Below are 132,241 nucleotides of genomic sequence, written 5' to 3'. Positions count from 1 at the left end.
ATATATTTTTGTTGTTGTTGTTTTTTAGATGGAGTCTTGCTCTGTTACCCAGGCTGGAGTGCAGTGGCACTCTCTCCACTCACTGCAACCTCTGCCTCCCAGGTTCAAGCAGTTCTCGTGCCTCAGACTCCCTAGTAGCTGGGATTACAGGAACACACCACCATGCTCGGCTAATTTTTGTATTTTTAGTAGAGACGAAGTTTCACTATGTTGGCCAGGTTGGTCTCAAACTCCTGACCTCAAGTGATCAACCCACCTAAGCCTCCCAAAGTGCTGGAATTACAGACATGAGCCACTGCGCCCAGCCAATAATGATAATTATAAAGAGAAATGAAACTTTTAAAGGTTAAGAGTCACTGAAGTATGATAAATGAAACTAGGAGTCATTGGTTTGCTTCCAGTTTACCAGATTGGAAGTCAATGGGACTGTTGACATTGGGAAGAGAAAAGGCCTAGTTATCCCATTACTAGTGGCATCAAAACACAGGGACTGCAGCTACTATAAGGAGAAATGGGGATCTTAATAGGAAGATAGGAGGTGGTAAGTACAGAGCCTTTCTCTCTTCTCCATCTTGCCCTTAGGCTATTGCCAACCTTTTATACTAAATAACATCTCACTCTACCCGAGCAAGAATACATTGCTTTGGTTATGGCACATTAAGAAAATGAACATGCTTTTACAGCATGGGACACAACTCTTAACAGCATATATTAATTGCTGATCAATTTAGTCACAAGTTGAGAATTTTGTGTGTATTGTATTCCTTTTCAGTGATTGCATTCCTTTTCAGTAAACAAAACATTTCTCATTGATACGACCTCTATGATATCCAGGAACACACCCCATAGAACATCTTGTACATAAACCATAATGTTTCATTTCATTTTGCATAAGCCTGAAGTCTTTAAATTGATTCCCCAACTTCTTTATAGTAAGAAAGTCTTTGTTTTTAACAAAAGAACAAAGGATTCAGTAAATTCAACAATTCAGTAAACAGATTAAATATTTTAAAATAAAAATTTGTATAGTTACATTAAACTCCCTACTAGCTCCTTTTTGTATTTTAAAACAATTTGCAATAAGCACTACTCAGGAACTTGTGGCATGTATTTATTTGGTTGTCTTCACATAGAAGTTGAGGAATAGGTCAGAGGTAAGGTTCAGATCAAATGCTTGGAATAGCTTAAAATAACTACTTCTCCCTTTGAAGGCTTTTTGCTTAGTATCAAGTTTCTAAAGTTAGACTCAGAAAGTTGTTCCTAAATGCAATAATTTTGTCTTTAGATAGAAATACATTTCAAAAAACAAAAGCTGACAAGTGTTGGTGAGGTTGTGGAGAAATTGAAACCCTTGTACACTGTTGGTGGAAACGTAAAATGGTGCAGCCTCTGTGAAAAACAGTATGGAGGGTCCTCAAAAAATTAAAAAATAGAGCTGCCATATGATCCAGCAATCCCACTTCTGGTATACATTCAAAAGAATTGAAATCAGGATCTTGAAGAGTTATCTGCATTCCCATGTTCATTGCAGTATTATTCACAATAGCCAAGATATGGCAACAACCCAATTGTTCATCAACAGATGAATGAAGAAAATGTATATACAGTCATACAGCACTTAATGGGGATACATTTTGAGAAGTGCATTGTGAGGCGATTTTGTCACGTGAACATCATAGAGTATACTTACACAATCCTAGATGGTACAACCTTCCTATATATCTAGGGTATTTGGTATAGCCTATTGCTCCTGGATTAAAAACCTGTACAGCATGTGACTGTACTAAATAATGTAGGAAATTGTAAGTATTTATACAACTAAACATAGAAAAGATACAGTAAAAATATGATATAACCTTATGGGACCACAGTCATATATAATTGCAGTCTGTGGTTGACCAAATCATTGTTATGTGGCACATGACTGTACATACAATGAAATATTATTCAACCCTAAAAAATAAAAAAATCCTGCCATTTGCAACAACATGATGGACCTGGAAGACATTATGCTAAGTGAAATAAGTTACAGAATGACAAATACTGCATGATTTCTCTTACATAAGGCATCTAAAATAATCAAACATGGACTACATGGACTACAGAGGGAGACAATAGAATGGTAGTTACCAAGGGCTGTGAGGAAGAACATACGGGGAGTTGCTCAATGGGTATAAAGTTATAGTTAAACAAGATGAGCTAGTTCCAGAGATGTGCAGTACAACATAGTGTTTATAGTTAACAATAAGGTATTGTGCATTAGAGCTGGACATGGTGGCACATGCCTGTAGTCCCGGCTACTTAGGAGGCTGAGATAGGAGGATCACTTGAGCCCAGGAGTTCAAAACTAGCTTGGACAACATGGAGAGATCCTAATTCGAAAAAAAAAAAAATAGATCTCTTGTTAAGTGTTCTCACCACAAAAAAACAAAAACAAACAAAAACCACAAAGGGACACAAGGAATATTTATTGTCTTGGATGTGATGTTGGTAACAAAAGTGTATACATATGTTCAAACTCACCAAATTGTATACATTAATTATGTGCAGTTTTTTGTATACCAATTATATTTCAATAAAACTAGAAAAAAGAGATACATTTCAGTCAACGTTGACTGCCAAGTTATTGAACAAAGAGCAAAATATATGCACCAAAGGGCATTTTATGTTATATAAACTCTAGATTGTAGATTATTTTTAGTCTTAAGGTTGTAAAATAGATTTTGGCTTACTGGATGTCTTCTAATAAGGCATGTCTGCTTGGAAGAAAGAACAGCAATTACTGGGGCATCCAACATATTGTGGGAACCCAATGAAAGGTGAAAGCTGACACCCTGGAGGAAAGGTTGTTACTATTATCTATGAACTCTCAACATTAATAAAGAAGATGTCATTTTTATTTTGTTTTTCTTTTTCTATTTTTTTAAGCCCTCATCCATATGTGTTGTTAAGGGTGATCATTTTTTAAAGGAGGTGGATGCAGTAGGGAGAAGAAGAAATGACTCAGTGACATAAGGCTAATAACCAGCTTTTATTCTTGTTTTGACTTGATTGTGCTTCTCTGCTATCCAGGCTATGCACTGTCTTTCACTGAGATATAGACTCCACGAGGGCAGATGCCATGTCTGGTTTGTTCAGGAGCGTTACTCCAACACTGAGCACAGATCCAGGCATGTAGCTGACCTTCAATAAATATCTCCAGAAGTATTTAAATGAACCATGCTGTTCAATGATATTTTAAAAATGTAGTTTTCCTTGAAATTTGAAAGTAAAAATTTTGCCTTACACATATTATATATGTTGACCCAAGACATCTTAAGAAACAAGTTTGTTTTATTTGTAGAGACCAAATCAGTGTAATTGGGATATCCATGACCTTAAATATTTGTGTTTTCTTTGTGTTAGAACCATCCAAATTCTTTACTTTTAGCTGTTGAAATATACAATACGCCAGGCATGGTGCCTCATGTCTATAATCCCAGCACTTTGGGAGGCTGAGGTGGGAGGATCACTTGAGGCCAGAAGTTCAAGACCAACCTGCCCAACATAGCAAGACCCCATCTGTATTTTAAAAAAAGAAGAATAAATATACAATGGGTTATTGTAAACTATAATCACCCTACTGATCTATCAAACACTGAGCCTTATGTCATCCATCAAACTGTATCTCCCACCCATTTTCAACCAAAATGTTCAGATGATTTAAAGTGATCATTTATTAGGTTTAAATAATCTGCATAATGCCACAGGTTTTTATTTTTGTAGCCCCAATATTGTTCTGAGATAGGAGCAAAGTGTTACTAAACACTTAACAACAAAGCAGAATTTGGGAAGTAATTTTTTTTACAAATATATTCCAATTGCTTGTTGAAATTCTTTCTTCATGAGTCCCACATAAGTCATTCATTTATTCACTAATTCAACAAATATTTGTTGATATTCCATTAGGTCCCAGATGCTGTGCTAGATACTGGGAATACAGTTGGTAGTTTTTAACAAGTTAAATATATACCTATCACATGACCCAGCAATTTCACTTGTAGGTATTTACTCAAAAGAAATGAAAATCTATATCCCACAAAGACTTATGCATTCATGTTCTTGGCAATTTTATAATTTTATCGAATTTTGTGTGAATGTCCTTGGCAAGCTCCAGCAGAAAACTGGAAATGACCCAAATGTCCAAAAGATGAAACAATTGTGGTATATCCATAGAATACAATACAAGACAGCAATAAAAAGAAATGAACTACTGATACATGTAACAATATGTATAAATGTCAAAAACTTGCCAAATGAAAGAAGTCAGATACAAAACAATACATACAGTACATAATTTATTATACCACTTATATGAAATTCTAAAACACTCAAAACTATGGTATGGCAAATTTATGTTATATATGTTTTAACACAATTTAAAATATGAAAAAAATCTATAATGATATTAATAACAAGCAAACAAGTGGTTTCCTGGGGCCTAGAACTGACTGCAGAGGAACACGAGGAAAGTTTTTGGGGTGACAGAACTGTTCTATATCTTGATTATGGGATTGATTACATAGATGCATACACTTGTCAAAACTCATCAAAGTGTACACTTAAAATAGGTACATTTTATTGTATGTAAATTATACCTCAGTAAAGGTACTTGGTGAGGGGAGAGTTGAAAACCTACCAATGGGTACCATGCTCAGTGCCCAAGTGATGGGTTCAATTGTACCCCAAACCTCAGCATCACACAATATATCCTTGTAACAAACCTACACACGCACCCCCAAATCTAAAATAAGAGATAAATTTTTAAAAAAAGAAATGCACTATCAAGCCTTGAAAAGACATGGAAAAACCTTAAATGCATATCACTAAGTGAAAGGAGCCCATCTGGAAAGGCAACATACTATAGGATTCCAACCATATGACATCCTGTAGAAGGCAAAATATGGAGGCAGTAAAAAGATCTGTGGTTTCCGGAAGTCTAGGTGGCAGAAGGCAGGGATGAATAGGTGGGGCACAGGGGATATTTTAAGACAATGAATCTATTCTGTACAATGCAGTGATGGTGGACACAAGTCATGTCATCATGCATTTGTCAAAATCCATAGACTGTAAGAGAGAAAAATGTGAACCCTAATGCAAACTATGGATCTTAGTTAATAACTTATCTGTATTAGTTCATCAGCTATAAAAAATATACCGCACATTGCAATATGCAAGATGCTAATCATAGAGGAGAAGCTGGGGTAGGGGAGGGGATACATGGGACTCTGTACTTTCTACTCAATTTTTATGTAAACCTAACACTTACCTAAAAAATAAAGTTTATTTATTTATTTATTTTGAGACAGAATCTCGCCCTTTCGCCCAGGCTGGAGTGCAGTGACACGATCTCGGCTCTCTGCAACCTCTGTCTCCCAGGTTCAAATGATTCTTGTGCCTCAGCCTCCCAAGTAGCTGGAATTATAGGCACGCACCACCACACCTGACTAAATTTTTTTTATTATTATTTTTAGTAGAGATGGGGGTTTGCCATGTTGGCCAGGCTGGTCTTGAACTCCTGACCTCAAATAATCCGCCCACCTCGGCCTCCCAAAGTGCTGGGATTACAGGTGGGAGCCACCTCACCCATCCAAGTATATTAATTTTTTTCTAAGTATGTGAAAGTCAGTTATATGCATATTGATGAATAATAGGTTGTCATTTTCTTCCCCCAATTATTTCAAAGGTTTTACTGTGATGCCAGTATGTTAACGTTGCTGCACAGTAAATTATCACAATCTTAGAAGTTTAAAATACACAAATATATCACCTCACAGTTTTTGTGGGTCAGGAGTGCAGACTGGGTCTCTGCTCAAGGTCTCACCCAAAGTCAAAATTCAGCCAAGAACATGATCTCATTAAACCCATTCAGGTTGCTGGCAGAATTCGGTTCCTTGTGGGTAAATGGCTGGAGTTTCCGTTTTCTTGCTGTCTCTCAGCTTCTAGAGGCCACTCTCAGTTCCTAGCCATGTGGCTCTCTCACAACGTGGCTTCTATTTCATCAAAGCCAGCAGGAGACTCTCTTTTAAAGTCTCACCTGATAAGATCAGGCCAGCAAGGATAATCTCTCTTTTGATTACTTTAAAGGACATTAATCATATCTGCAAAACTACTTCACCTGTCATATAACATAACCTAAACGGAGGACTGATATCCTATCCTATTCATAGATTCTTCTGCACTCAAGAAGAGGGGATTATATGAGGCCTGTACACCAGGAAAGCAAGTATCTTAGGGGCTATATAGAATTCTGCCTACCACAGTAGGCCCTTTGGCCTCCAACAATCTGTGTTCCTTCCAAAGGGGAAAAAAACTTCCTCCCGAGGTTTCCCCCGTCTTCTTACAGCATCAGCTCTCATCAAGTCCAAACTCTCATCAACTGAATTATCTATATCTGGTGAAGATGAGGCTGGGTGTGATCCATTAAGCTCAGTTCTTCAAAGCACAATTCCTTTCTGTGGACCCGTGAAACTAGAGACCAGTCTGCTCCCAACACTCCATCACACAACGGTGGGACTGACAGAATAACAGTTACAGACATACCAATACAAAAATGGGGAAAGGGAATAAGGAAATGGAAGATAAAAATGAGTTACTGGTATATAACAATTCTGTCATTCATCTGGACAAATGTTGGAATTTTATTGATTAAGTTTTAAGATCTGGGAATAATCTTCCTTGGCTTTCAACCTACCCTTTGGGCTCTTGGTTCCATTGTGAGTCATCCTTGCTTTTTCATGGAAGGTAGCACATGTTTGATTAATCTATCAGCCTGCTTCCTACCAATAGGATTTTGCTAGCTCTAAAAGCTCCTGCTTGCTCACAAGTTCCAAAGCCAATTCTACGATTTGTCCTCCCCAAAGACAGGGTCTCTCTCTGTCACCCAGGCTGGATTGTGGTGGTGCAATCAATAGCTGACTGCAGCCTCAAACTCCTGTGCTCAAGTGATCCTCCTGACTCAGCCTCCCAAGTACCTGGGACTACAGGTGCACACCAGTACATCTGGCCCACATTTGTATTAGTGTTTTATTACTCCATAATAAATTACCACAAATTTAGCAGCTTAAAACAAAACAGTTATTACCTTATCATTTCTGTAGGCCAGAAGTCCAGGCACAGCTTACCTGGGTTCTCTGCTTCAGGGTCTCACCAGGCTGCAATTCAGATATTTCCTAAGGCTACAGCCTCATCAGAAGCTCAACCTGGGAAAGATCCACTTCTAGGCTCATTCCGATTGTTGGCAAATTTCAGTTCTTCGGACCTATAGGATGAAGGTCTCTGGTACTAATTCATAACATAGCAGCTGGCTTCTTTTTTTTTTTTTTTTTGAGACGGAGTTTCACTCTTGTCACCCAGGCTGGAGTGCAATGGCACAATCGCCACTCACTGCAACCTTCACCTCCTGTGTTCAAGCAATTATCCTGTCTCAGCCTCCTGAGTAGCTGGGATTACAGGTGCCTGCCACCACACCTGGCTAATTTTTGTATTTTTAGAGGAGACGGTTTCACCATGTTGGCCAGGCTGGTCTTGAACTCCTGACCTCAGGTGATCCACCTGCCTTGCACTTGTAATCCCAAAGTGCTGGGATTACAGGCATGACCCACCATACCCAGCCTAGAAGCTGGCTTCTTCAAGGCAAGCGGGAGGGTCTTTCTCACTCCAGTTGGCTGAGACCAGGTCTTTTATAACATAACAGTCGTAGGAATGACATTTCATCACCTTTGCTATATTCTATTGACTAGAAGCAAGTTCACAGGTTCCAACCACACTCATGGGGAAGAGATTACACAAGGGCATGACTCATTGGAGTCCACCTTAATAGGTGTACACTCAGGTTCCTTTGTCTCCATTACCCTCTTCAATCTGAGAAAAACACTTCATGGCCTTTCACATTAGTATCTCTAGTATTTGGCATATAGCCTGACATATAGGAGCTCTAAATAATAATTCAAAGCTGCAGTTATCAAACTTTTGGTCTTGGGACCCCACCATCCTCTTAAAAACATTATTGAGGACCTAAAAGAGCTTTTGTTTACATACATTATATCTACTAATACTGAGGATTTTAAAACTCACTCATTCAAAAGTAACAATAACTTATTATGTATTAACATATATAGCATTTTAAAAAAATAATTATATTTTCCAGACAATTTGTGAGAACATTGCTTTACATTTTTGCAATTTTTTTAAATGCCTGGTTTAGTAAAAGGCAGCAGGATTCTCATACCTGCTTCCACATTCAATCATCATGCCTGGGTATGGTGGCTCATACCTATAATCCTAGTGCTTTGGGAGGCTAAAGCAGGAGGATCACTTGAGGCTACGAGTTTGAGACCAGCCAGGGAAACACAGAGAGACCCTGTCTCTACAAATAAAATAAAATGAAATAAAAAATTAGCCAGGACTATGCCTGTAGTCCCAGCTACTGGGGAGGCTGAAGCGGGAGTATCACTTAAGCCCAGGAGCTTGAAATTACAGTGAGCTGTGATCGTGCCACTGTACTTCAGCCTGGGTGACAGAATGAGACCGTGTAAGACCACAACAACAACAACAACAACAAAATCATATGGCCTCTGGAAAACTCCACTATACTTGAATGGGAGTTAAAAAGGCAAATGACGTCTTCACATTATTATGAATATAGTTTGACCTTGTGGGCCCCCTGTAGGGATCCAGATCAGTCTTTGTGAACCACTAATTTAAATAATTGTCATGCATTGAGAAAAGGGACTTTGATTCATTCAAGAAGTATTTACTGGGTCCTACTCTGTGCTAGGCATTTTTCAAAGCGGTCAACTAGGTAGATCAGGTGTCTGTCCTCAGGTTGTTCACAGCAGGTGGGGTAGAAGGATCAGGGACTGCTGGAGTTGACATGTGAGCTGAGATGTGATTTAATTTGATTTGATTTGACTTTTTTCTGGAGCCAGAGTTTCGCTCTTGTTGCCCAGGCTGGAGTGCAATGGTGCGATCTCGGCTCACTGCAACCTCCGCCTCCCCGGGTTCAAGTGATTCTCCTGCCTCAGGCTCCCGAGTAGCTGGGATTACAGGCGTCCACCACCACGCCCAGCTAATTTGGGGTTTTTAGTAGAGATGGGGTTTCACCATGTTGGCCAGGCTGGTCTCGAACTCCTGACCTCAGGTGATCCGCCCACCTCAGCCTCCCAAAGTTTTGGGATTACAGGCATGAGCCACAGCGCCCAGCCCAAGCAGAGACAAGTGACAAAGGGCAGGTCTATGCAGAGGTCTGGGGAAACTGTTCCAGGCAAAGAAAGGGGGCCCTCCAAAGTCTCTGAGCCCTGTCTGGCAAGGGAGCAGCCAGAAGTGAGGGTGGTTTGAGGTTGCAGAGGTGGGCAGGGCCACATTGAGCTAGGCCCAGGTAAGGATTTTGAAGTTTTAACTCTAAATTTCTTTTTTTTCCCTCATTCTAAAACCATCCCAATAAACTTTATAAAAGTAATCAGGGAAGAAAGTGTGGGGGAGGGGACAAAAACAAACCAAGCTTGCAGCCAATTCGGCATTAATCATGAGGTCAGCTTCCTCTCTGACCTGCTTGCTCACAGTTGTTTGGTGCCTATTGTCCTAGAATCATGCAGACCCTGTCACAAGATTATAGTTCCCTTCTACTGCTCTATAGAGAACAACTTGAACATTATGAAATACTAAGTTTTCCCTTTGAGATAGTCTTTCAGATCCTGCATACCAATGAAACTACTGCCTCAGCTGGCCTGAAGGATCCCATTGATGCCAGCTGGTCTGAGGAACCCCATGAGAAACTGATTCAGCAAAGAATGTAGGTTCCCTATCCTGATATTTCATCTCCCTTACTCCGACCAATCAACGACCTCAATTTTCCAGTCCCTCGCCCTCTGTGATCCTCTTAAAAACCTCAGCCCAGAACTCTTGGGAAGATAGATTTGAGGATCTCTTCCCATCTCTTTGCTAGGTGCCCTGCAATCATTAAACTCTTTCCGTGCTGCAAACTCTGCTGTCTTCGTGTAATGGGTTTGTTACTGCACAGCAGGCATACGAAATTGTTGATCCTATATCTCTATCACCTAGGCTGGAGGGCAGAGGCACGATCGTAGCTCCCCGCAGCCTCCACCTCTTGGGTTCAAGAGATCCTCCCGCCTTAGCCTCCCGAGTAGTTGAGACTACAGGCGTGCACCACCACCCCTGGCTAATTTTGGGTTGGTTTCGTTTGTTTGTTTGTGTCTGTAGAGATGAAGTTTCGCTATGTTGCCCAGGCTAGTCTCGAATTCCTGGCCTCAAGTGATCCTCCAGCATCGGCCTCCGAAAGTGCGGGGATTACAGGCAGAAGCCACCATGCCCGGCTAAAAACCTAAATCTCTTGACGGTGAAGAGAAATAAGGAGAGGAGTAAAATGGCTAAAGGATGTCTGTTTGGAGACAAGGAAGGTCGCCCAGAGGTCAGGCACGCTCTCCTCGGCGGAGACAGCTGGGCTTCTCGGAGACTCCTAAACCCTGCCTCACATCTCAAATCGGCTTAACGACGCGAAAGAGCTGGTCGACGCGCGCGCACTCTCGCGGAAGCTTGAGTCTCGGCGCCCGCCGTAGACGTCGTGACAGAGGCGGCCCGTTGCCTTGGAGCCAGAGAGACGCGGCTGGGCCTCCACGGCTGTGGAGAGGGCCCGCTGCAGGCCTTGTTCACCATGTCGGTGCTAGATGCGCTTTGGGAGGATCGGGATGTCCGCTTCGACCTGTCGGCGCAGTGAGTTTCCAAGATTCCCGAGGGGTCTGCAACCCTGTAGAGGGCGCCGCCGTGCGGGTTAGGGACCCGTGGGCGGAGCCTGCACCTCCGCAGCTCGCGGCTCTGGTGAGGGTGGGAGGCTTGCGCCGGTCGTCCGCGCCTCGAAAGACCCCAGGCTGGTTGGGTCACTGTGGCCCTCCCGAGGCCGGCGCCGCGGCAAGAGCGCATCTGGATTACACAGTTTTGGTCCCATGCGACCTCCGATTCCCCCATCCTGGCCCACGGGACGGATCAGGAATGTGAACCTGAGCATGACCGGGGCCACCCGGGGCTTGGCGTCCCGTATACAGCCACGTGAGCTTGGGATTTCAGTTTCACGGAAGGAACGTAGGTCAGGGGCTCAGGAAACTAGGGTTCTAAAAGTAGATGTGTAATATCGACCCACAGTGTGGGCCGTTGGACAGATGTCTTGATCATTCAAGCTAGAATCCTCATGTCTGTAAAATAAGGGAGGTGGGAGTAGGCAGTCCTCAAAAATTACTAACCACGCAAACTTTGTCCTTGGTAAGCTTTCATCTAGTTATTCATATAAATCACCAACAAGAAGGAGTCTTCTTTTGCAGCCTGTTTTTGGAAATTATCATACTTTAAATAGAAGCCATGTTTTTGGAAAGTATCGTAAAGAAAAAGTGGTTAGAAACCTCCAGCTCTAAAATCCAGGGCGGGAAATGCCGGTTGGGATACTGTGTTGAGAAACGCTAAAGCTAAGATTCCTGGATTAATGGCATGGAGCTTCTTAGCTACTACTTATCGTTCCTTATCATGGACCTCCCCTCCTTAGATGGAATCGTTCCTTATCATGGACCTCACCCCCTTAGATGGAAAAATGAAATATCGATACATTTCCCAGGTTAAGTATAGCTAGATATCTAATGCTAACATGTTAGACCCTTTAAGAAGATGAAAGAGAAAAGAATTCGTAAAATTACGAACTGTAGTAACATATTGCGCACCTTCTATGACGTTTTCTGTCATTCTTTTTTTTTTTTTTTTTTTTTTTGAAACGGAGTTTCGCTCTTCTTGCCCAGGCAGGAGTGCAATGGCGCGATCTCGGCTCACCATAACCTCCGCCTCCCAGGTTCAAGTAATTCTCCTGCCTCAGCCTCCCGAGTAGCTGGGATTACAGGCATGCACCAACATGCCCGGCTAATTTTGTGTTTTTAGTAGAGACAGGGTTTCTCCATGTTGAGGCTGGTCTCGAACTCCTGACCTCAGGTGATCCGCCCGCCTCGGCCTCCCAAAGTGCTGGGATTACAGGCGTGAGCCACCGCGCCCCGCGACATTTTCTGTCATTCTTGTAGGGTTCTTAATCCAAACAAAAGTCCGTTTCGGTAACATTAGTAAACATTTATCAATGTTTACTACGTGCTAGTTACTGGGCCCATAGCTAGAGACAGAAAATAATAGGAAATGATATTCATATCCCCCAGTTCTAGTGCAGGAGATACATATAGACAACCACTATAATAAATGTGGTAAATACCATTCTGAAAAAATGAACGAAAAGCTGCGACTCATAGAAACAGAACAATTTATTCTACCTGGTGAAGTCCTTGAAGAAGAATAAATATTCATAGTATTTGAGTTGTTCCCTGAAGAATGGGCAGAGCCTTGTCAGGGTAGACAGGAGGAGAGTATTCCAGAAAAGAAGAAAAGAATTTAGCGTTAGAAGCAGAGTCTTGGAGCTGTAACCTCATTGGCTAAAGGCAGGGTCTGCTGCAGAGAGAGGTTGGAGGTACAAATAGATAAATTAGCCAGATTGTAACATTTTTAGCTCAGGATTTTGGACTTCAGCTTCTAGACAGCAGGAGGATATAGAAGGCTTTTAAGCAGGGAAATGATATGGTCATATCTGTATTTTCAATAGGTAATTGAGTTGGCTTTATGAAGAGTGTATTAGAAGGCTCTTTTAGATATTTTGCTAGGTTTTTTTTTTTTTTTTTTTTTTTTTTTTTTTCATTTTTATATTTTTTTTTTTAGAGTGCTTTTTTATATTTTTTGCTTTTTTTTTTTTTTTTTTTTTTTTTTTTTGGACACTGTAGAATGTATTCTATCTGTCAGTAAGTTGCTCTTGAATTTCCTTTTGTCATCTGTATCTATTTGTCAAGTTCCAAAGATGCTTTTCATACAGCTCTTCTTTAACCATTCCTTCTATAATTTCCTGATGTCCTTTCCTCTACTCAGAAACCTCTGGAGGTTCTCTTCTGTCCACAGGATAAGGCCTAAACCTATCAGACTGGCATTCTGAGTTCCCCATAGTCTGGTTCCTCCTTAGTTATCCAACAATATTTCTCTCACTACTTCCCAATATGGTCCTTCTTTCCAAGCTTGGCCAGCCTTCTCCCATGTCCTTACCATTTCTTAGTCCTGGTCTTTAATCATGGACTCTCTTTTCTTTTCCTTTTATTTTTCAAAATTCAACACCTCCTACCAATCTGGCTTACTCCAGATGGCCCTGGTCACTCCAGGCCCCACTGATCTTCAGGTTCTTGAAGTTCTTGAAGATCTTATTTCTAAATGCATGAACATTTGGTACAGTATTATTTATGCTGTTAGCTGTTTTATGTACATATGTCTCTTTTCTCCCTAAATAGATTGTAAGCAGGTATAGTTGTGGCTATAAAATTCAAACCTTTATATTCACTTTAGGCAAATGAAAACAAGACCTGGAGAAGTCCTTATTGATTGTTTAGATTCCATTGAAGACACCAAAGGAAATAATGGAGATAGAGGTGAGTATATTTTTAAATGTATTCTATATTTCTGGTTTAATTTACAAATGTTGAATCGTATTAGCTAGAGAATATATGAAACAGCATCATTTGTCAGTGTAATTGTGAGAATAGGAGAGTTAAATTCACACAAGACTTTTCTCAGATTTACACAGAAGAAAGGATAGGATTAAACATGTAGTTTGGTCCTTCAGTAAGTCCTGGTTCTAACATCACCTTTATCCAATGTAACTGTTAAAACTCAAGTAGACCTGTTTGCAAGGGGCATTAGTTCTGACTGTTAGACTGTCTTCCCAAAAAAGGATATGGGGTAGTGGAATATATGTAGGTCATAGGTGTAGTACCTGGAGCCATGCTTCCTTTTTAAAAATTCAGGAGTAATGCACCATCAATCACCTATGGTTGTCACCTAGACATGGATATGTGGAGAGCAAATTTAGTCCTGCACTGTGAAATCTACTTGTAGGTCACGTACTAGAAAATCCTGTGAGTCTTCTCTGACTGTCACCGAGGACCAGCACAGCTGGACCTTAGAGCCCCTCCCAAACCAAATCTCCCCAAGGTTGGAGAGATAATAAAAGTCCAGGCTGCCCATAGCAGCTGTTTGTGGAGCCAGTGACCAGTAGGTCTTGGAAGCATCATTACTTCCAAGGAAAAAAAATAGATGTGGAATGGCAGCTTAATGTATCCAGAATATGTTTTAGTGGGAGAAGAAGTTTAGGAGGGAGGGATGTAAACCTCTTATTGGAAAGGGGTAAGTGGGGAAATAGAGCAGACTTCATTCAGGAAAGGGGGAATCAATAACTCATAGAGAAGGAACGGTAACCCTTATTAGCAGAACATGCTTACTGTAGCCCTTTGAGTGGCTGCTTGCTTCCTGAGACTTTCTTCTGACCTGCTCTGAGGTGGCATGTAGGCAGCAGGCCCTGTTGTAAGCCTGCCTTCTCTGAGGTTGGTTCCCCTCAGAGACCTTATTTTTAAATGCATGAACTTTTGGTACAGTATTATTTATGCTGCTGGCTCTTTTACGTACATATGTCTCAAACTCCTGACTTCAAGTGATCCACCTACCTTGGCCTCCCAAAGTGCTGAGATTACAGGCATGAGCCACTGCTCCTGGCTAATGTACATATGTCTCTTAATAGAGACATATTAGATGGTAAATATGTCCCTAATAGATGGTAAGTAGGTATAGTGGTAGCTATAAAATTCAGACCTTTATATTCATTTTAGGCAAATGAAAACAAGACCTGGCGATGTCTTTATTGATTGTTTAGATTCAATTGAAGACACCAGAGGAAATAATGGAGCTAGAGGTGAGGGCAGTTCCACTCAGAAGAAAGGCTTACAAAGGGGCCTGCTGCCTACTTGCCACCACCTACAGGCAGATCCTTTTAGTGGCTAGGGCCCATCCTTAAAGTAATGCTTAGATCACACTTCTGAAATGCTTCCTGGTGTATGTCAGGCTCAGATGAGACTGGAGTATGAAGATCTGACAGCAAACGAAAAGTCTTAGTTTGTGCTTTTGAGGGTGGAATAATAATCCCAACTATCAAGATGGCTGTATCTTGACGAACTCAGAATTAACTTGAGAAAGCCAATAGAAAGTCTCATACAGATTGGCAGGAACTCTTCATAAAACATTTTTCGATTCTTCAGATATTCATTGAGTGCAGAATCCTGTACTAATACTTTAGAGTAGGAAGGGCAGAAAGCCTCCCTGACCAGAAATCTCCAGTGCCTGAAATCCTACTATTAATAAAAATAGGCCAACTGCAATGGCTCTTGCCTATAATTCCAGTACTTTGGGAGGCCAGGAGGACTGCTTAAGGCCAGGAGTTACAGACCAGCCTGGGCAACATAACAAGACCCTGTCTCTACAGAAAATAAAAAGAATTAGCCATGTGGGGTGGTGTGTGCCTGTGGCCCCAGCTACTGGGGAGGCTGAGGTGGGAGGATCACTTGAGCCCAGAAGGTTGAGGCTGCAGTAAGCCATGTTCATGCCACTGCACTCCAGCCTGGGTGACAGTGCAAGACCCCGTCTCAAAATAAAAATAGAAATAACTGTGTGTGTGTGTGTGTGTGTGTGTGTGTGTGTGTGTGCGCGCGCGCGCGCGCGCACAGACCTCAAAAACCTTTTGAAATTTTACAGGAGTATGCAGCGCTTCTGGTCATTAAGGAGTTAAAAAATGGAAGGGGAATCCTGCCTTCTAGCCGTCTCCCTCCCCTCCCTTTCAGCAGTTTGAAAATAACCAAGTTAAGACATTGCCAAGTTCAAGAGCCCCTTATGTTAAAACTATATCCCAGAAGATTAGCATATTTAATCCATTTTCAACTGTTAGTACCCTGACTTGAAATTATCAGATTAACTTTGCACACTGCCCGTAGCTCATAGCCCAGTTATAGAGATAAAATGTTGCTTAGGTGTAAAATGGCATAAGGAAAATATAACCAATGTATCTATAATCAGAAGGTAAGTCATAGAAATGAGTTTGTAAAGGATTAAAATATTATATTAAATAGCTGTGTGAGAATAAAAGGGACAGCCATATTTCAGTGTTTGGGAGATTAGTAGAAACAGGGACAACTATACTTTGGTATTAGGCAGGGTAGAGAGGAAAGTCCATGTCTGGAACACTGGGTTTGGAGCCGTAGGCTGGAGTTCTTCAGCAGAACAGAGGTAGCATTAAAAATCCTAGAGATTGTAGGAGATATATACCAAGAGCAAAGAAAAAGGCAAACAGAGGTGGTTGGTGGTTTTATATGGCAAACCCTTCTCACTCCATAATTTCTCCTGGGACTGACAGAAAAATATAAAAGAATCAATAGATGTCCTGAGCCCATAGCCCACTTGTAGAGACAAAATGTTGCCTAGGTAAAATGGTGTAAGGAAAACAGGTATATCTATATAAAAACCAAAAAAAGTCAAAAATGAGTTTGCAAAGGATTATTTTTTAAATAGCTGTTATTTGGAGAATGTTTATTGACAGTCACTGTTCTGAATCTTTTATATAAATATAATCTCATTTAACAATAATAAAAACAGTAAAACAAAAAGTTTAAAGTAGATGCAGTCATATTTATTTTAAAATGAGGAAACAGGAATAGAGAGGTTAGTTTACTTTTCCAAGGTCACATAGCTAGGTGATGAACCTAACTGCCTACATTGATTTCTAAACTGGGAGGGTCACATTATTCTCTTTTCAAAGATTTTTAGTCCTCCCCAATTCCAATCCTAAACCCCACCCCCAACTCTACTGCCTCCATTGCTAATAGATCTAAGTCTGAATTTCTTTGTCTAGCATTAAAGAACTTCTAGTATGTCCAAAGACAACTTTTATTGCCTGTGCTGCTGTGTTCCATTTGTCCCTCCAGGTCCAGCATTATTCTCCACCCTTTTCCCCTTGCCCTGGAAAGATGACTTGTATAGAGTACATCTAAGGGTTCCTTGTATACTCTGGCTTCCAGTTGGAAGAGCCATGGCAGAAGATGAAAGGGAGGCAGGAGTATGAGGTCTGGGTATTTATTGCCCTGGTTCCTTCCCAATGAAGGGTTGGCTGTGTCTCTCCTCTCAAAGCAGTCAGCTCCATAGGACTCTTGTTTCTTCCAGATTTCATGAACTGCTGCTCCCTCTTTTGTAAATAAACCTCAGTTATCCTAACTTGAGTGTGCCATCTGTTTTCCTTTGGACCAATGACTGAAGGATGCTATACCTAGTCTTCTATGATCTTGTGTGAACTTTACACTCCAGCCATGCTGTATTACTTATTATTTGTCAAACATATTCTGTAATTTTCCACAATCTCCCTTGAGAATGCTTTCATCTTTTTTAGAGCCACATTTGCTATCCAGTTTCACTCCAGTATTCATACAGACCTAGTTTCTCTGATTTTAGACATTGTAAAGGTTTTCAGAAATAGTTTGACCTGGCTGGCTATAGATTACTCATAAAAATAATTTTATGGTTGTAATTTGTTGGTGAAATAATGTGTTTAAACAAAGTGAGTCTTATTATTTCAGAATATCTCAAAGCTATGATAATATGCTGATTGTATTGTTCATCTCTAATACACCTAGTATACCATTCTCAAATTTATTGTTTTTTTCTTGGAGCATCAGGACACATTTTGAGAAATGAAGTATCTAACTTTGTATTTCAGTGTATGAACATCAGTCTGATGCTAAGATCAAAAAGTATAAAGCCTTAAATAGACTTCAGCCTGACCATAACTTCTTAGGAACAAAATAGTTTGCTCGCAGCAAAATTGTGTGTATAAATATATGGTTCATTTAAATGAGAACTGCTAAGAAAGTACTCATATAGCAAGGATTAGTGTGTGTGTGAGAGTTCTTTGAAAAGTGTGATTTCAGTGAATAGCTGTGTAATTATCCTATATTCATTCTCAGTTGTACATATATGACTTGCTGGGACCCAGAACAGCTTCTACCAAGACAAAAAAACTAGTATACAATTCTTTCCTCAGTCAGTTTGACTTAGAGCAAAGCTATTGGCAGAGAACATCTGTGTCCCTTATATAACTGTCAAATTTTGTTTCTCTGGGATTCTGAATCATATATTGTATATGTTATATAGGTTTGATATGCACAATATTTTCAGTTAATATATGAAAAATATCTGAGTGTTGCTTCTAATACTGGGCCAGAAGTTCCATATCCATCTCATTCAGTGCTGCTAAAATGGGTTCTTATTTAAGCTAACCTATTTTTTGTCTGTGTGCTTTTAGGTAGACTCTTGGTAACAAATTTAAGAATTATCTGGCACTCTTTGGCATTATCAAGAGTCAATGTTTGTAAGTATCTTTGTTAGATAAGTCTGAAGAAAAAAAATCCTTTGTCAGGTGAATTTGCATGGTGCCTTTGATACCAAAGAAGTATGTAGAAATCTTAAGTTAATAAAAATAAAAAACCTTCAGAAATCCTAGACATCATAATGCAAACAAAATTATCCATTATTATTTTGGTTTGTCCATTTTGTGTCTTGGACATATAGGAGATTAGGGCTTTAACCTTGGTTCTTGTTTTTTGATTATTTTTGAGAACATGCTATCCCCTGTTTTGATTAATCCCAAAGAAGGAAGAAGCTCTAATAAAAGTATAATCTTTTCATTGTGTTAAATTTTGTTTCACTTATTTTTTTAAAGTATTTTAGATTATCCAGCTAGACTTGTTCTTTTTTAGGAGTAGTGCTAAAACTTTCAGTAAATAATGCTGCAGAGGCTTTAGGGATGAAGACTTCTTTTTTCCTGTGTTACATTTTTGTTTGTTCAAGGAGACAGAATTGACTCTCTAGTTTTTTTAATTATTTAATTTATAGTTATTTCTTTAAAACTTTTAAAAGTTTATTTCTATATATGTTTAATTTTTTAAACTGTTAAGAGTTCTGTATAAACTTTTTTTTTAGAAAAGTATTTTTTCTCAGTGTACCATACCATGCTCTTTACATTCTTTGCTTTTGGATTTTAGCTGTCGGTTACAATTGCATATTGAATATTACAACAAGGACTGCTAACTCTGTAAGTCTAAAAAATCTTATTGAAATATATATATAGTAAAGATACTAGATATTTGAGGTTGATGTTTGTTTTCACTATAAAGGAGAAATTGCTCTTAAAATCTGAACTTTTAAATAAATTTGTCCTTACAGAAATTACGAGGCCAAACTGAAGCTCTTTATATACTAACAAAATGTAACAGTACTCGTTTTGAATTTATATTTACAAATTTGGTTCCTGGAAGCCCTAGACTTTTTACTTCTGTGATGGCAGTACACAGGTATAGTAATACTTTATGGATTATTGAATATTTTTAGTTTACTCTATGGTTTTAGACTGCAACAGTCCCCAACCTTTTTGGCACCAGGGACCAGTTTCATGGAAGACAATTTTTCCACGAATTGGGTGAGGGTATGGTTTCAAGATGATTCAAGTGTATTACATTTATTGTGCACTTTATTTCTATTTTTATTATATACTCACCATAATGTAGAATCAGTGGGAGCCCTGAGCTTGTTTTCCTGCAACTATATGGTCCCATCTGGGGTGATGGGAAACAATGACAGATCATCAGGCATTAAATTCTCATAAGGACGGCACAGTCTAGATCCCTCGTGTGTGCAATTCACAGTAGGGTTTGCATTCCTATGAAAATCTAATGCCGCAGCTGATCTGACAGGAGGCAGAGTTCAGCTTTGCTTGCTCACTCACTCCCCAACCACTCACCTCCTGCTGGGCAGCCTGGTTCCTAACAGGCCACTGACCAGTACCCGTCTGTCTGTGGCCCGGGGGTTCAGGACCTGTTTTAGAGAATAAAGCTTAGAAGTGTGGTACTGTCTTCCTCCAAGCTCTATTGTAAATATCAGGAAGATATTGAGAAGAACATGTTTTATTATTTAATAAACACTTTGAAGGTATTTACAAAACACATAAAACTACTGAAGATTCATTAAAAATTTCTACTGACGACCAGATTAAATTAGCTACCAAGGTAGGTAAAGTGAAATAAAGAATTCATTCAATATAGCTAAACAAGTTGCATAATTAATTAATTTAAAAGGTTATTTTTCTAGTAGGTAGAAGGCATGTTTGAGTGTTTTCCCTGAAGAGTTTTATTGGTGTTTTGGTTTGTTTTAGGTTTGTGGCCTTTTTTTATTTATTTATGTTTAAATAGAGGTAGGGTCCTGCTTTGTCACCCAGGCTGGAGTATAGTGGTGCAGTCATAACTCACTGAAGCCTCAAACTCCTGAGCTCAAATGATCTTCCTGTCCTAGCCTCCTGAGTAGCTAGAACTACAGGCGTGCACCACCATGTCCTGCTAATTTTTGAAATGTTTTTGTAGAGCCAGACATGGTGGCGCACGCCTGTAATCCCAACGCTTTGGGAGGCTGAGGCGGGTGGATCATTTGAGGTCAGGAGTTCAAGACCAGCCTGGCCAATGTGGTGAAACCCTGCCTCTATTAAAAATACAAAAAAATTAGCTGGGCATGGTGGTGCATGCCTGTAATCCGAGCTACTCTGGAGGCTGAGCCAGGAAAATTACTTGAACCAGGGAGATGGAGGTTGCAGTGAGCTGAGATCACTGCACTGCACTCCAGCCTGGGCAAAAGAGCAAGACTCTGTCTCAAAAAAAAAAAAATTTTTTTTTTTTTTTTTTTAGAGATGGGGTCTCACTTTGTTGTCCAGGCTGGTTTCCAACTCCTGGGCTCAAGTGATTCTCCTGCCTCAGCCTCCCAGAGTGCTGGGATTACACATGTGAGCCACTTCACCCAGCTTGTTTTGTTTTTATATTTTTTCTTCTTGTTTGCTAAACTCTTTTTACTACCTCGGCTTTTTTTCTTTTTTAAACCAGCCCTAAGTGCTATGATATTTTTTTAAGCTTTGCTAAGATGACAGGATATACACACATATGTATGTCTATATATGTGTGTATATAATTGTTTAACTTGGGCCAGGCGTGGTGGCTCACGCCTGTAATCCCAGCACTTTGGGAGGCCGAGGCGGGCGGATCACGAGGTCAGGAGATCGAGACCATCCTGGCTAACACGGTGAAACCCCGTTTCTACTAAAAATACAAAAAATTAGCTGGGCGAGGTGGCGGGCGCCTGTAGTCCCAGCTACGCGGGAGGCTGAGGCAGGAGAATGGCGTGAACCCTGGGGGGCGGAGCCTGCAGTGAGCCGAGATAGCGCCACTGCACTCCAGCCTGGGTGAAAGAGCGAGACTCTGTCTCAAAAAAAAATAATAATAATAATTGTTTAACTTGTATTTGCCAGTTAAGTTGACATTTTTCATATATTTTTTGTATTCTCATAAATTTATTTATTTATTTATTTATTTATTTTTGTAGAGACGGACTCTCGCACTGTTGCCCAAGCTGGGGTGCAGCTGCTATCTCGGCTCACTGCAAGCTCCACCTCCCGAGTTCACCCGCCGTTCTCCTGCCTCAGCCTCCCAAGTAGCTGGGACTACAGGCGCCCACCACCACACCTGGCTAATTTTTTGTATTTTTAGTGGAGATGGGGTTTCACCATGTTAGCCAGTATGGTCTCGATCTATTGACCTCGTGATCCACCTGCCTCAGCCTCCCAAAGTGCTGGGATTACAGGCGTGAGCCACCACGCCCAGCCAGACTATGCTTCTTTTTTTTTTTTTTTTTTGAGACAGAGTCTTGCTCTATTACCCAGGCTAGAGCGCAGTGGCGCGATCGTCGACTCACTGCAAGCTCCGCCTCCCAGGTTCACGCCATTCTCCTGCCTCAGCCTCCTGAGTAGCTGGGACTACAGGTGCCTGCCACCACGCCTGGCTAATTTTTTGTATTTTTAGTAGAGATGGGGTTTCACTGTGTTATAGAGATGGGGTTTCACTATGTTAGTCAGGATGGTCTCGATCTCCTGACCTTGTGATCCACCCACCTTGGCCTCCCAAAGTGCTGGGATTACAGGCGTGAGCCACCGTGCCCGGCAGGAAGCTAAATTTCTTAATTATATCCTTAGCTGTCATATATATTGCAAATATTATTTTTAGTTTCCTAGTTATTTGATTTTTAATTTTATTGATGTTTTAGTCTATATAATGGCTTAATTTTTTAATTGAGATATAATTCACATAAAATTTTACATAACAAAATTTACGATTTTAAAGTATACAGTTTGACAGTTTTAGTATATTCACAATACTGTTCAACTCTTGCCAAGATCCAATTCCAGAATATTTTCATCACTCCCAAAATAAATCCCTTACCCATAGCAGTCATTTCCCATTCCCTCCACTCCACAGCCCCTGACAACCTCTAACTTTCTTTGTGTCTATATGGATTTGCCTGTTCTGGAAATTTTGTTTACATGGAATCATATAATATGTGGCCTTTTATGTCTGACCTCTTTCACTTACACAGTGTGTTCAAGGTCCATTCATGTTATAGCATGTATCAGTAGTAGCAGTTGTTCATTCCTTTTTGTAGCTAAAGAATATTCCATTGCATGGGCATACCACATTTTGTTTATCCATTCATGAGTTGATGGACATTTGGGTTTTTTACATTTTAGCCATTATGAATAATGTTACTATGAACATTTGTGTATAAGTTTTGTGTCAACATATGTTTTCAGTTCTCTTGGGCATATACCTAAACCTTAGCTCTTTATTTCACTGAGAGAAGTACTGTGAAATGAAAAGTTCTAAATGGAATATGAAGGGAACAGAAGCTGCTTTTCTTTAATAGTATTAAAAACACTATGTGCTTCCCCCCCAAAATAATTTATAGCATAAATAGTTTCTATTTCTTCCACTGGTTAAGTATTGATGATAACAGCACTAAAGAAAATGAACATTTACAAGCAGAGTGCTAAAATTCTGCTCTTTCACAATTTATATGTTAGAATAATTAAAATAAAAATTAGAAGTTCAACAATGAATATATGAATCTGTTGTTATTAAGGCTAAGAAAACTTTACTTTTGTTAAATAGGTAAGTTAGCCTGTTTTATGTGAAATATTAAAATAATCAAAAGTTAATCAGGGTTTCTGTATTTATTATCAATAGACATTGAAAAAATTATAGGGATTTAATTCTCTTTCTCTCCCTCCCCCTGTCCTTTTTCCTCTCTCTTTCTCCCCCTCTCCCTCCCTGTTCTTCTCTTCCTCCTTCCCCCTTCTCCCCTTAGGGTCCCTTTTGGAATCAGTACAGATTCATTCTAGTTTTCTGTATAGAGGTAGATATGAGCATGTTTTCAGGTTGCAGTGAGAAAAAGTAATTGTTTTTGTTTGGAGACAGAGTCTCGCTCTGTGGCCCAGGCTGGAGTGCGGTGGCGCAATCTCAGCTCACTGCAACGTCCGCCTCCTGGTTTTAAGCAATTCTTCTGCCTCAGCCTCCCAAGTAGATGAGACTACAAGTGCACACCACCATGCCCGGCTAATTCTTGTATTTTTAGTAGAGACAGGGTTTCACCATGTTGGTCAGGCTGCTCTCAAGCTCCTGACTTCAAGTGATCTGCCCACCTCGGCCTCCCAAAGTGCTGGGATTACAGGTATGAACCACTGTGCCCAGCCGAGAAAAAGTATTAATAATTGGACGGCTGTTTATGTCCTTTGAAAAACAAGGAAATGAAGAAAAAGTAGCATTTTGATAGAAAAAACAATTTCCATATGTATTAAAAAATAGGGGCCGGGCGTGGTGGCCCACGCCTGTAATCCCAGCACTTTGGGAGGCCAAGGCGGGCAGATCACGAGGTCAAGAGATCGAGGCCATCCTGGCCAACATGATGAAACCCTGTCTCCACTAAAAATACAAAAACTAGCCGGGCGTGGTGTCGCGCGCCTATAGTCCCAGCTACTCGGGAGGCTGAGGCAGGAGAATCACTTGAACCTGGGAGGCAGAGGTTGCAGTGAGCCAAGATTGCACCACTGCACTCCAGCCTGATGACAGAGTGAGACTCCATCTCAAAAAATATATATATAGGTAATTGAGATAAAATATGTAAATAATACACTAAAATGACAAATTCTACAAAAACTGTAATTGCCAGACCTTATTAAAAAGAAAAATATAACTGGGTGCAGTGGCACATGCCTATAGTCCCAGCTACTCTGGAAGCTGAGGCAGGAGTATCACTTGAGCCCAGGAGTTTGTGTCCGGCTTGGGCAAGGTATTGAGACTTTGTCTCTATAAGAACAATTTTTAAAAAGAAATAAAAATATTAAAATGTATCATAATTATTTGAGTAATGTTCATAAATACTAACAACTACATATTTTAGTAAGTAAGTAAACATAACCCAAGAAAATCACATTTTCAGTTTGGGTTGTCTTTTGTTTGTTCTTTTTCACAGAGCGTATGAAACTTCTAAAATGTATCGTGATTTTAAATTAAGAAGTGCACTAATTCAGGACAAGCAACTAAGACTGTTGCCACAAGAACATGTATATGATAAAATAAATGGAGTATGGAATTTATCCAGTGATCAGGTATTGTGCAAAGAGCTAGTGAACCTTTTGGGACAGTGTTTTGGTAATCATTTTTGCATTCATCATTGGATTTATATAGTCAATTCTAATTGTTAAAATTAGCATTGTAGGAAAGCGTATTATTTTTCAATAAGTACAAGTTAGGTTGATGATAACATCCCTATTTTCAATTCAATACAATGAAATATCTGATAATCCTGGAATGTCTCCTTAATTAATGAATCAAAAATTCCCGGTGCTATGCTAGGTGGCAAAGATCTAACTATGGAACAGAGTAACTCCACTCCTATCCTTATAAAGAATACAATCTATGTAGATTGATGGGGGTTATTACATATGTTTTGTTTCTCTCTCTTGCCACAACTCCTTTGCCTTAACCTATCCAAGGTTTTGAATAATAATTTTAGTAAGGTCTAACATTTAGGCACTGTGTTAAGGGATTGATTTACACGGGATATTTAATCAGATCTCCATTTTACATTTGACAAAATACATCAAGAAGAAATTTCCCTATGGTCAGACAGTTGGTAGGTACTAATGGTTTAATGATTAGGCAGGCTGACTCCAAAGTCCAGGCTGTCACTCATCTAATTGTACTGCCATCAATGAATGATGAAGTCATTGATACTCAATTTTGGTATTATTTGCTGCTGTAATAAGTTATTCTGGTGATTAGAAAATAAAGAATAGGTATCCAAAAAAATGATCATTTCTGTATCTCATTACTGTCTTTTACAGGGCAATTTAGGAACTTTTTTTATTACCAATGTGAGAATTGTGTGGCATGCAAATATGAATGATAGTTTTAATGTCAGTATACCATATCTGCAAATTGTAAGTACATACATTTTGATGACCTTATTTTAATGTAAAATAAATATTTTTTGTTCAGTAGTTAGTTGGACTTTTAGATGAGTTCTCTCTCCCTTTTTTAAGTGGTAGCAGTTACTAGCTGAGAGCATATTTTAAAGATGTTGATAATTTACTATGAAATATTTCAATGTAGAAAAGATCCAATTGTACTACATTCCAGAGAAGCAGCACCATTATCAACTTGCTATTAGAAGAGAAATATACTGGATTCTAAAATTTTAAATAGTTATACAGAGTAAGGTGTCTCTTGGATTCCATCCAGAGGGCTTTAACTATTAAAATTTTCTGTAATTTTTTCATGAGGCGGGTATGTAATGCTTCCTTGGCATCGGTTTAGCACACTGATCCACAGTTTTTCTTGGCTCTCTTGTCATTTTCTGCTCCAAAGCTTTTAAAAGCCAGAAGGAATTTATTAATTCTGCAAATGAACTGCTTTCATTGTATTTAGATACAGAATGTAATACAAGCTGGATTCATACCACAGGTTTAGTGAAAGGAATCAAGATGATTTTTAGTGATAATACTTTCAGCTTAAGTTCAATTAAAACTGTTAAAATCAGGCTGGGCATGGTGGCTCATTCCTGTAATCTCAGTACTTTGAGAGGCAGAGGTGGGCAGATTGCTTGAGGTCAGGAGTTCGAGACCACCATGGGTGACATAGCTAGATCCCTTCTGTATTTAAAAAAAAAAAAAAAAAATTAAAATTCAAAATAAGAACTGACTATCTCTGAGACCAGTTTGTTTTGAGAGTAGGTAAAGATAGTTTTTTGCACTCTGCTGCTGCTATGATAAATAAGTGACTCAGTGAAACAAACTGTAAACTTCAATACACTAAATAATTTCATTTTTTATAAAGAAACTACTTACAGAATTCTAGAACAAATTAGATGGAACATAAAAATAGTTAATGAAAATCCCATGAGGTTATCCTATGATAACTGCCCTTATTATAGGATATATAGTCTGAAGACTAAGGAGTTTTATTAATATTTATTGAGTAGACAGAATGTATGTGATACCTGGAAAATACCATTTTTAAGGAACGAATTCCTGGCCCATGAGAAGAATAATTCTTTGCAAAATATTCCCAACCCTATCTTTGGCTAAATTGTTTGATTTTGGAGTTTCTTTAAAATTTCTGATAATTCATTCATTTTTATGCCAAATTTTGAGTACCTCCTCTGTGCCAAGTGCTAGAGATACAATCATGAAGATCATGAACCAGTGTACAGTTCCTGCCATCAAGGGGCTTTCAGTCTGGTGGAGAAAAGCAACATATTAAACAGAAAGCCATAGAATCTCATAGGAAGAAAATTATTTCTGGCTATCAAAAGAAATATAAGAGTCTATAATCAAGGCTGGTACAATGTAACAAAATCTACATAGATATTTGACAAATTGGTGTTTGTATAGCTATTGCTTTTTTATATTGCATTACGTTAACGTGTTATAGCTTGCCTAACCTAACTTCTATTATGCTGAATAATTACTGAGTAGTAAACAACCTTGTGCTTTCTGTTCTTTTTGTTATTTAAGAATAGAGTTGCCAAATATGGCCTCTGGAATTAATTCAAGTGGCCCAAACAACTTGCAATCTGTATCATCACAGTCTGTCACTGCAGCAGTCATAGTCTAACTTCAGCTCTACAGCTCAGCCATTACCCTGACCCCACTCCTATAGATATTTATATCAGCTTCTTGCCAGTTTCTGTCTTACCAGCCTATGTCACCCACAGACACCTGGTTAGATTACCTATTGAAAGCCAGAGTGCCAGTGTTCTGTGATTCTTTTTTTCCTTTTTAGACAGGGATCTCCCTCTGTCACCCAGGCTAGAGTACAGTGGCATGGTCTTGGCTCACTGCAACTGCCGCCTCCCAGTCTGAGGTGATCCTGTCATCTCGGCCTCCTGAACAGCTTGGACCACAGGCGTGCACCACCACACCTGGCTAATTTTTTTTGTAATTTTTGTAGAGACGGGGTTTCACCATGTTTCCCAGGCTGGTCTCAAATTCCTGGACTTAAGCAATCTGCCCACCTCAGCCTCCCAAAGTGCTGGGATTACAGGCGTGAGCCCCCGCCCCTGGCCAGTGTTCTGTGGTTCTTAACTGGGATTGTATATACTCTTGGTGAGGTGTAAAGTAGCCCAGATGAAAGGCCAGGTTTTCCTAACAATTATCATCAAAGCCTTTCTTCTTTTTCTCAGTCTTTCTCAAAGTTGCCTATCTGTCTAGAAGCATGGTATCTCATCATCACCTGCCAGATTACCCTTCTCTGGGCTTTTGGTCTGCTGGTCATAGTGTTAGGTCCTCCGTGATTCTCCCCTACCCTGCCAGCAGGTACATTTTGTGTCACTTCTGCAGGCCCTACCTGCCATTCTGCCTCTACTCTCCCCTTCTCCCAGGCCACTGGTTTCACCACCTATCTTCCTCTAACCAAGCTTAGTCCTCACATCACATTTACCAGTTGATGTTAATTACACTTAATCTATCCCAACCTTCCTTGATGTCTAGTGATAAATATTCAAACTTATTTTTAAAACTTAAATATTTTATATTAAACTTAAATAATTAAAATTATTTTTAAAAGTTAGATTACAGGCGGGCACGGTGGCTCACGCCTGTAATCCCAGCACTTTGGGAGGCCAAGGCAGGTGGATCACAAGGTCAGGAGATCGAGACCATCCTGGCTAACACAGTGAAACCCCGTCTCTACTAAAAATACAAAAAATTAGCCTGGCATGGTGGCGGGTGCCTATAGTCCCAGCTACTCGGGACACTGAGGCAGGAGAATGACATGAACCCGGGAGGTGGAGCTTGCAGTGAGCCGAGATGGCACCACTGTACTCCAGCCTGGGCAACAGAGCGAGACTCTGTCTCAAAAAAAAAAAAAAAAAAAAAACTTAAATAGAATAGAGATTCTTTTAAGAATGTAGCCACCTATGATGTAAGAAACAGAAGGCACATGTGACTTTAAAAAACTAATCTAGCCTTAGGAGCTACAAAAGGTACAGGCTTACCAAAACTAAAAGATTGCTAGCCTTTTGTTTAAAAGTTCAGGCTGGGCACTGTGGCTTATGCCTGTAACCCCAGCACTTTGGGAGACTGAGAAAGGAGGATTGCTTGAAGCCAGGAGTTCGAGACCAGCCTGGGCAGCATAGTGAGACCCCTGTCTCTACAAAAAAGAAAAAATTAGCTGGGCATGGTGGCACATGCCTGTAGTCCTAGCTAATCAGGAGGCTGAGGCAGGAGGAGGATCCCTTAGCCCAGGAGTTTGAGGCTGTGGTGTGCTATGATCACACCATTGCAGTCTGGCCTGGGTGGCTGAATGAGACCTAATTACTTTAATTGTCTCTAATTTTAAAAAATGTTTACTCCCTGGAAGTGAGAAATATTTGAGTCAGGGAATTTTGTACATATTTCAGAGATGTCTTTCTTATATTGCCTCTTAAAAGTTTGCCACATATTTTCAGTATAAGTCTTGTTTCTTTTACTTGATCTCTGTGGGAGTTTAATGAAGGAAGGAGGGAGAATTCTGTTCTTTAGACTGTGAAAAGTAAATACTGTATAAAGTTTAAAAACTGAGTTAAAGAGTCACTATTCAGTTAATAAAAACTTGCATGTTTTTCTTTTTCATTTTGTATCTAGCGTTCAATAAAGATTAGAGATTCAAAATTTGGTTTAGCTCTTGTCATAGAAAGCTCTCAGCAGGTAAGATCTTGTATATCTTTGTTAATCTTTGATTTTTAAAACTATTGACAGTCTAGATTTTTAGTTTTATTTATGTAGTAATCAGTTTACATCTGAGAAGAATATTAGCTTTAATATGAAGTTATATATGAAGTGCTTGAAGTCATATAGAAATTGTCCCCAGAGGAAGGATCCTGCTTATATTTTTTTGTTGGACAGACATGATCATTTGTGATCATCACTTATTATTAATGACAGAATCAAGTCATTGTGCTGAGGGCTTTTCATGCATTATCTCAATCTTTACACAATCCCGCGATACAGCTACTATTTTTCCCTCATTTTATAGTCAAGGAAACTGAGGCTTTGAGAAGTTAGGAACAACCTTGCCCACGATCTCACAACTAGTAAGTGATGGGGCTAAGTTTTGATCTCAAGTCTGACTGATTTACCAAGACTGTCTTTGAGAAACACAAACATATATTTGTGTACACACACACACAGTTTGAGGTCTTCTCACACACAGATTATATGCTAATTATAACCTGTTATGCTCCATTATGCCAGGTTTTTGCAGAAATACATTTAAATAAAACATGCTGGTCTCGTGGTAGTAGGTTCGACTGGCTAAGAAAAATTTTAAATACATTTTTTAAAGTGATTTATAAAATTACTTATCATCTACATTCTAAATTTAAACATGAATGTCTGCTTATTCCTTTCCCCTGGCCTACAGCTGCCATTTATCGAGTATTTACTCTGCTCCGAGAACTATACCAAATGTCATATATGTTTTTCTTATTTAATATGACAACTTGATAACCATTTTATGGTTAGAAAATTGAGGCTTAGAAAGGTTAAGGAAAGTTTCTAAGTATCCTACAGCTAGTGAATTAGTGGTAGAACCAGAATTTGAACATAAAAGCGTGTGCTCTTAACCCAGAACATATACTCTCACCTATTACAGTACGCTACTTAGTTTTTTAACACTCCTTTCAAAACACTGTATCATGGCCCAGTTTCTTTCCTAATTCTTCAAGGAGATAGCCTCAGATGGCCCATTTCCTTTCTTCTTTTCATGTAGTCTGTTCCTTTTCAAGGCCTAGTTCAAGAAACACTTAGTTCCCTTCACAGTCTACAATGTATTTTTTAAATCTTGAAAGGTTACCTTTGATATTTCAGATGAACTTATATTTGAATATACTTCAAAATAAGCCTGCGTTGGGGGAGGGGTGTTCAGGTGAGGGCGAGGTTACAGATGAAACAGGGTTGGCCACATGTTGCTGCTTCTTGAAGCTGGATGATGGCTCCATGGAGGCTCCCTTGTGCTCTTCTGTTTTTGTATATGCTTGAAATTTCTCATAATAAAAAGTTTAATTGAAAAAAATGAACTGGCCGGGCGCAGTGGCTCACGCTTGTAATCCCAGCACTTTGGGAGGCCGAGGCGGGCGGATCACGAGGTCAGGAGATCGAGACCATGGTGAAACCCCGTTTCTACCAAAAATACAAAAAAAAAAAAAATTAGCCGGGCGTGGTGGCGGGCGCCTGTAGTCCCAGCTACTCGGAGAGGCTGAGGCAGGAGAATGGCGTGAACCCGGGAGGCGGAGCTTGCAGTGAGCCGAGATTGCGCCACCGCACTCCAGCCTGGGCGACAGAGCGAGACTCCGTCTCAAAAAAAAAAAAAAGAAAATGAAAAAGAAAAAATGAACTTACATATTACGCTCTAAAATAAGGACAATTTGAGCTATAATTTATCTTGTACTAGAAATACTGTTCTTCAGACTTGCTGGGGTTTTTTATTATTATTTTCTCTTGTAGAGTGGTGGATATGTTCTTGGCTTTAAAATAGATCCTGTGGAAAAACTACAAGAATCAGTTAAGGAAATCAATTCACTTCACAAAGTCTATTCTGCCAGTCCCATATTTGGAGTTGATTATGAGATGGAAGAAAAGGTAATTTGTTGAGTATGTGAAATAAAGTTTGCATTGCTTTATGCAATCTATAAAATTCAGATGTAAATACCACTGTGCACCATTTAATTTTGAACTGTTTTTAAAATGAATATACAGATTCTGCTCAAGTGGGCACAGCTCCTGGATTATCACTAATTTGTACCTACCACCTGTCTTCTAACTGGCTGCTTCGTCATTCATTCCTGCCCTCCATACCTGCCCCTGTAGGTGGGCAGCCACCTGAGTAAATTTCCATGTGCAATGCTCTCTGATACAGACAGACTTGAGTCTCTCACTCTGTCAGATTTTTATTTTACTTCAGCCCCCTATGAGCATGGACAAACCTTATAGTCCTCATGAATACTGTCGTCTTCCTTAATACTCCACAATATAGCAACTCCAGGAGTAGGCTACATCAACACGGCCTGCATCCATTCCTATTGATCTGTCCCTCTGCCATATCAGTTATGAAATATTTTGCACATCCTGCCCACATATCTGCTCTTTGTCTTCTTCATGATTTCTTTCCTGGTTGCTGCTGCTATTCCCTGCTCTCCAGGTACATGAGCTCTTTTGGCTTCACTTGTCTCTCCAGCTGGGACCCTCATCATCCAGTCTCAGTGGTGTCCCCACTACCCACTCCACTAGAGGTGTTCTTACTGTCCACTCTATCACCAGTACCCTTGCTAGAGGCGCTAGCTCTGATGTACTTGCTGTCCCCTCTATTGTTGGTGCCCCCCACTGTCTGCTGTATCTCTGGGACAGTCACTGTCCATTCTGTCAGAGGTGCCCTTGCCATTTGCTCCACTGCCATTGCCCTTGCTGTCCTCTTTGTCCTGGTCCCATCACCGATCACTCGATTGTAGACTCCATTGCTGTCTGTTCTTTTACTGGCACCCTCATTATGCACTCTATTGTTGGTGCCCTTGCCGTTTACTTTATAATCGGTGCCCCTGCTGGGTCTTGGCATGCTGAGCCATATCACAGCCATTACTTATATCTCTTCTTCTGCTCTTGGACTACAGCATGTGACTTTAGTGAGGCCCTTGTTGCCTGGTAGTGCTCCTTGTACTTAATTTTTTCTCTCCCTGTCAAATTCCATATATTTCTCCATCTAGCTAAAACTTGCATCTGGGTTTCTGACATTGTATTACATATACTGTATGTATTTCATCATCTAAACCATCCTTTCTTTTTCTTCCCAACATGCTCTTCTTTCAGCAGTCTCCCTTTCACTCTGCCTTCTCTGTATATTCCTTGGTAATATCACCTGCTTGTTCAGCTTCTTCAACTTGTACTTTTGTGGATGACTGTAGATCTTTCCTTCTGACCTTGACATATTCTTTCAGCTTATGGTTCCAAATACCCTTGAATATTTTCATATAAATGAGCATCCCAAATGATACGAGTGGAATTTCTTATTTCAGATTTATCTTAGTAATTTAAATAATTATGCAAGTCAATAAGATACACTAGGACTTGGATGAGCATCTCAAACTTGGCATACCTAAAACTGGCCTCATCTTTTTCTCAAAAGCAGCAACCTGCTGATTTATTGATTTGTTTACTTATATGTTTTTGGCACTGTCCAAGTCAGCTGTACTCAAAACTTTGAAGTATTCCTTCATTTTCCCATTATCTTATTTTACACTTTCAGTCATACCAGTCTCTTCCCCGTTTCTAGTTATTACTCTTCTTTGTAGAATAATGTTGCAGAACAAGCATGGTCCTTAGAACCTAACTTTCAATCCCAGTTTCATCATTTATTTGTGATCCTAGGCAAATCTGAGCTTCAGTTTTCTCAAAATTGATATATGGCTAGCCACGGTGGCTTATGCTTGTAATCCCAGCATTTTGGAGCAGCTGAGGTGGGAGAATCACGTGAGGCCAGGAGTTTGAGACCAGCTTCAACATAATAAGACAACATAGTGACACCCTGTCTCTACTAAATTTTTTTAAAATTTTAAAAATTAACCAGGTGTGGTGGTGCCAGCCTGTAGTCTTAACTACTCGGGAGGCTGAGATGGGAGGATTGCTTGAGGTCAGGAGTTTGAGGCTGCAGTGAGCTATGATCATGCCATTGCACTGCAGCAATGACCTATCTCTTAAAGCAAGACCTTATCTCTTAAAAAAATAAAAGAGAAAAACAGACATAATCTTCTTAGAAAGTTATTGATCATGTTCATTAAATGCCTGGCACGTGGGAGATGCTTGATAGGTTAGTTCGCCTACACATTCTCTAATTTTCATTTGTTCTCTTTTCCTGTTCTTTGACCCCAGTACATAATAGCAGCTAGCCGTAATAGCTTACTGTCTCACCTCATGTGAGTCCCTACTCAAATGCCATCTCTTCAGGATCTTCCTTGACTATTCTAAAACAGCAACTCCCATTACTTTATTCTGCTTGCTTACTTTCTCTCTCTCTCCTTCCTGCCTTCCTTTCAGAATTAATCAGCCTCCTCCACTGTAAGTGATCTCCCTGAAGTCAGCGGTTTTTGTCTGCTTAATAGCTATATCTCCAGCAGTCAAAACTAGCACATGATAGGCTCTTATGAATATTCATAGTTGTTGGATGACCGCGTTAAACATCTGCTGTTTGTCATTCACTGCTCTAAGCACTTTATATGCACCATCACATTTAATCTTCCCAACAATACTGTGAGGCGTATTATTATTATCCTTATCCCACAGTTAAGGAGACTGTGGCTTAGTTAATTTACTTGCACATAGTCACACAACTCTGAGCGTGGTTGAAACACTAAGGCTATCCTCAGCTTTGTTATAACTGCTTTTTGTGGGTTGAAGCATATAATAGTGTTGATATTTTATCATTTTGACTGATAAAAAATGGCAGTTTCTTGTGGGTCAACATAATATTTAGTTATCGGTCATTGTGTCTTATCTTTTTCTCTACTCAGTAAATTATAAACCCTTTGTGAGTAAGGGTAGGATTTTATAACACTTGGTAGTACTGGCATAGTACCTAATATAACAAAGGGGATATTCAAACATTTGAAAAATGAACAAATAAATAAGTGTTAATTCTACATGTTATTCTTTACCTTTAGAATATTCCATAAAAATATTAGTTCTTTTACTTTTCACAAATTATAATGACTATTCTGAGGAAAATTGAACATTGGCTGTTACGCAAAACTTAGTTTTTCTAAACAATGTGAAAGAAATGTGAAAGTCAAGTTGGAGTTTTTTCTTTAAAGATATCTGAGTATCTTATGTATGTGTAAATTTCTCTTTCTAGTTCTTTTCATGATACTGACTTCAGATACGAAAGTTTAGGTTTAATTGATTAGTTTTATTACTCAAGTTAGTTTTTTGATAAAATAACATAAATTATACCGTGATTTTTATAAGACTTTAGTAGTTTGTACTTGTTATTTTAAAAGTATTTGCAGTTCTCATGGTACATTTAATATTGTCTCTGATGCATTTTAACATCTGATTTTCAGCCCCAGCCGCTCGAAGCTCTGACAGTCGAACAAATTCAAGATGATGTAGAAATAGATTCTGATGGTCACACGGATGCTTTTGTGGTGAGCATCACAAAGGACAACATTAAATTTCCTAAGGATTTTATCTCAGTCTTGTTTAATAAAATAATGGTGTGTGTGAAACACCATATAACTTGAGATTTTGATGGTATCTTAAACCTGAGTTTGAAGGTAATATTTTTAGTGAGGGATTTCTTTTGTGACGATAACTTTTAAATTACCAAAATCAGAAATATTTTGAGGCCAGGTGCAGTGGCTCATACCTGTAAGCCCAGCACTTTGGGAGGCCGAGGTAGGCGGATCGCTTGAGGATAGGAGTTCAAGACCAGCCTGGCCAACATGGCAAAAATCCATTTCTATAAAAAAAGAAAAAAAAGGAAAGAAATACTTTGAAAACACAGTTATTCAGAGGATTTTAGGATTTTATTTTACTTTTTTTTTTTTTTTTTTTTTTTTGAGACGGAGTCTTGCTGTCTTCCAGGCTGGAGTGCAATGGCGCGATCTCGGCTCACTGCAAGCTCCGCCTCCCGGGTTCACGCCATTCTCCTGGGACTACAGGCGCCCGCCAACACGCCCGGCTAATTTTTTGTATTTTTAGTAGAGACGGGGTTTCACCGTGTTAGCCAGGATGGTCTCGATCTCCTGACCTCGTGATCCACCTGCCTCGGCCTCCCAAAGTGCTGGGATTACAGGCATGAGCCACTGTACCCGGCTTGATTTTAGGATTTTAGATATGTAAAGTTTTTTCATACTGTGAATAGAACATGTTAAATATTGTTAATTAAATTAATTTAAAATCTATACTTAATATTTATGAAATGTTCATCTCTTAATTTATAGGGATCTTGTTTTGAAAAGGACATGTATTTGAACAATAGCTTTCCTATTTCCAAATTGGTATCATTTAACTTATAGCCAAAATAATAGTGCTTTCTCCATTCTATGGCTATGAATCTGACTAGAATACCTGTCTGGTAACAAATACTTTGAAACAAAGGTGTGAAATTAGTATAAAATAATTATAAACTACTACTACCTCAAACTATATGCATTTGCTGACACATTGAAGTACTTGTTTTCAGTATCATCTAATAAATCAAATGTAGGGAAGAAATTGTATAGCTTCTAAGTCATTCTTTTTCTTTTCTTTTTTTCTCTTTTTTATCTGTTTCTTGCCATATGACGATTAAGTCATTCTTTTCTATCTCCTTTCAAGTTAACAGTGCTAATCATACATTACAAAGCACATTTTTTACAACTTAAGGTATAACTCTTGTAGACATGAACAGAGTGAATTCTGCTACCAGCATTGTAGAGATAGGTGAAAAAAACATTACACAGTAACAGAATGTGAAATAGATTTAGTTATAAAATCATTCTGCAAATTAAGTTCCTTAGCCCACTGATCTATTCGAATATTGTATGTCCAGTTTGTGAAATAGAATTTTCTTTGTCTTACAGGCTTATTTTGCTGATGGCAATAAGGTAAGGACATTTATTTTACCTACAATATATGAAAAAAGTTTCTAAATTCCAACATTTAGCATTCACAAACTTATGTGAAACCTATTTTTTTGTTTTTTTCTTCTTCCTTGCCCACCTTCTCTATTCCCATCTTATTCTCCTGTCTCCCAAAAAGCAACAAGATCGTGAACCTGTATTTTCAGAAGAACTGGGACTTGCAATAGAGAAATTGAAGGATGGATTCACCCTACAGGGACTTTGGGAAGTAATGAGTTGATTGACCTTGAGTTGAGATGGATTGCTATTAAAGATATCTCTAGTTTAAAGATACTAGTCACCTGCCATAAGTCATGGAATAGTTTTTATATTTACAGCTTTTATATTTAAAACTTGTAAGAGTTTTTCTTTAATGATTGAGGAAAAAGTCATTTAGAAAACTTCAGTTTTCTAAAAATTATATTTAAAATTGTAATCCAAATGTACCTAGTTTATAAATGTTTATTTTGTACTTAATACCTGTAAAGTCTTAGTTTTCATATATTAAGTGACTGTATCATGTTCGGTTTAATAAAGAATTTATGCAGCACCATTTAACGTTTTGAAAGTCTTATTTAAAAGAAAAAGACTATTCTTACGGAATAATCAAAATTCTGCTTTCTTAATTGTGAAAATCTGATTTAAATATCCCATGGCTCCTGGCCAGGCGTGATGGCTCATGCCTATAATCTCAACACTTTGGGAGGCCGAGGCAGGCAGATCACTTGAGGTCAGAAGTTTGAGACTAACCTGGCCAACATGGTGAGACCCATCTCTACTAAAAATATAAAAATGAGCTGGGCGTGTGGTGGGCACCTGTAGTCCCAGCTACCTGGGAGGGGCACGAGAATCACTTGGACCTGGGAGGTGGAGGCTGCAGTGAGCCAAGAATCACACCACTGCACTCCAGCTTGGGCAACAGAGCAAGACTCCGTCTCAATAAATAAATAAATAAATAATCACATAGCTCCAAATGTAAACCAACTCTAATACAAATTGTAATCCTTAAACCTGTCATTTTTGTAAAAACTAAAAATTACAACTAACTCTGGAATACATCAACCCCCCTTTAAAGTGTTTTGGATGCTATTTTGTAAGAATTTCAATACAGTTTTGGAAAGAATACATTTACTTTGTAAGAAAATAGCTTTGTTTATTAACTTTCTGTTTGTATTTATTGAAACTTCTTTGAATTTTCAAAAATAGAATATTATTTTTCTCATTTCTTGGTTAGGTAAGACTTGTTGACCTCTCTAGGATCATTCGGTGTTTTTGACCACTGTTTCCATGTAAAACACATTGTAAGGAATCTTTTTCAAATAATTGAAATTAGCCAAAGGAGCCCTCTTCTTCCAGAGGGAAAAGTATGTAAAAACATTTAAAATAAGATGCAAGTCTGTGTACAACCATAGACAATACAGTACAACCAAGTGCTAACCTAAGTTTATTAAAAATCAACAAAAGCTACAAATTGGTTTCTTCATTTAAATGGAAAAGGATTTCTACATTTTAAGGGTTGGAATTATAATAAACCACCTTTATGATGAGGGGAAAGAGTGTATGAAAAATTTATACTGGTCACAGATAAAATGCTGCCATAACTATTGTTTAAATACTGTTTTTTTCAAGCAAAAGAGACTATAAAATTGCTGACTAGTAAGGAATAATCTCAAATGTCATATGATGTTTGCATCTGACTCATTAATCTTTTCAAATGTTAGATGTTACGTGTAGAGAGAAATGAGTCATTTATTGTTTAAACAAGGAAGCAGCTGTTAGTTTTTTCTAGTGTGTTAAAACCTTTAGTGGCATCTATAAATGGAAAGAGAGTCAATGAGCACTTCTTTCAGCTGTTGTTTTAGCAGCTGACAGTCCCACTGACTTCACTGTGATGTAAAATAAAAGAAAAGGCCTTTACTCATGGATAGAGACCTTGAAGTTTAAAAATACATAATTCCTTGATCTGAGGCATTCATTCATTCAACAAATACTTATAAAGCACTCTCGAAACCCCTAGGCTATAGCATTTGAAAAGAACAGACACTCCCACAATCCCTGTCTTCATGGAATTTGTTTTTGGGGGCATGTGTAAAAATACCAACTTTTGAAATTACAGTATTTCTACAGCCCTACTTGAGTTCAGATAATGTGACAATATGACTGTGTAATAAAGTATTTAATGGGCCCAGTGCGGTGGCTCACACCTGTAATCCCAGCAATTTGGGAGGCTGAGGGGGGCGGATTGTGAGGTCAGCAGTTCGAGACCAGCCTGGCCAACATGGTGAAACCCTGTCTCTACTAAAAATACAAAAATTAGCCAGGCATGGTGGTGGGTGCCTGTAGTCCCAGCTACTCAGGAGGCTGAGGCAAGAGAATTGCTTGAACCCGGGAGGCAGAAGTTGCAGTGAGCTGAGACCGCGCCATTGTACTCCAGCCTGGGTGACAGAGCGAGACTCTGTCTCAAAAATAAATAAATAAAAGTATTTAATGAAGTATATTATACCATCTATATATAAACAAAGGACCAATTTTCTTTCAAATCATTACTTCTACCTCCATAATTAATATGGTATTCTATTATAATCAACAACTTACATTATGTCCCCAGTTACATACTCTTTAAAAAAGCGGGGGGCTCTTCTCTATGACTGTTGTAGGACTTCATCTTGATTTTGCTGTGTTCTAGTGATAACATTGTTCTCATGGGGTTATATCTGTTCTATTTTTTAACCTTTTATTTAATGAATGATAATTTTTGATACTTAAAATTACAGATTATCTTTTGTGATCTTATTTGTGTGTGTGTGGGCTTTTTCGTTCCCTAGATTGACTTTTAATTATTTTTTCTGGCCCCGTGATTCCTTTTAACCTTTTGCTTTTATTTTACCTTATTATCGTTTGCCACATTATTTGTGCGACAAGGCAGGATATGAATAAATAATTTATAATTTAATTCAATATTAATTACAGTTTTTCCACATAAGAATAATTTGGAATGTTTTAGAAAATTAGCAATTCCTCTGCATTTCTTTTTTCAATTATCATGGCAACATTAAAGGTTTTGTAAAACTAGTACATAAGTAAACATCTTTAAGTTTACTACTTCTAAAAGAAATACCTATATCCCACTGTTCTGAGTAGAAGGTAAAAATTTATATGTAACAATTATTGGAAATGGGATTTGCTTATGAGTATTCAAATGAACACATCTCATATTCTTGACCTTTGCATCATTAATTCAGAGAGCCAAGTAGCTTGACACTAGAACATATTTAGAGGAGTGACTCATTTTTATGATTCATTTTTCTGTTAATTCAATAAACATTTTCTTGTAGTAGCCTTTATTAGTATATCTTCTAATGTGTTATGTATTTTTAAGCTTTCAACTTCACTTAAATGTCTTGTTTCTTAGCTGTTTCCCTAGTGATTAAAAGTTCCAGTTGTTACTTTCAATCTATAACAGCTGCAAGAACAACTCTTCTTTCCAAGCCAGCTCTCCTAAATTCCCGTTGTTAGAGTTGGTATCTATATTTAGCTAGTGGGATTAAATTGCAAAGGCTTCAAGCTGGGCAAAGCACACTGATCTGCCTTTTTACAGCTAGACCTGTGTGCTGCAAGGAGCTGAGGCCTTCAGCGTTCCCTTCCTTACCCAGGTTACTCACAGAATGGATTCCCAGCGGGAACTTGCAGAGGAACTGCGGCTTTACCAATCCACCCTTCTTCAGGATGGTCTAAAAGATCTCCTGGATGAGAAAAAATTCATCGATTGCACCCTAAAAGCAGGTGACAAAAGTCTTCCTTGCCACAGATTGATTTTGTCAGCTTGTAGTCCTTACTTCCGTGAGTACTTTTTATCTGAAATTGATGAGGCGAAAAAAAAGGAGGTAGTGCTAGACAATGTGGATCCTGCTATACTTGATTTAATCATCAAATACCTGTACTCTGCCAGTATTGATCTCAATGACGGAAATGTGCAAGATATTTTTGCATTGGCCAGCCGCTTTCAGATCCCCTCAGTGTTTACTGTCTGCGTTTCTTATCTTCAGAAAAGACTTGCTCCTGGTAACTGCCTAGCCATCCTAAGATTAGGACTTCTTCTTGACTGCCCGAGACTGGCCATTTCTGCCCGTGAATTTGTGTCTGATCGCTTTGTACAGATTTGTAAGGAAGAGGACTTTATGCAACTGTCTCCACAGGAACTGATCTCAGTCATTTCAAATGACAGCCTAAATGTAGAAAAAGAAGAAGCAGTATTTGAGGCAGTGATGAAATGGGTGCGAATAGACAAGGAAAACAGGGTTAAAAACCTTAGTGAAGTGTTTGATTGTATCCGTTTTCGCCTTATGACAGAAAAATATTTTAAGGATCATGTTGAGAAAGATGATATAATTAAAAGCAACCCAGACCTCCAGAAAAAAATCAAAGTTCTAAAAGATGCTTTCGCAGGCAAACTCCCAGAACCTAGCAAAAATGCTGCGAAGACTGGGGCTGGTGAGGTGAATGGTGATGTTGGTGATGAAGATTTACTTCCTGGTTACCTGAATGACATTCCCAGGCATGGAATGTTTGTAAAAGACCTCATCCTCTTGGTTAATGACACAGCCGCAGTGGCTTATGACCCCACGGAAAATGAATGCTACCTTACTGCACTGGCTGAGCAGATTCCCAGAAATCATTCCAGCATCGTTACCCAGCAAAATCAGATATATGTGGTAGGAGGACTATATGTGGATGAAGAAAATAAGGATCAACCTCTACAGTCATACTTCTTCCAGGTAAGAAGGACTTTTTGTATATGTAGTTGCTTAAAGGGAAGGCTGTTACCATCAAGTTAGCCAATTTGTGAATTATTCAGGCTGCTTGCATTTTACTCTAACTGATGTCCTATTCTAGTCCCTTGCACTTTTGCTGTATAGAGGGTTGACAGAAAAATATTTGACTGCTTTGTTAATGTGTAATAAAAAGTTTGGTGAATAATGAGGTTCTAATTCATGTTTAATGACTTAAGATGTTCTTTATACTATTTTACCAAAAATGCCTTGTTTATAGATGATCATGACTGCAATCCCTCAAAGCCAAGTATTTTAGAAAAAACTAAATTGATTTTTTCTTGGCAGAGATGGGCTCTCACTATGTTGCCCTGGCTGGTCTCGAACTCCTGGGCTCAAGCAATCCTCCCAATTTGGCTTCCCAAAGTGCTGGGATTACCGGTGTGAGCCACCGCCCCCTGCTGTAAAAACTAAATTTAATCTTGTATACTCTTACCTATTAAAAATAGTTAATGTCTTTCCCCAAATAGTTTCCCTAAATCAAAGTTCTTATACATTATAAAGAAGTAATAATTGGTCAGATTTTCTTTTTTAATTTTTTTTTTCTTTTTCATCTGCTGGCAGCTCTAAATTGGTCAGATTTTCTACCTTCTTCCAAGTTTCCCTGAACTTCATTTGAAGTTCTTGGAGGTAGCACTTCATCTCTTATTTATGGTTACTGCCTAAAATATAATTTTGTTGAAAATGAAAAAAACTTGTGTACATATTCCACACACTTTGGATTATCTTCTAGGAAAAACTGTCTACACAAAAGTTGCTAATTTGAATTAATTATAGTTAGAAATTTTTATTAGATCACATTTATTTGGATCAGAGATATACTTAGACATTATTAGAACTTAACAATCTGTTTTGTGAAACCACAGAATTTTCCAAGAAAATTAATTCTCCTAAACCAATAGACCCTTAGTTGTTTGAAAGGAATTTGTCTTATATTATCAATGTGTTATACTTTATCAGTTTATGAAGGAGTTGGCTTAACCTTTGTCTTCAATAATGCCAGTACTGAAACTTTATAGCTTACAACTGGCTCAAAAGAGTTTGTTTCGGTCATAGCTAATCATGGCCGGGGCTTATGGGCACTTTAGTTGGAAAGGCCAAAGATAAGCAAGTATATAATGTCATACCACAGTCACAGTATGCTCTCAAAGTGTGTGACATACTTTGCATTCATAAAATACTATTATACCTTTAATCAACTTTTTTTAATCTTGAAAAATGTAGTTGTAATAATACACATTAATCATGTTTCTTAATTTTCAAAGTTCCAGTGAAGAATGTTATAAGTATTGGAATGTGGGCCAGAAAATTTCCCAAGCCCTAATTTTAAAGTCAAGTAAACTTCTAAAAGGGCAAAGTCAACGAAAAAGGCTATAAATACATCCAGGAAGTAAGAATGTTATGAAAACACAGATAGATAGATGACAGACATATAGGTAGATACCTACAAATGACAGATCCACAGAACAGTTGTTGCCATGGAATGATTCTCCAAAATTACTGGAGTTTTAAATTTCATTTCATATTTAATTTATTGAATGTATCTATAACACAGTCCTTTTTACTTTCAAGTGTTCAGTTTAATCTTTATCCTTCTCTTCCAGACTAATAAAACCCTTACTTTTACTGATACAGCTTCTCATTTTTGGTTCAAGAAACCTACTTAATGTACAATAACAATAACAGTTATACAAAGTTGGAAGGTCAACTCCCTCTTACTGCAAATGACTTGCTGCTTTTAAAAGGCACTAATAGAACGGTATGCCAGGATAAAAACACTTCACCATAAAAGAGGGTTGTGGCTCATCAGACAATATTTACATGAGAATTTCAGGTTTTATATTTTTCTGCTTGGTCACATCTATTTAAAATGCATTAATTTAGGAGTAATTTGACCTTTGATTGTATGCTGTAAATAGATTATGAGAATTTTTTACCTTGGTAAGAGAGGTTTTTTTCCCCTACTCATTAATTTGAATTAATGGATTCATCAAATTTTTGAACAGGTCTTAAAAGTAATCTAGGTCCAAACCCTAATTTTAACAATGAGGAAAGTTGAACTCAGAGAAGTTAAATAGCTTGATAGCTCCTCTATAAAAGAGACTGGCAGATAGTCTACTGTTCCATCTGCTAGAGAAGTGCCCTCTAACGGGTAATATGGGAAGGTAGACAGTACTGTACAGTATGAGAGTTAAGCCCACAGATATGGGATTATGATGGCTGCTGTTTCCATTTTTTAAAACCAACTGTGAATGTAGATGGCTTGGATTTGAATATCACCTAAAAGTTCTGTATATTTGGGAAAATTATTTAATCTTCCTGTGCCTCAGTTTCCTCATCTGTAAAATGGGGATGATAGAAATGCCTATCCTGGAGAACTAAATGAGGTTACCTGTGTAAGGCATTTAGTTCAAAGCCTATGACAACAGTCAAAACCCCATAAATGTTCATTATTATTTCTACTATATTACACACCACCTTCATGATCAAAGAATTTCTTTCAAAAGTGAAAACATAAGGGATCAAAATCTAGCTGTTGAAATTAGTGAATGCAAAGCTAACAATGCACATGTGGAGATTAAACTTCTCATGTCATCTAGTCAATTAGTGCTTTGTTTAACTGAGGTTACTAGACCACATATAGATAGGCTTCCACAAACACCCCTGTCTATATCACAGCCATTTGTATGCACATCTATTCTTAGTATCCAATGAAACTGGGTTTTATTCATTTTATTTTTGCAATCTAGAAGTGGTACCAGAGAGAACAACAAATCTGCAACTGTACTCTTGCAGAAAACAGTTTTCTTGTGCCTTAGTGTGCTAAAATGTAAAGTGTAAAATCTTTAAATTACCAAAAGTAAGTGCTGAAACAGATGCCACCATCACCTACCCCAGGGCATGGGCACAAGGAGATTTTCCTCCTTGGGAAAATCTTAAGCTTGCAGAAGTGGTGGTGACCAAAAACGAGCAGTTACTTATTAACATAAATTTAAAAAAAGAGAAGAGTATTTCAAGTGACTCCCAACAACACACTAGGAAATTCACTTTAACACCTGCCTGTATCAGGAATAATAAAGCAAAACACAGAGAACCTAAAATGTTTTTAAAGAAAGAAAAAAAGATATTGCCCAACATCCCAGTTGTCTGTGGACTGAGTGACAGGTCCAGCTGTCCCAGCTGCCGGCATGGGGAGCATGTTAAATATAGCACACAGGGGTCATTCACATTCTTTGACCCTCCCTGCTCTGACAACCTTTCTTTCCCCAGTGTCCTAAAAGTATGAGGATCTCCTGTTTCAAAGCTGAGCAAGGCAATATGGGAGAAAATTTGACAAGAAACCTCACAGTTGTAATTAACCTCCGGTGATTCTATTTTATTTTTCCTTTTCTTGAAGCCTTGGAGATTTTGATATCTTTATCTGGTAGGCCAAGTAGATTTACTCATTCTTCTTAGTAATTATGAGCTACAATATGATACTTTGGGGTTGTAGTTTTATTTACCTGTGAGATATTTGACTACCTCAATGACTTCTAAACAACATATAAAGTATAACTTTTTTTGGTGTACTTGTAATTTTTTTCTAACAGGCTCCACAATCTCTCATATATATTTTTTTCAGCTCGATAGCATAGCATCTGAATGGGTTGGACTTCCACCTCTGCCTTCAGCCAGGTGTCTCTTCGGTCTGGGAGAGGTAGATGATAAAATCTATGTAGTTGCAGGCAAAGACCTTCAAACAGAGGCTTCGCTGGATTCAGTATTATGCTATGATCCTGTGTAAGTTGGCATGATATTCCTGTTCCCTAAGCATTCAACTATATGCATGCCTACAACATATTCATATTTTCAGAACCTGGAATTTACTGAAAGTATATAAATTCTGTCTCGTTTAATTTTAGGGCTGCAAAATGGAACGAAGTAAAAAAACTCCCTATCAAAGTCTACGGCCATAATGTGATTTCACATAAAGGGATGATATATTGTCTAGGAGGAAAGACAGATGACAAGTAAGTACCCTGAAATCTCATGATTTATGTCCAAATGACTTTTTATTAGAAGGATTTCTTCCTCTTTTCTTTTCTTTTTTTTTTTGAGATGGAGCTTCACTCTTGTTGCCCAGGCTGGAGTGCAGTGGTGTGATCTCGGCTCACTGCAACCTCCGCCTCCTGGGTTCAAGCAATTCTCCTGTCTCCGCCTCCTGAGTAGCTGGGATTACAGGCATGCTCCACCACGCCTGGCTAATTTTGTATTTTTAGTAGAGACAGGGTTTCTCCATATTGGTCAGGCTGGTCTTGAACTCCTGACCTCAGGTGATCTGCCCACCTCAGCCTCCCGAAGTGCTAGGATTATAGGCATGAGCCACCGCTCCCAGTCTCTTCCTCTTGTCATTTGGATCTGCACACTAAAATGGGACATGGTTCTCACCTATCATATTGTGAAGGGAAAATCTTAAAATAAAATTTCAAGTCGCTGAAGTAAACATGTAGATACTCAGCATACTGCTAGGAATGAGCCTAATACCCCAATCATAAGCATCCTTACAGTCCAGGCAGCATCTAGGAACATAACCAAGTCCTGTATTTCACTGATTTATAATTGTATTTTACTACATTAAAACCAATGGGTTTTCTTATTCATTTAGCCATAAGTAGATAAAAATTGAAATGTATCTTTAATGTAGTATTTAAAATATATCTTCTAAGACAATTGTGCATAAAAAATATCATGGATTTGTACTTTACACTCATAAGAGGGACTTTAGATAGGTCAGTTTGAAAGAAAAGCGTGGTGATTGAAAAGAGGGAAGTAAAAAAGAGACAAAATAAAAACAAAAAATTAAGGCAGTTATTTCTTCAGCAGTGTTCTTCCACATATTTACTCCCTGACAGAGGTAATATTCAAAATGGCTTCCAACTGTTCAAAACTGAGCTCCCAGTAGCACTCAGTATCTTGTGAGAAAACCAGGATGAGGTTTCATATATAAACCTAACTTGATTTCTAGTCAATTCTCAAGGAACCTATAATCAGGAAAGAGATCTTATAACCCAGAGAGAGGAGAAGTGAGCTCCGAATGCTTCAGAGACAGTCAAACCAGTATAGCCTGTCTAGTAAAATAAGCATTTTCAGTTTAGATGGTGAGAACTAATATTCTGCCCCAGAAAAATCTGCCTGATTTGGCTTGTCATCATTTGCCCAGGCCATTGAATTAATAGTGATGTCCAACCCTGAAAAGGGAGCCAAAATTAAGAATTGTAAGGGCAAAGCAGGAAAGGAGAGTAAAATATGGAAATGTGTTAGATGTCAAGAACTCTATTCTGGAGTTAATGATTATTGGGTATTAGTCAATTTAAATGGTAAATATAGCACAGAAAAGGCGATTTTAAAAAGCAATGGTTTTTAAACATCTACCTGTATTCAAAGATAACATATTCTAAAATTTTTATATCCTCCCTAATCCCAGCTATTCCTATCAAATTTAAAGGAAGGTACATTATATGCTCACCTGGTGCCAGATCTTATTTTGGGCATTTTTCCTGAGTAAATTGAATGGAAAATCACTACTAAAGAGCATTCTGACTTTGGGAACACAGGAACCCTGCCAAATGATTTAAATTGTTTCCTTCAAGTAGCATTAGTAACTAGGAAATTGATATGTCAGTAAGAAGCATACAGTTTTGGCAGTAGGAATATGTCAATCTTGAGAATATGATTAACTAACAACACTGCTTGACAAATGTCAAAGTCAAGAACTTTGAAATGAGTCATTATCTAAAAGTAAGTGCTGGGCTGGGTGCAGTGGCTCATGCCTGTAATCCCAGCACTTTGGGAGGCCGAGGCAGGCAGATCACCTGAGGTCGGAAGTTTGAGACCAGCCTGTCCAACGTGAAGAAACCCCGTCTCTACTAAAAATACAAAATTAACCGGGCGTGGTGGCGTTCACCTGTAATCCCAGCTACTAGAGAGGCTGAGGCAGGAGAATCGCTTGAACCCGGGAGACAGTGAGCTGAGATCACACCACTGCACTCCAGCCTGGGCAATAAGAGCGAAACTCCGTCTCCAAAAATAAATAAATAAATAAATAAATAAATAAATAAATAAAAGTAAGTGCTGAATTGCACCAGTTCCCACTAATGAATTTGAAGAACATGATTTTGGATAATGTTCTTATCAAGAAGTGTTCAAATGATACCAATAGTCAAATATTAGAGGAAATGCTTCTACTCCAGATAACTGGTCTTTTACACAATTTAAAAAATCGTCCTCACAAAAAAGTTGAGGTGTTTTTCATCACTAAATATATACAGTTAATCAATTATTATTTGAAATTCTGAACTCTCATCAAATTATAGATAACTTCAAGAAACCATAAAAAACATACTAAGGGTAGGGCATGGTTGCTCACACCTGTAATCCCAGCACTTTGGGAGGCTGAGGCTGGAGGATCACTTGAGCTCAGGAGTTCGAGACCAGCCTGGCCAACATGGCAAAACCCTGTCTCTACCAAGCATACAAAAAACTAGCTGGGTGCGATGGCGCATGCCTGTGTTCCCAGCTACCTGGGAAGCTGAGATGGGAGGATCACTTGAGCCCTGGATGCAGAGGTTGCAGTGAGCCAAGATCACACCACTGCACTCCAGCCTGGGTGGCAGAGTGAATAATAATTCAGATGAGTCCAGGTCTTTCTGGTAGCATTTAGCATGTAAAACTGTTCTCATGATTCATCAGCTCAGATGATTTGTTGTCTAATCCATAGTCCTAGATTTCTTAAAATGCACTGGTATGTTAGTGCTAATATAAAATAAAATGATAATCATATAAAATTTAAAGTAGGTATATTTGCACCTAATTATTTTTAAGTTAACTGATTCATTCCTAGGATATTCAGATAATTAACTTACCATTTGTTTTTGAGGTGCAATAAAAGGTTTATGATTTTATTTTTTACTCAAATAGAGTAAAAAAACTTCAATTCAATTTAGTAGATACGATTAAAATCAGCTGTGCCTGGGGTTCTAAGCAGCTATCCAGAAGTAAAGGTACCCTATCTTCCAATAGTATAATTAAGTTATAGTTTTGGTCCCCACATTTGGGCTTGTCCTTTGTTTAGTGGCATATGTTCAAATTAAGAATTCTTTGGAGTTTTCTGATCTTCTGCCTTACTACATATTTCTCATGACAAGCAAAGCCAAATTATTAGTGAAGGTGCTGTCAAAAAAAGAAGGTACTAAAAGGAACATTTGTTTTTCTGTTTACAGAAAATGTACAAACAGAGTGTTTATCTTCAACCCCAAAAAAGGAGATTGGAAAGATCTGGCTCCAATGAAAACTCCTCGTTCCATGTTTGGAGTAGCAGTCCATAAAGGCAAAATTGTGATTGCAGGAGGTGTCACTGAAGATGGTCTTTCAGCTTCAGTTGAAGCTTTTGACCTTACAACAAATAAGTGAGTTGCCACATCTTAGTATATAGCATGTGAACAACTATACATTTTAATTGTTAACTTTGGATAAAAAGTAATTTTTCTAATTAGGATGTGGGGAGGGGAGGGTACAGAGCCACAGATTATAAAGGAAGTATTTTCATCTGGGTTTCGTTTGTTGTTACTGGATGTAAATCTCATCTAACATTCTGATGCATTACATGTTTGTAATCTGGAACATATGACCCTTAAGTTAGTATTGTCATGCTCTATTTGTCCTTGTTATTAACTTTGTGAATTTAGAAATGCAAAGGCAATACTTATGAATAATTTTGATTTTTTTATTTTTAAGAGACAAGGTCTGGCTCTGTCACCCAGGCTGGAGTGCAGTGGCACAATCATAGCTCACTGCTGCCTCAAACTCCTAGGCTCAGGTGATCCTCTCGCCTCAGGCTCCTGAGTAGCTAGGACTACACCACTATGCCCAGCTAATTTTTGTTTTTGTTTTTGGTACAGACAGGGTCTCACTATGTTGTGCAGACTGGTCTCAAACTCCTGGCCTCAAATGATCCTCCCACCATGGCCTCCCAAAGTGCTAGGATTATAGGTGTGAGCCAGCACGCCTGGCCCTGAATAATTGTCTATGTGTAGATGGATATACATGTCTCTGTGGAATTATTTGATTTTAAATGTAGTTTCTTTATGAAAAGATCTTCACTTAACTTGTTAATGGTTGACATCTGTAAAGTATGAATGCTTCAGAAGTTTTCATTCCTTTACGCTGTTTACAATTTTATTAAAATTTTCATTTTTAAGCTTTTATTGACTTAATGTGAAAAGATATTTGACAGCTATTCTTCATCTAAAATTGGTCTTTTTAAACTTTTTGAGCTCACACATCTGGATGAGTATATACCTTTTATATTCCTAGTTTAGTAATGAAGAAAAAAGAGAACTATTATTACTTTTTTTAGAAACGTGTACCTGACTACAAAACAGACTTTAGTATCTGAAAATTACAAGGAACTTTTGTGGAACACGATTTAAATTATCATTAAAAATAATGTTTTTGAAGACTGTAATGTGGGTAAACACTCATGATGTAAGTTAAGAAGCAACACACAAAATTGTAAATATCTTCTTAGTTTCATTTATATGTATGGAAGCTTATATGTACATGCTTTTTAAAAAGATGACAAAATTACACCAAATTGTTGCTTGTGATTATGTCTGTAAGGTATGATTATGGAGATATCTGCTTTCTTGTATACCTTTCTGTACTTTCCAGATTTTCTCAAACTTTTTTTTTTTTTTTTTGAGACAGGGTCTTACTGTGTCACACAGGCTGGAGTACAGATTTTCTATAATGTACACATATTATTTTTATAATTAGAAAAAAATCGGCTAATTTTTTGTATTTTTAGTAGAGATGGGGTTTCACCATGTTGGTCAGGCTGGTCTCGAACTCCTCACCTCAGGTGATCCACCCACCTAGGCCTGCCAAACTGCTAGGATTACAGGCATGAGCCACTGTGCCTGGCCTTAGGGTTGCCATATTGAAGGCTTTATATTTAATGAAGTTACATCTTTCAAATATTTTCTAGTAGCAAACTTAGTCATTTACTTTTGGATGCCTGTGCTCCTTGAATTGTTTCCCCCCCTTAAAGACAGGGTTTTGCTCTATCACCCAGGCTAGAATGCAGCAATGCGATCACAGCTCACCACAGCCTTGACCTCAAGGGCTCAAGAGATCCTCCCAAGTAGCTGGGACTATAGGGACATACCACCAGGCCTGGCTCTGTGTGTGTGTGTGTGTGTGTGTGTGTGTGTGTGTGTGTAGACAGTCCATTTTGTTGCCCAGGGGTGTGTGTGTGTGTGTGTGTGTGTGTGTGTGTGTGTGTGTGTGTAGACAGTCCATTTTGTTGTCCAGGCTGGTCTCATACTCCTTGGGCTCAAGCAATCCTCCTGCCTCAGTTTGTGTGTATGTGTGTGTGTGTGTGTGTGTGTGTGTGTGTGTGTGTGTGTGTGTGGAGACAGTCCATTTTGTTGCCCAGGCTGGTCTCATACTCCTTAGGCTCAAGCAATCCTCCTGCCTCAGTCTCCCAAAGTGCTGGGATTACGGGCATGAGCCACCACACCCGGCCGCTACTTGAATATTTATTTTATTTATTTATTTAGATGGAGTCTCACTCTGTTGCCCAGGCTGGAGTGCAGTTGCACAATCTCAGCTCACTGCAACCTCCGCCTCCCAGGTTCAAGTGATTCTCCTGCCTCAGCCTCCCAAATAGCTGAGATTATAAGTGCGTGCCACCGTGCCTGGCTAATTTTTTGTATTTTTGGTAGAGGTGGGGTTTCACTATGTTGGTCGTGCTGGTCTCAAACTCCTGACCTCAGGTGATCTACCCATCTCAGCTTCCCAAAGTGCTGGGATTACAGGCATGAGCCAACACGCCTGGCTGCCTGACCACTACTTGAATTTTTAAATTATTATTTCCTATAATAGTTCAGTAAGTACATCTGGCATTTTGTTAAGTTTTACATTGACTATATTTTTAATGATACCTAGATGGGATGTAATGACCGAATTTCCCCAAGAAAGAAGCTCCATCAGTTTGGTCAGCCTGGCTGGATCTCTGTATGCAATTGGTGGTTTTGCTATGATTCAACTGGAATCTAAAGAATTTGCACCCACTGAAGTCAATGACATATGGAAGTAAGTTCTCATCACTTCAATTTTCAGAATCACATATTAAATCAGATGACTGATAAACTATTTTGTAGTAAATAATAAGCCAGATTTTCCCAACATGCAAGCTACTTCTTGGTAGTAGACTAAACACTTCAAACCTAATTGAACTTTTGTACATGCCACTTACTTGAACAAGTATCTACTTCTAGTTAGCTCTGAGCCTGGGAAAGAAATTATCTGGGCCTGTTTCTTACCGTAAAATGAGAGTTGGACCTTTGATACTCTCAGCTTCATTCCAGCTCTAAGAGTATAATGCTGTAGGCATCCAGTAGAGTGAAAGCCTCTTTGCTCCAGAGTAGTTTATTTCCTAACAAAACAGAGTTCTAAAAAACAATGTATGTTTTTTACTTTTTTATTTTTATTTTTTTGAGACAGAGTTCCTGTCGCCCAGGCTGGAGTACAATGGTGGGATCTCAGCTCTCACTGCAACCTCGGCCTCCGGGGTTCAAGTGATTCTCCTGCCTCAGCCTCCCAAGTAGCTGGGATTACAGGCATATGCCACCATGCCCAGCTAATTTTTATATTTTTAGTAGAGATGGCGTTTCGCCATGTTGGCCAGGCTGGTCTCGAACTCCTGACCTCAGGTGATCCACCAGCCTCAATCTCCCAAAGTGCTAGGATTACAGGCGTGAGCCACGTGCCCGGCCTAAAGAAACATTTAACCTCTTGAGCTGTCCACTACACTTCATTAGTTCTGTTTTCAATCTAATTTAAACAGCCTTCCAATTTTTGAGGATTCAGCTAACAAATACTTTTTTAAAATGAAAAAAGTCAAAATAGCAATCCATTTTACCTGCCTGGAGGTGCCAGGCAGTTCTAAGTATGACACTTGAAATTGTTACTCAATTGAACATTTTAGTAAGGCTATTAAAAAAAAAAGTATGTTTTTATTTTATTTTGAGCTGAGATCGCGCCACTGCATTCCAGCCTCAGCAACAGAGCGAGTCTTAAAAGAAAAAAAAAAGAAAGAAAGAAACACAGAATCCCAGACCCTACTGAATGAGAATCTGTATTTTTTAACAAGATTCTCAGGTGAATTGTTTGCACATTTAAGTTTATAAGTACAGCTTTGGAAGAGTGCCATTTATACTTAATCTGTGAAGGCATACCACTAAGCCTGAGGGTGAAAAGTGGGTATTATTTGTTCTATACCTTAACCAGCAGATGCTTTATTCCCAGATGCTGAACTAAAAAGGCTGAAAAGCTGGTACCTTAACCAAACAATGATTTGTGCATTAGACATCATTTCCCCATGTTGTAATATTAACTAGCTGTGTAGAGGGCAAGAAAAAAAGTGGCTATGCAAGGAAATTAACTATTATCCCTCCTCCCCCCAAAAAAGAGGGAGGAAGAGAAAAAAAAATGAGATTTCCATGGAGCAAAGAGGCTAGAATTAGCAAGACAGTGAGCTGGGGAAAAGCTGAAAGCAGTAGGAAAAAAGGATGAACTAATGAAGGCTGGGAAGGTTAGGGTTTTTTGGAAAACAGGGCCAGGTACCAAATATATAAATGGGCAGTGATTCTCAACCCTAGCTGTATGTTACAATCATCTGGGATGCTTTTAAAATATACCAGTGTCTGGGCCTTAACACAGACCAATTATATCAAAATTTCTGGAGGAAGAGTTTAGCATCCCTAGTTCCTAAAACCTCCCCAGATTATATATATAATTTTTTTTTTTTTTTTTTTTTTTTTGGTGAGACAGAGTCTCACTCTGTCACCCAGGCTGTAGTGCAGTGGTACGATCTTGGCTCATTGCAACCTCCAGCTCCTAGGTTCAAGCGATTCTCCTGCCTCAGCCTCTGGAGTAGCTGGGACTACAGGTGTGCACCACCATGCCCGGCTAATTTTTGTATTTTTAGTAGAGATGGGGTTTCACCATATTGGCCAGGCTGGTCTTGAACTCCTGACCTCAGGTGATCCACCCACCTCAGCCTCCCACAGTGCTGGGAATACAGGCGTCAGCCACCGAGCCCGGCCCCAGATGATTCTAATCAGCAGCCAGGGTTGAGAAACACTGATATTAAGTAATTGTGCTGTCAATCAGTGAGACCTCCCTGAAGCCCTCCTGGTTCCTAAGGGTTATCAAAAGCCATGCTGCCCCTGCAGGGAAAAGTTACAGGCAGCAAAAGAAAGTACAGAATCTCCTGCTATAGAAGTGGCCCTGACATTGTTTAGGGAATCTAAAAGAGGGATCCTCTCTGATTGTGGTTTATTTTGCAATTAGAGCAGTGGTTCCCAAAGTTGCCTGCACATTTGAATCACCAGGGTGCTTCAAAAAATACTAACACCTCTGTCTCACTCATATTGACTGTGATTTAATTGGTCTGAAGTATGGCCTGGGCTTTGGAAATTTTAAAAGATCCCTGGATGTTTCTATATGTGTAGACAAGTTTGGGAACCACTGGATTGGGTAAAGAGAAGAGGGGGGCATTCATCATTGTCTGCTTGGCTATTCTGAGACTGGTATTTCCTAATTTGGGGTAGGATCTGGAGCATGATTCTCAAACTTTGCTGCATATTAGAAACACTGGGAGCTTTAAAAAATCCTGATGCCCAGGCCACCCTTCATACCAATTAACTCAATCTGAGAGTAGGACCTAGGCATCAGTATCTTTAACATCTCCAGATGGTTCTATTGGCAATTAAGTTTGAGAACCTGTCATCTACTACAGTGGTTCCCAAAGCAGCATCAGCATCACCTGGGTACTTATCAGAAAGGCAGATTCTCAGGTCTCACTTCAAATCTGTTGAATTAGAAACTCTGGGGGTGATAGGGCCAGCGATCTGTGTTTTCGCAAACCCTCCAGGTGACTTAGAAGTGTGTTAAAGTTGAAGGCCGCCGATCTAGAGAAACATGGCTGCCGATTTGCCCTCAATTTCCTAGTGAACCTCTCTAACCACACATGCAGAGGTGAAAACTCAGTATACCACATTCTCAACATAGACCCTCTTACTATGATATGTAAAAAAAAATTCCATTCTTGTATTTTTTTGTTGAAATCATTCCATTATTTAGGATTGACCAAGGTGAAAGTAAATATAACTGCCAGGAAGCAAACATTTTTAAACCTCATTTAACTTTAACCTCATATTGTTTAAATGTGGTCACTTTCTTCAGGTCATTTAAAACTATTTTTTATCTCTTAATTTGTTGCCCTGAATTTTATGTAATTAAGGTTATTCCCTTTATTAGTAGCAAAATATTTTTTGTATGCTTTCCTCTACATAAAAATCAGTGCATGGTATAATTGTTGAGAATTAATTTGGAACATTGATGAAATTAAGTCAGTGCATATCTTATGTAGGTACAAGCTAATTTTAATAATTATTTTAAATCTCCCTCATTCATCACAGAATGATTTGGGGTAAATCTTTTTCTTTTTTTTTTTTTTTTTTCTGAGACAGAGTCTTGCTGTGTTGCCCAGGCTGGAGTGCAGTGGTGCAATCTTGACTCACTGCAACCTCCGCCTCCCGGGTTCAAGCAATTCTCTTGCCTCAGCCTCCGGAGTAGCTAGGATAACAGGTATACGCTACCATGCCTGGCTGATTTTTATATTTTTAGTAGAGACGGGGTTTTGCCATATTGGCCAGGCTGGTCTCAAACTCCTGACCTCAGGTGATCCGCCCCCCTCGGCCTCCCAAAGTGCTGGGATCACAGGCATGAGCCACCACACCTGGCTGATTTGGGGTTGTCTTGTGCCAAGTCTTGACAATTTGTGGAGAGATAGTAATATATTATTTGTCCTCAGATGCCTTTGGGGCTTGAGGACATTGATATGGGGGGGGGATTAAAATGGAGTGATAATTGCTATAATACCATATAAAGGATGATATGAGAAACAAAGAGAAAGCAACAAACTGTGCTTAAGGAAGGTGAGAAAGGTTTCAGAGAGAAGGCAGCATTTAGAAGCTTCCCACACAAAGAAAACATTCCAGGCACCAGGCAGAGCAGACAGGTTCAGCACACATGGTACAAGGGAATTCAAGTTGTCTGTATCTTTATAACCTTGAATATTCAGAGATGAAGACCAGTTCTTACCTAAGTCAAGTGCGAAGTCTAAGAGTAGTCCTCAAACATAACAATAAAGGGGAAGGGGAACAAATTTTCATAAAGTGACTGCTGTGTATCAGGTGCCATGCTAGGCACTAGTGTATAGGAACAATTGAAGGCATAATTAAGTCTACCGATAGTCCCTGCTCTTCCCCAGTTCTTTCTCTTAAGCAAGAGTCTGCTTACTTTGACTCAGCGACCAGCCATCTTCATCAGTTCAAAGGTGAATGTTTAACTGCTTAGCTATTTATTCCTCTTCTCTGCAGTCTTTGATTCCCAGAGAATGCTGAACTGCCTAGGCATCCAGATTAAATACTGTGGCAGTAGTTCAGGCACATGCTCATCCAGACAATGCATATTTGGGAGATATTTAAGTTCTGTTCTACCAGGCAGGTCCATCTTCCTCTGGGTAAGAGCCACTAGGGATTTTTCAAAGATCCACATTTGTATTCTGAGCACAGGGAAACCTATGGAACTAAAGCTGCTTATTGATTACTTTTTTTTCCTCCATCAGGTATGAAGATGATAAAAAGGAATGGGCTGGGATGTTGAAGGAAATACGTTATGCTTCAGGAGCTAGTTGCCTAGCAACACGTTTAAATCTCTTCAAACTGTCTAAACTGTGAACAAGGTGACAAAACATAATAGATTGGGAGGTGGTTTGTTTGGTGAATGGGGCTTTAATTTATTCTGTTTTTTAAAAGCTTGTACAGACACTCATGTAGAAATTATTCAGGAAGTTATTGTCTAAGAGATGAGCGGTAGGTAACAAAACCTCGGTCATTTGACTCTTCAATGTAATGATCACAGCTTAAAACCATTTTCTAATAATAAATTAAATATTCAGTTGAACAAATTATTTTGTGAATCTGTTTCACTCAATGGATTGTAAAGCAGGCTCCTAAATTTGAGTTGTTTGCTAATCATTTCACTTGCATCATTAGGGTATCCTTACACTGATTTTCTATTACAATTGGAAGTGGAGAATATGTGCACCTACACTAAAAAAATGTTTAAAATATCAAAAACCTCTCCTCGTGCTTCAAAATGACAGGAATCCTGTGCATTATACTAAGAATTACATACCATAAGATGACTTCAGAAATGCTACTTCAGAAGTGTAATAAATGGATGGGGAGATCATTTGATGAGGAAAAGTCTCTTGTAAGTAAAAGTAGTCAAATTCAAATGGCCTTTTCTCTCCATTCTTTTTGCGACACTGGCATATTATTTGTGGTTTCCAAATCAAACTTTAAAAATTTTAATTTAAAACCAGTTAATCACAGTCTTCAAGCCATTAACTACAGCATCTGTGGCAGGAGGGTGAGGGAGCACCCTCAGGAAATGGATTGATTCTTTAAACTGCTGGGGCAGAAGTTGGGGTCAGTGGGTGATATGGAGGAGGAAGTGTATTCACACTCCATGAAAGGGCTACCTATTTGCTAAATTTCTGACAGCAAGGAAGGTAACTGTATTATTTCATTTTCTGGGATGTGATATCCTCCATTCACTGTTCCTTCTTAGTGCATATAGTAAGTTGACTCCTCAATCTGCTCATAACCATCACATTCAACTCTGTGCAAGTCATCAATTAATCATCACTTTTAGCCACACACCAACTTATGAGTCTCACATAGATTTCATAGACATATATTTGACTTCTATCCTTACCCGTATTATTTTCTGAAAAACCTGACTTGGGACTAATTTGGAACGTTCATGATTATTTGTCAAGGAGTTGCATAAAGAACAGATCTAAGTGTCCATACACTTTTTTTCTCTACCATAAATACAGAAATATATTTAACAGAAACAAGTTTTATTTTGGGTATTTAAAGTAGAATCCTGATTACTTTTCTATATTGAAAAATACTTTTCTTAATTATAGCATGAATACGGAATCAAGAAATTCCCAGTGGAAAATCCTACAGGTTCTTCAACAAATAAACTGTTAGGAAGAGGAAGGGGCACTTATAAAGACAGACTCAAAAGGGTGGAGGAAGAGGGGGCCACAGGGATTATGGTGTCCAGAAATGTACATCTGGGTGATAAAATTGTTAAGAAATACTTACTATAAAATCAGGATTGAGGTTACTTTTGGGGAGAGAATGCCAATCTACGTAGATGTAAAATTAAGTTGTAAAAATAATGGTTCTTGCAGGGTTTGAGGATGATGATGTTCTGGAATCAGATATGGGTGATGGTTGCACAAATATATTAAAAACCACTGAATTATACACTTTTAAAGGGTGAATTTTATAGTATGGGATTTATATCTCAATAAAAAAATGCTTTTGTTTATAACAATCTAAGTTATTTAGATAGAAAAATCATCAATCAAAAATATAAGCATATCTATATAAAGAAAACCATTTGAATCAGATAGCCTAGAGCAAGGGTCCCCAACTGGGCCACACAGCAAGAGGTGAGCAGTGGGCAGGCAAGTGAGCATTACCACTTGAGCTCCACCTCCTGTCAGATCAGCAGCTACGTTAGATTCTCATAGGGGGACCAACCCTATTGTGAACTATACACGCGAGGGAACTAAGTTGCATGCTCCTTATGAGAATCTAAGTAATGCCTGATGATCTGAGGTGGAACAGTTTCATCCTGAAATCATACCATCCCCCAACTGCTGTCTGTTGAAGAACTGTCTTCCGCAAAAATGGTCCCTGATGCCAAAAAGGTTGAGGACTGCTGGCCTAGAGAGAGTAGGAGATGTGACAGGTAAAAAGTTAGATCATGTGTAACAACTAGTGAAAGTATACCAGGGTTATTCAATCAAGATTTCCATGTACCACAAGTATATAATGACGAAATTTTTAATTATTTATATCCAAAGGAAACCCTTTATAACCCTCATCAGCCTAATCATTTTATTCTAAAGTTGCATAGTAAAGTATTTTAACCTATTCAAGGGTTTAGTTTTTGTTATCACTTGCTTGAGAAACAGAACACATTTCATGGAAATTAAACACTGAATTTAGCATTTCCACTAATATAAGTATGAGGAAATTCAGAAAGCGGAAGAGACAATGAGACATCTTTCACTTATTATTCTGATTTTGTTTTTCACAAAACGTTTTGTGAAGTTAATATTCCACAAAATCATTAAGCATTGGAGTTCAAATCATGCAAAGTCATTGGATATTTTAAACATGTATTTCAACTAAGCCTAAGCCAAATATCAGTGAAGCAAATTACATGCAAGACACATATTTTAAAGCTATGCTTATGATTGAAGGCACTCCAGCTACCAACTTATTTTGAGATAGTGTGAATTGACAGGGTCATGGAGTCAGAAGATAGCCACGTTTCAGATGGTCAATTACCTCCACCACCACCAGGTGGCCTAAGTGAGAGTAGTTAGGCTGTGGCCTGCTGAGCACAAAACCATCACTCTCAGAGGAAGGGTGGGGGATTATATCACATAGTAGGCCCTTAGTAACCATTTTATTGAATAAATGTGTTGTAAGACAGGGAAAAGCCATTATTCCCTCAACGTGTAGGATTACACCAGGTCAAGATTGGTCCACTCAGCTACTACCCCATTTCTTTGCTTCCATTTAGGAGAAAACGTATCTCCTCTCATTTTCTCTTGAACCAGTCAGGCTTTCACATGCACCACTTCAAAACGACTATTTTCAAAGTACTAATGATTTTCATGTTGCTAAATTTAATAGCCATTTCCCATTTCTCATCTTTCCTGACCTATCAGCAGCATCTGATACAACTACTCACCTCCCCCTTGAAATGCTTTATCCACTTGGCTTCTAGGAAGTATTACTACCTTCCTTCCTCCTACCTCATTGGCCATCCCTGCTCAGTATCCTTTCCTGATTCCTCCTCTTCCTCTTAATCTTTTAATGTTGGAGCACCTGAAAACTCAGTCCTCAGACCTCTCCTCCATTCACACTCTTCTCTGATCTCATTTTAAGCGATTTCATCTACTCTCACGGCATTGAATACTGCTGACATTTATACATTTATATCTGGGGCCTGGGCCTCTTCCCTGACCTCCAAGCTCATTTACTGAATTCTCTATTTGATATATCCACTTAGATGTTTAAAAGACATCACAAACTCAACATATCTAAAACAAACTTGTGATCAACCCCCACCACCTGCCCCCTCATCTTGCTCTTCCTGTAGACTATCCCCATCTTAGTTAATGCTAATGACATCCTCTTAGTTGCTTAGGACAAAAACTTAGAATTATCCTTGACTCCTATTTCTCTCATACCTTATATCCAATCAGTGAGCAAATTCGGTTGCCTTTATCTTCAAAATACATCCAAAAAATCTGACTACTTCTCATTACCTCCACTGCTACCACTCTCTCCAAGCCACCATCCATTCTTGTCTGGATTATTGCAATGACCTCATAGAGTTTTCTTTCTTACACATTTGCCTCATCATAGTCTTTTCTTATCTCAACAAGGTAGCCAAAGTAACGCAGTTAAAATGTGAGTTCATATCATTCCTTTCTTGAAACCCTCCAATGGCTTCTCATCTCACTCAGAGTAGCCAAGAGGTTGTATTTGACCTCTTGGTCAAATGACAGAGCCAGAGTGTATCTTTTCTCTTATACACTCCCACCCCACTCCCCACTTGTTCTGCTCCAGCCACACTGGATCCTTTGTTATTCTCAAACATGCCAGGCATGTTCCCACCTTAGGACATTTGTACCTATTTTTTAATTGAGACAGGCCACTTTTTTAAAATAAGTCCAAATGTAACACATGATAACATTCATTTTAAATAAAAACTACAAACATGACTTGACTTCTCCAAATATACGTTCTCTCAGGTAGTCCATCCGAGCATCCTTTGTTGACAGTGCCATAGAGTTCCATTCAAACTGAGAAATCTGAAAATAAGTAATGTAGTTTGAACGAAAGTTTTAAAGCAACAACAAAAAACATCGAGGAAGACATATAAGCACTACTGATCAAAGCTGTAGGAATCCTATGAAATTAGTTTACATAAGGATAGCCTGTGAACCTTTATTGGAAGCCAAGTGGTTCCTTCTGACATTGCCTAGAATACTTTTTTCTGGCCGGGTGCGGTGGCTCACACCTGTAATCCCAGCACTTTGGGAGGCCGAGGCGGGTGGATCACGAGGTCAGGAGATCGAGACCACCCTGGCTAGAACGGTGAAACCCCGTCTCTACTAAAAATACAAAAAATTAGCTGGGCAAGGTGGCGGGCACTTGTAATCCCAGCTACGTGGGAGGCTGAGGCAGGAGAATGGCGTGAACCCCAGGGGGCGGAGCCTGCAGTGAGCCGAGATCGCACCACTGCACTCCAGCCTGGGCAACAGTGAGACTTCGTCTCAAAAAAAAAAAAAAAAAAAAAAAAAGAATACTTTTTTCTGCTCTTTCATCCTCCTTTTCCTACAATACCAATGATGGACATTTTTTCCCCACATAGTCTTCTATATTCATACCTAGTTGTTTCCTCTGATAACTCTATCCATCTCTACAGTGCCTCTCTCCTTTGTAAGATATAGAAATCATAAGATATAGATATTCTAAAGACAATAAAATAAAGACAACTTTTATTTATTTATTTTTATGAGACAGGGTCTTGCTCTGTCACCCAGGCTGGAGTGCAGTGGGATGATCATGGCTCACTGCAGCCTCAATCTCCTAGGATCAAGCAATCCTCCCACCTCAGCCACCCAAGTAGCTACAGGCATGAGCTATTGTACATGGCCTGTATGAGTGATACATTTCAAAAAATATATTTAAAAAGGTAATTCTGGAACTTTCACATTAAAAGGAAGCACATGTATGGCTAGTGTCTCTGGGCTTTTTAGAGGCTGAATTACATGAGTATTTCATACCTGAATTACACGATACCCCAGAATTTCCAAATGTCGTTTTTTCATAGCAGATTTTCCTTTCATGTGAGGGATATTTCTACAAAGTGCTTTTGCATCCAAAAATTCCAAAGCAATCCTACATAAGATAAAAATATTTACTTCTAAAATCAAAATAAGAAACAATAATTACAAGCTTTTCAGAAACAAGATTGCATCTTTATAAACTAACAAAAGCCAATGAATATAAATGAGTATATCAAGTTATGTTTCTACTAAGAAATTAGTAATTGATGACAAACCTATTTACACAAAATTATTGTAAATATTTGTCTGCTTTCATCCATTTTTTTTGTCCAAAATATATTTACACATGCCTACTATATGTAAACCACTGTGAGGGGTACAAATATGAAGCAACACAGCTTATAGTCTAACAGAGAACACATGATGTATAGTAAGTTACTGTAATGCAGTATAGGAAGTGGCTAAGTGCTATGAGAAAAGTAGAGAGGTATGGGAGCGCAAAAGAAGATACTATTTTACTTCTAGTTGAGGACAATTCTTTTAGCACTTTAGTTAGGGAGATTGCTAGGCTTTGGACAGAAGAAGGGAGAACATTAAAGCAGAAAGGACAGGAAAAGGAAAGTTACAAAGGTGGAATGCATGACATATGAGGAACAGATTCCACTACCTTTAATCCTTGATCATTGACTTCAGTATAGTACACCAAATTTAACATTTAGATATTAATACAATCTAAAACTAAGAAACAAATTACCTTTCAGCTCCTGGTGGCAGCCTTGATCCAACTATTTCCATATTTGATTCCGATGGCATTTCTGGTAGTTGTCCCAATGCTATATTATGGCTTCCATATGGAAGAGGTTTTTTTCTTTTATCCAAGATACACTCAAAATCTTAAGGAAGCATAGAAACTGGTAGTATGAATTAGGTAAAGTTTTACAGATAAAAGTTTAAGATATATTTGAAATATATATGCATATATTTGTACACATACACACTCACAGAAGAATGATGAACCTGTCAAATTATCCAAGTTATTTTTATAAGATCTGGTCCAATGGCACCTCTCTTTGGAAATCAATCAATCAAAAAATCAACCAGAAGAATTACAAAACAATATTAAGTACTGGGCTACATTTAGCACTGGGCTAGGCCAAATCACATTAAAGAGTTTCAATCTCTTTAAGGCTCTTGATTACATTTGGAGAAAGCTAAACCAACTCATCTGAAAATTAATAAAGAAAAAGACTCAAGCATTTATCCTGTCTTTTCTACATGAATTGTACATAAGGGTAACTAAACAGTTGGTATGGGAAAGTCCTTTTTAGACAAATTCCAGCTAATAAATGTAGAAGGCATGATAGATGTAGAATATCGCTACTTTACCACCCCTCTGAATGATGGATTTAGGCAATGAGTGATCATTAATAACTGCTAAAATCAGCAGGTGAAAAGATGACAGGGGAACTTTCCGTTGAATGAATCAGCTGACAACATACAAACCCACTGATGAGTCTTAATATATAAAAGACAACCAGGCCAGGCACAGTGGCTCACACCTGTAATCCCAGCATTTTGGGAGGCCGAGGCAGGCAGATTGCTTGAGCTCAGGAGTTCCAGACCAGCCTGGGCAACATGGCAAAACCCAATCTCTACAAAAAATTTAAAAAATAAGCCAGGTGTAGTGGTAGCTACTCAGGCTGAGGAGGCTGAGGTGGGTGGATCCCTTGAACCTAGGAGGTCAAGGTTGCAGTAAGCCATGCTTGTGCCACTGCACCTCAGCCTGGGCAACAGAGCCAGACTCTGTCTAAACAAAAAAAAAAAAGAAAAAAGAAAAGAAAGAAAAAGAAAAAGACAACCAGCCTTGTGTGCCTCCTGAGAGGATGCAAAAAGAAGTACAAGCCACTTATGAAGTTTCTGGCCAAAAAGAAAAACCTAAAAAAAATCCTAAAATCTAATCAAGTCTCTAGATATCACTAATGGTTTACAGCAAACCCAGGTTTACAGTAAAAACATTAAAAACTATTAGATGACATATTAAATGTTATCACAGGGTTGCAATTAGAAAAGTTTGAAATGTGGAAAAAAAAACTTATTCTCAAATTTTAAGTTAATAAAAGGAGAAGTAGGAAAGGAAAAGTTGAACCAAAAACTGCAAACCAACCAAGTGGAATGTTAAGATCCCAATTTGGACAAATAAACTATAAAATAAACATAAAAGACACTTAAAACAGGAAAAGCTAAGGTATAGGGGTGCAGTGCATGAGACGTATGAGGAATAGTTTCCACTACCTTCAATCCTTCATCATTGAGTTCATTATAGTAGGCCAAATCTAACATTTTGATAAAATGTTAAGTTTTATCTAAAATTTCCCATATCTCTCTACTTATGTTAAATTTCCCATAATTCTACTACCTTCAATCCTTGATCATTGAGTTCATTATAGTATGCCAAATCTAACATTTCGATAAAATGTTAAGTTTTATCTAAAATTTCCCATATCTCCCTACTTATGTTACATTTCCTGTAATTCCCATAAATGTTAAATTTTATCTAAAATTTCCCATATCTCTCTACTTATGTTACATTTCCCATAATTCTACTACCTTCAATCCTTGATCATTGAGTTCATTATAGTATGCCAAATCTAATATTTTGATAAAATTTTAAATTTTATCTAAAATGTCCCATCTCCCTACTTATGCTAAATTTCCCATACTGCTGAACATTTCTTAAAAGATATTAAGAAATTATTATTAATGGTTATAGGATGATAAAGATGATATTGTTGTTATGTTTTTAAAATTATTCTTATCTTTTAAATATACTTCCTGAAATGATGTCTGTGATTTGAAAAGAATCAGATGGAACTCTGGTGAAAAACTAAGGCACTGAACCATCTTTAAGTTAATTATGAAACACGAAATATATAGAATTCATTAAGAGAATGAATTCTAGAGCCAGAATGCCAAGCTCAAATCCTGGCTCTGTCATTTGCCAGGTATAGTCTCCTCATCTGCAAATAATTTACATACTTCAGAGGGATATAAGTTTACTATACACATACACACACACAAGTACTTATGAAGTACTTAAAATGGTGTCTAACACATAATAAGCATTATATAAAGATAAATCTATTATTGTTGTTATATGAAATTGCAGCATTGTTTGACAGATGGACATACCAGCAAAAAAATCTTACAGATTGATTAAATCATAGCATACTCAATGAAATATGCAGTAACTAAAAAAGATGTTGTATAAGCATATCTGTTGGCATAGAAAAATATTCACAACATATAAAGTTATAAACTGCTATGATCTGAATATGTCCCCCAAAATTCGTATGTTGAAACATAATCATCAATGTGTTAATAATAATAGTGGGACCTTAGGCCAGGCGTGGTAGCTCACACCTGTTATCCTAGCACTTTAGGAGGCAGAGGCAGGAGGATTGCTTGAGCTCAGGAGTTTAAGACCAGCCTGTGCAACATGGTGAAACCCCATCTCTACAAAAAACACAAAAATTAGCCTGATGTGGTGGTGTGTGCCTGTAGACCCAGCTACTCAGGAGGCTGAGGTGGGAGAATCACTTGAGCTCTGGAGGCAGAGGTTGCAATGAACCGTGATCATGCCACTGCACTCCTGCACTGCACTCCAACCTAGGTGACAGAACAAGACCCTTTCTCAAAAAAAAAAAAAAAAAAAGAGGCAGAACCCTTAGGAGATGATTAAGTCATGAGGGCAGAGCCCTCATTAATATGATTAGTGACCCTATAAAAGAGCATCCTCTGTTGCCTTCCTGTCCCTTCTGCCATGGGAGGACACAGCATTCAAAGTACCATCTTGGAAGCAGAGGCCAGGTCCTTACTAGATACCAAACCTGTTGGTATGCGAGCTTGGACTTCCTAGCCTCCAGAACTGTGAAAAATAAATTTCTGCGTTTTTTTCCTTTTTTTTTTTTTTTTTGGATACAGAGTCTCACTGTCGCTCAGGTTGGAGTGCAGTGGCATGATCCCAGCTCACTGCAACCTCCGTCTCCCAGGTCCAAGCGATTCTCCTGCCTCAGCCTCTGGAGTAGCTGGGATTACAGGCGTGCGCCACCACGCCCAGCTAATTTTGTATATTTAGTAGAGACGGGGTTTCACCATGTTAGCCAGGCTGATCTCGAACTCCCGACCTCAGGTAATCCGCCCGCCTCCGTCTCCCAAAGTGCTGGGATTACAGGCGTGTGCCACTGCACCCGGCCAAATTTCTGTTGTTTATAAATTAACCAGTCTCCGGTATTTTGTTGTAGCAGCAGAAAAGGACTAAAACACAAACACTACAGAAGAAAACCATTTTTGTCTTTTTTTTTTTTTTAAGTTAGGAAAACAGACACCAAAAGCAAACAGTGGCTATATCATGGGTAATTTTTCTTTTCTGTTATCTTCCTTTTCTAGTTTTTCTATGTTAAGCATGTCTCGTGTAATTTTTTTTTAAAAGATGGGGTTATATTCATATTGTTCTGAAGAAAAAAAGAAAAATATTAAAAAGAGATGGCTTCTCACTATATTGCCCAGGCTGGTATCAAACTTCTGGGCTCAAGTGATCCTCCTACCTCTGTCTCTCAGAGTAGCTAGGATTACAGGCTTGCACTACCATGCCCAGCTTCAATGTTTGTTTTTTGTTTTGTTTTGTTTTTGTTTTAGAGACAGAGTCTTGCTCTGTCACTGAGGCTAGAGTGCAGTAGCGTGACTATAACTCACTGTAGACTCAACTCCTGGGTTCAAGAGATTCTCCCACCTCAGCCTCCTAATGGGACTACAGGGGCATGCCACCATGCCTGCTAATTATTTATTTATTTAGAGACAGGGTCTCACTATATTGCCCAGGCTGGTCTCAAACTCCTGAGCAATGGGACTAGAGGGGCATACCACCATGCCTGCTATTTATTTATTTGTTTATTTATTTATTTATTTAGAGACAGGGTCTCACTATATTGCCCAGGCTGGTCTCAAACTCCTGAGCTCAAGCTATCCTTCCACCTCAGCCTCCCAAAGTGCTGAGACTATGTGTATGAGCACGAGCCACTGTGCCCAGCCAATTTATGGATTTTTGTCACTCATACCCAACTCAATCCTGATTAATATAAAATCAAAGGAAAGTTGTGTTTTGTAGCACAAGATGAGAGCATTAATGATTATCTAGTTCACCTTTCTGCCCAGTGCAAAAATCACACACATCTATGATCTGAATATTCAGCCTCTGCCTCAACATTACTTCTTCAGAAAGCAGGCAATAATTCTCCTTACACTAAGTTAAAGTCTGCTTCCTTTCATTTTTACCATTTTGTTCATCTTTGAGATAGAGATACCTAGTTCTTCTACTTAACAATCCTTAAAACATTATGGTCCCCATAAGACTTCTATTTTTCAGGCTAAACATCCTTTTTTTTTTTTTTTTAAATAAGATTTATTGGGCTGGGCACAGTGGCTCACACCTGTAATCCCAACACTTCGGGAGGCTAAGCTGAGGCAGGAGGATCGCTTGAGCCCAGGAGTTTGAGACCAGCAACATAGTGAGACCCTGTTTCTATAAAAAAATTAAAATAAAAATAAATTTATTGAGCACTTACTATGTTCCAAGGATAGCGTTAAATGCTTTAATGCAATACCTCAGTTAATCCTATCAAGTAGGCATTATTATCCCCATTTCACTGATGAAGAAGTTAACAAGGTTCAGAAGAACTTGCTCAAGGATTGAAATACATGCAATCCTAGTCCTCTCTAGTTCTGTCTAGGACATGATTAGACAAGATCCTTCACTATCTGTCCTCCTTTGTTTCTAGGGTTTAAGAGACCCTACTTGTCACTGTCTCTTAAAAAGGACAACATGCAAAAAAAAAAAATATTAAGGTGTCTAAAAAATAGAATACAATGGGATTACCAACTTTTTTGTTATTATTAACAATATAGTTTAAATAGTATTTGATTTTTGGCTACCATTTACACTGTTAGTTTATACCAAGTTTATAATCCTTTTAAATATCCTGTATATGCAGAGGTTTTCTAAACCTAAATTTAGAAAGTTTATGTTAATTATCTTAAAATTTTATCTTTTTCATTTAAGATCACCACTTGAATGTGGCAATATCTTTGAAAATTTTATATTGCCATCAACATAAGCTAGTCCACTAGCTTTATGTGATCCACAATTCAATCAGAATGCATTCTACAACTAGACCAGTTGAGAAACAAGATTAATCAGGTTAGCATCAAGCACAGTATCTTTGGAAATCTTCATCCAGGCTGATAAACCAACTTAGTTTTTCAGATGAACTTAAAACAATGAAATAGAAATTAAAGAGTCATTACCCTTATTTTCACACACTGAATGGAGAGGACAGAATCTTTTGAAGATCCAGAAACGTTCAGTGAATCTGAATCTGAGTTTTACTTAGAATTGGTGGAGGACTGACCTTAATTTTTGTTTTTTTTCTAAAGAATAGAAAATGCTCCTGGCTATCAACACTGGGCCACGGGAACTTGAGGATTTATTCTATTGCTCTTTCTACCTCCGTTTGAAAATTTTAATAATAATAACAACTTTAAAAAAATTCAAAAAATTTTAAAAAATTCCAACTGATAAGATGACTCTATTCAAATTAGTTTGATTTTCTGAAAGTAACTAATAACCTACCAATAACTTACCTACTGTGTGGTAATAAGGCGTCAGAACCGAGGCTTTTACACAATTGATTCCTCCTAGTACCTCTGCTAACATTTTATAAATCTGCTGTTGTGCTCCATCCATGCCACCAATACCTTTATAAAACAATAAATAATTAGTCTACTTAATCTTTTTTTTCTTTTTTTTTCCTTTGAGACGGAGTTTTCACTCTTGTTGCCCAGGCTGGAATGCAACGGCGCAATCTCGGCTCACTGCAACCTCCGCCTCCCCAATTCAAGTGATTCTCCTGCCTCAGCCTCCCAAGTAGCTGGGATTACAGGCATGCGCCACCACGCCCAGCTAATTTTGTATTTTTAGTAGAGATGGGGTTTCTCCATGTTGGTCAGGCTGGTCTTGAACTCCTGACCTCAGGTGATCTGCCCCCCCTTTCAGCCTCCCAAAGTGCTGGGATTGCAGGTGTGAGCCACCGCGCCCGGCCTTAATCAGTTTTTTAATGAAAATCATCCCAATTCTACAAACTGAAATATAAAGATTAATATTTTCAATAAGAGCTTCAATGTAGTATCTTATATAATGACACTAAATTCATTACAAGTTCTTTGCTCTCAACTAAGAGGGTTATGTCCCAAATATGAAGAAATTCTTATAATGTTTCACCTACAATATCTCATATAAAATATTAAACAGGTCATGGCACTCTTGGGAAGGCTCGTGTCGTGTTTAAGTATAACAAGATTAACAATGTACTACCTAATAATTTACTTTAGAATTAAACTTTGCTATCTGACTAAAAGAAAACTCAAACCTTTATTATATTGTTGACAGAAGCGGTCATGAAACCACGGAATCTGAAACTCAGGGCATTCCAAGCAGACTGATCTATTTAACTCCATAAGATGAAGCTGGACTCTTGCACTTCGAGATGAAGATAAAACTGAAATTAATAAAATACCAATGAATTTTGATAGCTGAGACCAGGAAAGACAACCCATTTTTTTCACATTTGTTTATCCCCACTATTAATAGATGCTTTTATTCTAATAGTATTTAGAACTGTTTACATTTCTAATTTACAAACATATGCTTTATATTTTTAAATTATTACATTCAGTGACATGATTAGGACCAACTCCTGCACTGTTCTCATTAATCATGAATGTTAAAAGGACATTTAAAAAATACTCCCAGCAGGGCACAGTGGCTCACACCTGTAATCCCAACACTTTGGGAGGCTGAGGTGGGCGGATCACCTGAGGTCAGGAGTTCAAGACCAGCCTGACCAACATGGAGAAACCCCGTCTATACTAAAAGTACAAAATTAGCCGGGCATGGTGGCGCATGCCTGTAATCCCAGCTACTCAGGAGGCCAAGGCAGGAGAATTGCTTGAATCTGGAAGGTGAGGTTTTGGGTAACCAAGATCATGCCATTGCACTCCAGCCTGGGCAACAAGAGCAAAACTCCATCTCAAAAAAAAAAAAAAAACTCCCAAGAATTTTCATTCACCTAATATTCCACGCTTAGGATTTTATCCTAAGGAAACAATGACTCACGTATAACAAATCATTACTTACAATGATGAGGAATTGGAAACAATCTGTGACAAATTTTATTATATCCATGTAATAGGATATTATGCAGCCAATAAAAAAAGACATCAAAAAATATTTAATAACATGGAAAATTGCTCAAAATATAGTTAGATGGAAAAAGGCAGCATACAAAAGTGAATATGTAAATAATCCAAATTTTGTTTTAAAATTCATATAGGGGCCAGGCATGGGGGCTCATGCCTGTAATCCTACCACTTTGTGAGGTTGAGGTGGGCAGATCACTTGAGGTCAGGAGTTCAACACCAACCTGGCCAACATGGTGAAACCTCGTCTCTACTGAAAATAGAAAAATTAGCTGGGCATGGTGGCACATACTTAGAATTCCCACTACTCGAGAGACTGAAGCAGGAGAATCAATCACTTGAAATGGGAAGGCGGAGGTTGCAGTGAGCTAAGATTGAGCCACTGCACTCCAGCCTGGGAAACAGAGCAAGACTCCATCTCAAAAAAAAAAAAAAAAAAAGAAAAAAGAAAAAGAAAGAAATGTAAAATAAAATAAAATTCATATAGGGACTGGGTACAGTGGCTCATGCCTGTAATCCCAACACTTTGGGAGGCTGAAGCAAGAGGATCGCTTGAGGCCAGGAGTTAGAGACCAGCCTGGGCAACACAGCAAAACTCTGTCTCAAAATATAAAAATAAAAAATTTAACAAATTAAAATTAAATACAGGCTGGGTGTGGGGGCTCACATCTATAATATCAGCATCTGGGAGGCCAAGGAGGGAGAATCACTTGAGCTCAAGAGTTTGAGACCAGCCTGGGCAATACAGTGAGATCCCAGCTCTTAAAAAATAAAAAAATTAGCTGGGCATGGTGACACACGCCTGTGGTCCCAGCTACTTGGAAGGCTGAGGTGGGAGGATCACTTGATCCTGGAGTCCAAGGCTTCAGTGAGCTATGACTGCACCACTGCACTCCAGCCTGGGCAACAGAGTGACACCCTGTCTCAAAACAAAACAAAAAAACACGGATATATAAACATTCACACAGGAGAAGGAGAAAGACAGAAAAGAAATACTCCAAAACATTAAAAGTGGTAGTTTTACTTGTTAGTAAGATGGGTAATTTTTTATTTTCTATTTTATTCCTGTGTTTTCCAAATTTCTACAATAAGCATGAATACTATTAGAAACAGAAAAAAGTTATTAACATTAAAATTCTTCAGTATAGGTAGACCTGAGACTTGGATATAAAGTACAACAGATAAATAAATTATAGATACATACTTTCAAGTTGAGAATCCAATCTAACTAAGAATTTGATGTTAAAAATTGCCTTTAGCAGATCTTCTGGAAAATATTCAAGTGTGGCCAAAGAGAAACCAAGAAACACTAATATAAAAGGATCCAATATACCTAAAAGAAAATTAAGATTTTTTTTAAGGATATAGCTGCCTCACTTATATATACACTTATAATTTATTCAGGCAAAGCCAGGTTTTAGAAAAAAAAAAGATATACAGCCTTTACAAAACTAATCTATACTGTTACAAGACAGGATAATGGTTAAGTGGTTACCTTGGGTCAGGGCCAAGTAGGAAAAGGGTACAAGAGGAGAAGGGTACTGTGATAATACTCTGTGTCTTGATCTCAGTACTGATTCCCTAGGTGATTCAATTTGAATAAATTCACAGTATTATACTAAAGTTATACAAACATTTGTTATTACATTTTAGTAAGAAGTTTTAAAAATAGCCTCGGAAAAAGAATCCAAAACAAAAGGACAGTGGTGCATGTAAAAAGAAGTGATCCCAGCGTTGATGATAATACAATAGTGTTCAGAATATGTTACATACCATTCTAAACACTTTAGATATATTAACTCACTTATATCTTATATCAGTAGAAACAATTATCTCCACTTCATAAATAAGCATTAGGAAGCAGAGAGGTTAAATATGACTTGCCCAAAATCACAGAGTTGGCAGCGGAGAGTATGTCCAGAATGTCCAGCTCTAGAGCCTGGATTATTATACTATGCTGCTCTCTGGGAATCTCAGATCTCCAAGCAGAGTGTACACATGTTTGAAGCTGAGGTCTTGCCTAGCACCTCCTCCTTTACTTGTCACCCAGCAGCATGGCAGATGTCCCACAGTATAAGGCTTCAGCTATTTACCTGATTTGCCTCATCCAAGAGACATTTCTAATGTGGGGGAAAGGGTCACCTAAAATGCCTGAATGGCATCAATATTCTTACTAAGAACAGAAGAGACAACATTAAATCTTTCCTTTTCAATTTTTTCTGAGTTTATTTAATAAAGCAAGACCAGGTCATAAATGAAGTTAATAGTGATGATTTCCACCAGCAAAACTAATCTGTCAAAATTCGTCTTTACTCAAAACAATGAAAATTATTACTCCATTAGTTATTTAAAATTTTACTGATAAAGTTCCCTAGGAATTTTTAAAACTTTCTCTGATTAAGTTTTAAAAACTCAAAGCTGTATTTTTCAATCTTTCTTTCCTTATACTCTTTGGCAACAAAATTTTCTAATTTCTAAGACTCTATTTGGAGAACCTGGGAAGAGATGTACTTTCATTTCCTTCTGGTTGTCAACACATGACTGAACAACCAGGAGAACACACTCTAAGTCTCAATTTAAAGTCTCATCTTTCTACATATAGTTGTGTTACTAAAAAGGGGTATAGATGTATGCCACACATGCAACACATTCATATACACATATACATATACATATCCCAGCCTCATGTTGTAGGCTGTGACACAGTAGTATCAGACATGGTTAGATGCTATCTGGCCCATAGATCCCACAAAAATGTAGCAAAGTCCATTAGCATGATGCAGACACAATTAATACATTTATACTTGTTTCACACCAGCTTCACCAGAGGTCTAAAGATCTATATAAATCACTAATGTAGAGCCTAACATGTTATGCTGGATGTGGAAGCTCTCAGTATCTGTTGCTTGGTAGATAACTGGGTAATTCCTACTCTCCAGGCAGAGCAAAAAGATCTGAGGAAACCAGTCTCTGGCTGTCTCTCCAACCTTATCTCCTACCAACTCGGTCTCCCTCATCCACTCCTGCCACACTGAATCCGCTGTTTCTGGAAAAAACCAAACATGCTCTCACCTGAGGGCCCTTTCCGATTCCCTTTCTTTCATCCTGGGACTCTCTTCCCTATCTATTGACATGCATCACTCTCTCAATTCATTTAATCCATGGTTAAATGACATCTGCTCAGAGAGGCAGTCCCTGAATCCCTTATCCAAAATAGCACTCCATCTCACACTTACCGTGATGCTCCAGCCTACACACTTACCCTGCTCTAATGTTCTTGAAGGTACTTATCACCATCTGACCTTAGAGCCTTGTTTATTGTTTATGTCAATCACCCCCTAACAGAAAGTAAACTCGATGATGGTAGTTTATCTGTTTTTACTCTCTCCTGTATCTCCAGTGCCTAGAAGAATACCTGACAGTAAGTACATGGAAAGTGTTCACTGAAAAGGAACAGTTACTGAGCATTTCTCCTCTAAAGCTTCTATATCATACTGACAAGTACATAGTGTGAGTCTGAGAAGAAAAGTCTCATAAAGCTCTAATCCTTCAAGGTCAAACTGTTCCAAACACAACTCAGGACCCAAAATAAAAAGGAAAAGGAAAAGGAAAAAGTAATTTCCTGTCTCTGCTCTCCTCACATATTGCTTCTGCTAAGGCTAACAGCAGGAAGGACTATTTCTTTTCTACTTTTTTCTAGTACTGAAATATTACCAAAAGACTTTTCTGGCCAGGTGTGGTGGCACATGCCTGTAATTCCAGCACTTGGGAGGCCAAGGTGGGAGGACTGCTTGAGCCCAGGAGTTTGTTATCAGCCTCGGCAACGTAGCAAGACCCCATCTCTAAATTTAAAAGATAATTTTTTTGAAGACCTTTTTAAGAGATGCAAAATAATCAGCATAAGAGCAGCAACCCTTCGAACAATTCACAAACATCTATTAAGGTTCTTAAGAAACATTTTTTTACTTTTAAAAAACAATCTGGCAAGACTCTGTCTCAAAAAAAAAAAACCGAAATCTAAATAGACAGAAACAATCAGACATTATGTGCCTCCAGATGTGATCTAAATATAAGGTACACAGCACTACAAACAAGTTATTTTTGCTGCAAATGTTTAATCCGAACCTAACCAAGCATCTATACCTAATTTCTAGTTTACTACAAATGCAGGAGATGGAGAAGCAAGTTAAAGGAAGACAATCAGACAAATCCAGAATGTGGCTCAATTTATAATAAATGGCCAGTCATTTTATAAAAATAAATATCAAGCAAAAAAGATGGAGGAAAAGACATAACTATTCAATGTTGGTTGTTTTAAAAAAACGTTATAGCCAGGCATGGTGGCTCACGTCTGTAATCCCAGCACTTTGGGAGGCTGAGGTGGGTGGATCACCTAAAGTCAGGAGTTCGAGACCAGCCTGATCAACATGGAGAAACCCCATCTCTACTAAAAATACAAAATTAGCCGGGCGTGGTGGTGCATGCCTGTAATCCCAGCTACTTGGGAGACTGAGGCCGGAGAATTGATTGAACCTGGGAGGCGGAGGTTGCAGTGAGCTGAGATTGCGCCATTATACTCCAGTCTGGGCAACAAGAGCAAAACTCTGTCTCAAAAAAAAAAAAGTTATAAAAGATAATTTGGTGACTCTTGGGAAAATTTGATTACGGACTAGGTAGTAGATGGTACTTGTTCATTTTCTTTGGTAATGGTAATGATGCCAGTATTGTAGTTACATAGGAGAATGTCCTTATAACCTGAAGTACACAGAGCTGACAACTGGAAGGTGCATCATACGCACACGCGCTGTGCACATACACAGAGCAAATGTGGCAAATGTTAATCAATACTCAATCACGACTGTGGGTCTACAGTTCATTATACAGATGTTTGTTATATTGTTCAATTTTTCTGTATATTTGAAAACCTGGATAACAAAAAGTTAAGAAAAAAAAAAAAACCAAGTCAATGCCAAGAAAAGAAAAAAAGGAAACAAAATTCTAGACTATAAGAGACTGAAGAGATAACAACCAAACACAATGAGTGAATACTGGGTCCAAAACAACTACTCTAAAATGTATTTTGGTAACACTTAGGGAGACTGAAACATCAACTGTGTATTAGATATTAGGGGATTATGATTAAGTTTCTTAGGTGTGGCAACAGTATTGTGGTGGTATAGAAGAATGTCATTATTCTTAGGAGATGTATGCTAAAGTAATTAGGGATGGAGGGTCACAATGCCTACAACTTTGAAATGGCTCAGAAAAAAATAAGAGAGTCAGAGAAACAAACGGATAAGGCAAATACTGTAAAATGTTAACATTATTGAATCTACACAGTGAGTATATATGTGTTCTTTGTTTAATTCTTTATACAAGTTTGACATTTTTCATAATTAAAATGGATACAAAGTTTTTTTAGGGCCGGGCGCAGTGGCTCACACCTGTAATCCCAACACTTTGGGAGGCCTTGGTGGATCACCTGAGGTCAGAAGTTCCAGACCACCCTGGCCAACATGGTGAAACCCTGTTCTGTACTAAAAATGCAAAAAATTAGCCAGGTGTGGTGGCATATGCTTATAGTCCAAGCTACTGGGGTGACTGAGACAGGAGAATCACTTGAACCCAGGAGACAGAGGTTGCAATGAGCCAAGATCGCGCCACTACACTCCAGCCTGGGCGACAAAGCAAGACTCTGTCTCAAAAACAAACAAACAAACAAAAAACCTTTTTTTAGGTAGATAATTCATGGCTATTATGGTTACCCTTTAAATGAGGGACATCTCCTAGCTCAGCAGCAACAAGTATCCTCTGACTTATTCACTCAATGTATTACCAAACAATATACCTACCTAAGTAAGAATTAAGATGTTGCACGCAAGTTCCCAAAAATTCATCCCTTTGAGGTGGATCATAGTTCAACATGCTGAATGGACGAATAATAGCAGGGATTGTAAAAGGATGGATCTGTATAAAAAGAACAAAAAATTTATAGTTTAAACTTTAGGAAAATAAGACAAAATTTTAACCTTATTATTTTTTAGGAGCAATATTTTCCTATCATCGCTACAGTTAATAAATGTATCACTCTGCTTATTAATATTTCCATCCTCCTATAATTTATTTAACCCCACCAATAATTATTAATAACCCCAAAAGTGTTAATGTAACAAAAAAGAAGTAAATCAGACAATCTACAAATTTATTTTGTTAGGTGTAAAATTCTGTTCTGGCTGGGAGTGGTGGCTCATGCCTGTCATCCCAATGCTTTGGATGGCTGAGGTGGGAGGATTGCTTGAGGCCAGGAGTTCGAGATTAGTCAGGGCAACATAGTGAGACCCTGTCTTTATTTAAATTTAAAATAAGTAAATAAATTCTGTTTCAGAATTCATTAGTCACTAAATTGAATAGGAAACAGTATCAGCAATTTCCATGATAATCAGTACATTTTATAGAATAATCATAATATAATTAAAGAAGTTTCTTAAATTATAATCACTAGCATTTATTTTTCTTTCATTTGCTTTTTTATTTCATTTTTCACTCATTCATTCAATACTTAATGACTTCCAGGAACTATACTAAGCAAGTTAAGACAAACTTTTTATTTTCATTTGTGAGGAACACTGTCTTTTAAATAAAGGCCTTGCCCTGATACATTAATGATAGCGATTTTGTAAGTGACCTGCTTCTCACATAATCCATAAAGCGGCATTTTACAAGTAAGTCCCAGAAATAAATCTGCAAGAAGATGCAATGACAATTTAAGAACACTGTTGCCAATGGATACCTTATAATTTTCTCAGTTTTCAAGCTTATCTCACACTTTTGAATATAATTGCTTTTAAATGGTAAAATTAATGCCACACGATTATAGAAATAAGAAAAAGTAAAACCAAAAATCCTTCATACTCCACTGTCCTAATAAGAGTATCCTCAAAGAATTGATTACTAATCTTAATACTGTAATGAACCAAAGAATGATTGCTGATCTTTCCAAATCTACAATGCTGGAATAAGAAAGTGACTTTAAGGAGAGGAACAACAAATCGCTGAAACAGAAACCAGAGTTTTCTTTGTTTTTCTTAAGAGACAGGGTCTCACTCTGTCACCCAGGCTGGAGTGCAGTGGTGCGATCACAGCTCACTGAGCCTTAATTCCTGGGCTCAACCAATCCTCCCACCTCAGCCTCCCAACCGCTGGAATTACAGGCTTGAGCTACCACAACTGACCCAGAATTTATTTAATTTTTAAATCTCAAATTCCAATCCAAGTTCTCAAAGTGCCTATGATAAAAATTATGCTTGTAGAAGTTGAGAACTCTATAAAATTAATGTCTAACATTTAAATTTCACCTTTTCAATCTGCTGAACAGCCACTGAGGCTATCCTATCAAGTAGCAAAGTACTGAGGTAATCAGTACTAGAAATAAAAGATGCAATCTCCACAACATTCATGTAATTAATATCATCCATGAAATGCTGTAAAGTAGCAATCATTTCTTCAAGAAGTGACTCAGGAAACGTGTTTCCTTTGAGAGATTTAAGTTCCTTCCATAACAGATCCAAACCGTTGCTGTGTTGTAGTCTCTGACGACCATAGTGATCTAATTTTTGAAGTAGTTTCAGTTGTTTTGCAGTAATATCATCCAAATACATGTGATCACGCCGAATCCATCTTAAAACAGATGTGGCAAAACTACTCAGGTTATTTAGGTCACACTGTGGTAAAACGGCTTCAATTCGGGATATCCCCACTTCGTCCAAGTGAGGAGAAGGGAGCAGGGAAATAGCACGGACCAGAACAGACACCTCAGTTGGTATGAAACTATTTTTCAAATAACTGCAAAATGAAAAATGAAAAGAATACATCAGCAACAAAACCAAAATATATATGTATTAAAATATGAATATATATAATGAGTACTACAATTAATAGTAAGATGATGATTCAAAAAAACCTCTTTCAAACTGTTTCTCCTCTAATCTCAAACCACAACAATCATCAACCACAGAAGACTTCTGTGACCAAATGTGTGGGAGTTCTTCCAAGCAGCGGACACCAGCTGGGTGTCCAATTCAGTTCTGACGCTATCTACCTGGAGACAGTGTCAGATCCCACAGGTTGGGAACTTGGTCTCTAAGACTAACCTCTCCCACAAAAACCCCAGACTCCAGTTGCAAAAGTAGGCCTCCAGAACTTCTGAGCAACTGGCTTCAAGTTGGGGTTCCCACAACCTCCTCTTTGGGTTTGATTAATTTGCTAGAGTGGTTCACAGAACTCAGGGAAACAGTTGTTTATGTTTACAGGTTTATTATAAATGATATTATAAAGAATGCAGATGAAGGGACAGTAGGGTGAGGTATGTGGGAAGGGGTGCAGAGCTTCCATGCTCTCCCTGACCATGCCACCCTCCAGGAACCTCCACGTGTTCAGCTATCCAGAAGCAGTCCGAACCCAGTCTTCTTGGGTTTTTATGAGCTTCGTGACATCAGCATTTCTTCACACAGGGTGTAGGGTAGGATCTCTCAGGGGAGAGTCTTAACACCCACAATCAGAAAGGTGGAGGGAGATTAGAGTCCTGCTTTGGGGCAGGAGAGAGATTCTATTTCCAGAGGCCTAACATACCCAACCTTGTAACAAAAGGCTACAGCAAGAGCTATAGAAGTTATGAACTAGTAACTAGGACAAAAGCCAATATATGTAACATCACAGGTGGGCATAATACAAGTTAATTTAAGAAGAGTTAGATAGGCCAGGCACGATGGCTCACGTCTGTAATCCCAGCACTTTGGGAGGCCGAGGACAGGGGTTCGAGACCAGTCTGGCCAATATGGGGAAATGCTGTCGCTACTAAAAGCACAAAAAAATTAGCTTAGCCAGGCATGGTGATGTGCGCCTGTAATCCCAGCTACTCAGGAGGTTGAGGCAGGGGAATCTCTTGAACCAGGGAGGTGGAGGTTGCAGTGAGCCGAGATCGTGCCACTGCACTCCAGCCTGGGCGACAGAGGAAGACTCCATCTCAAAAAAAAAAAAAAAAAAGAGTTAGATAAATTTAAAGATGACAGGTCCATAAAGGATCATTCAGGAAAGCCTAAGACTTCCTGATGCCCTCCGTCTCAAAAAAAAAAAAAGAAAAAAAAATCTTTAAGTAGAGAAATAGTGGAAGGAATAAAGGAATAAAACAGGAAGACCTGTTCTGAAGCACAGGACAAAATTTTTTATTCAAAAATAAAACCACAGTCCCAGGGAAACAAAAGGTCCATGTCAGAACAATGTTTCCAGTGCTGTCGCTGAAGAAAGAACTTGGGTTCAATTTCTGATATGACCTGTCAGGCCCCGGCATACGGTGATCACGTAATAAAATTGGTTCCTTTTTTGTTTCCGATACACAGTCCAACATTCAAAACAAACGAATAAACAAACAACAACAAAAGAAACAGGACATAGTTGACCCCATTCTCTACTTTGTTCCCAAATCCCCATGGCAAGAGTCCCACCACCAGGACAATAATTGTTAAAAAAAAAAAAAAAAAAATTAAAAATTAAAAAACTGGGGGCCGGGCATGGTGGCTCACAACTTTAATTCCAGCATTTTGGGAGGCCAAGGTGGGGGATAGCTTGAGCTCAGAAGTTCAAGACCGCCTGGCCAACATAATTAAACCCCATCTCTACTGAAAATACAAAAAATTAGCCAGGCGTGGTGGCACATGCCTGTAATCCTAGCTACTGGGGAGGCTAAGGCATGAGAATCGCTTGAACCCGGGAGGCGGAGGTTGCAGTGAGCCGAGATCACGCCACTGCACTCCAGCCTGGGCGACAGAGCAAGACTCCGCCTCAAAAAAAAAAAAAAAAAAAAAAAAAAACTTTAGGTATAGAAGTAGTGGAAGGAATAATACAATCTAGATTAAAACAAAATTGAGGCCGGGCACGGTAGCTCACGCCTGTAATCCCAGCACTTTGGGAGGCCAAGGTGGGTGGATCACGAGGTCAGGAGATCGAGACCATACTGGCTAATATGGTGAAACACCGTCTCTACTAAAAATACAAAAAAAAATTAGCCAGGCATGGTGGTGGGCGCCTGTAGTCCCAGCTACTCAGGAGGCTGAGACAGGAGAATGGCATGAACCTGGGAAGCGGAGCTTGCAGTGAGCCAAGATCGCGCCACTGCACTCCAGCCTGGCCGACAGAGCGAGAGTCCGTCTCAAAAAATTAAATAAATAGCCGGGCGTGGTGGCTCACACCTGTAATCCCAGCCCTTTGGGAGGCCGAGGTGGGCGGATTACCTGAGGTCGGGAGTTCGAGACCAGCCTAACCAACATGGAGAAACCCTGTCTCTACTAAAAATACAAAAAAGTTAGCCACGTGGGGCGGCGCATGTAACGCGCTGTAATCCCCAGGCAGCTGAGGCAGGAGAATCGCTTGAACCTGGGAGGCGGAGGTTGCGGTGAGCCGAGATTGCGCCACTGCACTCCAGCCTGGGCAACAAGAGCGAAACTCCAACTCAAAAAAAAATAAAAAATAAAAATAAATAAATAAATACATTGAGTTACTTTTAAAATATTTTTTAAATTTTTTTTTTTCTGGAGACAGGGTCTCACTCTGTTGCCCAGGCTAGAGGGCAGTGGCGCAATATAGCTCATTGCAGCCTTGACCTCCTAGGCTCAAGTACTCCTCCTGCCTCAGCCTCCATACACACTGGGAATATAGGTACATGCCACCACGCCCAGCTAATTTTTTGTTTTTTGTTGTTGAGACAGGGTCTTGCTTTATTGCCCAGGCTGGTCTTGAACTCCTGGGCTCAAACAATCCTCCCAGCTTAGTCTCCCAAAGTCCTGGGATTACAAGCATGAGCCACTATGCCTGGCCATTTAAAATATTTAAATTAGCATACTAAAATAATCGTAATATTAATACTCAGTGTTAGCAAGGGTGTACTGATACAGGCATTCTCATTCACTATTAGTAAAAAGTTGGTGTAACTTCCTGGAAAGTAATTTAGCAGTATTTTAATTTTATCATTTGACATGGTCAATCCCTGTCTGGGAAACTAACCCAATAAATTAATATAAAATCCAGGTAAAAGATGTGTGTTGTTATTCATCTTTTTTTTTCTTTTAAGAGGGAGTCTTACGATGTTTCCCAGGCTGATCTCCAACTCCTGGGCTCAAGTGATCCTCCTGCCTCAGCTTCCCAAACATAGCTGGGTGTAGCTGGGATACAGGTGCACACCACCATGCCTTATCATATTTTTTACATGGCTAAAATGTGAAAACAATCTAAATAATGAGGGGGAATAGTAATAAGTGAATTATGGTACAGTCATATGATGGGTATTAACCAGCCATTATAAAAGATTTACCAGAAGTTCTTAATGATGTAGATGCTTACAAGGTAAAATGGCCTAAAACAAACAAACAAAATTGTATGGTCAACTAGGAAAAAAAATACATATATGTAGTATACAACAAGGAAATAAACTATATTGTTGACAGTGGATGAATGAGTTTATGAATAATTTTTATTTTCTTCTTTATATTTCTTTCTTTTCTTTTCTTTTCTTTTTTAGAGATAGGGTCTCACTCTATAGCCCAGGCTGGAGTGCTGTGGCATGATCATAGTTCACTGTAAGCTTGAGGTCCTGGGCTCAAGTGATTCTCCCGCCTCAGCCTCCTGAGTAGCTAGGACTACAGGCATGAACTACTACACCCTGCTAATTCTTTAGTTTTTTGTAGAGACGGGGGCTTGCTCTGTTGAACACACTGGTCTTGAATTCCTGGCTTCAAATGATCCTCCTGCCTCAGCCTCTCAAATATACTTTTTTCTGTTTTCCAAAATTTTCAAAATGATTTTTATATATTTGGCCCAGTGCCTGACACAAGCAGGCACTTAGTTAGTACTGCATATTTTATTCTTATAACCACAAAAAATTAATACACTATTTTATATTAAGAAATGAAAGCCTTCAAAAAGCAGCATCATTGTGGAGCTACCAACCTTGAGATACTTTTCTACAAATGAACCCCCAACAGATACAATTTCTCCAACCTCCACTTGGTGTTTTTTCTTGTGATACCTCCTCAATTGTCAAAGCTTAGATATTTGCGTATATTTATTTATAATACCACAACATACCCACCAGAATAGCTCAAATTAAAAAGCATGAGCACTGTCCTGGGTTACAGGGGAAAAAAAGTAAAAAAATATCAAGTGTTGGCAAGGATATGGAGCAACAGGAATGTGTACATTCTGTTAGTGGGAGTAGGGACTGGTATAACCACTTTAGAAAATGTTCAGCAGCATCTACTGAAGATGAGGACATGCATACCCTATGAACCAATGATTACACTCACTGGCACACAGAAATGAATATGTATGCTCACTAAAAAACATACATGAATTTGTTCATAAACAGTACTGTTGATAATAACCAAAAACTGGAAATAAATCAAATATCCATCAACAATAGAATAAATAAATAAATTTTGTTATATTCTTACAAGAGAATACTATATGACAAAAGCATAAACAAATCTCATAAACTTAGTATTGAGCAAAAGAAGCCTGACACAAAAGAAATCACACTGACCAGGCGCAGTGGCTCATGCCTGTAACCCCAGCACTTCGGGAGGCCAAGGCAGGCAGATTACTTGAGCGCAGGAGTTTGGGACCAGCCTGGGCAACATGGCAAAACCCCATCTCTACTAAAAATACAAAAAGTAGCTGGGTGTGGTAGCACGTGCCTGTAGTCCCAGCTACTCAGGAGGCTGAGGCAGGAGGGTCACTTGAGGTCACTTGAGGTTGCAGTGAGCCGAGATCACGCCACTGTACTCCAGCCTGGGAAAACGAATGAGACCCTGTCTCAAAAAATAAAGGAAATCATACTAATGATTCCATTTATACAAAGTATAAAGGCAAAACCAATCCATGCAGTTATAAATAGAGATAGTTAATCTTGGAGGTGAGGACAGGGTAATGAGGAAGGCATAGATATATTTTATGTAGATTATATTTCAATAAGTTAAAAAACAACAACAGACATTATTCCAGTACATGAAAACTCTGGGTTCTTTGAGCTGTTTCAGGACCTATTTACATAAGAATTTATGTAAATTATTAGTTCAAATAGACTACATTCCTTCTAATATCTACTTGAGATTATCTGCACTGAAGTGGAAGAACGTAATTCTGAAACACGAAGTACCTATGATTTTTATATAACAACACCAAATTTTCAAATGTTAGTAACTCAAACACTTTTGATATAATTTTAAACTACAGAGATACATAAAGGCTCTCCTTACTCAGAATTTAATGAGCTTTAACATTATCGTATGTGCTTCAAGTCTTTTCATAAAAGCAACAAAACATTACAGGAAAATGAAATCTTCTTTGATGCTCCCACTCCTGCTCTTATTTTTCTGTTAACATACCTAGAAGTATTCATCAGTACTGAATAATTTAATTTTTTTAAAAAACACTGTGCAATGTATGTTTACAGCAGCACAATTGACAATTGCAAAGATGTTAACCAACCTAAATGCCCATTGACTAGTAAGTGCATAAAGAAAATGTGGTAAATATACACCATGGATATCATGGTGTATATTTAATACACCTTTAATCAGCCATTAAAAGGAACAAAATAATGTCTTTTCAGCAACTTGGGCGGAGGTGAAGGCCATTATTCTAAATGAAGTAACACCGGAGGGGAAAATAAAAAATTGTATACTTTCACTTACAAGTGGGAGCTAAGCTATGAGTACGCAGATGCATACAGAGTGACATAATGGACGTTAGAGACTCAGAAAACAGAGGTTGGTAGGCGAGCTAGGGACAAAAAAACAACACATTAGGTACTAAGTACATTACTCAGGTGATGGGTGCACTTAAAATCTCAGAATTCACCATTATACAATTAATCTATGTAACAAAAAACTACTTGTACCCCAAAAGCTACTGAAATATTTCTTAAAAAAATAAAACACAGGCCAGGTGCAGTGGCTCATGCTTGTAATCCCAGCACTTTGGGAGGCTGAGGCCCATGGATCACTTGAGGTCAGGAGTTCAAGATAAGCCTGGCCAACATCGTGAAACCTAGTCTCTACTAAAAATACAAAAATTAGCCGGGCATGGTGCCTCATGCCTGTAATCTCAGCTACTTGGGAGGCTGACAGGAAAATCGCTTGAACCTGGGAAGCAGAGGTTGCAGTGAGCCAAGATCATGCCACTGTGCTGCAGCCTGGGTGACAGGGCGAGACTGCATCTCAAAAAACAACAAATACAAAAATAAAAATAAATAAAAACACAAAAATAAAATATAAAAAATTTTTTAAAAGCATGCAAAAAAAAAACAAACCCACTGTGCAGACATAAATCATGCCTGGGCTAGTGTATAATTTCTAATTTAGAACATAAAATTCATAATTGAGAGGCAGTCTATGTGAAATTCTAGACTAAATATGGAAAGGGTGAAGAAACAATAAGCATCTTATCATCTTACCATCTTAAGAAGAAAGTTATTTTTCAAGAAAAAGATAAACTTTTTTATAACATCCTAATACGCTAAATTCTTATCTGATAACATGTTATTTCATATTACTCAGTTCAAAACCTTTTTTAACCATAATGGCATATCACTTTATTATAATAAAAATCATTTTCAACTATATGCTTGGTCTTTCAGAAATCACAGTAAGAAATCAGGCCAGGCGCAGTGGCTCACGCCTGTAATCCCAGCATTTTGGGAGGCCGAGGCAGGTGGACCACCAGGTCAGAAGATCAAGACCATCCTGGCTAACACAGTGAAACCCCATCTCTACTAAAAAAAAATACAAAAAATTACCCAGGCGTGGCAGCGGGCGCCTGTAGTCCCAGCTGCTCAGGAGGCTGAGGCAGGAGAATGGTGTGAACCTGGAGGGCAGAGCTTGCAGTAAGCCGAGATCGCACCACTGCACTCCAGCCTGGGTGACAGAGCAAGACTCCATCTCAAAAAAAAATAAATAAATAACGGTAAGAAATCAAACTAGATGGGCATGCTAGTTCAAGCCTGTAAAACCATCTACTTAGGAGGCTGAGGTGGTAGGATTGCTTGAGCCCATGAGTTTGAAGATGTGGTAAGCTATGATCATGCCACTGCACTCCAGCTTGGGCAACAAAGTGAGACCCCCATCTCCACACACAAAAAAAAAAAGAAAATTAGCCAAGTTTGGTAGCATTACTACTTGGGAGGCTGAGGCGGGAGGATCACTTCAGCCCAGGACTTCGAGGCTACAGCAAGTTATGATTGGCTGCAGTGAGCTATGATTGCACCACTGCACTCCAGCCCAGGGGACAGAGTGAGACCCTGTCTCTAACAAAAAAAAAAAAAGCTACATCTGTAGAAAATAAGGTGATTTTAAATTATAAAGGGAAAATTCTATATGAAAACACTTTTTCGCTGGGCCACGATGCTCACACCTGTAATCCCAGCACTCTGGGAGGCTGAGGCAGGTGGATCACCTGAGGTCAGGAGTTCGAAATCAGCCTGACCAATACAGTGAAATCCCGTCTCTACTAAAATTACAAAAATTAGCTGGGTGTGGTGGCGTGCACCTGTATTCCCAGCTACTCGGGAGGCTGAGGCAGGAGAATTGCTTGAAATGGGGAGGCGGAGGTTGCAGTGAGCCAAGATCGCTCCACTGCACTCCAGTCTGGGCAACAAAGCGAGACTCCATCTCAAAAAAAAAGGAAAAGAAAATAAAACACTTTTTCACCAACATCACCATTATATCTTATTCTCAAAAATTTAATAAGCCTTAAAATAGGCATGAATGCAAGACTGAAAGGCCCTAAATATGAATGCTCCCAAATGGAGTTTAACTTTCATCAGCAGTCCCAATCTTTTCATGGTGACTCCATTTTGCAGGAAAGGAGAATGGCTTTGCTATTCATCAGTTTATTGCCATTCCTCCCCTAGGGAACTCATCACCCTGCTGGCCTCATTTCCATTTCAAAATATATCCAGCATGGGCACTGGCAGAATGGCCACGGAGGGAGATAAAGTGTCTTAACATTTTTACTAATAAGCTTCACAATTTTGCCTCCATAACTTCTAGCACCACTGTACATAGTTAAAACAAAACAAATATTGTGGCTAGAAAATGAAACACTAAACAAAATTTCTATTTTAATCTTACCTAAGCAGTAATTCTCTAAGTTTCACAAAAAACTCCTTCCTTTGGAAATGCAGAAAAGTCAATGCTTGAGTTATCTTCAACAACTCTAATGGTTTATAGCTATCCAAATGTTTATGCAGAACTGAAGTAACTCTAAAAAGATAGAACATATATTATAACCAGTTCATTCATTTATTACACATTTACTGTGGTGCTTTCACGCCACACACTCTGTTCTGTGCTGGAGAAACAGCAGTGAATGAGATGAGATTTTCTATTCTTGAAGAAATGTCTCAAGATGGCTCTAGAAATGTAAACAACTAAAACAGAATGAAGTAAAAGCGATCAATTAAATGTGAATGAAATAATATTCAATTATCAACAGTACAAGAAGAGAAAAGCATAGTTTTTCTTCCTCAATTAAACAAATCTCACACAGCATCAACTTCCACATTCTCCCCATAACAAAATCTTTACCAAGAGTTACCAATAATTAGCAAAACTAATTTAATTTTCCTCCTTAAATCCACTGGCCCTCAAGTGAAGATGCTTAAAAGCAAAGGGAAATGCTAAGAGGCAGTAAGTTGGAAAAAAAATGGGACATAAGAAATATTAAAATAAAGGAACATATAATAGGTCATGAAAAATTAGGCATATACAATTAAGCATATGTAAAAATATAAGTATATATTTTTTCTTCTGTAATCTCAAGTTACCAAAAAGCCAACAAATGGCAGTATGACTTCAATGTAACATTGTGGTGTGAGACAATTCAAGTTCATATAGACATTGACTGTGCTGCAGAAACCTTCCTTTTGAAAATTATGGCCTTGGTGGTAATTTTGGGAGAATTGTTTGAGCCCAGGAGTTCAAGATCAGACTGGGCAAAATAGTAAGACTCTATCTCTACAAAAAATTTTAAAACTAAGAAAGAAAGAAAAGTAAGAAAACAAAAAGAAAAGAAAAAAATAAAAAGAGGGTCTTTATGCTCTCTATTTGACAAGGTTATGATGCTCTGCTTGAGTGTAATAGCACAAATAAAATGAAAAATGCTATAAACAATTGTCATTTCTACTTTGAAAAACAAACCAGCACTTTGGGAGGCTGGGGCGGATGGATTCCTTGAGCCCAGGAGTTGGAGACCAGCCTGGGTAACATGGCAAAACACCATCTCTACAAAAAATACAAAAATTGGTGGGCATGGCGACACGTGCCTGTAGTCCCAGGTACTCAGGAGGCTGAGATGGGAGGATCGATTAAGCCTGGGAGGTGGAGGGTGCAGTGAGTTGTGATGGCACCACTGCACTCTAGCCTCAGTAACAGAGCCATACCCTGTCTCAAAAAAAAAAAAAAAAAAAGGCCAGGCACAGTGACTCAACACTTTGGGATGCCGAAGTGAGTGGATCACTTGAGGTCAGGAGTTCAAGACCAGCCTGGAGGGCTGGGTGCAGTGGCTCATGCCTGTAATCCCAGCATTCTGGGAGGTCAAGGTGGGTGGATTACTTGAGGTCAGGAGCTCCAGACCAGCCTGGCCAACACAGTGAAACCCCGCTTCTACTAAAAATACAAAAATTAGCCAGGCGTGGTGGCAGACGCCTGTAATCCAGGCTACTCAGAAGGCTGAGACAGGAGAATCGCTTGAACCTGTCTGGGGCAGAGGTTGCAGTGAGCCGAGATGGCAACACTGCACTTAAGCCTGGGCGACAGAGCAAGACTCTGTCTCAAAAAAAAAAAAAAAAAATTAGCTGGGACATGGTGGTGGGCGCCTCAGGAGGCTGAGGCAGGAGAATCGCTTGAACCAGGGAGGCATAGGTTGCAGTAAGCAGAGATAGTGCCACTGCACTCCAGCCTGGGCAACAAAGTGAGACTCTGTCTCAAAAAAAAAAAAAAAAAAAAGAAAGAAAAGAAAAACAAAGTAGAACATAAACAGTGCCTTAAGCATTAATTCCTTATTTCTTCAAAACAACTGGTAGATTAAAGAAGAAAACCATTTTTCCTCAGAAAAAAATAGGTGCTTGTGAATGACAACAAACTTAACGTCATAAATTTCAGAAAAGATACCTTTCAATCAGACATGAATTTCTGCTTTCCATATCTCCCATTGCTCCCAACACTGCCAGGGCTTGCTCGCCAGTTAGGTCCTCTGACATCAATAACATAGTTGATTTAAGTCTAGAAGCAAAAAAAAAAAAGTTTTTGGTTGCAAAACTGAAAATCAGCTTGCAATTTTTTTTTTAATAACAGTTCTTGGGTAACAAATAGGAAAAAAAATATATAAACAAAAACTGAATCCAATATATAATTCTAGTGTTCTCCCCACATTACCCGAACATAAAATATTACTGAATGAAGAAAAATATATTGTCTTCTTCAATGAAATTCAGGCCTCAGTATAATCCATTCTTAAACTGTTTGAAAAATACAGATAAAAGATCTTTTAAGATTTTCAAATAATACAAGGTTATAATGTTTATAAAATACTATGATTCAGTGAAATTATTCAATACTAGAGAGCTAAGAAATGAACAATTGATATTCTGACAATTTCCCAATTGTTTTAAAACTGAATAGGAACATCTAGGAGTCAATAAACCTGCATATTATCAGAAATCTCATATACTAAGCACTTGATATAACAGTATAAACTGAAAATTAACAAAGATGGTCCATTTTGACTATGATTAGTTGTCATTTGAACTATCCAAAGTAGTGCAGTAATGTTAAGTACCATGATACATGTGTCTTTTAGAATCATTTAGAAAGCAAGCTCGAAACCTGACATCTGAGGATAGGATAAACTAATTGTCTATTCACACTGGATAACTCCATGCCATCCTTTCCACCAACCTTTTCAAAGGTTTCAAAACCAGTTTCTCCACAAATTTTTCCCAACCACTTCAGTCTATATTTTTCTCTCACTTCTGTCTGCTCACAGCACTATCCATATCACTAATTTTATTGTTTCTTCATAAACTATGTCGTTACAGTATTTACATATTTCAATTATAGCTATCCTCTCAATTGCAATATAAATTCCTTGAAGACAGACTCAGTTAAACCCAACTTTTCTACTGCTTTAGCACTGGGATTTCAACAGTACTTGGTGACAAAAAACGGTTCCAATAAAGTTTGTTCATGTATGTGTTTCTTCGTCTGTTTTGAGATGGAGTCTCATTCTGTTGCCCAGGCTGGAGTGCAGGGGCATGATCTCAGCTCACTGCAACCTCCGCCTCCCAGGTTCAAGCGATTCTCCTGCCTCAGCCTCCAGAGTAGCTGGGATTAGAGATGCCCACCATTGCACCTACCATCACTCCCAGCTAATTATTTTTTGTATTTTTTTGTTTGTTTTTTGAGACAGAGTTTCATTCTTGTTGCCCAGGCTGGAGTGCAATGGCGCAATCCTGGCTCACTGCAACCTCAGCCTCCCAGGTTCAAGCGATTCTCCTGCCTCAGCCTCCCAAGTAGCTGAGATTACAGGTGCCCACCACGACGCCCGGCTAATTTTTTGTATTTTTAGTAGAAACGGGGTTTCACCATGTTGGCCAGGCTGGTCTTGAACTCCTGACCTCAAGTGATCCAACCACCTCAGCCTCCCAAGGTGCTGGGATAACAGGCGTGAGCTACACCTGGCCCTTTTTTTTTTGTATTTTTAGTAGAGTCGGGGTTTCACCATGTTGGCCAGGCTGGTCTCAAACTCCTGACCTCAAGTGATATGCCAGCATTAGCCTCCCAAAGTGCTGGGATTACAAGTGTGAGCCACCGAGCTGGGCCCCAATAGTTTTTTTTTAATAATCACCTTGTTTCCATCTTGATATAGTCTTAAGATGTGCTCTTAAATTTTTTCATACAGTTCAAAGTATTTTTTTGGTTTTTTTTTTTTTGAGTCAGAGTTTCACTCTTGTTGCCCAGGCTGGAGTGTAATGGCATGATCTTGGCTTACTGCAACCTGCACCTCCTGGGTTCAAGAGATTCTCCTGCCTCAGCCTCCTGAGTAGCTGGGACTACAGGCACTGCCATCATGCCTGACTTATCTTGTATTTTTAGTAGAGACGGGGTTCCTCCATGTTGGTCTGGGTGGTCTTGAACTCCCGACCTCAGGTGATCCACCTGCCTTGGCCTCCCAAAGTGCTGGGATTACAGGCATGATCCACCACGCCCAGCCACAAAGTACTCTTAAAAGATAAAACTTTCTCCGTAAAGTTTTCCCTAACAGAGTAATGATACAGATTCCCCTATTGTGCAAGTCTTGGAACCCCTGCTTAAGTGAATCTACTAATCATACTTATGTGTTAGGACTATTATATAAAATTCTTATTTTTTTTCTTTTATTTTTTCTTTTGAGACAAGGTTTCATTCTGTGCCCAGGCTGGAATTCAATGGTGCAGTGTCAGTTCACTGCAGGCTCAACCTCCTTGGGCTCAGGTGAACCTCATGAGTAGCTGGGACTCTAGGTGGGCACCACCACATCGGCTAATTTTGTATTTTTTTGTACAGACAAGGTTTCACCATCTCACCTAGGCTGGTCTCAAATTCCTGGGATCCAGGGATCCATCTGCCTCGGCCTCCCAAAGTGATGGGATTAAAGGCGTGTAACGCCCTGCCCAGCTTGTAATTCTAAATATTTCATACAATTATGTGGGTGGGGGAAGGTTATGTCTAGTATAAATCCAGTCACATGGCCTAGGAAGAAAGACTCTTATCTATTAACCATATTTGTATGTTAATTTAGTATTTGCTCATCATTATATTTCAAATATTACTACCTACATCAATATCTAGCAAAATTGGAAATTCTGATGCGATTAAAGGTGTGCAACACCGTGCCCAGCTTGTAATTCTAAATATTTCATACAATTATGCTGGGTGGGGGAAGTTTATGTCTAGTATAAATCCAGTCACATGACCTAGGAAGAGAGAACCTTAACTATTAACAATACTTGTATGTTAATTTAATATTTGCTCATCATTATATTTCAAATATTACTACCTACATCAATATCTAACAAAACTGGAAATTCCTAAATGAGAGGCGCCACATAAAATTTGCTCAAACCTGACATGGGAACATATGCCAAGTGCATAATAAATGCTTTGATGATTATTGTGATGAAGACAGCAAAGCATAAAATGGCCCTCTGCTATGACTACCATAATTCTAAATATTCCACAGACTTACACTGGGTGGGGGAGTCTTATGTGTGTAAATCCAGTCGCGTAGCACAGAAAGGGAGAATAAAAACACATGGATTTTCCCCTCATTTTTTCTCACGTTGGCCCAGTAGCAGAGGTTTACCTTTTAGAACATGGCAACAGACTAAGAGTTTGAGATGTAAATTAGAATAATCAGAAAAAGAATCAAGGAGCAGAGCATAAGAAATTATTTTCCCTTCCACAACCTAATGGGGTGATATTTGTACCTTCCAGAGCTGCAAGGAGACCTAAGCTTGAAGGCTTCACATATTCACAACAAAAAAAGTAATGCATTTTAAATTGAACTTACTGTTTCTTTTCTTCAGGTCCTGCAATGGGTCCCAATGCTACAAACAATTTTACAAAGCTAGCAGGATGATTACACAGAGGAATCATTTCAGTTAGCTTCTTTTTAGCCATTATAATAAATTCAAAACTATTAAACTGTAGACATTTGTACACACTAAGTATTTTACTGATGGAATCCAAATCAAGGTGGTCCACATTACTTAAAAATACGTTATTACATCTTTCTAATAGTGGTTGATAATGATATCTAACATTTCGAAGAAACTCTGCTATTCTTTTTGCAACGTTGACCTCAGAAGAATCTATGGTGTCAAAAAGAAGTTCTGTTTTGTTCACTAGTTGTTGTTGAAACTGTCGTGATATTAAAGAAGATATGTTGACCATCAAGACAGACAAGGAACTGAAAAAGAAAAAAGATGCAAAGATTTTTACATCAATTAAGAATGATCAATCCTTTTATTTTTATTTATTTATTTATTTATTTGTAGAAACAGTCTTGCTATGTTGCCAGGGCTGGTCTCAAACTCCTGGGCTTAAGCAATCCTCTCACCTCAGCCTCCCAAAGTGCTGGGATTACAGGCATGAGCCACTGCATCCAGCCACATAAGTGTATGTTTAAAAAAAAAGGCAGGGGGTTGGGCATGGTAGCTCATGCCTATAATCCCAGAACTTTGGGAGGCCAAGGTGGGCAGATCACTTGTGGTCAGGAGTTCGAGACCAGCCTGGCAACATGGTGAAACCCCATCTCCACCAAAAATATAAAAATTAGCTGGACATGGTGGCGAGCACCTGTAATCCCAGCTACTCGGGAGGCTGAGGCAGGAAAATTGCTTGAACCCAGGAGGCAGAGGTTGCGTCACTGCACTCCAGTCAGGGCAACAGAGGGAGACTCCATCTCAAAAGAAGAAAAAAAAAAGGCAGGAAAGTAGGGTGGAGTGGGGCAAGAAAAGCAGAAAACTACTATAATTTAATTTTACCAAAGTGCTAATCACTTTGTAAATATGATAGAAAAAGCTGTATCTGAAACGCCAAAGACAATCATAGTACTGGATTATGAAGGTTAGCATTGACAGTAAGTAATCTTACGTTAAAAACAAAACAAACCCTCAAACCACTGGTATGAAAACCAGAGAAACTCCTCAAATGTTACTTTCAAATTAATAGTTCCTTGACATTCAGCAAATTTAATTATTAACTCTCCTTTATGAAACTAAAAAGAAAGTATTCCCAGATGGAAAGAATAAGAAAGACATAATTGTATGTAAAATTTGTGAATTTATTAATTTAATACAAATTAATTGCTTATTAATTTAATACAAATTAATTGCCTATTAATTTAATACAAATTAATTGCTTGTTAATTTAATACAAATTAATTGCTTGTTAATTTAATACGAATTAATTACTTGTTAATTTAATACAAATTAAGTACTTGTTAATTTAATACAAATTAAGTACTTGTTAATTTAATACAAATTAATTACTTGTTAATTTAATACAAATTAATTATTTATTAATTTATTTTTTGTTGCTGGTTTTTTTTTGGATTTTGTTGTCGTTGTTGTATTGAGTTTTGTTGCTGTTTTTGTTTTGTTTTTTGTTGTTGTTGTTGTTTTGAGACAGAGTCTTGCTCTGTTGCCCAGGCTGGAGTGCAGTGGCACAATCTCAGCTCACTGCAACCTCCACCTCCCAGGTTCAAGTAATTCTTGTGCCTCAGCCTCCCGAGTAGCTGGGATTACAGGCGCCCGCCACCATGCTCAGCTAATTTTTGTATTTTTTGTAGAGATGGGGTTTTCGCCATGTTGGCCAGGCTGGTCTCGAACTCCTGACATCAAGTGATCCATCCACTTCGGCCTCCCGAAGTGCTGGGATTACAGGTGTGAGCCACCACGCCTGGCCAGTGAATTCATACTTAATTTAAATACTTCTTGGGTTTACTTCATGATATAATAATAACATCCACTATCCATTACTGAGAAACTTCTATGTTCTAGATATTTATTCGGAGACCATTTTCAGGGGGTTTCTGACTGCCTTTGTTCAGAACTATCTTTTCAAGGATGTTTGCATAGCAAACGGCCTAGGAGAATAGAGATAATGTCTCCTGTTGGAGCAGAGTAGGCATGCTTTATTATAAAAGATTCAGGTTTCCTAAGCTCAGAGCTCCTTTCCTGGAACACAACCCATTATGGGAACGAGAGCTCAGGGAATCAACACAAGAAAATGCTGGTACTCTGCTACTGCTATTGCTATAAAAAACAAAGTCCTCTGTCTCTGACCTCGAAGTCTCAGGCCTTCCTACAGCACGTAGGAAAATGTGGCAGACAAACTTAGCTTGCAAATAAGGTAAAATCTCAGATCCTCCACAGACCCCAACAATATTGTATTACACTTTATGTACCTTATGTCTAATCCCCACAGCAACATTGCAAAGTAGCTATTACTATCCCTCTTTTGCAGATAAGGATAACAAACTTCCAAGAGCTTAGGTAAATTACCCTTAAGTCATACAAACTAAGAGTAGCAAATCTGACTGCATCCACATCCAAAGCCCAGGATCTTTCCATCACAACACAAGATTCCCTAAATAAATTTACCTTAAGTCCTGTGTGGTTTCCAAGTTTCTATGAACAATATCAGCTATTTTTCCCATTAATGGACTAAAATACAAATGCTGATCTGCTAGGCAAGAGGAAAATTCTGAGAGCAGTTTAATATCAAACCTATTAAAGGAAATATACAAAGGAGAACATTAGTATTTACTTTCACTTAAAACACATAATACCTAGTTATAAAATTAAAAGCAATCAAAATAGTAAATTACATAAAATTATTTTTTTCTAAAATGTTATTATTATAAAAGTAACAAATGGCAACAGTTAAAAAGTCAGATACTGTAGAAAGATTTTGAAAGGACGAAAATCACTAAAAATTATTAGAATTATGTACTTAATTTTTTCAGATGACAGAACAATTTTGACTCAAGGTTGCATATTAACAAATATAATGGCTGCTACTATAACAGTTCTATGAAGAACTCCAGAATTTTTTTAATAGGAGAAATGATCCAATTTCTTCCACAAGAAAATGGCAAGACAAAAGAGAGGAAAAAGGAACTGTACAGATTTTATGACTTTGAATTCACTAAAAAACAAGCATAAGAAAGTTCACAGCAACACATATGTAATAGCAAAACCCTGCAAAAAACCCAAATGTCCATCAAGAGTACAATGGATAAACTGCACATATTCATACAATAGAATAAAATTATGGAATCATACAACATAATGGATAAATCCTTAAAACATACTGAGCAAACTAAACTATAAGGGCACATACTATAGGATTCCATTTCTATGGAAACAATTTATGGTGTTAGAGGTCAAGATCCTTTTTGGGTGAAAGGACTAGAAGAGAACATGAAAAGAACTAATGATGTTGTTCCTGATCTTGGTGCTGTGACATAGAAGTGATCAGTATATTAAAATTCATCATGCTGTATGCTTATGACTAGTATAATTTTTATACATTATTTTTCTGTAAAGTTTACTTAAAAAGAAACAAAAAAATTTGAGATAGTAATTGTGAACCTTACTCAGAAACTGATTTAAACAAACTGCCTATAAAAATACCTTTATAAGACAATCAAGAAAATTTGAACACAGACAAGGTACTAGGTATTAAGGAAAATTTAAATTTAACTTTATCAATTTTATTATGTTTTTAAGACACAGTGTCTCACTATGTTGCCCAGGCTGGACTTGAACATCTAGGCTCAAGTGATCCTCCAACCTCAGCATTTTTATTAAAATTAAAAAAAAAAAAAATTTTTTGTGGGTACATAGTAGGTACATATATTTATGGGGTACATGAGGTATTTTGATACAAGCATGCAATGCAAAATAAACACATCATGAAAAATGGAGTATCCATTCCCTCAGGCATTTATCCTTTTTTTTTTTTTTTTTTGAGACGGACTCTCGCTCTGTCGCCCAGGCTGGAGTGCAGTGGCGCAATCTCGGCTCACTGCAAGCTCCGCCTCCCGGGTTCACGCCATTCTCCTGCCTCAGCCTCTCCGAGTAGCTGGGACTACAGGCACCCGCCACCACGCCTGGCTAATTTTTTTGTATTTTTAGTATAGACAGGGTTTCACCGTGGTCTCGATCTCCTGACCTCGTGATCCGCCCGCCTCGGCCACATTTATCCTTTGAGTTACAAACAATCCAATTACATTCTAAGTTACATTAAAATGTACAATTAAGTTATTATTGACTATAGTCACCCTGTTGTGCTGTCAAATAGTAGGTCTTATTCATTCTATTTTTTTTACCCATTAACCATCCCCACCTCCCCCACAATCGCCCATTACCCTTCCCAGCCTCTGGTAACTATCGTTCTGCTCTCTACGTCCATTAGTTCAATTGTTTTGATTTTTAGCTCCCACAAATGAGTGAGAGCATGCGACATTTATCTTTCTGTGCCTGGCTTATTTCACTTAAATAATAATCTCCAGTTCCACCCATGTTGCAAATGACAGGATATCATTTTTTTTACGGCTGAATATTACTCCATTGTATATATATACCACATTTTTCTTTCTTTTTTTTTTTTTTTTTTTTTTTGAGACAGAGTTTCACTCTTCTTGGCCAGGCTGGTGTGCAATGGCACGATCTCGGTTCACCACAACCTCCGCCTCCCAGGTTCAAACAATTCTCCTGCCTCAGCCTCCCGAGTAGCTGGGATTACAGGCATGCACCACCACGCCCAGCTAATTTTGTATTTTTAGTAGAGATGGGGTTTCTCCATGTTGAGGCTGGTCTCGAACTCCTGACCTCAGGTAATCCACCCGCCTCGGCCTCCGAAAGTGCTGGGGTACAGGTGTGAGCCACCGCGCCTCACCTTTTTTTTTTTTGTCTGTTTTTTTTGAGAGGGAGTCTCGCTCTGTCACCCAGGATGGAGTGCAGTGGCGCGATCTCAGCTCACTGTAAGTTCCGCCTCCCGAGTTCATGCCATTCTCCTGCCTCAGCCTCCCGAGCAGCTGGGACTATAAGCGCCTGCCACCACGCCCAGCTAATTTTTTGTATTTTTAGTAGAGACGGGGTTTCACCTTGTTAGCCAGGATGGTCTCGATCTCCTGACCTCGTGATCCGCCCGCCTTGGCCTCCCAACGTGCTGGGATTACAGACGTGAGCCACTGGGTCCGGCCACATTTTCTTTATCCATTCATCTGTTGATGGACACTTACGTTGCTTCCAAATCTTAGCTATTGTATACAGTGCTGCAATAAACGTAAGAGTACAGATATCTCTTCAATATACTGATTTCCTGTCTTTTGGGTATATACCCAGGCAGTGGGATTACTGGATCACATGCTAGCTCAATATTTAGTTTTTGGGGGAACCTCCAAACTGTTCTCCATAGAGCTTATACTAATTTACGTTCCCAAAAACAGTGTGCAGGGTTCCCTTTTCTCCACATCCTTGCCAGCGTTTGTTATGGCATGTCTTTTGGATATAAGCCATTTTAACTGTGGTGAGATGATGTCTCATTGTAGTTTTGATTTGCATTTTTCTGATATTGAGCACATTTTCATATGCCTGCTTGCCATTTGCACGTCATCTTTTGAGAACTCTCTACTCAAATCTTTTGCCCATTTTTTGATCGGATTATTAGACTTTTTCCTAATTAGAGTTGTTTGAGCTCCTTATATATTCTGGTTATTAATCCCTTGTCAGATGGGTAGTGTGCCAAAATTTTCTACCCTTCTGTGTACTCTCGCTTCACTTTGTTGATTGTATCCTTTGCTGTGCCACCTCACCCTTCTGAGTAGCTGAAACAACAAGCATGTGCCACCATGCCCAGCTGGTTCTGTATTTTTAAAAAGTCCTTAGAGAAACATACTGAGGTATTTAAAGATGAAATGATATCATTATTTAAAATATACTGAAGTATACTGAGAGTGGGAGGTGATATAGCTAAAACAAGACTGGCTATATGTTGACAATTGTTGAAGCTGGAGGATGGGTACATGGGAATTCGTTGTACTACCCTTTCTCCTTTTGTAAATGATAAAAATCTTCTATAATAAAAAGTTTTTTTAAAAAAACTTGGATTTCTTGGGAGGCCAAGGTGGGAGGATTCCTTGAGCCCAGGAGTTCAAGACCAAACCTGGCAACATGGTGAAACCCCATCTCTACTAAAAATATAAAAATTAGCTGGGCGTGGTGGCATGCACCTGTGGTCCCAGAAACTTGGGAGGCTGAGATAGGAGGATGGCTTGAGCCTGGAAGTCTGAGGCTGCAGTGAGCCCTGGTTGTACCACTGTACTCCACCCTGGGTAACAGAGCCAGACCCTATCTCAAAAGAAAAAAATATATATGGATTTCAAATACATGTTAATTATCCTTGCCATGATTCATCATATACTACTAATCCAGAATAATCTATCCCATTTAAATAACTACAAATTATATTTACAAAACGGGCTGGGCACAGTGGCTCATGCCTGTAATCCCAGCACTTTGGGAGGCCCAGGTGGGCAGATCAGGAGGTCAGGAGTTTGAGGCCAGCCTGGCCAATATGGTGAAACCCTGTCTCTACTAAAAATACAAAAATTAGCTAGGTGTGGTGGCAGGTGCCTGTAGTCCCAGCTACTTGGGAGGTTGAGGCGGGAGAATCGCTTGAACCCAGGAGGCAGAGCTTGCAGTGAGCCGAGATCACACCACTACACTCCAGCCTGGGCAACACAGTGAGACTCTGTCTCAAAAAAAAAAAAAAATTATATTTATAAAACGTAAGTTCATAGATATTTTAGCAAGATCATTGTACTTCTGAGTTATTTTGAAATAAAGAAAAATTTAAAAGAAATGCTTGACTCACTATAAAATACAATCATACATGTAATTTAATTAATACAGTAATTGTAAAACACAAGAGACCACCTATTTTACAAGTGATTTGTTCAAGCTGCATAATACATATAATGCATCCTTGCTTTGAAGAGAAATAAAATGTTGTGACCTATTATCAACAAATCTAACCCCAAAGATCCAGTAAATAGATAATTTGTACTGTTAGCAAAAGGAATAAGATTATTCTGCTTATAATATAGTTATAGGTAGAGAGTATAAAAGAAGACAGATGGGTTTAGCTAATAAGATTAACTTAAAATCACAACTTAGTAGATTAATACAGAATTTCTAAATCTAGAGAACTGTTCTGTCCCTTAATTTAATCCAGCCCATGTAATAAAGGCCTACAGAGTTTACCAATATATAAGTATTTATTATGGTTTAAGCTTTAAGAGGAAATATGTTAAAAATATTTTAAAAATCAGAATGGTCGCTCCTCTCTGTCTACAAATAAATGGCCTGTTGTTTCTCCTTCATCTTAGTCAAGCCTTTCCTGTCTGGTTTCTATTTGATTTAGAGGGAGAGTTGCTCTGTAGTTTTTAATATCCTCGTATCTCTTCCTCACCCTGATTTTTTTCTTTCCTCCCTAACATTTGCCTTATTCCACTAACAATAGACTACAATCATCCAGAATTCCTGGAGTAAAAAATTCAAAGTTTGGCCGGGCGCGGTGGCTCACGCTTGTAATCCCAGCACTTTGGGAGGCTGAGGCGGGCGGATCACGAGATCAGGAGATCGAGACCACGGTGAAACCCCGTCTCTACTAAAAATACAAAAAATTAGCGGGGCGTGGTGGCGGGCGCCTGTAGTCCCAGCTACTCGGAGAGGCTGAGGCAGGAGAATGGCGGGGTGAGAGCGCGAGACTCCGTCTCCAAAAAAAAAAAAAAATTCAAAGTTTTCAGAAATAGATGAAGATTTCCCAAAATGAGTCTGCTGTTATCTCAGCCCTTTTATAAATAAAGAGCTTCTGATATATAATTAGAGAATAAATTTCTCTATACTCACAAGATTTCCCATTTTTCTGAATGATTATCAAGTATGGCAACATCCTAAAAATACAGCTGTGTACAGTATAGGAAATAGATCTGAATTAATACTGTCCACAGCAGTGGACCTGAAACTCACTTTCTTTAAAAAGCTTCTAAGTCACCTATAAGCTCTGGTCATTGCCTCTCCATAAAAATGGAGTAACAGACAAGTAGCTACAGATGCTCCTAAACAGTGTTAAATGGCCTTCCTCTCTACTAAACTAGGGTCTCTTTTTTTCTCCTTTCCTGGCTCCTGCACTTCTAGGTTTTTATTGACAGCCAATTAATCAAGAATCTTTCCTTTCTCAAGTATTCTTCTAGAAAAGAAGATTCAAAAAGGCTAGTTCATGAATAGCTGTGACTCTATCTTATTTATATTTCAACTAATTACATATGTGGAAAAGTATACTATTCCCCACTCTTAAAGAGGAAAAATATGAAATACTTTTCTCTCTTAAAGAATACACAGCCAGGCATGGTGGCTCATGCATATAACCCCAGCACTTTGTGAGGCCAAGGAGGAAGGATTGCTTGAGCCCAAGAGTTCAAAACCAGCCTAGGCAACATGCCAAGACCCTGTCTTTTAAAAAAAAAAAAAAGGAGAGAGAGAGAAAAAAAAAGAAAGAAAGAAAAGAAAAAAGAAAAGACATGGCTGGGAGCGGTGGCTCACACCTATAATCCCAGCACTTTGGGAGACTGAGGTGGGTGGATCATGAGGTCAGGAGTTCAAGACCAGCCTGGCCAAGATGGTGAAACCCTATCTCTACTAAAAATACAATTAGCCCGGAGTGGTGGTAGGTGCCTATAATCCCAGCCACTTAGGAGGCTGAGGCAGAGAATTGCTTGAACCCAGAAGGCGGAGGTTGCAGTGAGCTGAGACCATGCCACTGCACTCCAGCCTAGGCAACACAGTGAGACTCTATCTCAAAAAAAAAAAAAAAAAAAAAATACATTACACAATCAAAAACTTTAAAACTAAACTGAGTTTAAATACATTTTTTTCAATGAAGCTTGACAGGCATCAGCTCCTGTTCTTTTCCTTCAAGATTTCACTCTGTTAACCCGGAAAAGGATAACCCTGACCTTCAAGATGAACCCAGGATACTTGCCTTTCTAGCCTTCTCCACGCTTCTGTAACTAGTGCTTCAACTAGCGGGTCGTGGGCCTCACCAGCAAACCTTAATAAAAAAGAAAGAATCCTCCATACATAATCATTTTAAAATCATTAAAAACATATGCAATACGAATTATAATGCAAAAGTGAAACTCAAGTTACTTTCCTCTTATATAGGCAGTCCTTATTTCTGGTCCACTCTTATTTCAGTATTCTGATTTTTTGGTACAGCCTAATAAACATCTATACTTTATCCCATGCCCTCTCACCCTTTTATCTGCTTATTTCAATACCCATGCCACTGACCAATGATAATGTTCAACAATATATTTATGTTAAAAGTACATATAATATGTCTTTGTTCTGATTTAAATACTTTTGGTCAGGCATGGTAACTCACACCTGTAATCCCAGCACTTTAGGAGGCTGAGGCGGGTGGATCACTTAAGGTCAGGAGTTCGAGACCAGCCTGGGCAACATGGTGAAACCCTGTCTCTACTAAAAATACAAAAATTAGCCAGGCGTGGGGGCATGTGCCTTTAATCCCAGCTACTCAGGAGGCTAAGGCAGGAGAATTGCTTGAACCCTGGAGGTAGAGGTTGCAGAGAGCTGAAACTGCACCACTGCACTCCAGCCTCGGTGACAGAGTGAGACTCCACCTCATAAATAAATAAATAAAATATTTTTATAAGAAAATGTTTGTAAAAAAATTAAAAAGCTAATAGTCACCAATCACCTTATTCATAAAACTTTAGGCATCCCCTTCAAGTATCTCAGAGAAAACAACTTTGTAACCTGAGAAAGACCACCAAAAAACATGGAATCATCCTTTTTTAGTTTAACATCAATCCCCAATATAAGCCTTAAGCCCCTTTCCTATAAATGCTAATTCTCTTACAAAAACAACTTACATGTCTCTAACTTACGTAATGCTGATATTTACAGCCATTTAAATACCCCTTGAAGGTTGGGTCATCATGTGAGAAAACTGCTCTTTTTCATCAATGAGACTAATAAACAGATTAGGTGTAACTTTTTTGTGTTTTTCACCCTTGTACAACTGCTGAAGTCTTCATTCAGGGAACCCAGTTCTTTTGAAGGCTGGATTTCCTTGCAAACAACATATTTCTTTTTATTTTTTTTCCTTTTTTCTTTGCTCTCTTCATTTGTTTTTTCTTCACAAATCCCAAAACTGGAATGTAATATTTCTTAACATTTATCTCTGAGTTTTTCCATTGACACCAAGGAAGCCCTTTTTTACGTAACACCTATCAACCATCCACATAATTTGTACAATATTGTTATAAAATATAAATGAATCTACAAAATCATTTTATTTCTTTTTCCTTTTAAGGGCTATTGTTGAGAAACAACCTATTGTACCAATACCCCCTAGAAAACATATCTGCCATCCATTTAATTATAATAACGAGATTGCAAACAAGTTATCACAGACACAATTTACTAATTGCTGATTGTTATTAGGCTTTTTTTTTTTTTTTTGGAGACAGCGTCTCGCTCTGTCGCCCAGAATGGAGTAGAGTGGCATGATCTTGGCTCACTGCAACCTCTACCACGTGGATTCAAGAGATTCTCCTGCCTCAGCCTCCCAAGTAGCTGGGATTACAGGTGCCTGCCATCACGCCCAGCTAATTTTTGTATTTTTAGTAGAGGCAGGGTTTCACCATGTTGGCCAGGCTGGTCTTGAACTCCTAACCTCAGGTGATCCACCCACCTCAGCCTCCCAAAGTGCTGGGATTACAAGCGTGAGTCACCACACCCGACTGGCATTAATCTTAAATCTAACTGCTTACCTACTATATCCTCATCTGCAGCCAACCACATTTTCACAAAATTCCACAATAATCCAATTTCAAATGCCCACAGTTAACAATAGTATTACAGTTGTTGAAGGAGAATTGCTTGAACCCCGGGAGGCGGAGGTTGCAGTGAGCCAAGATTGTGCCACTGCACTCCAGCCTGGTGACAGAGCAAGACTCCGTCTCAAAACAAAACAAAAAAATTAGATTATCAGGAAAACTGGCGAAAAAAATTATTTTTCACTTTAAAGAGATTTTTAGGCCTGGCGCAGTGGCTCACGCCTGTAATCCCAGCACTTTGGGAGGCTGAGGCGTGTGGATCACAAGGTCAGGAGACAGAGACCATCCTGGCTAACATGGTGAAACCCCGTCTCTACTAAAAATACAAAAAAATTAGCCAGGCATGGTGGCAGGCGCCTGTAGTCCCAGCGACTCGGAAGGCTGAGGCGGGAGAATCGTGTGAACCTGGGAGGCAGAGCTTGCAGTGAGATGAGATTATGCCACTGCACTCCAGCCTGGGCGACAGAGACTCCTCAAAAAAAATAAATAAAATAAAAATAAAGAGATTTTTAGAAAATTAAAATGTAAACTATATAATCATTCCATAAAATATAAAAGTAAATTACTTACTGTTGTGTGACGTATAACACATTCACCAGGGTATCGTCATTCATTAATTTGAATTTATTTGTAGCTAAATTATGAAGAGTAAGAAATTGAGGATGGTCTCTGACACACTCAACATTTTTTAACAGGCCGGTCTTCTGCTTTTGAAGCTTCCAAAGCATATCAAATGCACATCCCACTTGCTTTTCTGAAAGTATGGCTTTGTTTCTTTCAATAAAATCAAATATTTGCTCCTCATCTGTACACTTATTCATCTGAATAATTAGTGGTTCACAACTGATGGGTCGAAATTGAAACACTCTCCAGGAGAATGGACAAATAGCTCTTAGACGAAGCATATTTGTAACCAATAAGTGTAGGAAAACAGGTGTTTTTTTCATTTATATCACAACTTTTCTTAGGTAAACAAAACCGTCTGCAACCAGTCGTCAGGTGCAATAAGCAGGGATACAAATAACAGTTTTTCCTTCATGTATTTTGCTTCCATTACAATGACTGTAAACCCAGTCCAATGTACAGCTTCTATAAAAGAATTGGTTTAACATGGTTATGCTTACGTCATTAATATCAAAATGATTCCAAAATTCAAATTAAAGTAATACATTTTTTCTGCATTAACCAAAGGCTTTTTCTTAGTCTAAACCAGATAGCAGAATTTGATCCAAAAATAAATGTCCAGGAAAAGGGGCTTCTTTCTGCACCCTATTTTAAGTGTTTTAAATCTGACATTTACATAAAGTTTTCAAATTTACCATAAAAGGGAAAAAAAAAAGCCCACAAACTCAGAGCTGTCTTTTCAAAAAAGAGGAAAATTGTTTAAAATAAATAATCACCTCCAAAGTTTCTAAAAAGTGTAGGCATTAATTCACAGCCATATATATTTACACATACATATATATATACTTTTTTTTTAAATTTTTCAGAAGTATGGTCTCTGGTTTATTTGCTTTCAAGATAATTTCTTGCCCCTTTTTCTTGTGCCCTTAAAGAGCTCAAATAATTCCTTTCTTTAGAAAATAAATAAATAAAAGAAGTCATACAATTTAATCATTACCGGCCTTGGATAGGTTTTAACCAATAAACGACACAATTAAAGCACCAATCAAGAAATACTAAGAAATTAAGTAATGTTTCAAGTCATGCTGAAACAATAAAAGAACTAAAGATAATTATGAAAAAGAATAATTTGTTTTAAAAATATGCTATAAATGTTTACATTTATAATTGAGAAGTAATGGTTGGAAAAGCGGGGACTAAAGTCATATAATCTAATACTTCTGCAACATGTTACCATTTACAAAGAACGTTTGAAACACATTATCTCATTAAATCCCCTCAGCCAACCTTCCAGGTCGATATTATTTCCATTTTACAGATAAGGAAAAATAGGTTCAAAAAGGTTTAAAAAAATTGTTCTAGTACTAGTGAAGCAGGGACTACAACTCAGTTCTTTCCACTTGAACAGCCTCATTACACAAACAAATCAACACTGTATCACTAAAAGCATGTCTCAGACCCCTCTCTACGGCTATGCCAAACAGTCTGTTCACAAGAAAAAATGACGCGACAGTACAGGCTATTTTGTGGCAAGCAGTACAGCATCCTGACCTAAGCTGACCTGGTCACACACCTGCACAAGAAAACCCTGCACAAATCAAAGGTATCCTCAACATACTATATCCATCCACTGAGCTGCTCAAAGTGGAGACAGCTCAATGGTTAGCATAGAAAGGTGTCGAGTCCCCAGCTTTGCCCCAGCTGAATGACCTTAAGGAAGGAACTTAACTACAGGAGGGGCCTTGGGACCCTAAGGGGTATCTTCTGTGCCGGGCATACAGGAGAGCTGAGCAAATGAGTGAATGAATGGGGTCTCAGCCCTGCCCTAGTCCATCCGCACTTCGGAGAACCCAATATCCCAAAGGGAGCCTCTGTATCTCAACCGAACCCTATGTCCCCAGCCCGAAAACGTGCTGGGAGGGAAAAGAAAAACAGCCGCTGCCACACGGTCCCGACTTGCCAGCAAGGTTTTCCCTCAGCGCGCCGGAAATTTTCTGGAGGATCCTGGGGTTATGAAAGCTCAGAAGTCAGGGTTATTCCTGGTCCCAACACGGAATGCAACAGGCTCGGATGTCTCGCCCAACCCTCATATCTCAGGGTTTATAACCTTTCTTCGAGAGACCTGACCTTTCCCATGAGACCTTGCCCCCAAACCAAGAAAAAATGCCCGGCAGGCGCAGCGTGCACTGCGGAAGTCACGCACTACATATCCCAGGGTGGGTCGCGGCAAGGTGGGTGAAATGGACGTCGCTCACGCATTTTGGGGGAATTCTGGGCATTGTAGTTCCTCATTGAGGGAGGCTCTAGCGCAGTACATGGCTTAAGCTGTTGAAGAAAATATAGGTCGTTTAGGTGATTCTCTACTATCTGAGGTTTTTCTCTTAGTCCTTGGAAGTCTACTACTTTTATAATATACACAACAATATACTTAGGAAAATGAAATTTAAAAATGTAAACATGGAAAAGGCACGTACAGATTTTTATTATTTTTTAGCGTATACGAAATAACTGTCGAGTAGCTTTGAAAGTATGCAAACTCTTACTCTCAGTTTCTGCACTTATGTGGTGGATAAGCACCAGTTCTCAGACCATATTTTTTTTTACTTACCATGATATTTTAATAGTCCCAAGATTTGACACTTCTTTGACACAAAAAAAAAACCACTAATAAATAACCAAAGTAGAATGCTTACCAAAGTTACAACAGACATAATTTTCAGCTGATAATCACTACAACAAAGTAAGGCTCTAAAGGTACCAAACTGATATTTGTTGGAAATGCCGTGCAACTTTCTTATTGTGTGGGTTACAGAGGAGGCTCTTGGTTTATGTGGTCACGGTTATTGTCATAAAACCAGTTTTAGCACAATTTTCTTTTCTTTTTTGAGAAAGGGTCTCACTCTGTCTCCCAGGTTGGAGTGCAGTAGTGCAATCTCGGCTCACTAAAACCTTCGCCTCTTGGGTATAAGCGATTCTCCTGCCTCAACCTCCCGAGTAGCTGGGACTACAGGTGCACACCACCATGGCTGACTAAGTTTTTGTAGTTTTGGTAGCAACAGGGTTTCCCCACATTGCCCAGGGTGGTCTCGAACTCCTGGGCCCAAGCAATCCACCCACCTCAGCCTCCCAAAGTGCTTGGGATTAGAGGCATGAGCCACCTTGCCCAGCCTAAATTTTCAATAGTTCTAACAGTCTATGCAAAATGTTGAGGCATGCCTACACTGGAAAAAAATTAAAACTTGAAGACTTCCTTCTAGAATGTCCAGTAACCAATATATATTTATTCTGACATTTCTGAAAACAGAGCAAAATGAAATTGAATAGGTGCTGGCACTCATCTGATGTATCAGGTTTACTTTATGACTGACTAGTCTTAATACTCCTAGATTTTGGGGTGTATAGGCAGCAGAATATTTTAAATTTGTTCAAGTAGGATATGGGAAAAATTAGAGTCAAATTAGAATACATTTTTTTGTCTACTGTCAGTAACCTTCAATTAACCATGCAGACATAGGGAATTAATGGTTAAGCCGTCAAAACAAAAATAGTTTTTTGTTTGTTTGTTTGTTTTTTCGAGATGGAGTCTCAGTCTGTCACCCAGCCTGGAGGGCAGTGGCCCAATCTCAGCACACTGCAATCTCCACCTCCTGGGTTCAAGCAGTTCTTCTGCCTTAGCCTCCCAAGAAGCTGCGACCACAGGCATGTACCACCATGCCCAGCTAATTTTTGTATTTTTAATAGAGGTGTTTCACCATGTTGGTCAAGCTGGTCTCAAACTCCTGACCTCAGGTGATCCCCCAGCCTTGGCCTCTCAAAGTGCTGGGATGACAGGCGTGAGCCACTGCAACTGGCCTGATTGGATTTCTTCATTAAAAACTTGATTGGTCATTTGACTTCCTTTATCACGAGCCTGCTAAGACATACACAGAGTCTCTGATAGCTGGGTCTTAAAAAAAAAAAAAAAAGAAAAAAGAAAAAAAGAAAAGTTAACTTTCGTTTCAAGTCTTGTAAAATTTCCTAGCTTTCTTAGGTTGCCAAAATTTACATTGGGGAATATGGTCTACTTCACTTTTTGGTTTGGAGATGAACATTTACTCATTAAAAAATTGTTTCCCTCAACCAAAGAGCCGTGGTTTTGAGATCTGATACCAATGATGTCCTCGTGAGTTTTATTGCTCTTTTTCTCAAGTTTTTTTCTCAATTACAAGTACAACCAATCCCATGGCTTGCTTGGTGATTTGTAGCATCTCTGCAGTGCACCAACGGGTATTTTTTCCATCATCTTCGGAATTGCGAATTATAGATCTCAGTGTGTGGAAATAGCTACTTGCTTCTTTATGTCTGCAGTGCAATAGCAAGAGCAATAGGTTCAGGACCTATTCCTATGTTTTCTAGGTCTTCTAGACTTAGCCACTGATATTGGTTTACTTTATCAACTCCATCGTCTTAAGAGGTCACAAAGTAGGCAGAGTTAGAAAGCAGCAACAGCACATCACATCTCTGTGAGTAGCACCAAGGAGGGTGCACTCTGAAATCTGTTGCTTTAGCCAAGCCATAAAAATTACAACACAGGCTGGGTGTGGCAGCTCACGACTGTAATCCCAGCACTTTGGGAGGCTGAGGTGGGTGGATCACGTGGTCAGGAGTTCGAGACCAGCCTGGCCAATACGGTGAAACCCCATCTCCACTAAAAAAAAAAAAAAAAAAAAATTAGCCGGGCATGGTAGTGCATGCCTGAAGTCCCAGCTACTCGGGAGGCTGAGGCAGAAGAATCACTTGAATCTGGGAGGCGGAGGTTGCAGTGAGCCGAGATTGCGCCACTGCACTCCAGCCTGGGTGACAGAGCAAGACTCTGTCTCAACAACGACAACAAAAATATTACACCACAATACACTTTAATATGAAATAAATTCTACTCCTACTAATTAGTGTTACTTTCATCTTAGCTTCCAATTTTGGCATTACTATTTACATCAGCCAGGCCAGGAACCGTGGCTCACGCCTGTAATCCCAGCACTTTGGGAGGCCGAAGCAGGCAGATCACCTGAAGTCACGAGTTCTAGACCAGCCTGGCCAACATGGCAAAACCCTGTCTCTACTGAAAAAGAAAAAAATTAGCCGGGAGTGGTGGCACGCACCTGTAGTCCCAGCTACTTGAGAGGCTGAGGCAGGAGAATCGCTTGAACCTGGGAGGTGGAGGTTGCAGTGAGCTGAGATTGCACCACTGCACTTCAGCCTGGGCAACAGAGTGAGACCCTGTTTCAAAAAAAAAAAATTACATCAGTCAAACATGACCCTTAGTCAAAAATATGTCATTAACAAAAAGCACTTGGCACTTAACAGATGGTTGAAAAATGTCACCCTCCCCACCCTCATTTTTTCTAAAATCTTAGCCACAGTAAATACTTAATTGTCCTCCCCATCCACCTTTCAGGGGGTGGGAGGTAAATCACATTTAATGTAAACAAGAGACAAAAAGAAAAACCCTTTTGGTACTTGCCTACCCCCCATGTTTGCCACTCCAAAGGAAAAGCTGCTCTATTCAGTTTTGTTTTCCCACCACTGAGGCAAGCCCTCCTTCCACACTATGAAGACATAAATTACCAACACCAGGTGAAGCCTGACCACTGCAATAATGGTCACTAAAAGGCACTGTCTTCACGGAACATTAACATCAGACTTTGGAGAAATAATCTACAGGAAAAATGTAACCCCACAGAAACATTAACCATAAACCCCGCAAAAAGGAAAAAAATCTTGAAAGTCATGGCCAGGACACCGACAGAGTTGGGCTCCATGGCGGCGACTGCATGATTGGCAGAGCCTGTGGGAGTCCACCATTGTCAGTCAGTCTGTCCAGTGGTCCATGCCTCAGAGCTCAGACAACCACCTGCACCCAACCTCATGCCTGTAGCAAATGATGCCAATGCAGCAAATGCAATTGGGCAGCTGGGACATGTCTAGCTTCTGGATGCTCACTTCCTGACAGCTGGCGGCCCCCACTTTTTTTTTTTTTAAACAGCTTTACTGAGATTTAATTTACATCCCATAAAATTCACCCATTTAAAGTGTACAATTCAATGGCTTTTTAGTATTCACAGAGTTGAGAAATTATCGCTCACATTTAGAACATTTTCGTAACTCCAAAAAGAAACCCTGTAACCATTAGCAGTCACTCCCCATGTCTCCCTCACCCCCTCCTGTCCTCCAATACTCTAGACAACCACTAATCCCAGACAATAATTTTGTACAGCACTGATTTGGGTTGCTTGGAACTAGATCAACTGATAATAGATCTGAGATGAAGGTAATCTGAATGCACAGCATAGAAGGGGTTTTCAAACAAATGTGAGAAAAACATAGAGATGAAACAGCATGATCTGAGTCATTGCCTTCCGGTCAAAAAACACCAGGAACACATATAGTTAAACAAAGTTGGGTTTATTGACTGGTTGCAATGAAGTAGGCTGTACCCTAAGAGGTGTCTCCATAAGAAGGTGTTAGAAAGATGTCATTATAGCATTTAGTCTTGGCCAGGCACAGTGGCTTACACCCGTAATCCCAGCACTTTGGGAGACTGAGACAGGCAGATCACTTGAGGTCAGGAGTTCGAGACCACCTTGGCCAACATGGTGAAACCCCATCTCTACCAAAAATACAAAAATTAGCCGAGCATGGAGGCACATCCTTATAATCCCAGCTACTTGGGAGGCTGAGGTGGGAGGATCACTTGAACCCGGGAGGCAGAGGTTGCAATGAGCCAAGATTGCACCACTGCACTCCAGCCTAGGAAACAGAGTGAGACTGTCCTGAAAAAACAAAAGTTTTTTTTAGCTTTGTGTTAAGGGATTTTGGAGAGCTTTAGAGTGGTTTCTCTAGATTGGATGCTGTGAGTAAGCAAGGGTAATTCCATTTTAATAATCTTGATCTAGAAGGCAGGAAGAATGAACTGAGGTTAAAGCTGTAATTGATAAAGAAACAGCAGCCATTCATACTAGCAAGGATAGATGGATATTTCATGTTTTTTTTGTTTTGTTTTGTTTTTGAGACAGAGTCTCACTCTGTCGCCAAGGCTGGAGTGCAGTGGCGCAATCTCAGCTCAATGCAAGCTCTGCCTCCCAGGTTCACGCCATTCTCCTGCCTCAGCCTCCCAAGTAGCTGGGACTACAGGCGCCCGTCACCACACCTGGCTAATTTTTTGTATTTTTAGTAGAGACAGGGTTTCACCGTGTTAGCCAGGATGGTCTCGATCTCCTGACCTTGTGATCTGCCCGCCTTGGCCTCCCAAAGTGCTGGGATTACAGGCGTGAGCCACCGTGCCCGGCCGATGTTTGGTCATTTTTATAGTTCGTACAGTGTTCTTGTTTTTGTCTGAAACAAGATTATGGAAGTGTCTGGTTTTTTCTTTGATCCATCACAATCAGAGAATGGCACGCTTTAAAAAAAAACTAAACACACTATTGGTGATACAGCAGACAACTATTAATAGAACAAACAATAGCTTGTTGTTGATCAATGGGTAGAAACAAAAAGTTTTATTACTCTAAAGTAAAAGTCACAGGTAAAGTAAAGGTTAATTGCAGTAGCCCAGCCAACCTACCTCCCTTCTTCTGGTATCAAATCCCATTCCTCATACTACGATGACTGAAATGATCCAGGCTAGGCCAAATCTAATACTTTAGGCCCACAGCCTATTAGATTGGTAGTGGTATCTGGTGTAACACATAAAGACAAACATCACTGATTTAACGCACAAAATTTGATTTATCAGTCATACCACATTCCAATGTGGATATCCCTAGTCAGTGGAAGAGGACTTTTCTCCAAACAGAGATTCAGGGAAGTAGACCTCTTCCATAGGCCCTTCCCCAGGGCCTTAGAACATTCTGGTTCAGCTGACAAAACAGGAAGAGAGGGAATGGAGAAGGCACAGCACTTCACAAACATTTTGGCCTGGATGTCCGCTCACTTTCCACTGACACAAAGTATTTTTTATTTTATTTTATTTTATTTTATTTTATTTTATTTTTATTTATTTTGAGACGGAGTCTTGCTCTGTCACCCAGGCTAGAGTGCAGTGGTGCAATCTTGGCTCACTGCAACCTCCACCTCCTGGGTTCAAGCGATTCTCCTGCCTCAGCCTCCCGAGTAGCTGGGATTACAGGTGCCCACCACTGTGCCCAGCTAATTTTTGTATTTTTAGTAGAGCTGGGGTTTCACCATCTTGGCCAGGCTGGTCTCAAACTTCTGACCTCGTGATCCACCCACCTCAGTCTCCAAAAGTGCTGGGATTACAGGCATGAGCCACCACGCCCAGCCCCAAAAAGTATTTTTAAATCCTTACCTATGGGATAATAAATGTTGTTTCAAGTCACTAAGATACAAGGGGACAGCTAAAAAATGTATTTCTTATCAGGACACTTTCCAGTGACACCCCTTACTATGTAAGTGGGAGTACAAATTTTGGAGCTGTTACTGCTATCCTAATAAAATACTTCTCTGGCATTTGATGATTTGGGCTGGCAGAAACTCAGATCCTTACGATGTGAGGTCATCACTGGGTGAGGTGGTACATACCTGTAGTCCCAGCTACTCTGGAGACTAATGTGGGAAAATCTCTTGACTGCAGGAGTTCAAGTCCATCCTGAGCAACATAGTGAGACCCTGACTCTAAAAAGAAAAAGAAAAAAAAATGAAGCTATGTAGAATTAGACAAGTGAAAAGTTCCATGATAATCAGTCTATTCTTTCTTCTCTTTTTTTTTTTTTTTTTTTTTTGAGACGGAGTCTCGCTCTGTCACCCAGGCTGGAGTGCAGTGGCGCGATCTCGGCTCACTGCAAGCTCCGCCTCCCGGGTTCACGCCATTCTCCTGCCTCAGCCTCTCCAAGTAGCTGGGACTACAGGCGCCCGCCACCACGCCTGGCTAATTTTTTTGTATTTTTAGTAGAGACGGGGTTTCACCATGGTCTCGATCTCCTGACCTCGTGATCCGCCCGCCTCGGCCTCCCAAAGTGCTGAGATTACAAGCGTGAGCCACCACGCCCAGCGTATTCTTTCTTCTCTGTGTTAGTTATCCCTTGCTGTGTGACAAAATCATCCCAAAACTTAGTGGCTTAAACAACACTTATTTATATATACATACACTTATTTATACATATATACACGTATATACACACACACATACATATATATGTGTGTATATATATGTATATATACACGTATATAGTATATGTATACATACACACACTAGGATAATAAATATATATATGCCGGGCACGGTGGCTCAAGCCTGTAATCCCAGCACTTTGGGAGGCTGAGGCGGGCGGATCACGAGGTCAGGAGATCGAGACCATCCTGGCTAACACGGTGAAACCCCGTCTCTACTAAAAATACAAAAAATTAGCCGGGCGTGTTGGCGGGGGCCTGTAGTCCCAGCTACTCGGGAGGCTGAGGCAGGAGAATGGCGTGAACCCGGGAGGCGGAGCTTGCAGTGAGCCGAGATCGCGCCACTGCACTCCAGCCTGGGCGACAGAGCGAGACTCTGTCTAAAAAAAAAAAAAAAAAACAATAAATATATATATATATAAAAGGAAACTACAGGATAATAAATGTTGTTTATTATATATACTACACATACAGTATCCTTCCATTTATTTATTTTTATTTAACTTTTAAGTTGTCGGGTACATGTGCAGGTTTGTTACAGAGGTAAACTTGTGTAATGGGGGTTTGTTGTACAGAATATTTCATCACCCAGGTATTAAGTCTAGGACCCATTAGTTATTTTTCCTGATCCTTTCCCTCTTCCCACTGTCTACACTCCGATAGGCCCCAGTGTGTATCGTGCCCCTCTATGTCTTCATATGTTCTCATCATTTAGCTCCCACTTGTAAGTGAGAACATGCAGTACTTGGTTTTCTGTTTCTGCATTAGTTTGCTAAGGATAATGGTCTCCAGCTCCATCCATGTTCCTGCAAAAGGCATGAGATCATTCTTTTTCATGGCTGCCTAGTATTCCATGCTGTATATGTACCACATTTTCTTTTTTCTTTTTTTTTGTTTTTGAGACGGAGTCTCACTTTTTCACCTAGGCTGAAGTGCAGTTGCGCAATCTCGGCTCACTGCAAGCTCCGCTTCCCGAGTTCACGCCATTCTCCTGCCTCAGCCTCTCCGAGTAGCTGGGACTACAGGCACCCGCCACCACACCCGGCTAATTTTTTTGTATTTTTAGTAGAGATGGGGTTTCACCGTGGTCTCGATCTCCTGACCTCGTGATCCACCTGCCTCGGCCTCCCAAAGTGCTGGGATTACAAGCGTGAGCCACCGCGCCCAGCCATGTACCTCATTTTCTTTATCAAGTCTACCATTGATGGACATTTAGGTTGATTCCATGTCTTTGCTATTGTGAATAGTGTGGCAATGAACATACATATGTGTATGTCTTTATAACAGAACAACTTATATTCCTTTGGGTATATACTCAGTAATGGGATTGCTGGGTCAAATGGTATTTCTGCCTCTAGGTTTTTGAGGAATCACCACACTGTCTTCCACAATAGTTGAATTCATTTAAACTCCCACCAGCACTGTAAAATGTTCCTTTTTCTCCACAACCTCACCAGCACCTGTTATTTTTTGACTTTTTAATAATAGCCATTCTGACTGGTATGAGACAATATCTCACTGCGGTTTTGATTTGCATTTTTCTGATGATTGGTGGTGTTGAGCTTTTTCATTATGATTGTTGGCTGCATGTATGTCTTCTTTTGAAAAGCGTTGGCTGGGCATGGTGGCTCACGCCTGTAATCCCAGCACTTTGGGAGGTCAAGGAGGGTGGATCACCTGAGGTCGGGAGTTTGAGACCAGCCTGACCTACATGGAGAAACTCTGTCTCTACTAAAAATACAAAAAATTAGCTGGGCCCGTCTGTGGCCCAGGGGTTGGGGACCCGTTTTAAGGTATTGCAGAATTGTTCCCCCCACACATAGCAAAGTGTAAATCCGTTTAATCTCTGAACTGTCTAAAGATGAATATGCCGCTGCTCTCCTGCAATAAAGGGCAATGACTTAAAAGGGGTGGGGGTGGAGAGGCAGAAATGTCCTCTGTTTTACTGCTATGTAAAACTGGTCAAGCCCCTTAGATGCACCACCACATGCCTAACTGTTGTTGATAATTAATTTACCTGATGCAAATGAGTGAAAAATTTAAATGATCATAATTTACGTTGCCTTTAAACGACAGAACAATTTAAGTTCTCTAGTTAGCTAGTTCCTTTAAAACACACCCCACATCCCTACCAGAATCACTACCCATCCCCCCACCCAAACAGCAATGGTTATTTATTTCTAACATAATCCGGGGACCCTTGCCCCTTAAAATAATTAAATAATATATGCTGTATTTTCTCTAGAAGGCACTAGATTTGGCATCAAAAGACTTGCTTTGGTATTCAAGAACAGTGTGTTTGAGGAGGAGGCATTTATCTTCCCTGAGCCTCAATTTCTTTATCTGTAAAACAACAAAGAACATCAAAGCTCTTTGTAATTTCTTCCTCTTTCCTCAAATAACACTTTGCTCATTACTGCGTTTTTAGAACTTATATCCTAGCGTTAAGTGGAAGCTTAACCGGAAGCTCCATGAAGGTAGGCCTTCCTTTCTGATAACCTAGCGTAAGATCAATAAATGTTTATTAAATGAAGCACTTTACTTTACGAAGGATACGGCGTTTTAACGGTTACAAGCGTTCCCAGTCAACGCATCCAGAAAGCATTACGCTGCCTATAAACTACGAATTTAAAAGGAACCCAAATCCTAGAAGTCCTAGGAGGGCGTGGTGACGCAAGCAAGTGAACGCTGGCCGATGCTGACAACCCACTCCTGACGCGCTTCCGGTGCGACGCTGTCCCTCCACGCCAGGACTGAGTTGTGGGGGAGGGAGGCGGTTAGCGGGCTTTAGCGCCTTTTCTGGCGGCGGTAGATTTGAAGCGCTTCAAAGGACCGGACCCAGAGAAGAGGAAAACTCTACCGGTGCAGGTAAGTGGTGTGAGGCTTATGTTGTTCTGGCGGCGTCATTTCAGCAGTCCCTGGGTACGAAAGCGGGAAGGGCCTGGGGAGAGGGGCGGAGCCGGCGCGGCTGACCGGGTTGGGTTAACCGTCTCTCCCTCGAGGTATCGGGGCTGCTTGGGCCCAGAGGAGGTCCCTGAGGACCGCAGCAGTGCCTTTGCCGCTGTTGCAGTAGGAGAAGGCTTGCAGTCGAGACCCGGGGCCTGGGGACGGTCCTTCCTCTGCCAGCCCCCGCCCTCCCTACTCAGGCACACACCTCCCTCACTGACGCATTTTGCCGCACAAGCTGTAACATGGCGGCAGCGACTGCGGCCTGAACTCTAGGGAGCCAGGTTGATTTTTAAAGCTTCAAAATCCTAAGACTGAGCACTGTTGCGGGGTAGGTGGCGGGACTGGTGGGGAAGGGGGAGACAGCCTGACGTCCTGTCAGGCTAGGGTTGGAGAGTGGCGGGCGAAGAGCCTGAATCATAGGGATTAAAATTAAAGACTAGCTTTCCTCCTCTTTCGACCTTTTCCTCTCACAGCACACTGGCTGTCGTGCAGTTAAGTGGCAGAGGCCACTTTGTTAAGCATTTTTCTAAAACTCAAGTCCAGGGTCTTGAGCTCTCGCGAAGTTCTCCCGTGTTTCGGAGGAGCTGTGAGCTGCGCAGTCCTTTTAGGAGGAGATAATTACTCTTTAGGAGGAAGATGATGATTTCGGAGCTCAGTATGCCTGAAGGGGAAGTATGCTAATTTGGCTCTTGGTTAGTCTTTTTTTTTTTTTTTCTTTTTGAGACGGAGTCTTGCTCTGTCGCCTAGGCTAGAGTGCAGTGGCGCGATCTTGGCTCACTGCAACCTCCGCCTCCCGGGTTCAAGTGATTCTTCTGCCTCAGCCTCCCAAGTAGCTGGGACTACAGGCACGTGCCACCATGCCCGGCTAATTTTTTGTGTTTTTAGTAGAGACGGGTTTTCACCGTGTTAGCCAGGATGGTCGATCTCCTGACCTCGAGATCCGCCCACCTCGGCCTCCCAAAGTGTTGGGATTACAGGCGAGAGCCACCGCGCCCGGCCAGCTCATGTTTAGTCTTAAGGAGCAAAGTCTAGATGTGCTGGCAAGGAGTATGCACAATCGTTTTGAAAATGCTATAAAAGCACCATTTTGTGCGTTGATTTTAATTTCTTCCCACGATAGCCCTTTCTGTGTGTAACCAACATTTTGCGGTAGTGAACACAAATACAAAAGTATTTGCTTTTATAGTTTGGTACTAACATAGTTGTCCAAAGAACAATTAGATGTTTTAGAAATTAGGGGGACCTGATATTAACTTTCAGTAGCTAAAACCAGGAAAAAAAAGACTGAGTGTGTGTGTGTCGGTCACACACATGTTTTTGTCTGTGTATTCCCATTTGGTAACAGGATGGCCGGTAATTGCTACTTCGTAACAATGACGGGTGGGGGGGTGAACATTTTATAAATTTTGAAATCGTGCTATAAAATCCAGAAAAGATACATTTAGAATGGCTGCTTCTCTCATGTTTTTAATATATCCTGAAAATTTACCCGTTTTAGCACTCCCCTTTTTTTTTACGTTAACCAATTGGGACGGAATTATTTCTGTAACAAATTACATGGTTCTGTGACTTAAACAAGAGTTCATTGTACGTTGTTTCACTATTTCTTTATGATTCAGAATTATTGATGCTCTGAGATCCTATAGGGTCTTGTAGTAGGATTCTGCGCACTTGAATTGTTGGTTTCCTTTTTAAGGCTTTTCTCTTCTCTGCAGGCAGTTGTCAGGGTTGCCTTCCCCTGCTGTCAGCAGTGTATAAGTATGTAAACTTCTTAGGTTAGAAAAATTTGGACTTTCTGGCCCAATCATCTTTCTGAGCTTCAGTTTCTTCACCTACCTGCAAAATGACATTTTGATCTCCACCTTCCATCAACTATGGGCTTGAAAATTAAATACTCAGCTTTGTTAAAATTGTGCGTGAAATTGGCTTTCATTAACTCAGTGGTTCCTTTATGGGTGAAGAGTGTTCATTACATTTATTTTTAACCATATAGTCGATGTACTGTGGTGCTTATTATTGTGGTCTTGCAGTATTGGTGACTTCTACATATTTTTGATATTTTGCCTTAAATTAGATTTTCTGTGAGGCAGCATTCTTTTCTTTATACAAAGGGAAAGTGGATGCCATTCCTAATAAAGTACTTGTATTAGGACACTATCTTGGGTTAATTCTTTAAATAATAGTTGCCCCTTTTAGTTAGGCTTTTTTCCTTCTTATTAGTTTATAGGGTATTTAAACATAATTATAAAGTATTGTCTATTTTTAGAATCCCAGTGTACTAAGATGTCATGAAGGAATACATAGATAATTAATGCAAGTGACCTGAAGAGTTTGTTGCAAGTATTTCTGTTGCATTGTGGCATTGCACGCTTTTTGCTTTTATTTATTTATTTATTTATTTTTCAGACAGAGTCTTGCTCTGTCGCCCAGGCTGTAGTGCAGTGGCATGATCTCAGCTCACTGCAACCTCCGCCTCCTGAGCTGAAGCGATTCTCGCTCCTCAGCCTCCCTAGTAGCTGGGAGTACAGGCGCCCACCACCACACCGGGTAATTTTTATATTTTTAGTAGAGAAGGGGTTTCACCATGTTGGCTACGCTGGTCTCAAATTCCTGACCTCAAGTAATCCATCCGCCTCCACCTCCCAAAGTGCTGGGATTATAGGCGTGAGCCACTGTGCACTGTGCCCAGCCTGCCTTTTGCTTTTTTTTTTTTTTTTTGAGACAAGAGTCTCGCTCTCTTGCCCAGACTGGAGTGCAGTGGCATGATCTGGGCTCACTGCAACCTCCGCCTCCCGGGTTCAAGTGGTTCTTCTGCTTCAGCCTCCTGAGTAGCTGGGATTACAGGCATGTGCCACCACACCCAGCTAATTTTTGTGTTTTTTATAGAGATAGGGTTTCACCATGTTGGTTAGGCTGGTCCCAAACTCCTGACCTCATGATCTGCCTGCCTTGGCCTCCCAAAGTGCTGGTATTACAGGTGTGAGCCACCGTGCCCAGCCCTTTTTGCTTTTAATGTTAGGACTAAACTTCAAGTTTCATGTTGCTTAAGTGTCGGTGAGTTTCCCTGGTTTAATGCATAAATGGTCACCATAAGAACTCGGTATTTTTATTTCTGTAGGGCAAAACTTGCATCTTGAAATTTACTACAGACAGTATTCAGGGAAAACTGCTGTTATTGGGAGTTTGTACTTCTAGCAGCAGACAAGAAAACTTTTGAACTTTGTTTTAGAATAATGGCTTAAAATGATCACACACTTACTGAAATTTGATTATATAACACTTACTTATAAATATAAACATCAATCTTTTATATTAGAATGATTGTTTTAAAAACATGAATGATGGCCGGGGGTGGTGGCTCACGCCTGTAATCCCAGCACTTTGGGAGGCCGAGGTGGGTGGATCACGGGAGGTCGGGAGTTCCAGACCAGCCTGACCAACATGGAGAAACCCCGTCTCTGCGTCTCTACTTAGAATACAAAAATTAGCCGTGGCATATGCCTGTAATCCCAACTACTCGAGAGGCTGAGGCAGGAAATCGCTTGAACCCGGGAGGTGGAGGTTGCAGTGAGCTGAGATCGCGCCATTGCACTGCAGCCTGGGAAACGAGCGAAACTCCATCTCAAAAAATTAAAAATAAAAATAAAAACATGAATGATTCCTTAACTCGTTTTAAAAATGAATGAAGCGTATTTGTGTGTGTGTGTATATATACTAAGCTCTTGTTAATTATTGTGTACATTTTAGCTTCAGGTTTATTTATAATTAAACCATTGAATCATGGTTATATGGTGAAAAGTAATATTAAGCCATTATGTGGAACATTTGTGAGTAAACTAGTTTTTACCGTGAAGTTGTAGAAAGTACTAAATCAGAACTTTTGCTTTTTTCCATTTGTGAACTTGAGCCACTCATTTCATCTCTTTTGTCCTCTTGTTCTTGATCTATAAAATCAGAAGATTGGATCAGATTATCTCTTAGAGTTCCTTGAAACTCCTAATGTTCTTTTTTTTTTTTTTTTTTTTTTTTTTTGTGAGACGGAGTCTCGCTCTGTCACCCAGGCTGGAGTGCAGTGGCGCAATCTCGGCTCACTGCAACCTCCGCCTCCCGGGTTCACGCCATTCTCCTGCCTCAGCCTCTCCGAGTAGCTGGGACTACAGGCGCCCGCCACCACGCCCGGCTAATTTTTTGTATTTTTAGTAGAGACGGGGTTTCACCGTGGTCTCGATCTCCTGACCTTGTGATCCACCCGCCTCGGCCTCCCAAAGTGCTGGGATTACAAGCGTGAGCCACCGCGCCCGGCCTGTTCTTATTTTTTTTATGTAGGAATTATTGGATTGAGTAATGGGGTTAGAACTGGGTGTATATATGTATATATCTTTGAAAAACAGGGGTAAATTTTTTTTCTTGTTTTTGGTTTTGGTAAATTTATTATTATAAGAACTTAGGTAAGGCCGAGCACGGTGGCTCACACCTGTAATCCCGACACTTTGGGAGGCCGAGGTGGGTGGATCATCTGAGGTCGGGAGCTCAAGACCAGCCTGAGGAACATGAAGAAACCCTGTCTCTACTAAAAATACAAATTTAGCCAGGCATGGTGGCGCATGCCTGTAATCCCAGCTACTCTGAGGCTGAGGCAGGAGAATCGCTTGAACCCAGGAGGCGGAGGTTGCGGTGAGCCAAGGTCGCGCCATTGCACTTCAGCCTGGGCACAAGAACGAAACTCCCTCTCAAAAAAAAAAAAAAACTTAGATAATTGCAAGTACAATATTAAGGGTATTAGCCGTGAGTTCCTAGTTAGTATTAGCTTTTGTAGTTTGGTACTGTTTGTAGTTTGGTACTGACATAGATGTATTATATTTTTATGTCTCTCAGATCGTATATATAGTAAGTGCTTAATATCCTTATTTAACACTGAATTAGGCAACATTATGGGTTATCTTTGTAAGTTTTCTAGAGGATTTAAGAATTTCAGAAGTGTCTATACACTGTTAATCATGTTGCTACCAGTGCAGTGGTTTGCATCAGGGTGGTTTGTGTCCATCAGAAACATCAGTGGAAGGGACACTATATGAAATAGCATAATTGTCCTTCCTGACACTCACCTTAGAATGTTAGCTTGTTTCTACTTTATTCATTAGCAACTTGGCATTTGTAAATATACTGAAATGTTTTTGATGCGGTGCATTTTCATTTCTCATTTGATCTATATGAACTACATTAAGAGTAGGCTAAAGAGGCTAGTAGGAATGTTAAGTTACTTTCCTTGAAAGTAATATTAAAGATCTGCTATAGTTTTAATTAATTTAACTTACATGATTTCACTTAAGAGGTGGAAATCTTATAAATTGTCTCCTGTTTCATCAAATTTAGCAGGTAAGAATAATTCTTTCTTGGTTGTAAACTGAAGTGGATTCTGGTTTTGGGTTTTTTTTGGGGGGGGTTGTTTTTTTGGGAAACAAAACACTTCCTAGTAGATCTAGGGAATGGGTTCTGTTTCAGTTGTGGAGGAGGCAGAGAGGATGATTACTGGTGGTAGGTTCTGGGAGAATTTACTGACTACAGATGTATGTTAGCAATATCCCCATTTAAGAAGCAAGCAGTCTGGGCGCGGTGGCCCATGCCTGTAATCCCAACACTTTGGGAGGCTGAGGCAGGCGGATCACCTGCGATTGGGAGTTTGAGACCAGTCTGACCAACATGGAGAAACCCCGTCTCTACTAAAAATACAAAATTAGCCGGGTGTGCTGGCTCATTCCTGTAATCCCAGCTACTCGGGAGGCTGAGGCAGGAGAATCTCTTGAACCTGGGAGGCAGAAGTTGTAGTGAGCCGAGATTGCACCATTGCACTCCAGCCTGGACAACGAGCGAAACTCTGTCTCAACAACAACGACAACAACCAAAAAAAAAGAAAAGAAAGAAAAGAAAAAGGAAGCAAGCAGTACATGTTTAAGAGGATAGGCACTGGATTATAATAGAGTCTAGTTCTGTTCATGCCTCAATTAACATTCTTTTTATTTGATAACAATCACTGTGTTTGGTGTTGAAGATACAAAGGTTTCAAATTGGTGGAGTTTATGATAGAGAGTAACATTTAACAAGGGAGGATCATTTAAACCTTAGAAAGTCAGGGCCTGGACCGGTGGCTCATGCCTGTAATCTCAGCACTTTGGGAGGCCAAGGCGGGCAGATCACGAGGTCAGGAGATCGAGACCATCCTGGCTAACACGGTGAAACCCCATCTCTACTAAAAAAAAATACAAAAAAGTAGCCGGGCATGGTGGCGGGTGCCTGTAGTCCCAGCTACTCGGGAGGCTGAGGCAGAAGAATGGCGTGAACCCGGGAGGTGGAGCTTGCAGTGAGCCGAGGTCGCGCCACTGCACTCCAACCTGGGCGACAGAGCGAGACTCCCTCTCAGAAAAACAAACGAACAAACAGACCTTAGAGAGTCAGCGTGAAGTTCCCAGAGAGTGAACTCTGGCTAACTAATTATCTGGCTAATTTGCATTTTAAAGGACACACGGGAATCAGTGGGGAGAATCCTAAGGGGCAGAGACTTGCTTGGCATCTTAATCGTTAAAAATAATTTACTCAGACTAGGCAATATATCTACAAAAAAATTTTTAAAAATTAGCTGGAGGTGGTGGCTCACGCCTGTAGTCTCAGCTACTCGGGAGGCTGAGGTAGGAGGATTGCTTGAGCCACTGCACTCCAGGCTGCGGTGAGCTGTGATCTTACCACTGTTCTCCAGCCTGAGCGGCATAGCGAGACCCTGTCTCTAAAAATAGAATTTACTTTCTATTCTTTCTAGATTAGAAACTCGGTGCTATGCTGACTTCCTCATAATGTGTGAAACTTCCAAATAACTTTTAAATATAATAAAGTTACCGTATGCCTACTTATAAATGCCATGTCCACTACTATATATTTTAATAATTAGTTGCCTATATTTTTGTCCTCTTTTTCATTTAGTCATGTTATTTTAGGATTAATATGGAAAATAGTTTATGTATGAAACTACAAGAATAAATTTTTTTACATATAAACTGTTTACCTTTTACTGATAGTTTTATGAAATGTATTTGTTGCAGTTTATAAATGATAGCACTTCATGATATTTTTAAATTGTATTACCTTATTATTGAAATACAGAAGTGACTATATTGTTGATAAATATTAAAAATAACATTTAATCACCTGCATAGAAAAAACAAGAATATAATAAAAGTATTAAAAGCTATAGCTAAGTTTTAGAATTTTGTGCATTTTGTATGATTAATTTTTTTCAGTGAGCTTATTAGCCTTATTGCTTATCTTATTAAAAATGTATTTTCATTATGATGAAAAAAGTAGATTCAGTATATTATACTTAAATTTCTGAAGGAGTCAAGCAGGTGAGGTAAGTACATGAGGTCAAGTAGACAATAAATTTTAACAGCTAATAAGCAATAGCTAGAACTAGGTCAAACTAGAACATATATATGTTATCTATTGGGAGGAGACTATGCTGATTGCTGTGTAGAAATGGGGCACAGTGCCAGATACGGTGATTTTTTTTTTTTTTTCCAAGAAAAATTTGTCTGGATTTTAGCTGTAGTTCATACTGAACAAATTTGCAGCAAACAAATCACCCACAGACTACTACTACTACACTGAAAATTTTGATTATATTCTAGTATTTTTAGGCAATTCATGATTTGTGTGTTTTTTTTTTGTTTGTTTTGTTTTTGACAGAGTCTCACTCTGTTGGCCAGGCTGGAGTGTAGTGGCATGATGACTGCTCACTGCAACCCCAACTTCCTGGGCTCAAATGATCCTCCCACCGCAGCCTCCCAAGTAGCTGGGACCACAGGCCTGTGTCATCACACCCAGCTAGTTTTCATATTTTTTTTTATAGAGATGGGGTCTTGCTGTTGCCCAGGCTGGTCATGGATATTTTATTTAAAATTGTAAGGGCTTAATTTTCCCCTGAATCGTATTTTTGGTATCTCCCAGCATTATTTTTTCTCTTTACTTTTACTTGAAAAAAAATGAGCTGGGCGCAGTGGCTCACACTTGTAATCCCAGCGCTTTGGGAGGCCGAGGCAGGCGGATCACGAGGTCAGGAGATCGAGACCACGGTGAAACCCCGTCTCTACTAAAAATATAAAAAATTAGCCGGGCGTGGTGGCGGGCGCCTGTGGTCCCAGCTACTCGGAGAGGCTGAGGCAGGAGAATGGCGTGAACCCGGGAGGCGGAGGTTGCAGTGAGCCGAGCCTGGTGACAGGACGTCTCAAAAAAAAAAAAAAAAAAAAAAAATTGACCAGATGCTTGTCTTACTGCGTCTGGTTACAGATTTCTTTTTCCTTTTTTTTTTTTTTTTTTAGATGGATTCTCCTGTCACCAGGTGGACCCAGGGCGATCACACTGCAACCCCCTCGGTCACCATTCTCTGAGTATCTGGGAACAGGCCCCCACCCACCCACTAATTTTGTATTATGAGACAGGGACAGGTTTCACCTGTTACCAGGATGTCTCGATCTGGGGCCTCCCAAAGTGCTGGGATTATAGGCGTGAGCCACCGTGCTTGGCTCAGATTTCTTTTTTCTAATAGAGATGGGTTCTCATTATGTTGACCAGGCTGGTCTTGAACTCCTGGGCTCAAGTGATCCTCCTGCCTTTGCCCCTCAAAGTGCTGGGGTTACAGGCGTGAACCGCCGTGATTTCAGATGCTATTTAATAATCCAGGAAATCATAATTATAGAGGAAATAGTATATCTTGTTTCTGGTTAGTAATTAGTAACTTTTTATAATGATTAGTAAGTAGTAGCATTTCAGTAATGTTAGCAACACAGCATGTGAGCCATCTTTTGTTGTCACCATTGTTCTTCATTAGCTACTAATATGAAAACACATATTCAAGGGATTTGTGTAGTAATTTTAATAGTAGTTTGCTGCCTTTCATCTTTCTTGGATTTGAGGCATATGTGATTTGTCATTTCAGGAAAACTAATTTTAATCAGTTTCTATGAAAAGTGTATCCTTGAGTGATATACTCTGAATACATCTTATAGCCATTTCCACACATGTACATTAATGTTAGAAGAGTGTGTGTGTGTATATGTGTGTGTGTATTTATATATATATCTCTCTCTCTCTCTCTCTCAGGAATTTTTTGTTTATAATAGCAGTACATTTATTATTTTATTTTATTTATTTATTTATTTATTTATTTGAGACAGAGTCTTGCTCTTGTCATCCAGGGTAGAGTGCAATGGCACAATCTCAGCTCACTGCAACCTCTGCCTCCCAGGTTCAAGTGATTCTCCTGCCTCAGCCTCCCAAGTAACTGGGATTACAGGCACCCACCACCATGCCTGGCTATTTTTTTTGTATTTTTAGTAGAGATGGGGTTTCACCACATTGGTCAGGCTGGTCATGAACTCCTGACCTCAGGTGATCTGCCTGCCTTGGCCTCCCAAAGTAGCAGTACATTTATTAAAGAAAACTAGAAAGAAGTAGTGAGGCAAAAGCCCTTTCCAGTCTCACAAACACACACAATAATGATTATTTCCTTTCACTCTTTTTTTTTCTTCTTGTAAGTCTTTGCCTGAGCTTGAGGGTCGGGAGTAGTTTACACAATCATAATTATATTGTATATGCCGCTTTATATCTTTTTTTTTTTTTTTTTTTTTTTTTTTTGAGACAGAGTCTCGCTCTGTTGCCCAGGCTGGAGTGCAGTGACGCGATCCTGGCTCACTGCAAGCTCCACCTCCCGGGTTCAGCCATTCTCCTGCCTCAGCCTCAAGGTGGGACTACAGGCGCCCACCACCATGCCCGGCTAATTTTTTTTTTTTTGTATTTTTAGTAGAGACGAGGTTTCACCATGTTAGCTAGGATGCTCTCGATCTCCTGACCTTGTGATCCGCCTGCCTCGGCCTCCCAAAGTGCTGGGATTACAGGTGTGAGCCACCACGCCCGGCCCGCTGTTTTATATCTTGATTATTTCCTCAAATTATTAATCTTCGTAAGCATTGCTTTAATTATTGTTGAACCAGAGACAATTTCACTTTTTTGTGATGATAGGTTGCTTTTGATTATATGTTGCTAAAAAGAGCACCAGGATAGCCAACTTTTTTTTTTTTTTTTTTGAGACGGAGTCTCGCTCTGTCGCCCAGGCTGGAGTGCAGTGGCGCAGTCTCGGCTCACTGCAAGCTCCACCTCCCGGGTTCATGCCATTCTCCTGCCTCAGCCTCTCCGAGTAGCTGGGACTACAGGCGCCCGCCACCACGTCCGGCTAATTTTTTGTACTTTTAGTAGAGACGGGGTTTCACCGTGGTCTCGATCTCCTGACCTCGTGATCCACCCGCCTCGGCCTCCCAAAGTGCTGGGATTACAAGCGTGAGCCACCGCGCCCGGCCAGGATAGCCAACTTTATACCTGAAGGCTTTCTGAATTTAGAGTAGTTCCTCATCATAGATTTACAACAGTTGAGTTTTACTGGTTCAAAGTATAAACACTTATGAATTTCTCATATTCTTAAATTTCAAAGGAGTTGTATATGGTCACTAGTAGTAGTATAAATTCCTGTTTCTCTCCATTTGTACGTGTGTTGAGAGTTATTCTTTTAAAAGATCTTTGCTGTTGAGAGGCAAAAAAAAAAACCAAAAACGCATTTTATTAGTACTTTTTAAAAAATAATTGTTTCCTGATTACGAAATTGAAGAAAAATTGAAAAACAGGAATACATTAAAAATTACCCTTAAACCCATGGCCCACACATGATGATTGTTAACATTATGGTGTAAATCCTGTCTTTTTAATGTGCTTACTTATATGTGTGAAATTGGGATTTTATAGTCCATATTGTTTACTAACTTGCTTTTTTCACCTGGTATGAATATTTTGTCATTCATGAACAATCTGGTAATTTTTCTTCTTCAGTTTTACTCTCTTTCTTTTTTTTTTTGAGACAGAGTCTCTGTCACCTAGGCTGGAGTGCAGTGGCACAATCTCGGCTCACTGCAATCTCCACCTCCTGGGTTTAAGAGATTCTCCTGTCCCAGCCTCCCAAGTAGCTGGGATTACAGGTGCACATCACTACGCCCAGCTAATTTTTTTGTATTTTTAGTGGAGACGGAGTTTCACCATGTTGGGCTAGCTAGTCTTGAACTCCTGATCTCAAGTGATGCCTTGGCCTCCCAAAGTGCTGGGACTACAGGTGTGCGCCACCATGCCTGGCAGTTTTTTATTTTATTTTATTTTTATTTTATTTTATTTTATTTTTTAATTTTATTTTGAGATGGAGTCTCGCTCTGTTGCCCAAGCTGGAGTGCAGTGGCATGATCTCGGCTCACTACAGCCTCTGCCTCCCGGGTTCAAGCGATTCTCCTGCCTCAGTCTCCTGAGTAGCTGGGATTACAGATGCCCACCACCTCATGCAGCTAATTTTTGTATTTTTAGTAGAGATGGAGTTTGCCATGTTCGCCAGGCTGGTCTCGAACTCTTGACCTCAGGTGGTCCACCCGCCTCAGAGTGCTGGGATTATAGGCATGAGCCACCACGCCTGGCCTATTCATTTTTATAGTAAGTTTTTTCGGTGTCTTAAAAGTTACCCTTTTCTTAATTTTTAATTTTTGTGGGTACGTAGTAGGTATATTTATGGGTTACATGAGATATTTTGATACAGGCATGCAATGCATAATGATCACATTAGACTGAATGGAGTATCCGTCTTCTCAAGCATTTATCCTTTTCGTTACAAACAATCCAGTTATACTCTTTATGTTTAAATATACAATTAAATTTTTTTTTAGTATCGTTAGTCACCCCATTGTGCTAGCAAACACTAGGTTTTATTTATTCTTAACTATGTTTTTGCACCCATGAACCATCCTCACTTCCAGCCCCCATTACCCTCTCAAGTGTCTAGTAACCATCTCTCTACTCTCTTATGTCCAAGAGTTCAGTTGTTTAAATTTTTAATTCCCACAAATAAGCGAGAACGTGTGAAGTTTGTCCTTCTGTGCCTGGCTTATTTTACTTACTATAATGACCTTCCAGTTCCATCCATGTTGTTGCAAATGACAGGATCTTATTCTTTTTAATGGTTAAATAGTACTCTGTTGTGTATATGTATCACAGTTTTTTGTTTTGTTTTGTTTTTTGTTTTTGAGACTGAGTTTCGCTCTTGTTGCCCAGGCTGGAGTGCAGTGGCGCGATCTCGGCTCACTGCAAGCTCCGCCTCCCGGGTTCAAGCGATTCTCCTGCCTCAGCCTTCCCGAGTAGCTGGGATTACAGGCATGCGCCACTACGCCCAGCTAATTTTGTATTTTTAGTAGAGATGGGGTTTCTCCATGTTGGTCGGGCTGGTCTTGAGCTCCCGACCTCAGATGATCTACCCGCCTCGGCCTCCCAAAGTGCTGGGATTACAGGCGAGAGCCACTGCGCCCGGCCTTTTTGTTTGTTTTTTTGAGACGGAGTCTCACTCTTGCCCAGGCTGGAGTGCAGTGGTGCGATCTTGGCTCACTGCAGACTGTCTGCCCCCTGGGTTCCAGAAATTTTCCTGCCTCAGCCTCCCAGGTAACTGGGATTACAGGCACACGCCACCACGCCCTGTGAATTTTTGTATTTTTAGTAGAGATAGGGTTTCACCATGTTGGCCAGGCTGTTCTGGAACTCCTGACCTCAAGTGATCCCCCTGCCTCAGCCTTCCAAAGTGCTGGGATTACAGGCATGAGCCTTCGCACCCGGTCGAAAATTGTGTTTTGAGTGGCCTAAACCCCCAGATCCCAGGGAAACTTTGGCCTTAGGGAAAAGCAGATGGTGCCAGAGGTAGTGCCAGCAGAACGCTCACCTCACCTCCTTCAGACTGCGCAGTAAGGCAGGAAAGCGGAGAACTTTCTTGTAACACTCAGCAGCCTGAAGGGCCTCACTCCCCATGAAACCTAAAGAAAACTGAAGACTTGAAGGCTCCAGGAGTCACCTCATGCAGCAGTCCCCCAACAGTGTCTGCCTTTGGAACCACCCAACCAGCACTAATACCTCTCCTGGTCCATTTTTTTTTCTGAGACGGAGTCTTACTCTGTTGCCCAGGCTGGAGAGGGTTGTGGCGCAGTCTCAGCTCACTGCAACCTCTGCTTCCCGGGTTTAAGCGATTCTCCTGCCTCAGCCTCCTGAGAGTAGCTGGGACTACAGGCATGCGCCATTACGCTCAGCTCAGTTTTGTGTTTTTAGTAGAGACAGGATTTCACCATGTTGGCCAGGGTGGTCTTGAACTCCTGACCTCAGGTAATCTGCCCACCTTCGCCTCCCAAAGTACTGAGATTACAGGCGGGAGCCACCACACCCAGCCCACATATTCTTTATCTGGTAATCTGTTGATAGATATTTAAGTTACTTCTAAATCTTGGATATTGTTAATAGTGCTGCAGTAAACATAGGAGTGAAGATATCTCCTTGATATATGATTTCCTTTCTTTTGAGTATATACCTAGGATGGGATATGTTATAATAATTTTTAATAGATAACATATTCATGTGGCATAAAATTGAAAATATGAGGTTATAAAGTGAAAAATCTTAGCCCTCTTTTCCAGTTACCGATTTTTTTCTCTCCCTAGATGCCTTTTTGTTAAGCAAATACATACTTGTAAAATTTAATTTAATTTTGTTTTTGGAGATGGTCTGAGGCTGGAGTGCAGTGATGCTACCATAGCTCACTGCAGCCTCGAAATCCTGGGCTGAAAGAGTCCTCCCAGCTGATCCTCCTGAGTAGCTAGGACTACAGGTGCACGCCACCATGCCTGGCCCCACTTTCGTTTTTCTCTTTTTTTTCTTTTCTTCTTCTTTTTTTTTTTTTTTTTTTTTGAGACAGTCTCACTCTGTCACCCAGGCTGGAGTGCAGTGGTGCAATTTTGGCTCACCACGACCTCCCCATCCTGAGTTCAAGCAATTCTGTGCCTCAACCTCCCGAGTAGCTGGGACTACAGGCGTGTGCCACCACACCCGGCTAATTATTTATATTTTTAGTAAAGACAGGGTTTCGCCATGTTGGCCAGGCTGTTCTCAAACTCCTGATCTCAGGTGATCCACCTGCCTTGACCTCCCAAAGTGCTGGGATTACAGGCATGAGCCACCACGCCCAGCTCTCTCTTAATTTAAAAATATACAAAGACAGTATATCATACACACTTCTGTACCTTGCTTGTTTGTTTGTTTGTTTGTTTGTTTGAAGTAGAAACAAAGTTCTCCCTATGTTTCCCAGGCTGGTGTTTCAATCCTCCTGCCTCAGCCTTCCTAAGTGCTGGGATTATAAGCATGAGCCACCATGCCTGGGTGACCTTTTTTTTTTTTTTTTTTTTGGTACAGGGTCCCACTCTGTCACCCAACTTCAAGTGCCATGGCACAATCTCAGCTCACTGCAACTTCCACATCCTGGGCCCAAATGATCCTCCTGCCTCAGCCTCCCAGGTAGCTGGGACTACAGGCATGCGCCACCATGCCCAGCTAATTTTTGTATTTTCTTTTTTTTTTTTTTTTTTTTTTGAGGCGGAGTCTCGCTCTGCCGCCCAGGCTGGAGTGCAGTGGCGCGATCTCGGCTCACTGCAAGCTCCGCCTCCCGGGTTCACGCCATTCTCCTGCCTCAGCCTCTCTGAGTAGCTGGGACTACAGGCGCCCGCCACCACGCCCGGCTGATTTTTTTTTTTATATTTTTAGTAGAGACAGGGTTTCACCGTGGTCTCGATCTCCTGACCTCGTGATCCGCCCGCCTCGGCCTCCCAAAGTGCTGGGATTACAAGCGTGAGCCACCGCGCCCAGCCAATTTTTGTATTTTCTGTAGAGACGGTTTTGCCATGTTGCCCAGGCTGGTCTCAAACTCCTGGACTCAAGCAATCCACCTGTCACAGCCTTCTAAAGTGTAAGCCACCGCATCTAGCCTTTTATTTTCTTTTTCTTTTTTTTTTTTTTTTTGGAGAGGTAGTCTTGCTCTGTCACCCAGACTGGAGTGCAGTGGCGCGATCTCGGCACACTGCAAACTTCGCCTCCTGGGTTCATGCCATTCTCCTGCCTCAGCCTCCGGAGTAGCTGGGACTACAGGCGCCCACCACCACGTCTGGCTTATTTTTTTGTATTTTTAGTGGAGACGGGGTTTCATCGTGTTAGCCAGGATGGTCTCAGTCTCCTGACCTCCTGATCTGCCCGCCTCGGCCTCCCAAAGTGCTGGGATTACAGCCTTGAGCCACTGTGCCTGGCTTATTTTCTTTTTCATTTAACAAAATAAGTTAACGTTTACAGATTTTAGGAAATAGTTCTCCCTATCTTGGAGACAGCAGTACGTGAACAGATTCCTCATTCTTTCTAATAGCTTTGTACTTTCTACAGGTATACAATGGTATACCTGATTTATATTTATTAAATTATTTTGTATTATAGATCATAAATTATATGTACATTAAGTTATAAATATATTTATATAAATAAAGGTAAATATTTATGTTTATATAAATAAAAGTAAACATTTATATTTAAATATAGGTAAATATTTATATTTATATAAATACAGGTTTATATTTCTATAACCTATCCCTCCTTGATGGACATTTAGGTTTACAGCCTTTTACTACCACAAATTATGGTACATTGAATAACCTTGCACGTATGTTATTTTGCGAATGTGTAAGGATGTACATAAAGTAAATTCCTAGAAGTGGAATTACTGAGTCAGAGAGCCTTAAATGCATTTGTAATATGGATATTTGTTGTCAAATTGGCAATCAAGTAATTCTATCAGTTTATCCCTTTACCAGCAGCAACAATGAATGAGGTCAACATTTTTTGTCAATCCAGTTGGTGAAAAAATGTTACCTTTGTAATTTTGATATGTAAGATTATGATTTCTCATAGTATTTCATTTCATGGGGATATTTTTTAAGTAATTCTTACTCCTGTACAATTATCTTTTTTCATGCGGCATTTAACACATTTTTTTCATGTTATTTTAAAAAGCTTATTTTCTTAGGCAGTCCATCACAAACTAATTTACTTAACTATTGTGTTAGACATTTAAGTTGTTTGTGCTTACTGTTATTAAAAAAAAAAAAAGCCAAGGACTGTTTTATTTTAAATGGTTGCCTTTACAGATATTCCAGTACATAGAATTAGTAAAATGTTAAAAGGTACAATTAATATGAATATATTCAAGATTCTTGGTCTGTAATGCCAAGTTGCTTATCAAAACTGCTGGTGCCTTTTATGTTTTTTTTTTTTGTTATTTCGCTTTTTGTGAATTCTCTGCTCATATACCGTTAGGCGTCCTTTGAGCTTTAATTTGATAGACGGACAGTGAAAGGTTTTGGTTGTCAACAGTGACTGATATTTAATAGGGCAAGGGTTGCTTAAGGTTCTGCAGTGAGCTGGAAAGCCCTACTCAATGAATTGCCCTAGTGCCCCCATTCCTAAGCACTGCTTAAGAAAATTAATATTCTCAGCAACTACGACAATGTATTTTCCCCAATTTTTTTCTTTTTAATTTCACATAGACAAATAGAAATAATTTTTTTCATAAGTTCAAATCTGTTTATCTCCATTATTTACTTCATTAGTGAATCTAAAAAGCTGTTTCATATCCAGGGTTCAGGTAAATATTCGCAAGTACTTTTCTTAGTTTCTATTTTGTGGGGAGGTACACATTTTGTGAGAGGAAAAAAAACGTCTCTTTTTTTTTTTGAAACGGGGTCTCACTCTGTCACCCAGGCTGGAGTACAGTGGCTTGATCTTGGCTCACTGCACCCTCCGCCTCCCTGGCTCAATTGATCTTCCCACCTCAGCGTCTCCAGTAGCTGGGACTACAGGCATGTGCCACCATGTCTGTCTAATTTTTGTATTTTTTGTGAAGACAGGGTTTTGCCATGTTGCCCAGGCTGGTCTCGAACTGCTGGACTTAAGCAATCTGCCTGCTTCCGCCTCCCAAAGTGCCGGGATTACAGGTGTGAGCCACTGCTCCTGGCCTCCTAAGCTCTTTATTTATTTATTTATTTTGAGACGGAGTCTCGCTCTGTCACCCAGGCTGGAGTGCAGTGGCGCGATCTCGGCTCCCTGCAAGCTCCGCCTCCCGGGTTCACGCCATTCTCCTGCCTCAGCCTCTCCGAGTAGCTGGGACTACAGGCGCCCGCCACCACGCCCGGCTAATTTTTTTTTATTTTTAGTAGAGACGGGGTTTCACCGTGGTCTCGATCTCCTGACCTCGTGATCTGCCTGCCTCGGCCTCCCAAAGTGCTGGGATTACAAGCGTGAGCCACCGCGCCCGGCCTTCTAAGCTCTTTAAATGTTAAACAGCAGCACTAGTTAAGTACCTCTTATCCAAAGTGCTTTGGACCATATTATTGCGGATTTCTGATTTTTTCAGATTTTGCAATGTTTGCAATATACTTACCAGTTGAACCTTCCAATTCTGAAAATCCAAAATGCTCCAATGAGCATTTCCTTTGGGTGTCTTTTTGGCACTCAAAAAATTTCAGATTTGGGGTTTTCAGATTTGGGATGCTCAGTCATGATGTAGTAATCATGACAGTGAGACGCTTTAAAAATGTCATTGAAAAACAAAAGCAAAAATAAGAAAAAAGAAAAAATATATAATTGAAGATTTAAATTACATGCTTACTTGAGTTTTTTTCATAAGTCT

At 39.5% G+C, this 132,241-nt stretch overlaps 4 protein-coding genes across 12 annotated transcripts in view; 3 read left to right on the top strand and 1 right to left on the bottom strand.

Annotated features, from left to right (window-relative positions):
• Positions 1 to 10,643: 10,643 nt before the first annotated feature.
• On the top strand, positions 10,644 to 38,155 carry BBS5 (Bardet-Biedl syndrome 5). 4 transcript variants are annotated; one of them, XM_032755459.2, is made up of 12 exons: positions 10,644 to 10,770; positions 13,459 to 13,541; positions 18,287 to 18,352; positions 19,026 to 19,075; positions 19,207 to 19,334; positions 24,382 to 24,517; positions 25,256 to 25,351; positions 29,036 to 29,098; positions 30,896 to 31,030; positions 34,498 to 34,581; positions 36,001 to 36,024; positions 36,179 to 38,155. In XM_032755459.2, exons 1-12 carry the CDS (start codon positions 10,712 to 10,714, stop codon positions 36,278 to 36,280), a joined length of 1,026 nt encoding a protein of 341 aa, XP_032611350.1. In that variant the 5' UTR covers positions 10,644 to 10,711; the 3' UTR covers positions 36,281 to 38,155. The 4 variants fall into 4 exon arrangements, with proteins under 4 accessions (XP_032611350.1, XP_032611351.1, XP_032611349.1 ...); XM_032755458.2 differs by lacking the exon at positions 10,644 to 10,770 and adding an exon at positions 11,032 to 11,140; XM_032755461.2 differs by lacking the exon at positions 10,644 to 10,770 and adding an exon at positions 11,295 to 11,313.
• A 1,438-nt stretch (positions 38,156 to 39,593) lies between these two features.
• On the top strand, positions 39,594 to 56,313 carry KLHL41 (kelch like family member 41). The gene is made up of 6 exons (XM_032755463.2): positions 39,594 to 40,814; positions 44,491 to 44,648; positions 44,771 to 44,878; positions 48,128 to 48,313; positions 50,856 to 51,002; positions 55,606 to 56,313. Exons 1-6 carry the CDS (start codon positions 39,705 to 39,707, stop codon positions 55,715 to 55,717), a joined length of 1,821 nt encoding a protein of 606 aa, XP_032611354.1. The 5' UTR covers positions 39,594 to 39,704; the 3' UTR covers positions 55,718 to 56,313.
• On the bottom strand, positions 56,313 to 104,631 carry FASTKD1 (FAST kinase domains 1). Of its 4 annotated transcripts, none has more exons than XM_058441388.1 (15): positions 102,412 to 104,631; positions 99,957 to 100,025; positions 93,506 to 93,631; positions 90,910 to 91,308; positions 87,471 to 87,581; positions 85,431 to 85,562; positions 76,608 to 77,094; positions 75,105 to 75,219; positions 70,457 to 70,585; positions 68,424 to 68,552; positions 67,639 to 67,752; positions 61,697 to 61,835; positions 60,940 to 61,054; positions 59,868 to 59,961; positions 56,313 to 57,793 (listed from the first exon to the last, which is right to left on the bottom strand). In XM_058441388.1, exons 1-15 carry the CDS (start codon positions 102,786 to 102,788, stop codon positions 57,708 to 57,710), a joined length of 2,622 nt encoding a protein of 873 aa, XP_058297371.1. In that variant the 5' UTR covers positions 102,789 to 104,631; the 3' UTR covers positions 56,313 to 57,707. The 4 variants fall into 4 exon arrangements, with proteins under 4 accessions (XP_058297371.1, XP_058297372.1, XP_032611347.1 ...); XM_032755456.2 differs by lacking the exon at positions 56,313 to 57,793 and having other exon boundaries at positions 57,898 to 59,961; positions 102,412 to 102,930; positions 104,426 to 104,631; XM_058441389.1 differs by lacking the exon at positions 99,957 to 100,025.
• A 9,727-nt stretch (positions 104,632 to 114,358) lies between these two features.
• The window catches only part of PPIG (peptidylprolyl isomerase G), a 57,467-nt gene continuing 39,584 nt past the window's right edge, over positions 114,359 to 132,241 (top strand). Inside the window, exon 1 of one of the 3 annotated variants that reach the window (XM_032755453.2) lies at positions 114,359 to 114,498. The gene's annotated coding sequence lies outside the window, so the exon portion shown is untranslated. Of the gene's footprint in view, positions 114,499 to 114,608; positions 114,908 to 132,241 lie in introns of those variants that run through there. The other 2 variants (XM_058441297.1, XM_032755455.2) reach the window with 2 other exon arrangements.

This window comes from Hylobates moloch, unplaced genomic scaffold, assembly GCF_009828535.3.
Source record: "Hylobates moloch isolate HMO894 unplaced genomic scaffold, HMol_V3 SCAFFOLD_1, whole genome shotgun sequence".
NCBI lineage: Eukaryota > Metazoa > Chordata > Mammalia > Primates > Hylobatidae > Hylobates > Hylobates moloch.
The sequence above is the reverse complement of the archived record's forward strand: the minus strand, read 5'-3'. Positions and strand labels throughout refer to the sequence as shown.

Excerpts from the sequence above, each read along its gene's own strand:
- BBS5 (XM_032755458.2), top strand. The coding sequence starts at position 11,061 with ATGACCGGGGCCACCCGGGGCTTGGCGTCCCGTATACAGCCACGTGAG. Across the intron at positions 13,542-18,286 it reads AGGAAATAATGGAGATAGAG|GTAGACTCTTGGTAACAAAT; the intron begins GTGAGTATATTT and ends GTGTGCTTTTAG. Across the intron at positions 29,099-30,895 it reads TCATAGAAAGCTCTCAGCAG|AGTGGTGGATATGTTCTTGG; the intron begins GTAAGATCTTGT and ends TTTCTCTTGTAG.
- KLHL41 (XM_032755463.2), top strand. The coding sequence starts at position 39,705 with ATGGATTCCCAGCGGGAACTTGCAGAGGAACTGCGGCTTTACCAATCC. Across the intron at positions 44,879-48,127 it reads GGAGGAAAGACAGATGACAA|AAAATGTACAAACAGAGTGT; the intron begins GTAAGTACCCTG and ends TTCTGTTTACAG. Across the intron at positions 48,314-50,855 it reads TTTGACCTTACAACAAATAA|ATGGGATGTAATGACCGAAT; the intron begins GTGAGTTGCCAC and ends AATGATACCTAG.
- FASTKD1 (XM_058441388.1), bottom strand. The coding sequence starts at position 102,788 with ATGAAAAAAACACCTGTTTTCCTACACTTATTGGTTACAAATATGCTT. Across the intron at positions 100,026-102,411 it reads GTGTTATACGTCACACAACA|GTTTGCTGGTGAGGCCCACG; the intron begins GTAAGTAATTTA and ends TTTTTTATTAAG. Across the intron at positions 67,753-68,423 it reads CTGTCAACAATATAATAAAG|GTATTGGTGGCATGGATGGA; the intron begins GTTTGAGTTTTC and ends TGTTTTATAAAG.